We start from the raw sequence: 144,179 nt of genomic DNA, 5'->3' as shown, positions 1-144,179 counted from the left end.
ACCATACAAACACACAGACACACACACAAATAAAGATATGTATGTGGTGGCGAAAGCATGGTGAGCAGGTGAAAGGTAACCTCCAATGGTAAGAGGGAATCAATAAAGTAGAGTGTGAGTTACCTGTACCAGTCTGTAGAACCATTCTTCTGAAAGCAATATATGTCCTAGTAGAAATAATGGCTTGTTCTTGGGTGCATTGGAAATTTGAGGCATTAAATCTGTCTGAAAACATAGACACCTGGGTCTAAACACTAAATATTCCAAGTTGCATCTTGACCTTTTTTACACCTTTCACATGTACTTCTCTTCGGTTACAAAATGCTACAGTGAATGGAAATGTTGTCAATTAAGGAAAAAGGGTGCTTGTATCAACCTTTTCATTTGTGGAATTTAATGACATTTTAAGGTTAAAGTAAAAGTCAAACATTGATTTGTAGTGTTTGCGTTTAATGTGGCTAATGAACAGAGAATTCTACAAAAACCTTTTAATCCTTTTTAAACCTTTACCTATGAAAAGACTTCTTCATTACAAAACTTTTTTCGTTGACAAAGTATTTCAGGACAGAGGAAAAACTGAGTACAAATGTATTCCAATGGGAAACAATCCAGGAAAACCTAGTTTATTTCATTTTAAATTGTATTTATTTCATTTTAAATTCATTGTAAATCTCTTTCATAGGTTGCATGAATGAAAAAAAGGTGATACAAATTGGGATCTTGTTACGCATAACCCTAGATTTTTTTAAATGCTCAGTCTCACATAAATGCTATCAAGCCTTTCCTCATCTTGATAATGAGATTATAATATTTTTATTTGGTTTATTATTCTGCATTATCATAGAAAATGGTGAATACAGCCAAGAGTCAATCTAATGGAAGATAATGGAAGAACTGTATGCAGGAGTCTATACTTATTTATCAAGCATTGTGAGCTAGTATGGTCATATCAAAAGTAAATTAATAAAAGATGAGCCAATGAAATAGCACAGCTTAATATTTCACAATATGCCACATAGCAAGAAGGACCAGACTAACCCTCTGAACAAAAATTCATCTCACAGCAATTTTTTCTTGATATCACACCATTAGAAAAAGCATAAATCATCTATCATACAAAAGGTAAGGAACACTACTATTTACCTAGAGCCTGATCCTTCAAAAATTGATGCATCTGCTCAGTGTTATAGTGAGTAGTTCAATTGCCACTTGCAGTGCATAAACATGTCTTTGCAAAGTTGGGACCCCTGTGTGTAAAGTTTTCATGTATTTTCATCACTCTCCTTATAGTACATAAAGCTAAGCATTTGCATTAATCTTTGCAGGACCTGGGCCATAGGTTGTAAGATCTTTAGGGCAGGGGCAGTCTTTTTATTTATATGTGAGTGCAGCACATTGCACAAAGGGGCCTTATCTCTACATGCTACTTCAGCGCAAACAATAATGATTAATATTTCATGGCATTTCTACCAGATAAAAGCAAATGTAGACATTCTGCATGCCCCTTATAATATCACAAGACTTCAGATTCCCTCTTTTGTTCAATCTATTGTTAAACATACATATCCGGTATCCACTGATATCACACACTTATACTAGAAGAAGAGAAGATTAGTTGTACCTTTGGTAGCATTGCTCATTGCTTTGGTAGCATGTGGACCCTCTGAATATTTAGGGACAGATATCCTTGATTTCACTGGACTATTTGTGGAGCAAGGTACTACATATTGTGAGTAAGGGTATCAGGATCTGATTCTTAGGACCTCTTAGATGTGATTAAAATAATTGAATCTAATTCTAATCTCCAGAGTAACTCCACTGAAATAATTGTTACCCTTAATGACATTGGGTCATTATTTACTTTTTGAGACGTCTCAAATGGGGATTCCAGGGAATCAGACACCACACAATGTGAGTAGGGGGAGGCATTTTGCCACTCAAACAATTATGTTTCCTCTATACTAAGATCTACTATGTCATCAAGAATATTGTAGTAGAAAGAGAGAGCCTGAGACATAAGGCCTAGTGTAAGGCATAAGGCCTAAACTAAAGTCAGCCCCTGCTGATATAAAGCAAAGTTAGCAAAAGTCAAGCTATGAGCAAAGTCAGGCCCAGTTACTAAACATACCTACTTGCAAGTTCACAAAACCTGGCAAGAACAGGGCTAGTATTGCAAAAACGCAAACACTCCTAAGAAATGCTAGGCACAGGATACTCATGTAAATACATTCCAGAAGGGTAGTACCAGAACACCCCAATACCAAGCATGGCATAAACACACTCCCTGAAGATAACAGGGACATCTTGACCCCTCCTAAAGATTAGGTCAGGGTGACAGGGGGATGGATAGAGATGTTTTGATTAAACCAACATGTACCAGATAAAGGGTGGTAACTAACTATGTCAGTTGAGAGCCCCAGCACTAACACATGTATGCTCATTGCAATGAACTTGGCTCAGGGAATGGCGGGCCTTTCCATTCTCCAGTAAGCAGCACAAAGATACTCCTCTGGCCCTCCTCTTTATACACTGATACAACCAAGTTGTCCAGCCTACTGGAGAATGGAAAGGCCTGCCATTCATTGAGCCAAGTCCATTGCAACGAGCATACATGTGTTCGTGTTGCGGCTCTCAATCTTTCTGGACTACTATACCCCTTTCAGGAGTCTGATTTGTCTTGTATACCCCCAAGTTTCACCTCACTTAAAAACTACTTGCTTACAAAAATCATTCTTCTTACTTTCCCCCCTGCCTCCATACATGCCTCCCAAACCATCTTGGAGCTTTCTTCCCGAGAATGCAGTCATTTTTTTTCAAAGAACCGTATAACCTCTGTACTAAATTGAAACCAATTGTTAGATGTCAAAGGCATATTTATAAGACCAAGATATGACTAACGTTTTTCCAATGCCATCTTCTCAAAAATGGAAGGACAGAGACAGGTTGGTATTTGGTAAGACTGTTAATGTCAAACGATGGCTTCTTGTGCAAAAACTTCAATAACATATTATTAAAAGCCAGTGGTGTCCTGCCTTCTGAGTAGGAAATATTAAAAATTTTTCTCAATAATGAATCCATATCTTCTCTTACACTCTTTGCCAGCAATAGAGGGTTAAAGTCCTGTTCACAAGTAGTTGAAAACAAGTCCATGAACACATTCAAGACATCAAAGCTTGATGAACATCACCCCAAGAAGGTGATGCAGTTATAAACTCCTGTTCTGATACCATTACCTAGTATCTGCAATCTCAGCCTATACTTGAACAATGTTATCTATAACAAGAGAGAAAATGTCTGATGGTGAAAAATTCTACTTTGTTGTATCATTAAGGTAATTCAGATTCACTAGACTACCCTTGATTTTGAATAGTTCTTCTGTATGAGACTTTATTGATGTTATAGCAAGAGCAAAGCATTACTCCTTTGTCATAGCCACAGAACAGGAATATAAAACTTCTCTTTTGTGCTATTGATCTTGATAGGAGTAATATTTTTCTGCCACTTTCCTTTTCACTTTATCAGTTGTAGGTAATCGATAAATCACAATGGACTGTGAGAATGATACAAGATAGTGTCTATGTATAAGTCTCTCAACGTTTGTGTTTAAAAGTTCGCCATGGCACTATATTCCATAAAGCATGGGAAAAGTGGTTTATAGATAACTACACCATCCTTCCACCCCAAACATCTGCAACTAAGATGTGGCCATCAGCCTGCTTCAAAAGTCTCAAAAAGTTCTTCTCACCACAAGTGAGAATAAGACATGAACCTGGATAGCAGGAGTTAATGATCTAGCAAGGACAAAAATATTTTATTTCAATTCTAAAGATTATTTTCAAAGTTGTCACCAAACCAAGAGTTAAATCTGATTTAACTATTTGCAATAGCTCCACAGTTAACTTGGAAGCAATGAATTCCAAGCTGAACATGCAAAAGCAATCATTAAAATAGACATTGACTTCATCAGGAACAATGTCTTCATGATTCCATTCAGTACTGATTCTAATACCAACATAGAAAACACCTTCTAATCCTAAAGTAGTGACATGCAATTACAGCTGGTTGAATTATTTGTTGCAAATAATTTATCCAATGAATTTTGACATTTTGCATTTAATGAATTATTTGTTAGGCATTTTTTTCAATTTGCTTACAGAAAGTCAAATAATTTTCTATGAATAACTCACTTAACACACTTTTCTCATCAAATGTTGAATAAATTACTTGTTTCGACCAATTCATCATTAAATAGCTCCCATAATGCTGGGAAAATATTGCAAAATTACTATGCATGCAGAAGTTTTTTTCTACTGACCAGAATTCCTGTGTACTGCTCCAGTAGGATCGCAACAACATGTACTATATTGCTATGTTATAATATGGGACAGCATTTTGGGCCAAATCTAGTGCTCCTGGTAAATCAGTTTACTGACCTTTGGGCTTGATACTAATCCCATTGAAGTCAATATGAAGTATTATGCTTTAAGTATATAAATGATAACTTTTTTTCCTCTATAGTAAAAATATTTTCTGGATCCTAAAAAAAAAAGGCTCTTAACTGGGATGCACAATCTACTTATGGTTTTGCTTCATTCTGCTATTTACGAGAACTATAGAGTAATCTCTATCTCAAAAACATACATCTACATCTATATATCCATACATATAATGGCTCCCCTACATGTAATCTCTCTCCTTGGGGAATAGGACAGGTGTGTGGAAGGCGAGGTGGGAAATACATTCATTCCTTTGTGTTGGTAAAAAATTTTCCTTAGACAATTGTTACCGTGCCTTTGTGGGTCACAACTGAGAATACCAAATTCAGAACAAACTGCTGAGAAATAGGGCAGACACTGGTGGTTATTCTCTCATAAGATATACCAAACCAGCAACAAAAGTAAACCTCTGTTTCACCACACTGGCTGACAAGAAGTCAAAAGAGCAGTTTTCTTAAGTATTCCTGTTCTTGTATCACCACCAAACCCACTAGACTTAGAGATGAGTGGTTCTTTAAAACCAGTTTAATCAAATAAAAGCTTCTTCTGATCCCAAAGGACCAGCCATACACCCAGGTCAATATACAACTCAGATCTCACCCAATAATCACGCTGTTGCCAATCCTTTAGTATTTAAAATCTAAATGTTTATTTATAGAAGAAAGAAAGAAAGAAAGAAAGAAAGAAAGAAAGAAAGAAAGAAAGAAAGAAAGAAAGAAAGAAAGAAAGTTAAAATTGGTTAAAAGAATCAAATACATACAATAAATGCAAAGTTCTTGGATCAGGCTTATAGCCATGATGGAATAAACTTCTGGCTTGTTAAATCTCTGGTTGCTTCCAAATCATTGGAAGGTCCTCAGTCTTTTGGTTAGAATGGTCCCATTAGTACAAGTTCATCATAGTCCAGAGGTTTGAGCAGGAAAGAGGCAAAATTACCAGACTTCCTGTGGCTTCTGCCATATGGAGGAAAATCCATTGTTTCAGCACAGCTATTGGAAAATCACAGGTGACAAGATGGTGTTTGGAGTCACATGAGCAAGTCACATGTCCATGCATGATTTTGCTTAGTCACAGTAGAGGCCATAACCTATACTTCAGATGGAATGTTCACAGGAAAGTCCATTCAGTGTATATGGGCATCTTCCATTATGAGTTAAGTGTTCTTTTGATGGGCCATTTAATTTGAATAGTCTCTTCAAGATGTGCAGGCTAAATACCTTGTGGACGTTACCACAGGAGCAAATATATTTGAAATACAGGTATGAAGTCAATGCTCATAAACTTCAAATACAAAAATGATAAAAAGAAAAGGAGTACTTGTGGCACCTTAGAGACTAATAAATTTATTTGAGCATAAGCTTTTGTGAGCTACAGCTCACTTCATCAGATGCATTTGGTGGAAAATACAGAGGGGAGATTTATATACACACAAAGAGAACATGAAACAATGGGTTTTATCATACACACTATAAGGAGAGTGATCACTTAACATGAGCCACCACCAGCAGCAGGCGGGGGAGGGAGGAAAACCTTTCATGGTGACAAGCAAGGTAGGCTATTTCCAGCAGTTAACAAGAACATCCGAGGAACAGTGGGGGATGGGGTGGGGGGGAGAAATAACATGGGGAAATAGTTTTACTTTGTGTAATGACTCATCTATTCCCAGTCTCTATTCAAGCCTAAGTTAATTGTATCCAGTTTGCAAATAAATTCCAATTCAGCACTCTCTCGTTGGAGTCTGTTTTTGAAGTTTTTTTGTTGAAGGATAGTCACTCTCAGGTCTGTAATCAAGTGACCAGAGAGATTGAAGTGTTCTCCAACTGGTTTTTGAATGTTATAATTCTTGACGTCTGATTTGTGTCCATTTATTCTTTTACGTAGAGACTGTCCAGTTTGACCAATGTACATGGCAGAGGGGCATTGCTGGCACATGATGGCATATATATTAAATTGGTAGATGCGCAGGTGAACGAGCCTCTGATAGTGTGGCTGATGTGATTAGTCCCTATGATGTTGTCCCCTGAATAGATATGTGGACAGAGTTGGCAATGGGCTTTGTTGCAAGGATAGGTTCCTGGGTTAGTGGTTCTGTTGTGTGGTGTGTGGTTGCTGGTGAGTATTTGCTTCTGATTGGGGGGCTGTCTGTAAGCAAGAACTGGCCTGTCTCCCAAGATCTGTGAGAGTGATGGGTCGTCCTTCAGGATGGGTTGTAGATCCTTGATGATGTGTTGGAGAGGTTTTAGTTGGGGGCTGAAGGTGATGGCTAATGGCGTTCTGTTATTTTTTTTGATGCGCCTGTCCTGTAGTAGGTGACTTCTGGGTACTCTTCTGGCTCTGTCAGTCTGTCAATCTCTGTCAATGATAAAGACATATAAATAGCATTATAATATTCAGAAAATCATAGATTTCCATAGACACCCTACTTGACCTACTTTTGTACAGATTTGTTGCAATTATATAACAGTGGTAGCAACAATGATCTACATGGTCATATGTTAATCAGATAGCATTACAACAATTACAGAGCAAAATACAGCTAAATTATTAATTCAGATAGGACTATCCTAAAAATAAAGGTCCACATTTTTACAGAACATACAAACCACTTTTGAGCCACATCACTGATAATTAATATTAAAACCATATGATCCACAGGCATTTACCAAATGTCAGCCAATCAGTCTTCTATACCATAAATATATCTATGCCATATTCATCCTCAGCGAATGACAAAGAGACATCCACAGACTAACTTAGATTCATGCCTCTCATGAATCTTCTGACTGGAGTATATAGGTCGCATAAGTACTGAACCTGCAAGAGTAACAAAAGATCTCTACGATACAGTGGATATATGCATGTGGATCATCTTTGCAACTCTAAAAAAAAGCATCTGGAAAATTCTGGCAGGCAGGAAAAACATTGTCTAATTCTTATTGAAAGGAGCAGGGTAAATTAACAGTTTTCTTCTATTTCTGTATTGTCAATTCACAAGATAAAACATATGGGATACAGCAATTTCTAACATCCCAACAAAAGACACATCAGTATTTCTGCAAAAAGAAAAGGAAGACCTGTGGCACCTTAGAGACTAACACATTTATTTGAGCATAAGCTTTCGTGAGCTGCTCGCTTCATCGGATGTAGCTCATGAAAGCTTATGGTCAAATAAATGTGTTAGTCTCTAAGGTGCCACAAGTCCTCCTTTTCTTTTTGCAGATACAGACTAACACGGCTGGTACTCTGAAACCTATCAGTATTTCTATGCTATTGAGCACCCATATTTCCCACTAATTTCAATGGCAGCAGTGAGCCCTCAGAATGTCAAAAAATCTGGTTGATATATGTGCTGACAAATGACTAGTTATCACAGACAAGATGGGAGAGGTAATATGCTGTATTGGACCAGCTTCTTTTGGTGAAAGAGAGACAAGCTTTTCAGATTACACAGAGCTATTGTTCAGGGGAGATTTTCAAAGGCACAAAGGGGAGTTAGGTGCCTAACTTACTGTCTTTCAATAGAAATTGGGCACCTGACTGTCATCTTTGAAAATCTCCCCTACAGTCACTTAGATTTTGAAAATATAACCCCTGAAAATTCTAAATAAATGTAATAATATAAATATTTAAAAGGAATTTTGTCTATAGATATGTGCTGCTATACCTTGTTGGTCTGTAGATTATTCCCTTTTAAGGGAGAGATGGGGAGGCATAGCCTTACCATCTCATCCCCTTGGGAGTGTAGAGAGGAAGCAGACCTTGCACTCTCCTAAGCACTGCAACATATGATCCTCATTATATTACTAGGCAGCTCTCCAACACCACTTTCTACAAGCCATTACCCTCTGATCCCACTGAGAGTTACCAAAAGAAACTACAGCATTTGCTCAAGAAACTCCCTGAAAAAGCACAAGAACAAATCCGCACAGACACACCCCTGGAGCCCCGACCTGGGGTATTCTATCTGCTACCCAAGATCCATAAACCTGGAAATCCTGGACGCCCCATCATCTCAGGCATTGGCACCCTGACAGCAGGATTGTCTGGCTATGTAGACTCCCTCCTCAGGCCCTTCGTTACCAGCACTCCCAGCTATCTTCGAGACACCACCGATTTCCTGAGGAAACTACAGTCCATTGCTGATCTTCCTAAAAACACCATCCTAGCCACTATGGATGTAGAAGCCCTCTACACCAACATTCCACACAAAGATGGACTACAAGCCGTCAGGAACAGTATCCCCGATACTGTCACGGCTAACCTGGTGGCAGAACTTTGTGACTTTGTCCTGACCCATAACTATTTCACATTTGGTGACAATGTATACCTTCAAATCAGAGGCACTGCGATGGGTACCCGCATGGCCCCACAGTATGCCAACATTTTTATGGCTGACTTAGAACAACGCTTCCTCAGCTCTCGTCCCCTAATGCCCCTACTCTACTTGCGCTACATTGATGACATCTTCATCATCTGGACCCATGGAAAAGAAGCTCTTGAGGAATTCCACCATGATTTCAACAATTTCCATCCCACCATCAACCTCAGCCTGGACCAGTCCACACAAGAGATCCACTTCCTGGACACTACAGTGCTAATAAGCGATGGTCACATAAACACCACCCTATATCGGAAACCTACTGACCGCTATTCCTACCTACATGGCTCTAGCTTTCATCCAGATCATACCACTCGATCCATTGTCTACAGCCAAGCGCTACGATATAACCGCATTTGCTCCAACCCCTCAGACAGAGACAAACACCTACAAGATCTCTATCATGCATTCCTACAACTACAATACCCACCTGCTGAAGTGAAGAAACAGATTGACAGAGCCAGAAGAGTACCCAGAAGTCACCTACTACAGGACAGGCCCAACAAAGAAAACAACAGAACGCCACTAGCCATCACCTTCAGCCCCCAACTAAAACCTCTCCAACGCATCATCAAGGATCTACAACCTATCCTGAAGGACAAGCCATCGCTCTCTCAGATCTTGGGAGATAGACCAGTCCTTGCTTACAGACAGCCCCCCAATCTGAAGCAAATACTCACCAGCAACCACACACCACACAACAGAACCACTAACCCAGGAACCTGTCCTTGCAACAAAGCCCGTTGCCAACTCTGTCCACATATCTATTCAGGGGATACCATCATAGGGCCTAATCACATCAGCCACACTATCAGAGGCTCATTCACCTGCGCATCTACCAATGTGATATATGCCATCATGTGCCAGCAATGCCCCTCTGCCATGTACATTGGCCAAACTGGACAGTCTCTACGTAAAAGAATGAATGGACACAAATCAGACGTCAAGAATTATAACATTCAAAAACCAGTTGGAGAACACTTCAATCTCTCTGGTCACTCGATCACAGACCTAAGAGTGGCTATACTTCAACAAAAAAGCTTCAAAAACAGACTCCAACGAGAGACTGCTGAATTGGAATTAATTTGCAAACTGGATACAATTAACTTAGGCTTGAATAGAGACTGGGAATGGATGAGTCATTACACAAAGTAAAACTATTTCCCCATGGTATTTCTCCCCCCCACCCCACCCCCCACTGTTCCTCTGATATTCTTGTTAACTGCTGGAATTAGCCTACCTGCTTGTCACCATGGAAGGTTTTCCTCCTTTCCCCCCCTGCTGTGGGTGATGGCTTATCTTAAGTGATCACTCTCCTTACAGTGTGTATGATAAACCCATTGTTTCATGTTCTCTTTGTGTGTGTATATAAATCTCTCCTCTGTTTTTTCCACCAAATGCATCCGATGAAGTGAGCTGTAGCTCACGAAAGCTTATGCTCTAATAAATTTGTTAGTCTCTAAGGTGCCACAAGTACTCCTTTTCTTTTTGCGAATACAGACTAACACGGCTGCTACTCTGAAACCTGTCATTATATTACTGTTTCACAAGGGTACTTGACCTCATTTATTATTTGTGGAATTCTTTTGTAAGTTTCACTGTGTCTGTCAGAAACTGTGACGAGAATGATCACGCCTAATGTTCAGAGCCAGGGAGTCAGGGTCAGACTCAAAAGTCCAGAACAGGGTTGGAATAAGGCTGGAGTAAGGCTTGGAACAGGACTGGAGTGACAGCAATACTGGAGAAGACTAAGACTTATGGGGTCTGTTACCACTATCAGGCTGGGGAGAATTCTAGGTCATGAAATGACACCGAACAGACTGAGCTGCTGTTTTTTACCTGTGAGGCTTATTCGCCTTGAGTCACCAGACTAGGCCTTGTCTTGTGGAGTGGCTGGAGGTTAGCACAAGGATGACTCAATACATGTGGCTCAATCAGTCTCTAGTTCAGGGATCAGAGTAGCAGCCGTGTTAGTCTGTATTCGCAAAAAGAAAAGGAGTACTTGTGGCACCTTAGAGACTAACAAATTTATTAGAGCATAAGCTTTCGTGAGCTACAGCTCACTTCATCGGATGCATTTGGTGGAAAAAACAGAGGAGAGATTTATATACACATACACAGAGAACATGAAACAATGGGTTTATCATACACACTGTAAGGAGAGTGATCACTTAAGATAAGCCATCACCAGCAGCAGGGGGGGGAAAGGAGGAAAAACTTTCATGGTGACAAGCAAGGTAGGCTAATTCCAGCAGTTAACAAGAATATCAGAGGAACAGTGGGGGGTGGGGTGGGGGGGAGAAATACCATGGGGAAATAGTTTTACTTTGTGTAATGACTCATCCATTCCCAGTCTCTATTCAAGCCTAAGTTAATTGTATCCAGTTTGCAAATTAATTCCAATTCAGCAGTCTCTCGTTGGAGTCTGTTTTTGAAGCTTTTTTGTTGAAGTATAGCCACTCTTAGGTCTGTGATCGAGTGACCAGAGAGATTGAAGTGTTCTCCAACTGGTTTTTGAATGTTATAATTCTTGACGTCTGATTTGTGTGCATTCATTCTTTTACGTAGAGACTGTCCAGTTTGGCCAATGTACATGGCAGAGGGGCATTGCTGGCACATGATGGCATATATCACATTGGTAGATGCGCAGGTGAACGAGCCTCTGATAGTGTGGCTGATGTGATTAGGCCCTATGATGGTATCCCCTGAATAGATATGTGGACAGATTTGGCAACGGGCTTTGTTGCAAGGATAGGTTCCTGGGTTAGTGGTTCTGTTGTGTGGTGTGTGGTTGCTGGTGAGGATTTGCTTCAGATTGGGGGGCTGTCTGTAAGCAAGGACTGGTCTGTCTCCTAAGATCTGTGAGATGATGGCTCGTCCTTCAGGATAGGTTGTAGATCCTTGATGATGCGTTGGAGAGGTTTTAGTTGGGGGCTGAAGGTGATGGCTAGTGGCGTTCTGTTGTTTTCTTTGTTGGGCCTGTCCTGTAGTAGGTGACTTCTGGGTACTCTTCTGGCTCTGTCAATCTGTTTCTTCACTTCAGCAGGTGGGTATTGTAGTTGTAGGAATGCATGATAGAGATCTTGTAGGTGTTTGTCTCTGTCTGAGGGGTTGGAGCAAATGCGGTTATATCGTAGCGCTTGGCTGTAGACAATAGATCGAGTGGTATGATCTGGATGAAAGCTAGAGGCATGTAGGTAGGAATAGTGGTCAGTAGGTTTCCGATACAGGGTGGTGTTTATGTGACCATCGCTTATTAGCACCGTAGTGTCCAGGAAGTGGATCTCTTGTGTGGACTGGTCCAGGCTGAGGTTGATGGTGGGATGGAAATTGTTGAAATCATGGTGGAATTCCTCAAGAGCTTCTTTTCCATGGGTCCAGATGATGAAGATGTCATCAATGTAGCGCAAGTAGAGTAGGGGCATTAGGGGACGAGAGCTGAGGAAGCGTTGTTCTAAGTCAGCCATAAAAATGTTGGCATACTGTGGGGCCATGCGGGTACCCATCGCAGTGCCGCTGATTTGAAGGTATACATTGTCACCAAATGTGAAATAGTTATGGGTCAGGACAAAGTCACAAAGTTCAGCCACCAGGTTAGCCGTGACAGTATCGGGGATACTGTTCCTGATGGCTTGTAGTCCATCTTTGTGTGGAATGTTGGTGTAGAGGGCTTCTACATCCATAGTGGCTAGGATGGTGTTTTTAGGAAGATCACCAATGGACTGTAGTTTCCTCAGGAAATCGGTGGTGTCTCGAAGATAGCTGGGAGTGCTGGTAACGAAGGGCCTGAGGAGGGAGTCTACATAGCCAGACAATCCTGCTGTCAGGGTGCCAATGCCTGAGATGATGGGGCGTCCAGAATTTCCAGGTTTATGGATCTTGGGTAGCAGATAGAATACCCCAGGTCGGGGCTCCAGGGGTGTGTCTGTGCGGATTTGTTCTTGTGCTTTTTCAGGGAGTTTCTTGAGCAAATGCTGTATTTTCTTTTGGTAACTCTCAGTGGGATCAGAGGGTAATGGCTTGTAGAAAGTGGTGTTGGAGAGCTGCCTAGTAGCCTCTTGTTCATACTCCGACCTATTCATGATGACGACAGCACCTCCTTTGTCAGCCTTTTTGATTATGATGTCAGAGTTGTTTCTGAGGCTGTGGATGGCACTGTGTTCTGCATGGCTGAGGTTATGGGGTAAGCGATGCTGCTTTTCCACAATTTCAGCTCGTGCACGTCGGCGGAAGCAGTCTATGTAGAAATCCAGGCTGTGGTTTCGACCTTCAGGAGGAGTCCACCCAGTCTCTACGTAAAAGAATGAATGGACACAAATCAGACGTCAAGAATTATAACATTCAAAAACCAGTTGGAGAACACTTCAATCTCTCTGGTCACTCGATCACAGACCTAAGAGTGGCTATATTTCAACAAAAAAGCTTCAAAAACAGACTCCAACGAGAGACTGCTGAATTGGAATTAATTTGCAAACTGGATACAATTAACTTAGGCTTGAATAGAGACTGGGAATGGATGAGTCATTACACAAAGTAAAACTATTTCCCCATGGTATTTCTCCCTCCCACCCCACCCCACCCCCCACTGTTCCTCTGATATTCTTGTTAACTGCTGGAATTAGCCTACCTTGCTTGTCACCATGAAAGGTTTTCCTCCTTTCCCCCCCCCTGCTGCTGGTGATGGCTTATCTTAAGTGATCACTCTCCTTACAGTGTGTATGATAAACCCATTGTTTCATGTTCTCTGTGTGTGTATATATAAATCTCTCCTCTGTTTTTTCCACCAAATGCATCCGATGAAGTGAGCTGTAGCTCACGAAAGCTTATGCTCTAATAAATTTGTTAGTCTCTAAGGTGCCACAAGTACTTCTTTTCTTTTAGTTCAGGGATAACTCATCACCTTACAGCCTGTGATTAGGGAGATATGTAAGCACCATAAAGTGCAAACTTCTTCCTATATGACAGTGGGTGAGAGAATCCAGCCCAATGTGGATTAGTGTGCTAATCAAAACAAATTGGAATCTTGCTCTTCCATGGCTGAAATGGAGCCACTTCTGTGGTGAGATGTAACAGATCTCTACAGTAGTTTAGAGATTACCTTATCTAATTTAGGCAGGCAGAATATCATTGCTGACAAAGGAATCTGGCTAAGGCATTAGAGTTAATACCTATATTTTTCAGCTAGGGAAATGGAATCTTTAGTTTTGATTATTTGTGGTCACTTGTGGTGTATATATATATTTTTGCCAGAACAGGTTTCCACTGAAAAATGAAATCTTGTTAGCATTGACATGTTCCCATGGATTGTGTCAATTTCAATTAAAGTTTTTGATGGGGAAAATGTTGCAATATTTCCTTTTGACAATGTAATTTCAATTAATTTCATGTTGATGTTTACATTATACTTAGTATATTACTTACATACTATATTTAATAATTTACTATAACATATCTAAAGGAAATTAATCAAAATGATTCTATTGAAACGAAATGTTTCAGTGGTCTCAAATTATATTACCTACTTATTTACTGATTTTTTGTTTTGTGAGAAATTTGAAATTCTGGGTTTTTTTTTCCAGCTTGGAATGAAAAAATATTCAGAATGTCGGAATTCCCAATGGAATGGAAATTCTGGGTCCTGATCAGCTCTAGTCATGACTTTGTTTTCTCTCCCATCTGAAAGAGGTGTTTCCAACAATACAGCCCCTCCAATCAATCCTAAGAGGAAAGAGAGTCATATGCCTATTTAATCACCATTGCTTCCTGTCACACCTAGTGCTTTTAGAAGCATTTAAGCAGATAAGAATCTATATGTGCTGCAACTGCTTTATGCTCAATGCACCAGGTTTTCTGTGTGTTGTTGAGCAAACTGCACCTTCCCTGCTGTCTTGGAAACAGTTTCATATTTCACCTGCATGTTGGGATATAATTGAAAAGCAGTGATGCTACAACATACACTGGAATAAGCAGTGAAGTCATTAAAGTATGATGATTCAAATTCTAACATGACATACTTTGTGAAGCCCTTTTGATCTTCTTGGAGTATATAAGTCAGGTCTTAAGGTTAAAAAAGAGCTGTGAGTTGTGAGCTACTTACTAAAATGTAGGACTGAGAGAGCATGGAAAACCCGCTTGATATACAGACTCTTCTAGTTATCCAAGCTAATGATCCTTGTAGCTAAAGTCAATAGACAGTATGGGGGAAAAACAAAAAACAAACAAGCAAAAGAAAAACAATCCCTGCAAACGTGCTCTACTTGTTCTGTGCTCACAAAGTCTCTCTTTTCCTGACTGATACATCAGAACTTGCAAGCATAAATTCATGATAACTGGCAGCCTCTTTTTTTTTCAGATTAATTCCTACTGGACAAATGGCAGTGATATTGCAGTCACTTCCAAGTGAGTTCTAGAAAGAGGGTAGAGAGCAAATTCATCAACATTGGGATTCTGACAAAAATCTCACTGCAGATTTTCACTATCCACCATACTGCAGCTATTGTCTGAACTATGTAGACTATTGTTATAACAGGATTTAAGTAATTTGACCCAATTGTGAGATAAAACTCCCATTTGTCAGTTTCAATTGAAACAATAATTTTTGCTTAACATGAGATTATGCAAGCTCTCATGCAAGATTTCACAATGGCCTTCTAAATGCATTAGCTTGCCACTAGTTGCTACAACAGACCTTTAGGGTTTAAATAATTGCCTCATTTATAGACATCACAGAACACAGAATTGTATGACATTATGTGATACTTACATAAGAAATACTTTCCATTCTTCATATTTGGAATTTTTCATATTTGAAATGTGAAATTACAAACTTTTTAGACATGTAATCTATAAAAAAGCAACAACTGGGGACATAGACTTTTCTCAGAGATATACTCTCCTTTAGGGGCACTTTTGGTCACACTGTTGCTATGGTTATAACTGATTTGCTGGAGGTTTATTCCAATAAACCATAGTTCTGTGTCATATCTGTACAGCTGCAATAATAAACATCACGGCCCCTGATCAAAGTGCATTAGATAGCAATTACTTAATCAAATATTGATGTTATAGAAAAGAACACACATTCTGAAAACCTTTTTTATAACTTCTGGCCTTCAGTTTTTCATCTTCGTCCTGCAGCGAGTAAAAGATGTCAATTAAAAAAATATTGACTGAATATATCTGAATTTTAAAAGAGGGTTCATATAGGAAAAAATACTTGAAAGAACACTCTCAGAAGCACTGGAGGAAATGCAAGCTGTTGTATACATTGTTAATTTAATTAGTCTTTATCACATTTAATTTGCTATAACATAAGAAATATTCAAATGATCCTGAAGAGTCGTACATTGTTAATGTTAACATAATTATACTACATCATGTGTTGTGATTGTCAGAAATACTGCATAAATAACTAGTGCTTTACAGACTAACTGAATCAATATATTTAGATAGCAACTTACATGCTTCCTAGAATTTTTCTGATACAATGTTCAATAGACTGTTGGCTCAGTTTGTCCCACATTTAACTACAGATGTGAACAGAAAACATTCTTTATTCTTTCTTTCTTAAGTGATAGGCTTTCTGAAGAAAATGAAAGGCTAAGCATTTCTATAGTATATTTTCTGTTTGATTATTTTTTTAAACACCTATTTGTACAATATGCAACGTTCTTCATGCACCACCAATTTTATGATTACTATTTAAAATCCATGATTACCATAGTCACCATTTTGTTCCATTGTAACTTCTGGGCTAACACACTACAGCTTTGCATCCAACAAAAAAGCAATGAAAGTGTGAGCTAAGCATTAACTATCCTTAACTTACTCTTTTCTGTCTAGTTGTTCAGGATTATTTTAAAATAGTTACTATAATTGGCAGCTGTAACTGCCTGTAGGTATATCACAGTAAGTTAAAGCCAACCTTCACTCTTTACATCTGCCTAAAGTTAGATGCTTATGGTTCTTTAATGTTCTTTTCTATTGAACTTCTCTTTGGTGTCACTCTAATAGAGGTGTGTGCCATGCGTTTGGAATGTTGCTTTATTCCGGTCATCGATGCAGGTTGGAGGGATCCATCCACTAAATTTACCTCAAGTGAAAAGAGCACATTTAACAACTTTCAACAACATATAGAGCTAGACTGGTCCTTGGTTTGTGCACCCACACATGGAAGTAAAGGTGAGTAGAACCTCCATTATGCTGTGTCTGGGATACATGAACCTTGGGTGTAGGCAGCAGGAGTAAGTGGGCACCACTGGCACACTACTTCTTTTGGAGCCTAGGGTAGGAATTAGGTATAAAGGGGCAGAAAGAGGGTGTAACCCTGGCTTTGCCCACCCTCCTCCTCCTCCTCAAGTAGCTGGCCAACACAGATGAGTCAGTATGGTATATTTCATAATTTTCTGCTGTAATAGTTCAACAGCAATATTCCAGTTCAGTAAAGCAATTAAGTCATAAGTGCTTAAATATAATAATCTGTATTCAGGATAGCAAGCAAGCATATGCTTACTTTTAAGCATGTGCTTGAAGTCCGATTGGCAATTCCCTAAATAAGAATGCTTTCTAGAACTGGAAACCAAATAACTACTTGCCATGCCAAAGCAAGGAGGAAATGGAGGGAATTGGGCTGGACACAAGGCATGTAACAAGGGAAAGATTTAGCTTATAATATGGGGTGCTTTACCTCAAGTACATGCCTTTTTGAATACTGAAAGCACTATTTATATATGAAATATGACATGTACTGATATTATCATAGGCATTTTTCACGTTATTTTTATTGACCCAGATTAGATTTCTTTAAGGAAAATGTAGCTGGGAATACATACAAAGATAGTCAGGCGAAGCAGCAATATCTTGGATACAGCACACAATTCCAAACCTTAATGTACAAACTATGTATTTTAAATGCTTCATATAATTGATTTTTTACAAACAGCATCTGAAAGATAAGGCAGTAAAAGTTAGTTGATTAATTTATATGACCTTTTAAAGAGTTGATAATGAAGGGACTTAGGAAGTTTAATACCAATCATGTGAAAGTATAGTTACGTTCATTAACGAACCCAGAGGTGATAAATCACTATATTAAAGAACCTATAGCAGTGTTAACATTCTATCCTTCTTATGCAGCAGCTGCCATATTTGTGGAACAATTTATGTGTAATTCTGTGTGCACCTGGGGGTGGGGGTGGTCACCATAAATTGATATTGAGGTTTTCTGAAGATTGCTACTTTATTGTCATCATTTATGGTTTACAATCTGTTGTGAGTACAATGTTTGTCACAGACAAGAGGAGTGAATTGAGCAACCTATGGAAATCTTCATATGAAAATTGAGCAAAATCTGAAAGAAAGATATCAACAAATAAATATCCTATTCTATACATGCACACTAGTATATTTTCTGTTCATTTTCAAAAAAGTTACTATGTATGTGCAATGTGAACTGTTGTGTATTTGCAACATGTATAATGAGCTTTCCCATCTGTTTCAGAGTAGCAGACGTGTTACAAGTACTCCTTTCCTTTCCCATCTGTGTTTTTTTTCATGGGCAGAAAATCTTATTAACATTCTATGTTAAAATATATCCCCAATTTATGATGAAATGCACTGATAAAACATAAACTAGAAATATATATTACCATTGCTTAAGATATGAAAAAGAATGGAAGGGCATAGAATGACCATCAGATCTATTTTGTTTTTCAATACCCACAAAAGACACCAGTCATCTAGAGCAGTGGTTTTCAAACTGCGGGGCATGACCCAATACTGGGTCACAGAATGTAAGGCACTGGGTCACGGTTGCTCTGGTCCGGACTGCTGACTGGGCCATTAAAAGTCCCTTCAGCGGTGCTGCCTGGATAAGGCAGGCTAGTCCCTACCTGTTCTGACATTGCACTGCGCCCCGGAAGTGACCAGCAGCAGGTCCTGCTCCTAGGCCTGCAGGCTAGAACTGCATGGAGCCACTTGCGCACCTCCGCCTTGGAGCTGGAGCTGCTGCTGGCCGTGCAGTGTGGTCTGTGGTGCCAGGACAGGCAGGAAGCCTGCCTTAGCACCTCCGCTCTGCTGCTGTCTGGGAACCGCCTGACAGGGCTGTGGAGTACTCACAGGGAAAAATTGGTTGGTGCTCTGCACCCACTGGCAGCTCCCCGCCCCAGCTCACCTCCACCTCCACTCTGCCTCCGCCTCCACCTCTTCCCCTAAGCATGCCGCGTGGCCACTTTCCCCCCCTAGCTCCCAGTGCTTGTGCCGTGAAACAGCTGTTTCACATGGCAAGCACTGGGAGGGAGCGGTGAGGTGGGGGATGCAGCACGCTTGGGGAAGAGGCGGGTTTGGGGTGGGGATTTGAGGAAAGGGACCCATAGGAGCAGGGAGGGGGCGGAGTTGGGACGGGGACTTTGGGGAAGGGGTTGGAATGGGGGCAGGGCAGGGACGAGGAAATGGTGGAGTCGGGGAAGGTCCAGGTGTAGGAGGGGCACGAGCACCCACCGGCGCTGGGGAAAGTTGGTGTCTATGGCGTAAGGCACCAGAAAATTTGGGGCACCCCGAATCTTCATGTCTACCCTCCCGCCTCTTCCTATCCCTGTTCTAATCTGACCCTTCCTGCAGGCTCTCACTACAGCTGGCTGCTGCAGCCTGGTGAGTCTTGCTCTGGATGGGATCTAGTACTTAAAAGTGAAAAAGCCTTCTGGCCTGCCAGACATATTAGCACAACACTGAAACTGTTAAAGAGCCATTCAAGTGGTAATGACAGGTTTCAGAGTAGCAGCCTTGTTAGTCTGTATTCACAAAAAGAAAAGGAGTACTTGTGGCACCTTAGAGACTAACAAATTTATTTGAGCATAAGCTTTCGTGAGCTACAGCTGAAGTGAGCTGTAGCTTACGAAAGCTTATGCTCAAATAAATTTGTTAATCTCTAAGGTGCCACAAGTACTCCTTTTCTTCAAGTGGTAATGAAGCCATTTAACAGGCATTTGCCAACCCCCAGGTATATACTGTCAGTTTCTGAATTTACTGACAAAAACAGTTTGTATTACTGTAATATTTACTCAGAACATGCTAGTCTAGAGGACCTTAGTTTAAAATTTGCTTTAAAAATATGTCATGAGGGTGTTGCTGAAGATAATAAAATCACATCTCTAAAAAATCTTTGCATAGATTTTTAGATGCACAATTTGAGTATGCATCTTTAGCCTTAAATGCTGGGCATCTTCAGACATAGAGTTTTTAAAATAAATCCATAAAAGACCATCCTTATCTAAAATACACATGCGAGCCCAGGCTGCCATTGGGCACAGAGGCACCAGTTTAATAAAGCCTCATAAATCTTGAGCACAGCTCTGCCACCCAGAGTAAGGCCGTGTCCCAACCCCGCACCCCAATCCCCTGCCCCAGCACAGAACTCTCTCCAAACCCAGAGCCCCTTCCTGCACCCCAAACCCCTCATTCCTAGCCCCATGCCAGAGCCTGCACTCCCAGCCCAGAGCCCTGCCTCCCTCCTGCACTCCAACCCCCTGCCCCAGCCCTGAATTGCCCCCCAAAACTAGAGCCACCTCCTGCACCCCAAACCCCACTCTGCCCCAGATCTGAGCCCCTCCCACACCCCAAACCCCTCATCCCCAGATCCAATGGGTCATGGGCATCCATGTTTTCTTCAACTGGGTTGCCAGAAAAAAAGTTTGACAACCACTGATCTAGAGAGCCAATCCTTTCAAGACTTACAGCTTTTGGAGAACACTTCAATCTCTTTGGTCACTCGATTACAGACCTAAAAGTTGCAATTCTTCAACAAAAAAACTTCAAAAACAGACTCCAATGAGAGACTGCTGAATTGGAATTAATTTGCAAACGGGATACTATTAATTTAGGCTTGAATAAAGACTGGGAGTGGATGGGTCATTACACAAAGTAAAACTATTTCCCCATGTTTATTCCCCCCCCTACCTCCCACTGTTCCTCAGATGTTCTTGTCAACTGCTGGAAATGGCCCACCTTGATTATCGCTACAAAAGGTTCCTCTCCCCCCCCACGCGCTTTCCTACTGGTAATAGCTCATCTTAAGAGATCACTCTTGTTACAGTGTGTATGGAACACCCATTGTTTCATGTTCTCTATGTTTATAAATCTCCCCACTGTGTTTTCCACTGAAAGCATCCGATGAAGTGAGCTATAGCTCACGAAAGCTTATGCTCAAATAAATTTGTTAGTCTCTAAGGTGCCACACGAATACAGACTAACACGGCTGCTACTCTGAAACCAGCTTTTAGCTTGTGGACCTGTGAAGATACAGAGTATACCATTATGAAGTCTCTTCCTTTTCTGTTGTTTATGCAGGTGTTTCTGATGGCTCTCAGATTCTGTTGTCAATAGAAGTCTTTCATTAGTTATTATGTCATTCTCTTGCAAATGTTATTTTCCTGATGAAAGTCAACTCCCGTTCACCTGAAGAGTGGCAGTGCCCACAGTCTGTCTTGAAAAATGATAGTGTAAGGGCCAAAGCAGTTAAGTTACTGTGTGCCATGCTGCACCATTGCAAGTGACTATGAAGTCCAATTCTTGAGTGACAGTCCTTGCCACTGTAAAAAGCACATGGTCAGATGAAGTCAGCACACTGCTAGAGCTTGAGGCCTGCTGTACTTTCCTCTTCACCGTCTTCACTTTTCTTTCTCTCAACCACTTCTTTTCAGATTTGTTGACTCCCTTAGTGCAGCAGAGTCCTCCAATATAGCCTGTTGCTTGCCACATCTTCCCAGCTTGCAGTATCAATGCTGAAAGTTGTCAAGTCCCTCTTGAAAATGTCCCTGCAACCTGAGTCTAAGTCAGCTCAGTGGCCTTGGAACACATGCAAGTTCTCCATTCAGAAGAGCCTTTGGAATGCATTTATGCAATGCAAATTACCAAGCCAATGGATATGTCTGTGTTTGAGAATTTTGATTAAACTTGGTAATTTCACTTTCTCAAGTACTGCAATGTCAGGAATTTTGGTTTCCGACTTATTATTTATAGTATGATGAAGACATCATGTGTGGAAGATGTGTAGCCTTCTCTCATGCCAACTATATGTGGACCAGATCTTGCTACCATACAGCAGGGGGACAAAAAGCATGTCTGGCAGACCTGTATCTTCGTGTTCAATGTCTGTTTCCTGTTATCCCACATGCACTTACTCAGTTGGCAAGATGTGGTGACTGCCTTTCTCATGAAAGAATTAAGCTTATGATCTAGAGATAGGATATCCTATACATTTGATATTAGATAGAAGAACATATGCACAACTTCTAGCATGGTGCTAGATTCTAAAACTTTTGTTGTAGTCTACACACCTTATGCCATAATCATTGTCTTCATTACACTGATAGTTAGTCTAAATTCATCACAAGCTCGTACAAAACTATTACAAAGTTCTAAAACTCTTCTTAACTCAGTGTGATGTGCACTGCATCATTGGCAAAAATAAACTCTTATATCAGCAAGTGTTTAATTTGCTATTAAACATGAATTGTTGAAGAGTTTTCCTTCTACTTTTGTATAGAGATGTACACCCTCAGTGCTAGATGAGAAAGCATAATGAAGAAGCAGAGATAAGAAAAAGCCAAAGAGTGTTAGTGTCCAAAGCATATTCTTGTTTGACATCACAGTGTACTTCAAAGCTGTCAGACTGCTCACCATCATACTAGACTGTAGCCTTCATGCCATCGTGAAAGGATCGAATCAAACTGAGGAAGACTGGAAGGCAACCAATTCTCTCTAGCTGCTCCTTTTGCAGATCAGGTCAAAAGCCTTTGTAAAATCTATGATGGTCATGGAAAGAGCCTTTTGTTGCTCTTAAAGAAAAGGAGTACTTGTGGCACCTTAGAGACTAACAAATTTATTAGAGCATAAGCTTTCGTGAGCTACAGCTCACTTCATCGGATGCATTTGGTGGAAAAAACAGAGGAGAGATTTATATACACACACAGAGAACATGAAATTGTTTAAATTAAACATGAAATTGTTTCATGTTCTCTGTGTGTGTATATAAATCTCTCCTCTGTTTTTTTCCACCAAATGCATCTGATGAAGTGAGCTGTAGCTCACGAAAGCTTATGATCTAATAAATTTGTTAGTCTCTAAGGTGCCACAAGTACTCCTTTTCTTTTTGCGAATACAGACTAACACGGCTGCTACTTTGAAACCTTTTGTTGCTCTTGATACTTTTCTTGCCATTGCCTTAGTGCAAAGACCACATCAATAGTCGGTCTACTGGCAAGGAAGCTTCACTGACTCTCTGATTCTCTGGATATGCACATTCAGCAACAACTTAGCAGGTTTTTTTTCAGAGTGACCCTTGTCAGTAACACTTAGGAGAGAAATTCCTCTGTAGTTGTTGCAGTCACTCAGGTCTCCCTTGTTCTTATGATTTTGGCAACCTTCATGTCTTGTGTTACCCCTCTTTCCCTCCAGCAGGCAAACAGGACATTGTAGAGACTTTAAGTACAACCTATCTTCCTAGTTTCAATAATTCAGCTGTAATTCCATCTTTTTCTGTGACTTTCATGGTGTGAGGGCTCATTGTCTTTTCATGCTCAGTTATCAGTATCTCCAATAGTCTAGAGCTTGGGGATCACATTCAGTGCTGCTTCAGAAACAGTGGTTTCATGTGAATAGACTTGGTAATGTGGTAATGTTCCACCCAGCTTTGCACCTGTTTGTTTTTGTCAGTGATGATGTCTCTCTTTAGAGATCTGAATGAGGCAGTCTTCTTTGCTGAAGGACCAATTGCTTTCTTGACTCCATCATACATCTACATCATTAGATCTCCATTCTCAAAAGGCTTTTGTAGTTTGTCATGCAGATTGAGCCAGTATAATTGAGCACATTGCCTTGCTGTTCATTGCAATGTGCTCTTCGCCAACCTAAGGTTATAACATGTTTTAGGAAAGGGGTTCACATTGTGGGAAAGATATGTTGTGTGTTTTGCTTCAATAACTGGAAACATTTTTTCAGAATATGCGGAAGAACAGTCTTTATCTTGTATAACCTTTTTACCAAAAGCTGAGGTAAAAAATGGATATTCATTCTGAGTGTGTTCCATGCTGTTTCAGCATTCAAGAGAGATGGAATCAATAACATAGCTTCTGTGTAATTGATACTGAACTGAAGACATGTTCCTTGGTCTTTTATATTATCAATGTTAACACATGGGCAACAGCTGTTTGCTACAATGGAATTTCCATAGTGAAAGCCTTATTTTTGCAGCACATGTGCATGGTCTGTGTCAGTCCGCATTAGGAAAACCATTAGTATTGAGAACATCTTGTAGGTGTTCCTATGGGGGACAATTAAATGCAGTTGGTGCGAGTGTTCAGATCTGGGGGAGGGGTGTCCTTGAGACCATCTAGTGGTGACCACCTTAGAAGTAGGTGTTCGTAATACACAGTCACTGGAGGTGCAGAGCTCCAGTAGTCTTTGCCCACTGTCATTCATCTTTCATGCTCTATGGTGGCCAATGCATAGTAACCACATCTTATATTATGAGCCAGCTCCAGCATTGAAGACTCCCTGTAGACAGAGTCATTCACTTGATGGCAGCTTACTGATAATGGTTGCTGATAGAACAAGTCATTAGATGGAAGAAAGTGTTGGAGAGTAACACAATAATAAATTAAATCTATTTGAATTTATATGCTTGCGAACACTATGATTTAGCTTCAGTGTGTGTTGTCTAAGTCCCAGAACATCAATAATATATCCAGATCTTTGAGGATCTGGACCTAGGGATCCAGTTTTGTTCTTCTTAATTTATGAATATAGCTTACTTTTTCACATGGGTGTCACATGAGCTGATTGCCTTCTATGATGAGATAACTGGCTCTGTGGACATGGGAAAAGCAGTGGATGTGATATTTCTTGACTTTAGCAAAGCTTTTGATATGGTCTCCCACAGTATTCTTGCCAGCAAGTTAAAAAAGTATGGATTGGATGAATAGACTATAAAGTGGATAAAAAGCTGGCTAGATTGTCGGGCTCAATGTGTAATGATCAATGGCTCAATGTCTAGTTGGTAGCTGGTATCATGCGGAGTGCCCAAGGGGTCAATCCTGGGGGTTGGTTTTCTTCAACATCTTTATCAATGATCTGGATGATGGGATTAATTGTACCCTCAGCAAGTTCGCAGATGACATTAAGCTGGGGGGAGAGGTAGATATGCTGGAGGGTAGGGATAGGATCCAGAGTGACCTAAACAAATTGGAGGATTGGTCTAAAAGAAGTCTGATGAGGTTCAGCAAGGACAAGTGCAGAATCTTGCACTTAGGAACGAAGGATCCCATGCACCGCTACAGGCTGGGGACCGAATGGCTAAGCAGCAGTTCTGCAGAAAAGGATGTGGGGATTATGGTGGATGAGAACTTGGATATGAGTCAGCAGTGTGTCCTCGTTGCCAGGCAGGCTAATTGCATATTGGGCTGCATTCATAGGATTATTGCCAGCAGATTGAGGGAAGTGATTATTCCCCTCTATTTGGCACTGGTGAGGCCACATCTGGAGTATTGTGTCCAGTTTTGGTCCCCCCACTACAAAAGGGATGTCGAGAAATTGGAGAGAGTCCAGTGGAGGGCAAAAAAAATTATTAGGGGGCTGGAGCACATGATTTACCAGGAGAGGCTGAGGGAACTGGGCTTGTTTAGTCTGAAGAAGAGAAGAGTGAGGAGGGATTTGATAGCCGTCTTCAGCTACCTGAAAGGGGGGGGTTCCAAAGAGGATGGAGGTAGGCCAGAGATGGGCAAACTATGGCCTGAGGGCCACATCTGGCCCGTGGGACCCTCCTGCCCGGCCCCTGAGCTCTTGGCCTGGGAGGCTCGCCCCCGGACCCTCCACTGCTATTCCCCCTCCCCCGCAGCCTCAGCTCACTGCGCTGCCAGCGCAATGCTCTGGGCAGTGTTCCTGCGAGCTCCTGGGGCAGCGCAGCTGCAGAGCCCGTCCTGACCCAGTGCTCTGTGCTGCGTGGTGGCATGGCTGGCTCCAGCCCGGCAGTGCAGCTGTAGCACCGCCAGCCACTGGTGTTCCAGGCAGTGCAGTAAGAGGCCAGGAGGGTGGGGGTATGGATAGGGATCAGGGCAGTCAGAGGGCAGGGAACAGGCAGGTTGAATGGGGGCAGGGGTTCCAGTGGGGCAGTCAGGAAGGAGATAGGGGGTTGGATGGGGCGGCGGGGGGCAGTCAGGAGCAGTCAGGGGACAGCGAGAAGGGGTGGTTGGATGGGGCAGGGGTCCCAGAGGGACTGTCAGGATTGAGAGGAGGGGTTGGATGGGGTGGCGGGGAGGGAGAGTCAGGGGTGCGTGTTCCAGGGGCAGTCAGGGGAATGGGGGGGGATGGAGCAGGGGTCCCGGGGGGAGGCGTTGGGGGGAGAAGCAGGGGGAAGGGGAAGATAGGGGGCAAGGGCTGGGCCATGCCTGGCTGTTTGGGGAGGCATAGCCTCCCCTAACCGGCCATCCATCCAATTTCCAAAACCCAATGTGGCCCTCAGGCCAAAAAGTTTGCCTGCCCCTAAGATAGGCTGTTCTCAGTGGTGGCAGATGACAGAACAAGGAGCAATGGTCTCAAGTTGCAGTGGGGGAGATCTAGGTCTCAGTCTATTTCACTAGGAGGGTGGTGAAGCACTGGAATGGGTTACCTAGGGAGGTGGCGGAATCTCCATCCTTAGAGGTTTTTAAGGCCTGGCTTGACAAAACCTTGGCTGGAACAATTTAGCTGGTGTTGGTCCTGCTTTGAGCAGGGGATTGGACTAGATGACCTCCTCTGGTCTCTTCCAACCCTAATATTCTATGATTTCAAAGTTTGTCCAGGGTGAAAACTAAAGATTTACCAAGGATATGCTGAATTCAATTTTGGTATTGTAAAGCAGTGGTTTTCAACAAGGGGTACACATACCCCTGGGGGTATGCAGAAGTCTTCCAGGGGGGTACATCACTCATCTAGATATTTGGCTAGCTTTATAACAGGCTACATAAAAAACACTAGTGAAGTCAGTACAAACTAAAATTTCATACAGACAATGGCTTGTGTATACTGCTCTATACACTGAAATATAAATACAATATTTATATTCAAATCCATTTATTTAAGAATTATATGGTAAAAATGAGAAAGTAAGCAATTTTTCAGTAGTAGTATGCTGTGACTTTTTTATTTTTATGTCAGATTTTGTATGGAAATAGTTTTTTCAGTGAGGTGATATATGGGGTACGCAAGACAAATCAGACTTCTGAAAGGGATACAGTGGTCTGGAAAGGTTGAGAACCGCTGTCGTAAAGCTTGCTTATAATGCACTTTTACATGTACTTTTCCTTTGGGGAGGCAGGTATACAACATGTATTTACAGGTCTTTGTGCAATACTGAGGTTGGTTTACTGTGTGTCTTTGCATGTAGTTTTGTTATAGGGATCTATGGGTGCTTGTGTGTGCAGTTTGGTTGTGTTAATACTTTGGGGGGGGGTTATATATTTTAATTTTGTTTCCCAGTTAGTGTCTACAGGTCATAATCATTAGTAATGATGTCAGAACACTATGGGTTCATGGTGAGAAACAGGTTAAATTACCTGCTTCCCACAATCACTACAACATACAATAATCATTATATCTGCCACACCATTCTCACTTCTCTTGCTCCACCATGTTAGTCACACCACTCCTCAAATGGCTCCCTTCTAGGGAAATTGCCTTAATCTCCATGGACTGCAAATAGGGGAGGCAAAAGAAGAGCTAATTATTAGTGATTGCAGTTTGCTAGAAAACTGAGATTTTCTTGTGAAATCTTTGATAGGGAAAATCCCCTGTCAAAATTTCCTGTGGAAAATTCTTGTTTTCCAACAAGTAAATTCAATACTCTGTGAAAGTGTTTCCCTCTTCCCTATCCACTTTGCTACATTTTTAAACTGTTTCCCAACTTTTTTTCAAGTGTGAAACAGTAATAAACTGTGGGGAAATGCCATTTTTCACTTTTAAAAGCAACACTTCCACTTTTAAGTGTTAACTCTTAAAGTGAATGTGTTGCTTTCTGAGCAAAACTGTTAAGTGTTGAAAGTGTTACTTTTAAAAGTCAATGTGTTACTTTCCCAAGTTTCAGAGTGGTAGCCGTGTTAGTTTGTATCAGCAAAAAGAACAAGGAGTACTTGTGGCACTTTAGAGACTAACAAATTTATTTGAGCATAAGCTTTCGTGAGCTACATCCGATGAAGTGAGCTGTAGCTCATGAAAGCTTATGGTCAAATCAATTTGTTAGTCTCTAAGGTGCCACAAGTACTCCTTTTCTTTTTGCGATTACAGACTAACACAGCTGCTACTCTGAAACCAGCTTTTAGCTTCATCAGATGCATGCAGTGGAAAATACAGTAGGAATATATATACACAGTGTAGATCTCTTCATCATCTGGACCCATGGAAAAGAAGCCCTTGAGGAATTCTATCATGATTTCAACAATTTCTATCCCACTATCAACCTCAGCCTGGACCAGTCCTCACAAGAGATCCACTTCCTGGACACTACAGTGTTAATAAGCAGTGGTCACATAAACACTACCCTGTACCAGAAACCTACTGATTATTATACTTACCTACATGCCTCCAGCTTTCATCCAGAACACACTACGTGATCCATTGTCTACACCCAAGCTCTAAGATACAATCGCATTTGCTCCAACCCCTCAAACAGATACAAACACCTACACCTGTCTTCACGAACAAGGTCAGCTCCCAGACTACTGCACTGGGCAGCACATCCTGGGGAGGAGAAAAGGTGAGGAAATACAAAGAAAGTAACAGAACGCCAATAGCTGTCACCTTTAGTCCGCAGCTAAAACCTCTCCAGCTCATCATCAAGGATCTACAACCTATCCTGAAGGACGATCCCTCACTCTCACAGATCTTGGGAGACAGGTCAGTCCTTGCTTAAAGACAGCCTCCCAACCTGAAGCAAATACTCACCAGCAACCATACACCCGACAACAAAAACACTAATCCAGGAACCTAACCTTGCAACAAAGCCCATTACCAGCTCTGTCCACATATCTATTCAAGGGACACCATCATAGGACCTAATCACATCAGCCACACTATCAGAGGCTCGTTCACCTGCGCATCTACCAATGTGATATATGCCATCTTGTGCCAGCAATGTCCCTCTGCCATGTTCATTGGCCAAACCGGACAGTCTCTACACAATAGAATAAATAGACACAAATCAGACGTCAAGAATTATAACATTCAAAAACCATTCGGAGAACATGTCAAACTCCCTGGACACTCAATTACAGACCTAAAAGTCACGATTATTCAAGAAAAAAACTTCAAAAACAGACTCCAATGAGAAACTGCAGAACTGGAATTAATTTGCAAACTAGACACCATTAAATTAGGCTTGAATAAAGACTGGGAGTGGATGAGTCATTACGCAAACTAAAACCTATTTTCCCATGCTAATTTTCACCACACAACAGAACCACTAACCCAGGAACCTATCCTTGCAACAAAGCCCGTTGCCAACTCTGTCCACATATCTATTCAGGGGATACCATCATAGGGCCTAATCACATCAGCCACACTATCAGAGGCTCGTTCACCTGCGCATCTACCAATGTGATATATGCCATCATGTGCCAGCAATGCCCCTCTGCCATGTACATTGGCCAAACTGGACAGTCTCTACGTAAAAGAATGAATGGACACAAATCAGACGTCAAGAATTATAACATTCAAAAACCAGTTGGAGAACACTTCAATCTCTCTGGTCACTCGATCACAGACCTAAGAGTGGCTATCCTTCAACAAAAAAGCTTCAAAAACAGACTCCAACGAGAGACTGCTGAATTGGAATTAATTTGCAAACTGGATACAATTAACTTAGGCTTGAATAGAGACTGGGAATGGATGAGTCATTACACAAAGTAAAACTATTTCCCCATGGTATTTCTCCCTCCCACCCCACCCCCCACTGTTCCTCTGATATTCTTGTTAACTGCTGGAATTAGCCTACCTGCTTGTCACCATGAAAGGTTTTCCTCCTTCCCCCCCCTGCTGTTGGTGATGGCTTATCTTAAGTGATCACTCTCCTTACAGTGTGTATGATAAACCCATTGTTTCATGTTCTCTGTGTGTGTGTATATAAATCTCTCCTCTGTTTTTTCCACCAAATGCATCCGATGAAGTGAGCTGTAGCTCACGAAAGCTTATGCTCAAATAAATTTGTTAGTCTCTAAGGTGCCACAAGTACTCCTTTTCTTTTTCCCCCTACTGTTACTCACACCTTCTTGTCAACTGTTTGAAATGGGCCATTGTGATGATCACTACAAAAGTTTTTTTTTCTCTTGCTGTTAATAGCACACCTTAATTGATTACTCTCATTAGAGTTGGTATGGCAAGCCGCATTTTTTCATGTTCTCTGTATATATCTTCCTATTGTATTTTCCACTGCATGCATCTGATAGAAAAAATTAATAGAATATAATATATTTAAATATTTTGGCATGTTTTCTATCTTTTCAAATATATTGATTTCAATTACAACACAGAATGCAAAGTGTACAGCACTCAGCTTATATTTATTTTTTATTACAAATATTTGCACTGTAAAAACAAAAGGAAGAGATTATTTCAATTCACCTACTATAAGGACTGTAGTGCAATCTCTTTATCATGAAAATTGAATTTACAAATGTAGAATTATGTACAAAAAATAACTGCATTCAAAAATAAAACTATATAAAACTTTAGAGCCTACAAGTTCACTCTGGCCTACTTCAGCCAATCACTCAGACAAACAAATTTGGTTACATTTGCAGGAGATAATGTTGCCTACTTCTTTACCTGAAAGTGAGAACAGATGTTCACATGGCACTGTTGTAACCGGTGTCGCAAGATAATTACATGTCAGATGTGATAAAGATTCATATGTCCCTTCATGCTTCAAACACCATTCCAGAGGGCATGCATCCATGCTGATGATGGGATCTGCTCAATAATAATCCAAAGCAGAGTGGACTGATGCATGTGCATTTTCTTCATCTGAGTCAGATGCCACCAGCAGAAGATTGATTTTCTTTTTGGTGGTTCGGGTTCCGTAATTTCTGCATCAAAATATTGCTCTTTTAAGACTTCTGAAAGCATGATCCACACCTCGTCCCTCTCAGATTTTGGAAGGCACTTCAGATTCTTGAATCTTGGGTAGAATCCTGGAGCTATCTTAAGAAATCTCACATTGGTACCTTCTTTGCATTTTGTCAGATCTGCAGTGACAGTGTTTGTAAATCAAACAACATGTGCTGGGTCATCATCCGAGATGGCTATAATATGAAATATATGGCAGAATGCGGGTAAAACAGAACAGGAGACATACAGTTCTTCCCCAAGAAGTTCAGACAAAAATTTAATTAATACACTTTTTTTTTAACTAACATCATCAGCAAGGAAGCATGTCCTCTAAAATGGTGGCTGAAGCATGAAGGGGCATATGAATGCTTAGCATATCTGGCACATAAATACCTTGCAATGCCAGCTACAAAAGTGCCATGTGAATGCCTGTTCTTGCTTTCAGTTGACATTGTAAATAAGCAGGCAGCAGTATCTCCTGTAAATATAAACAAACTTGTTTGTCTCACTGATTGGCTGAACAAGAAATAGGACTGAGTGGACTTGTAGACTCTAAAGATTTACATTGTTTTGTTTTTGAGTGCAGTTATGTAACAAAAAAAAATCTACATTTGTAAGTTACACTTTCACAGTACTTGTGTGAGGTGAATTGAAAAATAGTATTTCTTTTATCATTTTTACAGTGCAAATATTTGTAATGTAAATGTAATGTAATAAAGAACTAATATAAAGTGAGTACTGTACACTTTGTATTCTGTGTTGTAATAGGAATCAATATATTTAAAAATGTAGAAAAAACATCCAAAATATTTAATAAATTTAAATTGGTATTCTACTGTTTAATTTTTTTAATCACAGTTCATTTTTTTTTGAGTTAATCACGTGAGTTAACTGAGATTAATGGACAGCCCTAGAAATAACACTAGGTTTTTCTAGAAATGGTTCTACTGTAAATGTTTAATTACCAAATTCTTAGTCCACTAAGCAGCCAACTTCTATTAATTTGCAGGTGGATAGCTGATGGAAACTAGTGTTAAAAGAGGGACACATCTCACATTCAATTGCTGGTACCTCACATTCATACTATTTTCTCTTTACTCTTAACCTTATAAAACTACACAAAACACAATCACATAACTTTTTAATCATTTCAACCCACTGATGGTCTATGCCAGATATATGCATTTAATGAAATAACACAGCCTGCAGTTCTTAATGCAAAAAATTCCTCAGTCTATTTAGGGCCAGATTGTGGAACCCTTGCTCACTTTGTTGAGCTTTCCCACTGATGTCAACTTGACATTTCTTTTTAATCTCCTTCAGTTGGTGATTGGCTTATATCTTGTACCAAGAGGATTTAAATCCTGTATATATCTTATTTATTCTATGTAATGTAATTGTGGATGTTCTTTATTATCAAGGATGCTGGACTTTCCATACAACTCTGCTTGCATTGCCAGGTCATCCACACATGCAAATTTGCACAACTTCATTGGCATCAATGTCGCTTGTGTAGACATTGAAGAGCATCAGTAGTGAGTCTTGTGACAGTCCATTGTTGAGAAACCAGGGTGAACTGACTTCATTGCCTAAGTGGGCAGGTAGCTGCCTATTGCTCAGCATCATCCATAGAAGGAGTAGTGTTTTGAGGCAGGGAATCATCCTTGTGAGCTTCAGCATCAGGCCTTTAATCCAGACCATATTGTAGGCCAATGACAGATTTACAAAGTCTGCACTGGTCTTAGATTTCCTCTGGAATTGGGCCTTGGTGTGCATAACAAAGGCCAAAATTTGTTTGCAGCAGCTGTGTTTAGGCTGGAATCCCATTTGTTCTTTGGGCATCACTGACTCAAAAAGAGACTGATTCTCCAGAGGATGATACATTCCAGGAGTTGTAGGTTGTGCACAGGAGCAATATGGTGTTGCCCAGTTTGAGTATGGTAATGACTATCATCTCCATATATCTAACCATCCTCATGCATCCCTTTTCATAAGGCAGCAAGTGTGTTACCTCTGATTTTATTACTCATTTTCCATTACCTCACAGTCTGGAATATTCTTATCTGATATTAACATGCTAGCTTCTATGTTTCATCTGTGTTTATGAGACTTAAGCAGATTTGTCCTTTCAAAATATAATTTAACTGCATTTAATTTTTTTTTTAATTTCTGTGAAGGCAGCTGATATAAACTATGCCCTATAGGAATGAGTAGCAAATTATTTTATAAAGTATGGTTATAAGACAATGCGTTTCAATTTAAAGGACTGATATTTCCCATGCTAAACTTATTCACATTGTCTGGAGAGGCTGATAGTGAAAATTTAAATTCTGATCAGCTGCTTGAGGCAAAGAGAGGCAGTAGATTTTGTTTGTTTAGGGAAACCCTGGGAAACAAAAGTCTAATTACAGCTCCAGTGGTTGATGAGTGCATATACTGGGTTCACTGAAAATGTTATTTGTTTCTATATTCTGGTTTAGATAAAGTTACAGTTTAGGAATAATTTTCAGGTTTTGTACCTGGTTAGGGTACAGATAGTTTTCTTCTGCACCACCATAAAAAAGGAAGGGAGAGACTTATAATAAATATAATTCAAACAAAAACAGCAGGGAATCAAAACAGGGATTTTGTAGTGTGCCAGCAAAAATAAGTGGAGAAGTGGATGAGGCAGGGGAAGAAGGGAATGTACTTCTTGAGCAACAGTGTGAATTTCAAGTGTGGAAATTAAAGAAAGCGTTTGCAGGAAATTCTTGAAGGATGCTTGGGAATTAGTATGTGTGCTACAATTATTCACTGTCCTATGACTCAAGTGCACTACTGTTGGTTATTTTTTAGGCTGCATCTAAAGGTAGGCCAATGCTGTTTGTAAACATTGAGCATACAGACATAAGGATGTGTGTTCTTTGTTCTAATTATAGGCCCAAATTCTGTCATCACCTACATTTGTGTAATCCCATTGGATCCCCACAGGCTATACATGTGTAACTCAGAGCAGAATTTGAAGACAGTTGTACAGGTGTGCCAGAAGGCTGAATTTGGTCTATAGGATATTTATTATTGGTGATAATGTGTAAACAGGAATGACTGTAGTTAGACTTTCTGCTCTAGTGCTGGGCTGGTCATTAGAAAATCTACCTTTCTACTTGTAAACTGAGCAAATTTCATGTGGAAACCACTGAGATATAATAAACAAGGAGCTCCACTATGCCATTTTCATAGTTCATTTTAAGGGCATTACTACCCCTTAAAGATAACTAGATGTGGATATGCTAAGTTTTTAAAGAAAGCTCTTTATAGCAGAATTCTAAGCAATCTAGGAATTGGAACCATCCTTGAACCCAAGCAGCACTTATGGATGCAAATCAGGGATATATGTACATTACTCCAGAAGATAAGAATACTGTTATCTGTTTTTCCACTTCTTAGCGTTCCTCTCTTAAAAGTTTAAAATGTGAATGCACTAGCATGGCTATGAGCTGCTGAACTTAAATGGGGTTGTTTATCTGAGTTTTAATAGCTGGCTCCCTACTTTGTTTTGTAGAATTCCAAGATTTCCAATGGGAGTTCAGGACATTTTTTATTATTTCTTTCCAGATTGCTTATTACTCACTGACATTTTACTCATTCTACAGCAAGACATTTCAGAAGGAGACATAGCTCAGTGATCAAAGAGCTTAAAAAGTAGAGTAGTGAGCTAAACAAGACTCATGAGCCTTGTTCAAATTTAAATGCATTTCTACAATTCTCCTGTGCTCTGAAAAATAACTACTGTATGTAAAAGATGTCACTAATGTATAAAAAGATGACACCCTCTGTAGTTAAGAGAAATAGTACCTATGTGTTCAGAGTACTTTCTCTTTACTTCAGTGAAAAATAAACCTCTTTTCTTCTTTTTATTCCTGTTAGTTCTGCAAATCCAACAATTTAATGGGAGGGCAAGTTTGACTGCACAACATCAACAGAATTGTTAACTTGGGCTGATTCTTCACCCCATTTACACCAGTTTTCTGCCGGTGCATCATTGCTGAAGTCAATGGAGTCACACTGGTGCAACAATGATATAATAGAGGTGAGAACCAATTACAGAGCAAAATTCTGCTTTCACTTTTCCCACTGAAGACTATTGTTGACCATTCACCCCGACCTGATCTTAAGGCCTAAAGAGAGAACCCTAGGTCATAAATTCTGCAGTCTCCCTCTGAGAAGACAAACAAGTGACCATAAGTGTACAGTACACTGTAGACATCTTTAAGAAGGTGATTTGTTGGGTCCCAGAGATGATGTAAACTGAATCAGGATCTCCCTTCTGATGGGCTCCACTTACTTTTCCTTCTATCTTTATTTCTAATGGTCTCCATAAGTTGTAAGTATACACAATATAAGACTGCAAGTATGAACAATGCAGGAAACCACTTTATTGTGCTTATCTTAGTCTTAAACTTATTCATATTGATTTCCTATTATTTCACTTATAGTTGTCTGTATCAAATAAGATTTCGGTGTGTTTCACCAAATTTTATCTTCTCAGATAACTCTAAGTAGCTTCCTAGAAAAATAAACTGTCATCTGTGACAAGTACGTGTTGCATCCCCAATAAATAATCTTACAAGTGTAGTAATTGATCACGCTACACTGTTCATTTGCACAGGTGTGAGTAAAGGAAGGGTGAATGAATTGCTTTGTTTATCCTTACAGATGTAATGTACAGAAAGAAAAAAAATAAGAAGGTCCTATGCATCCTGCAGCTTGAGTTCTCTCCAAATGCTTAAGCAAAGAGAGATGTTGCAGCATGTCCGGAAGGTTAATAACTTATTCAGGTTCTGAGCAGCCTTGAGGAGATGGGCAGAGTGAATTCCAGGGTCACAAACCATCACTGTGAAATAGCTATTTCCTCGTGATTAAATCTACCTAAAGCACTTCTACTGAGGGTCATAAACAATTCAGGGTTTCACAAATAACTTGCATTCTACCTTGAAACTTTCGCCCAGCCACTGAAGTTACTGTTGTAATGGGCTCCTAGCATAGCTGCCACACTGTATGTTAGCTTCCTCTTTCCCTTCATACTGCTCCACAGTAATTCAATTAGTAAGAAAGGAGTTTTGGGGGCAGGGCTGTTGTGTCTTTGTTGCCTGGTCTTTAGATTATGTATTAATTATATTGATTACTTAAGAATCCCTAGTTATCACTCTGTGGGTTGACAGGTTCTTGTCCCAAGATCAGGCCCAGTATTATTCAAATTATTATATAGTTGGAAACCCTGATGTGCACAGCTGCAACACTCACACTATATGGACTCTTTTATATTTACGAGATATTTACAAATATAGTTTATTAATACATTCAGAACAGACACAAACACCCCAACTTAGTAAGATAGATAGAAATACTACAGAATGTACATCTGCACATATGTATACTCACACCATCTCCTGTAGAACAAGCGCCATCATCTTCCTCATCACCTTCCCCATCATCACCAGTGGCCATTATTCTGGCATCTCCCAAGAACTACATCTCTCTCTCCTACAGCCCCTAGACTGGGATGCCACTTTTATCATACATTACGCGGATGCTGCTATGTTTGATATATATTCAGAAGGTGATTTCCCTCTTTTCCTTATTTGTATTTCCTCACCTTACTAATGTTGGAGTGTCTTTTTCCTATAGGTTAGTATATCAGTGATCTCAACTTATTATCATATACGTCCATTCATTACCATGCCCCTTTTGTGGTTAAGCATCACATTTGTTATTTTTGTCCTCACTGGTTATTTCAGTTCTATCCAAGTTCCAAATTGTGATGTACCTGTTAAGTTTAAAAGGGTATGAACTTCTGAAAGCCTCTATGCCAACCTTCTTTCACACATCCTCTATGTTAAATATCACAGTCATATATGGATCTTATGCTTTAGCTCATCATTATCTCTATCGGTGAAAGGTCCCAAACATGTATACTAACTTTGCCTTAGCTCACCGTACAGGATGTGGCCTGTAGGTCCCTTGTGTTGTAGCCAAAATATACTCTAATATAGACCTACAAACCTATTATAATAAAACAAATAATCAAACCCATCAGAAAAAAGAAACTTATAAGAAAAGATATATAGGCAAGCAAGCAGGCTAGCCTTAAACGTATCTCATGTATCTGTTATGTACATCAGTTTGTTGCCAGGACATTTCTGTGGCTGAATTATTTACCTATGGTCAGAACTTCCCCTCAAACTCTATTTTCAGTTCCACAAATATTTGGGGTTTTCCGTTGGGTCATTTATCTGTGCAAAGTTTATCTGTTCAAAGTTCCTCAAGCCTTATGCTAACTTGCTGAAGCTAATGTCTTACAGGATACAGGCCTGTAGGTTTCTTGCATTACTGCTGAATATAATGCAAAGCAGAATATAATGAAAAGCAGTAAATATAATAAAGGCAAGCTAGCCCACTGGGCTACAGCTTTGAACTAAATGGGACACTGTCAAAGAGCCCATGTGGACAGCATGCAGTGGCTGTATTTTTTACCATCCTTTGCCACTGGGTTGAGGGTGAAAAGAAGGATTTTGTTTGTCCCTTTAATAGGTCTCTGTGCTTAGCCCCTTTCTCTGGGTGTCCACAGAGAACCAGCATTTGTGAACTTCCTTCAAGAGGGCAAAAGGAATTGGTATACCTGGCAAATAGCTCAGAGCAGCTCTCATTTGGAAAGATGCAGTACATTTGGGTGGTGGATATGTAGGGGGAGAGGAAGAGAACATGCCTTCCTATGAGGAGTCTGGTGGCATCTTAAAGACTAACAAATTTATTTGGGAATAAGCTTTCGTGGGTAAAAAACCCACTTCTTCAGATTCATGGAGTGAAAATTACAGATTCAGGTATTATTATGCTGACACATGAAGAGAAGGGAGTTACCGTACAAGTGGAGAACCAGTGTTGACAGAGCCAATTCAATCAGGTTGGATGTGGTCCACTCCCAATAATTGATGAGGAAGTGTGAATACCAAGAGGGAAAGTTGCTTTTGTAGTGAGCCAGCCACTCCCAGTCCCTCTTCAAGTCCAGATTACTGCCCCTCCATCCCCATGAACATGATACAGTTCTGTGGTGAGCTGGAAGCCTACTTTCACCGTCTCTGACTCAAGGAATATTTTCTACATACCACTGACCCACAGGAAGCCTCCTACCAACACTACAAGAAGAAGAATTCTGTGTGGACTCCTCCTGATGGTCAAAATGACAGACTGAATTGCTACATAGAGTGCTTCCGCAGATGTGCACAGGCTGAAATTGTGAATAAAAAGCATCACTTACCCCATAACCTCAGCCGTACAGAACACAATGCCTCAGAAACATATCTCCACAGCCTCAGAAACATATCTGATATTATAATCAAAGGGGCTGACAAAGGAGGTGCTGTGGTCATAACGAACAGGTCAGATTATGAACAGAAGGCTGCCAGGCAACTCTCCAACACCACATTCTACAGACCACTGTCCTCCAATCCCTTTGAGGAGTACCAAAATAAATTACACCATCTGCTCAAGAAACTTCCTGCTATAGCACAGGAACAAATCTACATGGACACACCGCTAAAGCCCCGACCAGGGGTATTCTATCTGTTACCCAAGATCCATAAACCTGGAAACCCTTGAGGCCCCATCATCTCAGGCATTGGCACTCTTACAGCAGGATTATCTGGCTATTTGGATTCTCTCCTCAGACCCTATGCTACCAGCACTCTTAGATATCTTCAAGACACCACCGACTTCCTGAGGAAACTACAATGCATTGGTGATCTTCCTAAAAACACCATCCTGGCCATCATGGATGTAGAAGCGTTTTACACCAATATTCCACACAAGTATGGAATAGTATCTGTCAGGAATGGTATCCCTGATGAGGCCATGGCACACCTGGTGGCTGAGCTTTGTGATTTTGTCCTCACCCACAACCATTTCAGATTTGGGGACAACTTATACCCTCAAGTCAGAGGCGCTGCTGTGGGTACCCGCATGGCCCCGCAGTATGCCAACATTTTTATGGCTGACTTAGAACAGTGCTTCCTCAGCTCTCATCCTCTTCTGCCCCTACTCTACTTGTGCTACATTGATGATATCTTCATCCTCTTGACCCCTGGGAAGGAGGCCCTTGATGAATTCCACCAGGATTTCAACAATTTCCACCCCACCATCAAACTCAGCCTGGACCAGTACACACAAGAGGTCCAATTCCTAGACACTACAGTGCAAATAAGCAATGGTCACATAAACACCACCCTATACCAGAAACCTACTGACTGCTATACTTACCTACATGCCTCCAGCTTTCATCCAGGACACATCACACAATCCACTGTCTACAGCCAAGCCCTTAGATACAATCAAATTTGCTCTAATCCCTCAGAGAGAGACAAACACCTACAAGATCTTTATCAAGCATTCTTAAAACTACAATACCCACCTGGGGAATTGAGGAAACAGATTGACAGAGCGAGACAGGTACCTTGAAGTCACCTACTACAGGACAGGCCCAACGAGGAAAATAAGAGGACACCACTGGCCATCACGTACAGCCCCCAGCTAAAGCCTCTCCAGCACACGATCAGTGATCTACAACCTGTCCTGGAAAATGATCCCGCACTCTCACAGACCTTGGGATTCAGGCCAGTCCTTGCTTACAGACATCCCCCCAACCTGAAGCAAATACTCACCAGCAGCTAAACACCACGCCACAGAAACATTAACCGAGGAACCAAACCCTGTAGCAAGCCCCATTGCCTACTCTGTCCCCATATCTACTCTAGCGACACTATCAGAGGATCCAACCCCATGAGCCATACCATCAGGGACTCATTCACCTGCACATCTACTAATGTGATATATGCCATCATGTGCCAGCAATTCCCCTCTGCCATGTACATTGGCCAAACCAGACAGTCTCCTCATAAAAGAATAAATGGACACAAATGAGACATCAGGAATGGTAACATATAAAAGCCAGCAAGAGAACACTTCAGTCTCCCTGGACATTCTATAACAGATTTAAAAGTATCCATACTTCAACAAAAAAACGTCAAAGACACACTTCAAAGAGAAACCTTATACAAGTACTGTGTTCCGATCTTTATCATGAAAGTTGACCTTACAAAATGTATAATTATGTACAAAAAATAACTGCATTAAAAAAGCAATGTAAAACTTTAGAGCCTACAAGTCCACTCAGTCCTACTTCTTGTTTAGCCAGTCACTCAGACAAACAAGTTTGTTTAATTTTGCAGGAGATAATGCTGCCTGCTTCTTGTTTGCAATGTCACCTGAAAGTGAGAATAGATTTTTGCATGGCACTTTTGTAGCTGGCATTACAAGATATTTACATGCCAGATTCATATGTCCCTTAATACTCCCACCACCATTCCAAAGAACATGTGTCCATGCTAATAAGGGGTTCTGCTTGATAACGATATAAAGCAGTGCAAACCGGCACATATTCACTTTCATCATCTGAGTAAGATGCCACCAACAGAATGTTGATTTCTTTTTTGGTGGTTCAGGTTCTGTAGTTTCCACATTGGAGTGTTGCTATTTTAGGACTTCTGAAAGCATGCTCCACACCTCATCTCTCTCAGATTTGGGAAGGCACTTTAGGTTTTTAAACTTTGGGTCAAGTGCTATACCTATCTTTAGAAATCTCACATTGCTACCTTCTTTGCGTTTGGTCAAATCTGCAGTGAAAGTGTTCTTAAAATGAACACTATGTGCTGGTTCATCATCCGAGACACTATAACATGAAATATACGGCAGAATGTGGGTAAAAAAGAGCAGGAGACATATTATTCTTGCCCAAGGAGTTCAGTCACAAATTTAATTAACACATTATTTTTTAACAGTGTCATCAGCATGGAAACGTCCTCTGGAATGGTGGCCGAAGCATAGAGGGGCATACGTATGTTTAGCATATCTGGAACATAAATACCTTGTGTCATAAATATAAAGGGAAGGGTAAACACCTTTAAAATCCTCTGGTCACCTCCTGACCAGAGGAAAAACCCTTTCACCTGTAAAGGGTTAAGAAGCTAGGATAACCTTGCTGGCACCTGACCACAATGACCAATGAGGAGACAAGATACTTTCAAAGCTGGAGGGGGGAGAAACAAAGGGTCTGGGTCTGTCTGTGTGATGCTTTTGCTGGGTACAGAACAGGAATGGAGTCTTAGAACTTAGTAAGTAATCTAGCTAGATATGCGTTAGATTCTGTTTTTTTAAATGGCTGAGAAAATAAACTGTGCTGAATGGAATGGATATTCCTGTCTTTGTGTCTTTTTGTAACTTAAGGTTTTGCCTAGAGGGATTCTCTATGTTTTGAATCTAATTACCCTGTAAGGTATTTACCATCCTGATTTTACAGAGGTGATTCTTTTTACTTTTTCTTCTATTAAAATTCTTCTTTTAAGAAACTGAATGCTTTTTCATTGTTCTTAAGATCCAAGGATTTGGGTCTGTGGTCACCTATGCAAATTGGTGAGGATTTTTATCAAACCTTCCCCTGGAATGGGGGTGCAAGGTTTTGGTGAGGATTTTGGGGGGAAAGATGTTTCCAAATGTACTCTTTCCTAATAAAATAAAACCAGTTAGACATTTGGTAGTGGCAGCGAAAGTCCAAGGGCAAAAGGTAAAATAGTTCATACCTTGGGGAAGTTTTAACCTAAGCTGGTAAACGTAAGCTTAGGAGGTTTTCATGCAGGTCCCCACATCTGTACCCTAGAGTTCAGAGTGGGGAGGGAACCTTGACACCTTGCAATGCCAGCTACAAAAGTGCCATGCAAATGCCTGTTCTCACTTTCAGGTGACATTGTAAATAAGAAGCCAGCAGCATTATCTCCCATAAATGTAAAGAAATTTGTTTGTTTTAGTGATTGGCAGAACAAGAAGAAGGACTTAGTGGACATGTAGGCTCTAAAGCTGAATATTGTTTTGTTTTCGAGTGCAGTTACATAACAGAAAAAAATCACCATTTGTATGTTGCACTTTCTCAATAATGGGATTACATTATGGTATTGTATGAGGTGAATGGAAAAATAATATGTATATTGTTTATCATTTTTATAGTGCAAATATTTGTAATAAAATATTAATATAAAGGGAGAACTGGACACTTCGTATTCTGTGTTGTAGTTGAAATCAACGTGTTTGAAAATGTAGAAAATCATCCAAAATATTTAATAAACATTAATTGGTATTCTATTGTTTAACAGTGCGATTACAACTGAGATTAATTGCAATTAATTTTTTAAATAGCGATTCATTTTTTTTAAAGTTAATCACGTGAGTTAACTGTGATTAATTGACAGCCCTATTACCATGTAAGGGCTGCAGCAAATGCTTATTACTTCTACACCTTTCCCTGTAGCTAGGTCAAGTACTTGAATCCTTGTACTCCAGTATCTTTTAAATTTGTTACTTATGCATTACAAAGTAGTCACAACATTCTTCCTTCTGGTTTATTATTTTGTTATGTTGGCAGTATAATTTCTTGTTTAGTGTTCCTAGCGAATCCTGGACTAGATTATGATTAGGGCCCTACTAATTCATGGCCATGAATAATGCGTCATGGACCGTGAAATCTAGTCTTTTGTGTGCTTTTACCCATACAATACAGATTAAACAGGGGAGACCAGTGTTTCTCAAATTGGAGGTCTTGACCAAAAGGGAGATGCGGGGGGGTCACAAGGTTATTTTAGGAGGAGTCACAGTATTACGATCCTTAATTTTGTACTGCCTTCAGATCTGGGTAGCTGGAGAGCAGCAGCTGTTGGTCGGGCACCCAGTTCCGAAGGCAGGGCCCCGCCAGCAGCAGCACAGAAGTAAGGGTGGCAATATCATACCATGCTATGCCACCCTTACTTCTGCGCTGCTGCCTTCAGAGCTGGGATCCTGACCAGCAGCCGTAACTCTCCAGCTGCCTAGCTCTGAAGGCAGCCCAGCTCTGAAGGCAGCGCTACTGCCAGCAGTCGCACAGAAGTAAGGGTAGCAGTACTGCAATCCCCCCTAAAATAACCTTGTGACCCCCCGCACAACTCCTTTATGGATTAGGACCCTTACAAGTACAACACCATGACATTTCAGAATTAAATAGCTGAAATCATGACATTTACGATTTTTAAAATCTTATGACAGTGAAATTGATCAAAATGGACCGTGAATTTGGTAGGGCCCTAATTATGATTTAACAATCTAATCCAGGGGTTCTCAAACTTCATTGCACTGCAATCCCCTTCTGACAACAAAAATTACTTTATGACCCCAGGAGGGGGGGACCAAAGCCTGAGCCCACCCAAGCCCCACTGCCGGAGGGGTAGAAGGGGGGGAGGAGACCAAAACCTGAGCCCCACTCTTCCAGGCCAGGGGGGCAAAGCTGAAGGGCTTCAGCCCCATAACCTGAGCCCTGCTCCCCAGTGCTGAAGCCTTTGGGCTTTGGCTTCAGCCCTGGGCAGTGGGGCTCGGGCTTTAGCCCAGGCCCTCAGCAAGTCTAAGCCAGCCCTGGCAACCCCATTCAAAGGAGTTGTGACTCTCTTTGGGGTCCCAACCCAAAGTTTGAGAACTGCTGAATCCGAGCAAGAAGCACATTGCTGTGTTTCCTCCATAGCAAACCAGAGAGTAAACTGTGATTCTCACTGATTTCTCCTCCAGAGGTTTATATCAGTAACAAATTACCTTTCGTTCTTTAGCAGCTCAGCTCAACTGGCTGGCATGCTTGGGGGTAGAATTAAGGTTCTGTCCTCTGTCCTACCACTTTCTTCCATCTCATGGAAGGTGCAGTAGCAGCCCTTCAGAATCTGCTCTCCCTTCATACTGTGACCTGGAATATGGTTAGCCCAAACAGGGGTTCTTTATGCTTATTTACTTCCATGTGCAGTTGTATAGAGCATCTCAGGATATTGCAAATAAGGCTAATTTGATACTGTGAAGGAATGACATTCTTCCTCTGGGTCTTAATGCTGATCACAATACCAAAAAAATCAGTACTTTATCTCTGGCGCCTTGTGGTTGAGCAGATGTGTGTTTTAATTCTTAAAAATATACAAGATGGTTCTTATTTATCTAGCAAGACTCCATGCAGCTGTCTTGGGATAACACCACATCTGAGATCTGTTATGCAGCATGAGAGAAAGTCGGGGAGAAGTGGACTTAATGTGGCTGTAGAATTAATAAACTAGAGGGATAATGTCATAACTGTGTGGCAGTTGCTGGTAAATATTGACTCTAATTGCAGCCACAGTTGTGTGACTAATAAAGTAAAATAAAAGGAAAAGATTCTTGTTTGGAAAAATTAAAGTCAAAATTTCCACTTGTTTTGTATTAGTTGTATACCAATAAAGCCCAGTGAGCACCCTTCTGTCTAGAAGTCACTTTTCTATTACAACATCCACATTGCCATGAGTTTAAAACAAGCATGACAAACAGTATTATTGAGGCATTATTCTTGGAGTGGAGGCAAGTTTTTTTTTCACAATTTACTAAATTGGCACTATTATTAACTTCCTGCTTAGAATCTCTGGTTTCAGAGTAGCAGCCGTGTTAGTCTGTATTCGCAAAAAGAAAAGGAGTACTTGTGGCACCTTAAGACTAACAAATTTATTAGAGCATAAGCTTTCGTGAGCTACAGCTCACTTCATCGGATGCATTTGGTGGAAAAAACAGAGGAGAGATTTATATACACACACACAGAGAACATGAAACAATGGGTTTATCATACACACTGTAAGGAGAGTGATCACTTAAGATAAGCCATCACCAACAGCGGGGGGGGGGGGAAAGGAGGAAAACCTTCCATGGTGACAAGCAGGTAGGCTAATTCCAGCAGTTAACAAGAATATCAGAGGAACAGTGGGGGGTGGGGTGGGGGGGGAGAAATACCATGGGGAAATAGTTTTACTTTGTGTAATGACTCATCCATTCCCAGTCTCTATTCAAGCCTAAGTTAATTGTATCCAGTTTGCAAATTAATTCCAATTCAGCAGTCTCTCGTTGGAGTCTGTTTTTGAATTTTTTTGTTGAAGTATAGCCACTCTTAGGTCTGTGATCGAGTGACCAGAGAGATTGAAGTGTTCTCCAACTGGTTTTTGAATGTTATAATTCTTGACGTCTGATTTGTGTCCATTCATTCTTTTACGTAGAGACTGTCCAGTTTGGCCAATGTACATGGCAGAGGGGCATTGCTGGCACATGATGGCATATATCACATTGGTAGATGCGCAGGTGAACGAGCCTCTGATAGTGTGGCTGATGTGATTAGGCCCTATGATGGTATCCCCTGAATAGATATGTGGACAGAGTTGGCAACGGGCTTTGTTGCAAGGATAGGTTCCTGGGTTAGTGGTTCTGTTGTGTGGTGTGTGGTTGCTGGTGAGGATTTGCTTCAGATTGTGGGGCTGTCTGTAAGCAAGGACTGGTCTATCTCCCAAGATCTGAGAGAGCGATGGCTCGTCCTTCAGGATAGGTTGTAGATCCTTGATGATGCGTTGGAGAGGTTTTAGTTGGGGGCTGAAGGTGATGGCTAGTGGCGTTCTGTTGTTTTCTTTGTTGGGCCTGTCCTGTAGTAGGTGACTTCTGGGTACTCTTCTGGCTGTGTCAATCTGTTTCTTCACTTCAGCAGGTGGGTATTGTAGTTGTATGAATGCATGATAGAGATCTTGTAGGTGTTTGTCTCTGTCTGAGGGGTTGGAGCAAATGCGGTTATATCGTAGCGCTTGGCTGTAGACAATGGATCGAGTGGTATGATCTGGATGAAAGCTAGAGGCATGTAGGTAGGAATAGTGATCAGTAGGTTTCCGATATAGGGTGGTGTTTATGTGACCATCGCTTATTAGCACCCTAGTGTCCAGGAAGTGGATCTCTTGCGCTACATTGATGACATCTTCATCATCTGGACCCATGGAAAAGAAGCTCTTGAGGAATTCCACCATGATTTCAACAATTTCCATCCCACCATCAACCTCAGCCTGGACCAGTCCACACAAGAGATCCACTTCCTGGACACCAGTCCTTGCTTACAGACAGCCCCCCAATCTGAAGCAAATACTCACCAGCAACCACACACCACACAACAGAACCACTAACCCAGGAACCTATCCTTGCAACAAAGCCCGTTGCCAACTCTGTCCACATATCTAGTCAGGGGATACCATCATAGGGCCTAATCACATCAGCCACACTATCAGAGGCTCGTTCACCTGCGCATCTACCAATGTGATATATGCCATCATGTGCCAGCAATGCCCCTCTGCCATGTACATTGGCCAAACTGGACAGTCTCTACGTAAAAGAATGAATGCACACAAATCAGACGTCAAGAATTATAACATTCAAAAACCAGTTGGAGAACACTTCAATCTCTCTGGTCACTCGATCACAGACCTAAGAGTGGCTATACTTCAACAAAAAAGCTTCAAAAACAGACTCCAACGAGAGACTGCTGAATTGGAATTAATTTGCAAACTGGATACAATTAACTTAGGCTTGAATAGAGACTGGGAATGGATGAGTCATTACACAAAGTAAAACTATTTCCCCATGGTATTTCTCCCCCCCACCCCACCCCCCACTGTTCCTCTGATATTCTTGTTAACTGCTGGAATTAGCCTACCTGCTTGTCACCATGGAAGGTTTTCCTCCTTTTCCCCCCCCTGCTGTTGGTGATGGCTTATCTTAAGTGATCACTCTCCTTACAGTGTGTATGATAAACCCATTGTTTCATGTTCTCTGTGTGTGTGTATATAAATCTCTCCTCTGTTTTTTCCACCAAATGCATCCGATGAAGTGAGCTGTAGCTCATGAAAGCTTATGCTCTAATAAATTTGTTAGTCTCTAAGGTGCCACAAGTACTCCTTTTCTTTTTTCTTAGAATCTCTGTTCATCAGAAAGGCTCCTAGAGCCTTTCTCTTGTAAACCACAGAATATTGGAGGCTTGGCTTCAAAGCTTGGCAGAGAAATTTATCAGGAAATTTAGCCAGGGCATGCAAAGCACTGAGGATGTGTTTCTGGGATTCTTCCCACAGAAAGTAAGAAAGGGTCATGAGACTAACTATTGTCACACTTCCCTTCATGTGGATTTGGGATGTGCAAAATGCAGGATCATTTTTGTTTGTTTTTGTTTAGGGGGCTCAAGTTAAGTCAGATAGAACCTCTCAATATTCAGGCAAAACCAAAAACAAGGGTATTCATCCTCACAGACTTTTGCACCAGTATAATTAAATTGGTTGGTATAGGGAATGCATTAAATTATCCTTAGAAAATATATTATCTTTTACTGCAAAAGAGGGTAAAATATCATTTAGATATACTTCAATTTATCAAAGGCAAAGTTTTGTAACAAATGTAGTTCAATTAACTTAAAATCTGAATGCACTAGAAAATCTCAGGTCCATAAGGCAATCTATATTTGACATATTATCTTGTTTCTTATTTTCTTTTGGATGTTGCCATAGCTGTTTGTTCAGTGTTTCTTCTGTTTTCCATACTCTTTCCGTGATGGTAGTTTGGGTTTAATTCTCCAGTATTTTCTGAAGGCAACATTATCACTTGCCCTGTGAGGCTGCTAAGGGAAGTAAAGGGGCATAAGGCATATCTGTACTGCCCTGTGTGGACTCTCCACTTGGCCAGTGCATGTGGAAAACACCTTCTGTGCAGGCTCTACTTTGCCTCACATATGGCAGCGAATGGGTGAAATGGGGTGGAGAATGGGTGAAGAGTTGACCCCAAACCACAATGTACTGACTGGCACATCTGAGTTTGTGTGGAGGGATAAGTAATCTTTTCATGATATGAACCAGTATCAGATTACTTTTACACTACAGCGAGAGGTGAAGCAGGGAAGATGTCGATTCTCAGAGTTGTCTTTTTGTTTTGTGGCTATTCATGAGGTGGTACAGCTATCCACTGCACCTCAGTGGTATAGTGGTAAAAACAGAAGTGGGTCATCTAACCTAAACTCCATGTCCCCAAAATGAAAAGTTACTCAAGTTTACCCTTGCCTGCCCTACTGGTGCCCCTTATTAAGGGATAGAAGAGGAGTGACACACTAGCCCAGAATGAGTAAGCAAATTTCTGATTGCACCATGTGAAGGAAGTGAGTGAAGCTGCAAGAAATCTATGTGACATTACTTTTATTAAAAGATATAAACACAGCTAGAAGGCTTATTACTTCCATATTTTTGGCAGACATTAATATTTTATGAAGTATAAAGTTCACTAACATAAGATTTAGAATAAAATTTGCAAAATCACATAAGTGACTGAGACTCTTAAGTGTCATTTTTGAAAGTTACTAGGCACTTAGGAGCCTAAATTCTACTTTCTTTCAATTGGATTTAGGGTTTGAAATGACAAAAATTATTTTGAAAAAAATTACCCGCAAATTTTCATGTTTAAGTGGACTTTCTGTGAGTGACATTTAATATTTAAATATGGTACGATATTTAATATGGCATTGCTATGTTCACAGATTTGATTTTTTTGTCTTTTTGAATACCATTACTACCATTAGAAAGCATATAATTCATTGACAGAAATGAGTCTTTTTTTAGATTATCCTCTGATACTAAAATATTTCAGTATATCTTTTTAAAGAAATCCAATACAATATTGCATAGAGTCCCTAGAACTGAATCTTGCTTAGTATTTTCAGCTACGGCTCAGTCAGATATCTTTTTGCGCTCACTGCATGTTTTGAAGGGAAAGTTCCTCACAGCATCATTTTTCATCCTCCATTTGCATATTGAAGGTCACTGTTGGAGCAAATTTCAGAGTAACAGCCGTGTTAGCCGTGTAGCTCACGAAAGCTTATGCTCAAATAAATGTGTTAGTCTCTAAGGTGCCACAAGTACTCCTTTTCTTGTTGGAACAAGACATATCTAGTAAGGAATTGTTTTGTTGGCAACAACAGTAGCTGAAATTGTTGGTAGAATACAAAAAGCAATATATAAGTTGGAGTAGAACAGTATTTTAAATAAATCAACTGTTTTAAACTGCATAGTCATTATTCTTAAAAGCAAAGTAAATCAATGAATAAGTACTAATGAAGCATTTCTAACAGGTGGACTTTTGGGGGGTTGTTTCTAAGATTCTGGTGTACTTAACAGGATACTCCCCTGAGTGGCTCATCTGACCCTAAGGACAAGAACAATAACAAGAAAAATCATTAACTGAAATATTACCATAATAGCTGAGCACAAAAAGCTTGCTGTTTTTATAAACTTCATTCATGGTCCATAACATTGATAAATAGATTAATAATTGTCACTGGAAAAGGCTTTTTTTACTTTCTGCCACCACAAGTAGCATCAGTGTAGTCAGTGCAGGGAATATGAAGATAAAAGAAAGAAGAAATAGAGAGAAGAACAGTAACAGAACATATGCACAGATAGAGCAGCTTGCATATGAAGTCACTGCACAAAAGAGGGAAGAATGATTTATAGTTAGTGAATTCTGCTGTAAGGAAGCCTGTACTGGTATACAGAGGGGATGCAGAGCTTAGGAAAGGAAACTGGGGAATTTAAAAAATAGTGTAATACAGTAAAATATGAACTGCAACATAATGTTACTCCAGAGGGGGAAAAAACCCTGATATTTGACTGTAGGTTTAGGGAAATGTTGTTTCACATATAGGCTATAATTTCAAAGGCCAGCTAGCACATGCACAGACACAGCATGATAGATTAATCATGTGTATGTGCTCAGGACAAGTTGATAATTTTCAGAGGATAAAACACATATAACGCTTATGAAAAATAGTAAGCACACACTGTATTGGGGGTGTAATACTAAACTGCAAAACCTAGTTATATGATAAACAACTTGGGCATGGCATTATCCAGAAGTCTGCCTACCTCAGATTCAGAGGAAGTCTGGAAATGATGCATATACTAAATGTGGGAGAGAGCACTTGCAGATATGGGTGGGAGGAGAGGGATGCCAGGCTTTAGCTAAAGAGATCAAACATTTTGGCTATATTGATCCTACCACAACTCCTGTATGTTTGAACCAATGATGAATTTATCAAGCTTCAGAGGGATCTGCGATAAGATAAAGGAGAAACATAAAAACAAAACAGTGGTTCCTCACACATAAATACAACTTTTAAAAAGTAGGACTTGAGTTGTTGAACCTTATTAATGCTTTAGTGATGCAGGGTACAGCTAATGAAGAATGATATTTATAAGTGATCTACATATTCCATGCTAGCACTAGTATCAATAACTAATGCAATGTGATGATCAGTGTGGGGATAGGTGCACATGTACAGATTCTTATGTTTGTGAGGTTTCACATGAGTCCAGCAAATTAAATGCTTATAACAAAGAACAATGAAGTGGATGGGCATTGGGTGAAAAATGGTTTCTGCAGAAGAGATGAAATAGTGGTTGTATAACAGTAAAATTTATGATCCCTCATCAACAAACAATCCGGCTACTTGAAAGGTATCAATTGTTGAGTCATCTCTGAATCTCCTCTCTACTTAGAATCATATAATCATAGAAGATTAGGGTTGGAAGAGACCTCAGGATGTCATCTAGTCCATTGAGTGTTTCCTTCATTCTTCAGGGAGGCTTCTTTTTTGATGGCAATGAGATCTGATTCCTTATTGCTAAAGTCATCCTGTAAGCTATTGTCTGGGGAAACCATTATATGAACAATCAGAGTGACACACATGCAGTAAGGTGGTGAAGAGTTAAGAATACCAAACACAACAAATAATGTTCTGTACCTCAGATCTTCAATACAGATATATGCATTATTGTAGGAATGGAGAAATAGGTGGAGTTAGATTATATTGACCTGGAGAATCATTGTCTATTGACCAGCACTGAATAGATCCAAGAAGGGCTAAACATAGACAGCTAGGGTGGGAGTGAGGCAACTGTGTTTCTAATGGCTGCCATCCTGGTTGATACCAGGGATTTCCAAAGCTAAAAGCATGAGTATCTAAGCTAAGAGTCAGCCTCTCTAGCTGACAGCTATAGCAGACTCTCATACTTTGTGAAGTGGGCACCAAATGGAGGACACGTAACATACATTGATCAGTGGGTTACATGCTTAAGGAGAACCAAATACGGAGAAGGTGCAAAGATGGTTACTATCTGGCAGTATTGGATAAGGTTGCTATTGAGTGATAAGAAACTCAAGTCAGAGGTGAAGGAAAGATCCAGATGACTGATCCTATAACTTGCCACTTATGCTCTGTTGCAGACAATGTGGGGAAGAGATATACTGTGTGTGCACAGAGATATCTGGGAAATATAAATCCTGATTAATTTAGTATTTTTATCTCCATTTGTTTGGCACAATAGCCTTAGGCAAATGTGGGAAATAAGGAAGGAAAACAATGAAAAAAGGAAGACTGAATGCAGGCTATAAATAGGCTTTCTTGTAAGAACCAATAAATAATGTAATGTAGTATTTCCTGCTTCTAGTCAGGCCAGAGACACTCTGACTGGTACAGGTGGTGAGAAAATGCAGTATCTGATTTGTGTCCATTTATCCTTTTACGTGGGGACTATCCAGTTTGGCCGATGTAAATAGCAGAGGGGCATTGTTGGCACACGATGGCATATATCACGTTGGTGGACGTGCAGGTGAATGAACCGGTGATGGTGTGGCTGATCTAGTTAGGTCCCGTGATGGTGTTGCTTGTGTAGATATGTGGGCAGAGTTGGCATCGAGATTTCTTGCACGGATTGGTTTCTGAGTTAGAGTTACTATGGTGCGGTGTGTTGTTGCTGGTGAGAATATGCTTCAGGTTGGTGGGTTGTCTGTGGGTGAGGACTGGACTGCCTCCCAAGGCCTGTGAAAGTGAGAGATGGTTGTCCAGGATAGGTTGTAGATCACTGATGATGAATTGGAGAGGTTTTAGCTGAGGATTGTATGTGATGGCCTGTGGAGTTCTCTTGGTTTCTTTCTTGGGCTTCTCTCACAGCAGGAGGTTTCTGGGTACATGTCTGGCTCTGTTGATCTGTTTTCTTATTTCCTTGTGCAGGTATCATAGTTTTGAGAATGCTTGGTGAAGATCTTGTAGGTGTTGGTCTCTGTCTGAGGGGTTGGAACAAATGTGGTTGTATCTCAGTGCTTGGCTGTACACCGGCCAAACTGGACAGTCCCTATGTAAAAGGATAAATGGACACAAATCAGATATTAGGAATGGCAATATACAAAAACCTGTAGGAGAACACTTCAATCTCCCTGGACACACAATAGCAAATTTAAAGGTAGCCATCTTGCAGTATAAAAATTCAGGACCAGACTTCAAAGAGAAACTACTGAGCTTCAGTTCATTTGCAAATTGGACACCATCAGCTCAGGATTAAACACAGACTGTGAATGGCTAGCCAACTAAAGTAGTTTCTCCTCGCTTGGTGTTCATACATCAACTGCTAGAAAAAGGCCTCATCCTCCCTGATTGAACTAACCTCGTTATCCCTAGCCTGATTCTTGATTGCATATTTATACCTACCTCTGGAAATTTCTACTACATGCATCTGAAGAAGTGGATATTCACCCACAAAAGCTTATGCTCCAATACATCTGTTAATCTATAAGGTGCCACAGGACTCTTTGCCGCTTTTGGAGAAGATAGGCCATCGGAGTAACCTAATACAATACTGCTCTCTGGCTATATTCTAAACTGCCAAGAGTAGTAGCAGTAGCATACGCTGTTTCCAAAATGGAGAGTAATTAGGTTGCAGTAGATATTGCATCAACAGGGATTTAAATAAAAAGAAACCTGAGGTGTGAGGCTGACAACTATGTAATTTCTTATAATGCTGATGTACATTTAGTGATTTGGAAAGGGATTTTATTACTATCTGAAAGCAACTCCCTATTAAACCCACAAATTAGCTTCTGTTCTGTTGGAATCTAATTATCTTCTATATAGGGCAAGAGTAAAGGAAAATGGGGAAAAACATGGATTTTAAAATTAAACTTTAAATTAAAAGTTGTGATGGACATCTCAAAATTATACAGTATATTTGCTGGCTAGCATTCATTTGGGGTGATTTATGCAGAGTTGATGAAGAGCCCTGATGCAAAATTCTGATTAGCTGAAAACACAGTTCATCTCCCCCAGCCCCTATGTTTTGTGCAGCTTTATTTCTCATTTAATTTGTTGCAGTTTCTTATTTCCTGGGTACCTTCATTAATTTACTTCTGGGCTTGAAAGCACCAGAAACGTTCAAGTTTTTATGTTCAGCATAACCTGCTTCTGTCCATGGGGAACAGAATATGCCACTTTATGCCATTTTAATGCTCATCTGGAAATCTTTCAAAGTTATATATCAGCATGCATTACTTGTGAAATTACATGCGACTTATCTGGCCAGAGCTTCTTGGGTGTTCATTCTGAAAAGAGAGAGAGAGAGGTTGCACTTGCTGGGTGGGAGGGCGGGATAAAAACAGAAAGGGCAGATAGGGATAGGAAAAAGGCTTTTCTGAACAAAAGGATCCCAGGATAGAGTTTCCATGTTTCAGGGCTGGGGGAGTGTTGTCTCCCAATTCATCACTCACTTTTTGGTCCCCTCAAAAATTTGCATGCTTATTCTGGTGTTCCACAATAGCAGTACACCACTTCTTTTCTTAGATCAAGAGTTGAATGGTTAGTACCATGTGATGGCAGTTGGCTCTTCTGCTCCTCCCCTACATATCACTCAAATAGAGCTAGTCAGTAAATGGATTTTTTTCTGTGGAATAATTTAACCTTTCCATGAAATCAAAATATTTCTATTTGGAAATGCTGTGATAGTAACTTATTCTCTCATTCTCCTCTGTGAGCTATGGGAGCTGCGGCCAATGGGAGCTGTGGGGGCAATGCTTTCAGTCAGGAGCAGTGCGTGGAGCCACATGCTGCCCCTTCCCCCAGGGGCTGCAAGGGCATGTTGGCTGCTTCTGGGAGCGGCATGGGGCCAGGCAGGGAGCCTGCCTTAGCCTACTGCGCCACCGCATGGGAGCCACCCAAGGTAAGTGCCGCCCGGCGGGAGCCTCCACCCCAACCCCCAGCCCTGAGCCCCCTCCCGGAGCCAGCATCCTATACCTCCTCCTGTACCCTGAACCTCCTCATACACCCCAAGCCCCTGCCCCAGACCTGAGCCCCTTCCCAGAGCCAGCATCTCATACCCACTCCTGAACCCCAACACTCTGCTCCAACCCTGAGCCCCCTCCTGCACCCAAACTCCCTCCCAGAGCCTGCACTCCCTCCTGCACCCCAACCCCCTGCCCTAGCTGGTGAAAGTGAGTGAGACTGGGGGAGAGCAAGCGATGGAGAGATGGGGGAAACAGTGAACAGGGCCAGGCTTTGGGGAAGGGGCAGGGTAGATCCTGGGTTTCACTTAAAGTCAAAAAGTGATCTTGTGCATAAAAGGGTTGGAGACCATGCTCATAAAAGTTCGTGACTGTGGTGCATCATGAGAGATGTAGTCTGATTGGGGAGGCCAGCTCATAGAGGAGAATGGAGATATGAGGAAACTGAACTATAACTCCCATGAGGTAGCACAGCAGTATATCTGAATCAAGATATTTTTGATTCTTGAGCATTTGGTTTGTTGACTGAAAAAATCAAAAAAGGAAGCACTAGTTTTGAAAAAAAAATGTTTAGTTGAAAACTTAATTTTCTCTTGAGAAACAATTTTGACAATGTTTGAACAGCCCTGCCCTGGACTGGACCTCATTTTCAAGGATGTCACTCATGTGAGCCCCCAGATTACCTACATGCCATATGTATTTGGTTCCCCCTGACTTTCGGCTGCTGAAAATTATTTACAACAGAAACAAAGAATAATGAAGCTGAGGGTATAGGAAGAGTCACTCACACCAAAGGGAGGAATCCCACAGCACTGTGTGTTTTCTCTGTTAATATTTTTGTTTCCCTCTTTGTGGGTGTCTGTCACACACTGCATCCTACATTTGGGCCGTTGGCAGATTGAGACATATGATTCCCTGGCTACCACTTGGTTTCCCTCTCCCACACTTCTACTCAGTGCTGCTTCCTCCTTGTTTTGATTATGCTGGAGAGAGATGTGGAGGGAGGGAGGCAAGCAATGAAAGAAAGGCAAGGCCAAAGGAAGATCAGAGAAATAAGGTAACGAAGAAGCAAAGATGTAGCAATGACTGGGAATAATGGGAGGGACTCACAGGTTATAGAAGGGAGGCAGAGGTGGAGCATGTTTTCCAAAAAATTACCTTAATTGCACTGTGGACCTCCCCTCTACTCCTGACCAGGTCTTTGAAAAAACACAAGGATGGACAAACTCCTAGAGACCTATGCCAGGTTTTACATTTGGGCCCAGTACAAGTTGAGATAGAATTTTGGGAAGTGTGTGTATGTGTGTTTGATCAATAAAAGCTACCTCACTGTCATGTCTGAGTGCCTCAAAGTAAGGAGCTCCCAGGAATCCTGGGACATAAAGTTAACCACTACAAGAATGCATTGAAAAAAGAGTTCTGACTAGATACAAGGATGACTTATGTCAAGCCAAATGCTTTTTACCCTACTCTACTCTGAGCAGCAGCCTCTCTGCTGCTGCTAGCTTATAAGAGCAGGTGGGACCTCAGCCTGTCTTCTGTGGTGGAGGAGGTGGCATTTAGGCCTCAGGATTAGAGTAACAATACAAATCCCCCTTAAGTGCTGTTTCAGAGAAGTAAGACAGCCAGGATGTGTGGAATTCCCCTGGATAACTTTTCCCCACACCTGAAACACAGCAGTTTTGCATTTAGGATTTACCAAGCTGCAGGGCCCCAAGGAAAATGGCAGTTAGCTATTTATGTGAAGAAGAAGATATACATGAAGATGTGTATATTTAAAAGTAGTCACAGCAAAAGGTAACACTACCACACAGCTGCTGTTGTGTTCATTGACTGAAGAACTAGAAAGAATTAGGTACCCAGGGGAGTGAATCCAAAACTTGTGCAATGATCTTGATGATGGTCACTCAATCCTTGCTATATGATATGGAGGGAGAAGTAATCTTAATTAAGGAAAAAATAAGGAATAATATGGTTAAGCAATATTATAAACATTAACAGCTGTAAATTGTAGGTGTGTGCCTGAATCTTCTGTTCAGAATGTTTGGATACAGTACCTGTTTTACACCAGCTTTCTGTGCTGGACCAATCCTGAACTCGGTGCACAGCAAAATCCCTGGGGGCTTGTGCAGGTGAACGGAGGGTAGGACTGAGCTCTAATCAGGATTCGGAACTTAAAGTGGGAAATCTTTAACTAGTTGATGGTTGCCACACGTGAAGAATACATCTGCTGTGCTATTTTAAATCAACTGCACTTTGGGGTCAGATCATATATTTCTGAGATAGAAGATAATGACACAATCCGTTGTGTGTGTAAGGAATAGTGCCTTGGCATGCTGCCCCCGGATAAGACTAAGAGAACTGAGACTCAGTCACAATTCTGGAGCTTGCTCCCTCACTTGAGTGGAAATAGATGCATTTGGTGATCTGTGCATGCTGCACAAGACAGTTGTTAAGGTTTTTTGGAGAATGCTGAGGGTGTGCTTCCCACAATGATGAAGAGGTGGGAAAGAGAAGTTGAATGTGGTTGACTGGCCGAGCTCCTGTTGAACTGAATATTTTAATGCTGCTTGAGATGTCATTATATTGTGAATTGTATGTTAGGGGTCCTAGAGCTTAGGGGAGGCATCTTTTTTAGTTATTATTTAACCTGAGATAACAAAATTAATTCAGTCCTTGGTTCACCCTAATAACTTTGGGGAAGAAATCTTCCCCCGTCCTTACGAGGCATGTATGTGGCTTCCTCCTCCAAGCCAGTTCATCTATACAAGCTGGCACATTGGAATAGGAAGCATTACTCCCCAGCTGCAATGAGCTGTGCAAAGGAAGCTCTTTTCAGTGCATAAGAGGTTTTAGGGATCCTATAAAACCCCAGAACAATGCTACATACTATTAAGGGTCATCTACTGAGTCTTGGTCTAGGAACACACATACAGACACAGCACTTTTGTAACACTGCCCCCCCACCCCCCCGCAGGGAAGAGGCACAGACATTCCACGAAGGCTGATCTCTCTCCATCCAATGACTTGCAACTTTACTCCCTAGTCTGAATGTATTGGGCAAGTAACAATCTTGCCCTTAATGAACAGCCGGCCAAAGGTGGAAGGAGGACATTGCATTCATTTCAGTAGAACACTGGTGGGTAATGTTAGCATAGCTGGTATGGTGAAGAGGACTATCGATGAAAGGGTTAAAAGCCAGTTCTTCAATAAAGGCTATCATTTCTCTATACAGATGTGTCACCCTGTCTTAGACCCTCTTGGATAAAAGCCTAAGGGTTTCACAAAGGATATTTTGTTGGGATTCGATAATGACCTTAACTTTAAAAAGGCTTAAGGCTTTAGCATTAAAGTGTATAGAGAGACCCTAAATAAAGGTTTTTATTTTAGAGCATTACAATAGAATGGAGATATGTTACAAAATTAAACCAAAGAACCAAAAAAAATGATACCAAAAACTATGAACCGGAAAATGTCTTAAACTTCCTATTAGAGAGACAAGATGGGTGAGGTAATATCTTTTATTTCTGTTGGTGAGAGAGACAAGCTATGATCTTAGACAGAGCTCTTCTTCAGGTCTGGCAAACTTACTCAGATAGCTCTCCTGCCCGCAAAATAAAACCAAACCCAATGAAGGGTGGTAGCTTTGTCCGTCTGAGACACTCTCCTGCTGACGAAATGCTGTCCACACCGGCGCTTTTTGTTAAAACCTTTGTGAGTCAGGGGTGTGTTTATCCTTCTGTGGAGAGCCAAGAATCCTTCAAATAATAAATTGGAGTTTTAACTTATTTCCAGGGCTAATTTGTAGAGCCGACACTGAGTAGCATTTGCAGTGCAGATACAATAATAGTAAAGTGAAATTTTAATTTAATACTCTATATATGCATAAATACACTGTATGCACCCTTATATCCATGTCAGAGATAAGATGTAAAGCAAATGTTAAGAGCAAACAGGAATATAAATGAACAAAATAACAGCAAACGCTGGTGTGGTGTTTCAGCAGTCTAGATGGTAATTTATTGATCTTTCTGTACATCTGAGACCATGGTTTGATTTCCCACATCACCAATTAAGTTGTGAATTGAAACACATAGTAATTAGCAGCCAGTTTTCAGATCTCTGTGTACCAAGCAAGCAAGACAGAATAGTTGTTTTCTGGGAAAATGGAAAAACTAGGAGAAGGAAATTATGGAGACACTCTTGAATTATATCTCTGGGAAGATTGGAAAGGCTCTTATTTACAGTTCTCAGGACTGAGTTACTATAATCATTGTACTAAAGCATTTCTGTGGTTACCAAACCTTAAACAACCAACACCCTGACACTTAATGCTTGCATACTACTGCAAGTCTCCTCCGTTTTAGGCCAGTTTACAGAATGGACACTGCTCTAAACTGTTTTTATGAGCTTGTTGAGAGCAACTGTAGGCGGAGTCCTTACCACCAAATACTCATACAGCGTGAAATCCACCCTTATGCTAATAACCAGCACAAGCCCAATGTACCAGTTAAGTCCTACTTTTGCCCTACTTTTGAGAGTTTGACCTCGGCTTCAGTAAAGTCTAAGCGTTGTGCTAGTTCTCTGCACAACGATGAATTTCACCTACAGGGCAGACTTGAAGATATTCTATGGAATCCTGTCCCCACTGAAGTCAATGGGAGCATTGCCATTGACTTCAATGGGGCCAGAATTTCACCCACTTTTTATAGAAACATATTGGAAAAGACTTTTGTCCCCTAAAACTGGTTCATGATGGGTGAATTTTAATCATAATGATCATTGGAGCTGGGGTGAATTTCACTGTCTGTACATTAAATAAGCCTTATGAAAGAATACCTGCAAAACAGAAAATTCATTAAGAGAATAAACTTCTATGAATCAAAAATGAATATTATATCAGTGTCTGTGTTACGTATTATTTATAAGCTATTAGAAAGGAAGATTAACTCTAGGACTATGTTTGTTTGTTTTAAATTATATAGCCTGATTTTCAGAGCATCCACAGCTCTGACTGACATCAATACGAACTCTAGTGCTCAATATCTCTGAAAATCTGGCCACTTATATTTGGATACATAATGATTGCTTGATTGTTTTACATCCTTGTTTTCCTGCATGATGGATTAAATGTACGGCAGCTGTCCCCAGAGGCTATCCAAAAATAAGATGTTGCAGTTTGTGACCAAAGGTGCAAATGTCTAATAAATTCATGGAAAGAGGTACAGCTCTGGTTGTATATAGCGATTATGATGCAATAATGTCAATTATATATTGAGAACATTTTTGACTACTGGAGCTTATTATAAAAATGAGGAAGTTGAGGTATATATTGGGTACTGATAAAAGGAAATCACCATGGACACCAATGCAGAGAAGTCAAATATGATGAAGAAAAGAAAATAGAAAGATGACAAGACATAGTCTCCATGGCAACAAGTGGAAAAGAAATAACTTCAAAAAATTGAAACCCTTATGCTTGTCAGTGTTATTAAAATGAAATTTGAAAAGTTATATACACATACAAAATTATTCCTGAGCAGTTGGATTTTGGTCAGCTGTTAGTGTCACATAGGTACAAAAGGATCAAATGACTTATAGATCATTTGTGTTATAGTATTTTACCCTTACTGATGTGCTTGTGAACAATATAACATCTGGATTTGGAATGAACACTGGAGATCTGATCCAGTCATCTCTCTGTGTGTATGTATATAAAGCTCTGTACAGTCTACACTTCTGCATCTACTAATGAGATGACACAGCATACTGCAACTGTGTATGACAGTGTGTAATTTGATGAAGCACAAAATATTCTGAAGTAAAACAATGTGATATGGGGGAAAAGAATAAGAAATACAAGTTCCTTCTGATCTGACACTAGCTCTCATTTTGAATATTGAACATATGGTTTGAAGCTAATGTAATGGACAAAGGAAGAGTGACAGGATAAGTGCTTGTGCTAGCTGACACTCAGAGGATACAATAATGTTTTGTTTGCCTGAAATATTTTGGGATAGTTTGGCATACATCTAAATAAAATAGCCTTGCATTTGCTATATCAGATTTGATTTTCTTTTGTTGAAGCGCTAATGTTTACCCTGTGATATTACAGTACCTGCTTTTAAAGGAACATGGTTTAGGATTTGAACAGATGTTGCTGTCAATATACTGTATCATGGTAGATTTTTTTTTGAAGTGTAACCATATTTTAAGCAGAAAAGATCCATGTGTAAACAAGGGCAGAATTTTCATTTTTTGGTTCTACTGAACCTTAATGTGGAAATAATTTATAAATATTATCAATAGAGAAAGAAAGGTGAAGTAAATGAAGTTCTCTATAAAAATATTTTCATGCCTGGGTGTCTAAAATGAAACTCCTATCTCCATATTAAGGCAGCCATAAAAAGTGACCTGATGGTTCAAAGGTTTTGAGCAACTGCAGCTCCCATTGGTTTCAAAGGGAGTTGGCGTTGTAAGGCACTTCTGAAATTCAGGCCATGTTTATTTAAGTATTTAAGTGTAGTTCCACCAGGGCCAAATACAAAGCTCCCTGAAGTCAGTAGGAATATTTCCAGTGACTTTTACTTGGCTTTGGTTCAGGCCTTAAGCTGCACAGTAAATTTATGTGTGTCTGAAAGAAAGAGTTTTTATCATAGCTCAAAAGGTGAGGGGATCTAAATACAGTGATTGGACAAAATATGGCTTCAGAGGCAGATTTATGCACTGATTTCATGTTTTATTGTTTATCTGATTAGTGAATAACCTTTCTCCCTTTTGTTTTAAAATATTTCAAACTAAAAAATTATTACAGAAATTAAGTCAGCTGTGAGCCATAACTAGGAGATGTAGAGGGACTACTTAAATATATACAGATACTGTAAGGATACACTATAAATGCAGACAGGCATATTTACTAAAATAATCCATTATAGCAAAAAGAATATAAAACCAAATTTAATCCTGGAGTCCTTTAATTTACAGATACAGCCTGGATAAAGTTCTCATTATGTGTATTGTTAACATGTCTAATTATATATCTTCAGGAATGCCACTTGTGCTACACAAGCTAAGCAGGCTAAGATCACGTGAGTTCTTTAATAGGAGACCTTAAAGGAAACCCAGGAAGTAGTGCCGATAATTCAGGGGTCGACATTCTCTCTGAATCAATATGTTATGAATGTATGATACAGCCTCATCCAATTCCTCCTAAAAGGAGATTGCCATATAACCAATTTATAAAGGTCATGGAAAATGTTGAAATGAAATTTAAATGTAGAAAATTTAATTAAATGGAAAGCAGATTTGAGGAAGACAGGAATGGGAAGCAGGAATCCCAATTCCGTTAAATAGCAAGCAATAACAAGAGCAACAAAAAAGAGAGAAACTTTTCAAAATTTGAGCAGTGAAGTGGTGCCTCCTACACAAGAAGATTAGAAAGTTCGTAATGAAATCGTGGAAATGAGAATCTAGGAGACCTTTCTAATTATCACTATGATTCAAAGGTAAGAGGAGAATGAATCCAGGAGATTTATTAGTCATTCTAATTTTTTAGACCCATATGGAAAAGAAAACCTTACTCTTAGGCAGAAATACCACAAGGGAATTTCCTATGATTGACTTATCTTTCAGAGTAGCAGGCGTGTTAATCTGTATTAGCAAAAAGAAAAGGAGTACGTGTGGCACCTGAGAGACTAACAAATTTATTTGAGCATAAGCTTTCGTGAGCAACAGCTCACTTCATCGGATGCATTTGGTGGAAAATACAGTGGGGAGATTTATATACACACACAGAGAACATGAAACAATGGGTTTTATCATACACACTGTAAGGAGAGTGATCACTTAAGATGAGCCATCACCAGCAGGAGGGGAGGGGGGGGAAGGAGGAAAACCTTTCAAGGTGACAAGCAAGGTGGGCCATTTCCAGCAGTTAACAAGAACATCTGAGGAACAGTGGGGGGGGGGGGTGCGGTGGGGGGGAGATCACTCTCCTTACAGTGTGTATGATAAAACCCATTGTTTCATGTTCTCTGTGTGTGTGTATATAAATCTCCCCACTGTATTTTCCACCAAATGCATCCGATGAAGTGAGCTGTAGCTCACAAAAGCTTATGCTCAAATAAATTTGTTAGTCTCTAAGGTATCACACGTACTCCTTTTCTTTTTGACTTATCTTTGTTACACTGAGATGAAGGAAGAGACACATTTTATCATCCACACTATGAAGAAGGATAACATAGAAAGTTATGGGTCATGTGCGGAGCTGTTGTATTTTAAAAGATATGAGTGCTCATTTTGTTCTGTGTATTTGCCTGAAAACCTGAAAGCTAATGAACAGTTTTCCCCAGGAATAAGCTCAAAAGCAAAATATAAAACCGTGTTTTAGAGTTGACGTTGATAAGATTATTATAGTAACAGAAGTGGCTGTTTTCTAACAGAGGAATGTTTGTCATAGAGTTGGGAACCTATCCTTGCAACAAAGCCCAATGCCAACTCTACCCACATAATTATTCAAGTGACACCATCATAGGACCTAATCACATTAGCCACACCATCAGGGGCTCATTCACCTGCACATCTACCAATGTGGTATATGCCATCATGTGCCAGCAATGCCCCTCTGCCATGTACATTGGCCAAATCGGACAGTCTCTATGCAAAAGAATAAATGGACACAAATCTGACATCAGGAATCATAACATTCAGAACCCGGTAGGACAACACTTCAACCTCTCTGGCCACTCAGTAAAAGACTTAAGGATGGCAATTTTACAAGAGAAAAGCTTCAGAAACATACTCCAATGAGAAACTGCTGAGCTTGAATTAATATGCAAACTAGATACCATTAACTTGGGTTTGAATAGAGACTGGGAATGGTTGGGTCCTTACACATATTGAATCTATTTCCCCATATTAAGTATCCTCACACCTTCTTGTCAACTGTCTAAATGAGCCATCTTGATTATCACTACAAAAGTTTTTTTCTCCTGCTGATAATAGCTCATCTTAATTAATTAACCTATTACAGTTTGTATGGCTACTCCCATCTTCTCTCTATGTATGTATATATATTCTTATTATATGTTCCATTCTATGCATCCGGTGAAGTGGGCTGTAGTCCACAAAAGCTTATGCTCTAATAAATTTGTTCATCTCTAAGGTGCCACAAGTACTCCTGTTCTTTTTTTAGGTATATAATTCTGAATTACACTCTAATGAGAGTGAAATCAAATATGGATAGTTGAGGATCCACCAAGGTTGGAATCAAGGCAATCAGCAAATGAGATGTAACATAGCAGCTAACATAGTAGAAAAATATGGTAAGGGTTATCTGTTACAGTAAAAGGAAATATATTAAGAAAGGGGGAGTCTGCATCCCGTATACGGGATCACTTCACCCATCTCTGAAATGCAGCCACCTCTGTGTAGTGTTAAGGAATAGGATAGTATATCTTTAAATAGTTTGTGAGCCCCCTAGTGGTGCTCTTTATGTTCTCCATTTAGACACTGCCAAAAATTGGTATCGAACAGCAGTTTGTATGTAGTTAGGCCTTTCATGCTTATGCGTAGATAGTAAACACAATTATATTGTTTGGGACGCAACTGTATCTGTCTGATTTCTTCGTATTGTTCATTTTTGTTGGTGTTGCTTTGCAATTATACATCTACTTCATTTTCTTCCTTGTCTTTTTTTTCTTGATATGACAGCATGAGCTGGAAAGATAAGAATTTAGTATTTAATTGAAAATGAAATGGTAACTTCTTAGTAGAACTGTATGAATTTCAGCGGTTTCACTTTACAGGTGCTCTGGAAGACATCTTTGATTTACTTTGGCTTCTACATTTTGAGATTTGCTATGAGATTCAATTTGATTGTGTCCAAAATCTTGAAGTGAAATTGAGATGAATACTAAGTCTTACTTGGTTTTGCTATAAAACCATGAACTATGGGAAATTTCACTCAAAAGGTTCATGATCTTTGGAGAATTTTATAGTATGTAGTCTTAATTTTGACTTTGTAATGAAACCCCAGACCAGTTCAGTTTCTCATGTGTTCAGTTTTTTTGTGAACATTTTGCATAGCACCAGAATGTTTATGTAGGAAAGTAGAATACAATTGAATGAGTTAGAGTAGAGACAAGATACCAGGGTTGACCTCTCTACACTTACATGGAATACCAAACAACCAAAAGACCGTAAGTGGTCAAAACCTTAGTATTACATCTTATCCGAAAGGAGGAATCTCCATAGATTCCTCCAAAGGAGGAAAATGATGCCGAACCGTGTGCTGAATATTAACCCTATACTGATTTCGAGGGAAAAGTGCAACTTTCTGAATTGCCAGCACTACTTCAAAAGGCAGTGAGATATGTAAACTCCAATCTTAGTGTCTGAAATGTAAAACGTAGTAAAAGTATTACACACACACACACACAATATTAGAGGATACATATTAGATGTTACAATAAGATTTAAGTGATGCACATGCTTTGTGATAGTTTTCTGCACAAAGCTAAATTTCACCAATTGTGATGACTGGGTCTTATTAAAGTGATAGTAGATGGTTATATTTTTGAAAATCAATAGGTTAAAATGCTACTGTTAAGGCTTTCCAGAGTTTTAATTCTTTTTTACCATCTTCTTGAAATATATTCTCTATAAGCTTGTAAAATACTTAAGAACACTTTCCTTTTTAGTTCTTGTCTTTATTACTATTTACTCAGTGCCAACACTGCATATGAGGCATTGCAAACAAATAAGAAGACATCCCCGCCCGAAGCAGATTACAATGTACAGTATCTTAGACCCAGACAAAACAGATCAGGAACAAAACTTAAGGAGAACAGTGTTAGCATCTAGCAGTGGTCATTTTTTGAAAGACTATTGAAGCAGAATATTTGTGAAGGAATTTTTGATGGACGTAGTTTGGTACAAGAAAACAAACATGGGAAAGGAGAGGTTAAGCAGAGCAGGGATGGAAGAATTGTGGAGGGGCAGTCAATGGATGGAAGGTTTCGTTCCAATAACTGACATTTTTTTCTTGTGTTTTGAATATGGATGAAATTAACATGGCTGTATTTGTGGTCATGCTCCAGCATTGCTGATTACACCAGGACAGTTTCCAGAGAATAGTGATCATTGTTTAACTGCTTAAGCAGACACTGTAAATACAGCACAAAACCTTTGTTTTGGAAGGCTCCCCAAAAGCTCGCTTTGGGGATTTGGGTTTGGGCATTTGTTTTTGTTTTGTTTCAGTTGCATTTTAGACCCTAAATTCTGTAACCTAAAATACATGGCAATGTCTCCTTGAATGCAGGAGGCATAATTCAGCTTGATAAAACAAACAATAAAATTCCATCCTTCAAAATAGCATATCACACATCATATTTTAATTAGTAATTTAAAAGCAGACTGGTACCGGATAAGCATGGAAGAATAATTAATACACAAGGGAAGTATACATGGAACATGGCAAATAATGTTAATCGTTGTTTCAATTCAGAAGCCTTATCTGGGCTCTAGAAAAATAGATCAGCCTTGTTCCTCCTTTGGTTCCATAAATGAAACTTTGATCTTATTTTCTGTTTCATGAACTATGCTATATTTTATTAACCATGGGTTGCTATGTACTAAAAATTAAGGTTCAGATTCTGCTGCCCTTACATGTGTTGGGGCCAATCCTCAGCTGGTGTAAGCTGTTAGCTTCATTCACTACAATGCTGCAGTGGCAGTCTGCCCCACTGATTTATTATCTTACTCCACAAATAGTCCCATCATATTTAAAGAAACTACTCACAATCATGGTGTAAACACACTATTGTACCAATTTAATTGTTTTGGTTAAGGAGGTGATTTCTTTTTAATTGATATGTTTAAACTAGTTCAGACTCTAGTGTGAGTCTATCTATACTGATATAAAGATGCCTAATACCAGTATAGCTTAGTCTTCTTCCTGCATGGGACTAAAGTTTACTGGAATAAGCACATGTATACTGGTATAACTCTGTGTGTGTATGTGTGCGTGTGTATGTTTGCGTGTGCAACTTTCATGTGTAGACAAGGCCTAAGATATTACACAGCATAAGGACATGAGAATCTGACCCTAAACCAGTAACTTAGTGGAGTCATATTAACTCCTAACCTATGCCAGCAAAAACCAGATATATCACAAGGCCCAAGCAGCAGAAAGACTATCAAGTAGGAGGCTGCCCAGACAAAAAATAGCTGCAGTGTTTCATCTATTGTGGCAGGAGGGGGATTCATGCAGCTCAGCAAGTGAGACGTGAGCAGAAAGCAAATGTGGGCATGGAGGCTGGGATATGCACTGTCTGAGTGTGCCCCTCCTCCTCCTGGTGGAGTCCCTGGTGGGAACTAAAGCTGCTATAGCTCATTGTAATAACTGACTTTTTTGAAGCTTAAGGTGCCTTCCAAGATGGAAAATGAAATTACTTCTTCGGGAAGTCATCAGACCTGTCTGGAGTAGGGAGGTCCCCCTCTATCCAGTCTTTGATGGTTCCAGCTGAGCACTGTCCTACCTTTCAGTTCTGGAATCTGCACTGTTTCTACCTGCCTTATTTGAAACTGCTGATAATAATAATTACATTTAGAGATGGCCAGCAAACTTTTTGTCTTGTTTAGAACAAAAACAAGTCAGACATTTTGAAATTCCCCATGAAACACATTCTGAGGTTTGACCTAATTGCCTTTTTTCTTATTATTGTAAAGAATAGCAGCCTGTAGAAAGGCTACTGCTTGCTTGTGCAAGCTTACATAAAAGTGTTCCATTTCTTTGTTAACGCTTCTGTTTTTTTATTATTCTGATATGAGCCCTTAGTTCTCATCATTTCCAACAGAGCAGAACATTTTGTACAAATGTTCCAATACTGGAAAAATAGGGCCTGATCCAAAACCTACTGAAGCCAATGGAAAGTTTCCTGCCATAATCTGGGAGTTACCTTGTAAATTTTGGCATGACTGTTTCAAAACTTAGATGTTGTCTGTTCATGTAGATCACTTATGCCAGATGCAGACAGTTTAGTGATATAGGTGGAAGCAGTGTGGCCTATTAACTAGAGCACTGAATGTGATTCAAGATCTGCATTCTATTCCCAGATCCTCAAGTACACTGCTGGGGACTTTGGGCATGTTCTTCCTATGTGCCTCAGTTTTCCCATCTGTAAAATGGGATAATGGTACAGCTCTCCTTTGTAAAGGGCTTTGAGATCAACTGATGAAAGGTACTATACAAGAGTTAGGTATTATTATTAATAAACTCTTACTGATTGGAAGATGCCTGGAAAATAAAACTAGTGTGTGCTCTCAAAGAGCTAAAGTGGTTCATTGGCCTTGTGCACAGTGGTGAATTTCACCCAAAGTTTTAACGATGATGCTCTTCCTCACCAACTAATTATTTGTTATTGCCAATGGAACTATTTGTCACCAGACAAGCTGGGAGATAACACCATTTACATATTTGTTTGTAAATTAAATGATACAACTGTACTTTTAATGAATAGCATAGCAACTAATTAAATATCTGAAATATGTCTTTAAAATATGATTGGATTTGCAACAGACTACAAGCAGGATTTTGTATTTTATTACCACCAAACCATTAGTTTCTCTACCATTTCTTTTTCTAATCAGAACACATAATGATTCCTATAGAAAAAAAACTTATTTTTGAGCAAGTTTTTTAAAGACAACACACAGAAATACAATGATTTCTAGACAGAATAGAATAACATTTTTTTCTGGGAACAGTTATACAGAGCATCATTTTGTGTCACAGAGAGACAGGAATATGATGCAGGTAAATGATGCCATGTATTTGAAAGTCACTCTTTTTACCAACAGATTTTACAAATGAATCTCCTACACAGACAATTCTCGATGGAAAAAAAAATATCCCAGGCATTGGCACTTCTTTAAGAATAATAGATGAATGCTGCTAAAATAAATGAATTAACTGAAAACCTGTGCTCTTCATATTGTAAACAAAGACTAGCCCAGTCTAGTGTATCAGATTTCATAAAACTCTGGGATTTTCTTTTTCTTCTAATGAAGAACGACTGTAAAATCAATATGTGTTCTGTCTCAGAACAAACAGGACTATTCATCACTCTAACTCCAGCACCTGACACAGGTTATTTTATCTATCTTTATGTGGGAGATCTTGTATTATATTATTTAATTAGCTCTACTGAAGAATAAAATAAAATATCCTAATAGTTGTTTATAAAATTATAAAACCAATAGTGGATAACCATGCTGAGTACAATGGGATTACTGCGTAGAGTATAAAATGGAGGCTGGATTAGAAACCCTTAGGGTCCACACATGTCAGCTGTTGAGCGCAATTGTTCATCCCCCAAGACTGAGTACTTTATAGGACTTTCCTTTTGTGCTTGATGCAGCTCAGACCGTACAGAAAAAGAGATTACTCTTGAGATTCATGTAACAGTATTAATTAATCCCAACATGCTTGAGTAGACAATTTATAAAATGGTAATATAGGTAGCAATGTCAGTTTTGTAAGAGAAAAAACAGAATTTCCGTTTCTATTCCATGTTCCTCAAAGGTGAACTTAACAAAAGTTAGCAATAAATACGTCCATGCTAAACAAATTGTTTAAGATCCCAGATCATTAACACAACATGGGCCTGATCCTGATTTCTTGTCCATCCAAAACTCCCATTGACTTCAATATTTGACACACAATTAGCCACATGAATTAGATGAAACAAGGTGCATATTATGCCATTGGTGTATTTGAGTCATTACCCATCATAAGAAGACAAAAGCTTCTGGCCTAAGAACCTTGGCAAAGCGAAAATGGAGCATGGTTGCTCAGGAGAGCAGGCTGGATGTCTCAGAGTGCATATTTCAGTCTCGGGGTGAAATCCTGATCCAATTAAAATTAAAAATATAATGTCTATTGACTTCAGCGGGGCCAGGATTTCACGCCACTTTGCAGTGAAAATGCTCACATTTACGAAGATAAAAATAATTTTCCACAAATATTCTTTAAGACTCATTGTATACAGGGAAAAGGGGCACAAACTCAACTGAGACAAAATAGGATTTTTATTAGGGCTGTTGATTAATAGCAGTTAACTCAAATGATTAACTCAAAAAATAAATTGTGGCTAAAAAATTAATTGGGATAAATCACAGTTTTAATAGCACTTTTAAACAATAGAATACCAATTGAAATTTATTGAAAAATTTGGATGCTTTTCTACATTTTCAGATACATTGATTTCAATTACAACACAGAACACAAAGTGTACGGAACTCACTTTATATTATTTTATCACAAATATTTGCACTGTAAAAATGATAAACAAAATAAATAGTATTTTTCATTTCATCTCATACAAGTACCACAGTGCAATCTCTTTGTTGTGAAAGTGCAATTTACAAATGTAGATTTTTTTTGTTACATACTACACTCAAAATCAAAATTTAAAACTTTAGAGCCTACAAGTCCACTCAGTCTTTCTTACATAGTTCAGCCAATCGCTAAGAGAAACAAAGTTTGTTTACATTTATGGGAGATAATGCTGCCCACTTCTTATTTACAATGTCACCAGAAAGTGAGAACAGACATTTGCATGGCACTTTTGTAACCAGCATTGCAATGTATTTATATGCTAGATCTGCTAAACATTTGTATGCCCCTTAATGCTTTAGCCACCATTCCAGAGGATTACACTCGTTAAAAAATTATGCATTAATTAAATTTACAAAAAGAAAAGGAGTACTTGTGGCACCTTAGAGACTAACAAATTTATTTGAGCATAAGCTTTTGTGAGCTACAGCTCACTTCATCGGATGCATTCAGTGGAAAATACAGTGGGGAGATTTATATACACAGAGAACATGAAACAATGGATGTTACCATACACACTGTAAGGAGAGTGATCACTTAAGGTGAGCTATTACTAGCTGCAGGGGGGGGACCTTTTGTAGTGATAATCAAGATGGGCCATTTCCAACAGTTGACAAGAATATCTGAGGAACAGTGGGGGGGGAGGTGGGGAATAAACATAGGGAAATAGTTTTACTTTGTGTAATGACCCATCCACTCCCAGTCTCTATTCTAACCTAAGTTAATTGTATCCAGTTTGCAAATTAATTCCAATTCAGCAGTCTCTCATTGGAGGCTGTTTTTGAAGTTTTTTTGTTGAAAAATAGCCACTCCCAGCTATCTTCAAGACACCACTGACTTCCTGAGGAAACTATAATCCATCAGTGATCTTCCTGAAAACACCATCCTGGCCACTATGGATGTAGAAGCCCTCTACACCAACATTCCACACAAACATGGACTACAAGCCATCAGGAACAGTATCCCCGATAATGTCACGGCTAACCTGCTGGCTGAACTTTGTGATTTTCTCCTCACCCATAATTATTTCACATTTGGGGACAATGTATACCTTCAAATCAGCGGCACTGCGATGGGTACCCGCATGGCCCCACAGTATGCCAACATTTTTATGGCTGACTTAGAACAACGCTTCCTCAGCTCTCGTCCCCTAATGCCCCTACTCTACTTGTGCTACATTGATGACATCTTCGTCATCTGGACCCATGGAAAAGAAGTCCTTGAGGAATTCCACCATGATTTCAACAATTTCCATCCCACCATCAACCTCAGCCTGGACCAGTCCACGTGAGAGATCCACTTCCTGGACACTACGGTGCTAATAAGCGATGGTCACATAAACACTACCCTATACCGTAAACCTACTGACCACTATTCCTACCTACCATGCCTCCAGCTTTCTCACAGATCACACCACACGATCCTTTGTCTACAGCCAAGCTCTACGATACAACCGCATTTTCTCCAATCCCTCAGACAGAGACAAACACCTACAAGATCTCTATCAAGCATTCTTACAACTTCAATACACATCTGCTGAACTGAAGGAACAGATTGACAGAGCCAGAAGAGTACCCAGAAGTCACCTACTACAGGACAGGCCCAACAAAGAAAATAACAGAACGCCACTAGCCATCACCTTCAGCCCCTAACTAAAACCTCTCCAATGCATCATCAAGGATCTACTGAAGGACGACCTATCACTCTCACAGATCTTGGGAGACAGGCCAGTCCTTGCTTACAGACAGCCCCCCAACCTGAAGCAAATACTCACCAGCAACCACACACCACACAACAGAACCACTATACCAGGAACCTATCCTTGCAACAAAGCCCGTTGCCAACTCTGTCCACATATCTATTCAGGGGATACCATCATAGGGCCTAATCACATCAGCCACACTATCAGAGGCTCGTGCACCTGTGCATCTACCAATGTGATATATGCCATCATGTGCCAGCAATGCCCCTCTGCCATGTACATTGGTCAAACTGGACAGTCTCTATGTAAAAGAATAAATGGACGCAAATCAGATGTCAAGAATTATAACATTCAAAAACCAGTCGGAGAACACTTCAATCTCTCTGGTCACTCAATTATAGAGCTAAGAGTGGCTATTCTTCAACAAAAATACTTCAAAAACAGACTCCAATGAGAGACTGCTGAATTGGAATTAATTTGCAAACTGGATACAATTAACTTAGGCTTGAATAGAGACTGGGAGTGGATGGGTCATTACACAAAGTAAAACTATTTCCCCATGTTATACCCCCCACACTGTTCCTTAGACATTCTTGTCAACTGCTGAAAATGGCTCATCTTGATTATCACTACTAAAGGTTTTCTTCCTCCCCCCCCTCCTTCTGGTAATAGCTCATCTTAAGTGATCCCTTTCCTTTCAGTGTGTATGGTAACACCCATTGTTTCATGTTCTCTGTGCATATAAATCTCCCCACTGTATTTTCCACTGAATGCATCCGATGAAGTGAGCTGTAGCTCACAAAAGCTTATGCTCAAATAAATGTATTAGTCTCTAAGGTGCCACAAGTATTCCTTTTCTTTTTGCGAATACAGACTAACCCGGCTGCTACTCTGAAACCTTAATTAAATTTGTAACTGAACCCCTTGGGGGAGAATTCTATGTCTTCTCCTCAGTGTTTTCCTAGCATTGTGCCATATATTTCCAGTTATGGCAGTCTCAGACGATGACCCAGCACATGTTCATTTTAAGAAAACTTTCATAGTAGATTTGACAAAACGCAAAGAAGGTAACAATGTGAGACTTCTAAAGATAGCTACAGCACTCTACCCAAGATTCAAGAATCTGAAGTGTCTTCCAAAATCTGATCAGGATGGAGTGTGGAGCATGCTTTCAGAAGTCTTAAAAGAGCAACGCTCCAGTGTGGAAACTACAGAACCCGAACCACCAAAAAAGAAAATCAATCTTCTGCTGGTGGCATCTGACTCAGATGATGAAAATGAACATGCATCGGTCTGCTCTGCTTTGGATCATTATAGAACAGAACCTCTCATCAGCATGGACACATGTCCTCTGGAATGGTGGTTGAAGCATGAAGGGACATATGAATATTTAATGCATCTGCCATGTAAATATCTTACAGCACGGAATACAACAGTACCATGCAAATGCCTGGTCTCACTTTCAAGTGACACTGTAAAAAAGACATGTATAACATTATCCTCTGCAAATGTAAACAAACATTGTTTGTCTGATTAATTGGCCGAACAAGAAGTAGGACTGAATGGAATTGTAGACTCTGAAGTTTTACATTGTTTTATTTTTGAATGCAGTTATTTTTTGTACATAATTCTACATTTGTAAATTCAATGTTCAAATAAAGAGATTATACTACAGTACTTTTATTAAGTGAATTGAAAAATACTATTTCTTTTATGTTTACAGTGAAAATATTTATAATAAAAATATAAAGTGAGCACTGTACACTTTGTACTCTGTGTTGTAATTGAAATCAATATATTTGAAAATGTGGAAAGCATCCAAAAATATTTATACAAATAGTATTCTATTGTTGTTTAACAGCACAATTAATCACACGATTAATTGTAATAAATTTTTTATCTGCTTGACAGCCCACATTTTTGTTGAAAGGGGATTTTTCAGTTTTTGCTAAATTCTAGGGGAACATTTTCCTTGGTTCCTAAGTGAATAAGTGCCTAAGTAGAGCTGGGTAAAATTTTTCATGTAAGAACTTTTTTCACCCAAAAATGCAGATTTGGGTTGACAGCAACAATCCACAAATTTGTGTTAGTTTTGCCAAATTGTTTCAGTTGAACAAAAGAATTAGAAATGCTGAAACTATTTGTTTTGGCACTTCTCAAATTAATTGTTTTTACTTTTTGTTTGGGAAACATGTTTCATTTTGGAATTTTCCTCAATTTTATTTAAACAATTTAAAAGCACTTTAAAACTGCTCAAAATTAAAACAATTTTTGACATATTGTTTTACTGAAAAATTTGAAACATTTTCACTTTGGGTTGACACAAAACAATTACTTTTTGACTTTTCAGACCTGCATCCAAACCGAATAGTCAGTTATTCAAATAGTCATACTCCAAAGTCCCATTTTCCAAAAATGACTTGGGCATTTAAGTGACTAATTATCATTTGAAAATAAATGGAATTTAGGCTCTGTTAGAACCTAAGTCATCTTTAAACATTGGACATGGAAGCCTAAGTTACTTAGATGCTTTTGAAAATTGCATTCCTTGTCTTCAAATGCTGCTGTAGATTTATGGAGCCAGAGAGTTGATTATGGGTTAATCAAGTTAACCAACCCCACTTCTGTCAACTCAGAACTTCCATGAAACTTTATTTGCACTGAATTTTGTAGTTCCCAAGTGAGACAGTTTGAGAAATGAAGAACATTCCAAATTGTATTGGAGATCTCCTCACCAACCATGTTCCACTTTAGTTTTCCCAAGGTTCTTGGGCCAGAAGCTTTTGTAGATGGCAAGGCATTTAATGTAAACTATATGTAACCAGTTTTGACGGTGTGCATTAGGCCCAGAAACCCCTTGCTAGAAGGATCAGGGTCCTGCCATATCAGCCCAGGGAAAGGAGCAGTAAAGGAGTCTTCCAAGCAGCCGAGAGTGATTTCAGGTGAAGCAACCAGTCAGGACACAGGAGGGACCCATATAAAAGAAGCTGCAGAGCCACAACCAGTAAGTTCTTTTCTGAGCCAGAGGAGCACAATTGGTGCTTCTGGCTTGCCAAAGGGAGCTATAGCACCATGGGCAGCTCAGGGCTTGCAGGGAGTGGGGCAGCGAATAAGAGCTCCTGGCTGGCTGCTGGGCATGAACTTAGATGAGTCCTGAGGTAAGGGTGAAGCTTTGGTGAAGGCTTGGTCTGAGGAAAAGTGGCTCAGGTAATTGAAAGGGAGAATTGCTAATATAGTTCCTATTTTTAAGAAAGGAAAAAAAAAGTGATCCAGGTAACTACAGGCCAGTTAGTTTGACATCTGTAGTATGCAAGGTCCTGGAAAAAAATTTGAAGGAGAAATTAGTTAAGGACATTGAAGTCAATGGTAAATGGGACAAAATACAACATGGTTTTACAAAAGGTAGATCATGCCAAACCAACCTAATCTCCTTTTTTGAAAAAGTAACAGATTTTTTAGATAAAGGAAATGCGGTGGATCTAATTTACCTAGATTTCAGTAAGGCATTTGATACCGTGCCACCTGGGGAATTATTAGTTAAATTGGAGAAGATGGGGATCAATATGAACATCAAAAGGTGGATAAGGAATTGGTTAAAGGGGAGACTGCAACGGGTCCTACTGAAAGGCGAACTGTCAGGTTGGAGGGAGGTTACCAGTGGAGTTCCTCAGGGATCGGTTTTGGGACCAATCTTGTTTAATCTTTTTATTACTGACCTTGGCACAAAAAGTGGGAGTGTGCTAATAAAGTTTGCAGATGATACAAAGCTGGGAAGTATTGCCAATTCAGAGAAGGATCGGGATATTATACAGGAGGATCTGATGACCTTGTAAACTGGAGTAATAGTAATAGGATGAAATTTAATAGTGAGAAGTGTAAGGTTATGCATTTAGGGATTAATAACAAGAATTTTAGTTATAAGTTGGGGACGCATCAATTAGAAGTAACGGAAGAGGAGAAGGACCTTGGAGTATTGGTTGATCATAGGATGACTATGAGCTGCCAATGTGATATGGCTGTGAAAAAAGCTAATGCAGTTTTGGGATGCATCAGGAGAGGCATTTCCGGTAGGGATAAGGAGGTTTTAGTACCATTATACAAGGCACTGGTGAGACCTCACCTAGAATACTGTGTGCAGTTCTGGTCTCCCATGTTTAAAAAGGATGAATTCAAACTGGAGCAGGTACAGAGAAGGGCTACTAGGATGATCCGAGGAATGGAAAACTTGTCTTATGAAAGGAGACTCAAGGAGCTTGGCTTGTTTAGCCTAACTAAAAGAAGGTTGAGGGGAGATATGATTGCTCTCTATAAATATATCAGAGGGATAAATACAGGAGAGGGAGAGGAATTATTTAAGCTCAGCACCAATGTGGACACAAGAACAAATGGGTATAAACTGGCCACCAGGAAGTTTAGACTTGAAATCAGATGAAGGTTTTTAACCATCAGAGGAGTGAAGTTTTGGAATAGCCTTCCAAGAGAAGCAGTGGGGGCAAAAGATTTATCTGGTTTTAAGATTCTACTTGATAAGTTTATGGAGGAGATGGTATGATGGGATAATGGGATTTTGGTAAGTAATTGATCTTTAAATATTCAGGGTAAATAGGCCAAATCCCCTGAGATGGGATATTAGATGAATGGGATCTGAGTTACCCAGGAAAGAATTTTCTGTAGTATCTGGCTGGTGAATCTTGCCCATATGCTCAGGGTTTAGCTGATTGCCATATTTGGGGTCGGAAAGGAATTTTCCCCCAGGGCAGATTGGAGAGGCCCTGGAGGTTTTTTGCCTTCCTCTGTAGCATGGGGCATGGTTGACTTGAGGGAGGCTTCTCTGCTCCTTGAAGTCTTTAAACCATGATTTAAGGACTTCAATAGCTCAGACATGGGTGAGGTTTTTCATAGGAGTGAGTGGGTGAGATTCTGTGGCCTGCGCTGTGCAGGAGGTCGGACTAGATGATCAGAATGGTCCCTTCTGGCCTTAGTATCTATGAATCTATGAATCTGTGAAAGCTGTGTAGTTAAAGGGACATGGTGGCATGTGGCTGCTATTCTTAGGGTCCCTGGGCTTGGATCTGGAGTAGTGGGTGGGCCCAGTCTCCCTACCCCATAGGCCACTGGGGAACTGGCCTACAATTGAACAGCAATAAACCCCCAGAAAGGCATCCATTTAGTGGTTCCACTGAAATCAGTGGAGCAAAGTCAATTTACAACCGTCCATAAACATTTTTTCAGCTATTGTTTTGCACAAACATAAGCATGTGAATTTAATTTTGGTTTAAGGCTTCACCCTGCACTGGTTACTCTGGCAAAACTCTCATTGACTTCAGGATAAGACATAAAAAGGGTTAAAGTTACACATTAAAAAAGAAAAAGCAGAGAACCAGAATGACTCGTTAAGCAAAACACCGAGGCCTGAACTAACATGCCCTGCTTCCTAATCCTAAAAGCAAGTCAAGGACAACAATAATAGCAAGTTAATTGAACTTAGTCATTATTCATCAAGCTGAAAGCAGCTGGGTTGATTTTCTTTTCTTCTTTTTTCCCAAACAACAGAAATGATTTAAAATGTTCATGTTAGGAATGCTGTTTGATAGAGATTTAAAGTCTGGCAAGCAGGAGAAAATAGCCTTAAACATAAAAATTGGTTTAGTTTTCTGTTTACTGGACTCATGGTCTCAATGTATATGACATTTGCTTTAAATTGCCCTCAGTCCTGCTATGATATAGTCCATCTCAGACTGCCAGTATAGACGAGGAGTAAATTATATTCACTGGGAATAGAAGAGAGATTTTCACAGATATGATAAATCACACACACACACAAAAGTTAAAGTCTGGAAAGTAACTAAAATGGTGTCAATTTTTAAAATGGAGCTTAAGGAGACCTCAGGAATTACATACTTAACACACAGAAGGAGAGTTTCATTAAGGGTAAAATAGTACAGTGCAACATTGGGATGTAAATAGACAATAGTATCAAACTTGCACTGTTCTTTAAAGAGAAATTGTGGCCTATTTAACCTCCTAAGATTCCCAGAAGATGTTAATAAAATAGTAATGAAAGATGATCCAGTGAGGATAAATTACTTGGATTTTCATAAACCTTTTGTGATGGTCCTAGAAGACTTCAACTGCAGCCTCAGTTGACGTAAATCTTAGTTCCAATGAAGTCAATAGAGCTATGCCATTTTACACATGCTCAGAATATGGGCCAACAGACCTTTAAGGGAAATTAATAGAGTAAGGAGCAACTTCTTGCCGTAGACCACAAACTGACAGAGCAATAGGAAACAAAGGGTTGAAGTGATCAGGTTTCATTCTTGGAGAGAAGAGATTCTATTCGTGTCACTGGTATTTAGTTTAAGCCAAATTGTTCTGTCCTACATTTAAAAATGTATTCCTGCACTTTGGCTCTCTATATGCTGCAGATCCTGGTGGATTATCTAGCAGAATATTAGTGGCTTAAATCAAAATTGTAGCAAAAAAAAAATTGTAGATGACCTCTCAAGGTCCCTTCCAGTCCTGAAAATCTATGAAAAATATATAGAAAGGGCTAAAAATTTCCAGATGTTAATATAAGTCTGAGCTGTTAAAGTAAATATTTTGCATGAGAAGTGGAAGCTTTGCAGTGGTCACAGTTTAGAACATCTATTGAGGGCTGTGACTACTATGTTGGGACTGCACCACTATACATATAGCAGAATCCATATTAAGGAGCAATGGCCTATGGACTGTGCAACAAATTTTTGTAAGCCACTGGCAGCTGGAGATGTAAGCTCTTTGGAGCAGGCACTGTGTTTATTTTATTATGCTCTTTGCAGCATAATAATACCCTGACTCTTAATAATGCCTGCAGGTGTTATCAGACTATTAATAATTAAGAAAGAAAGCACTCCTATGCAATCCTGCCATCATTTATAGTGACCTAATATGTTTAGACATCAACCTAAAACCTTTGTTTTACCATTCTGAGATGGAACTCAGGGCATCCAGGGCATAAAGTCTTGGAGTCACTCATAGTGGTTCTAGTGAGTGACCATGAGGGGGTACTTGCTAGGATGTGTGACCTTGTAAAATAGGGGTTGCAATAATTAATTTTGTGAAGTTGAAGTAACTGGGTGAAATTTAGAAAGGGAAAATTTGAGAAGAATCCCAGGATAACCTTCTGGAGAATAAAATGTTTTAGGATGTGAAATCTGTAAAAGACTTGATGTTCAAAAGATGTTTAAAACTACACTAGACAGAGCACTAGAAAATGACAACCAGTTGGGATGTAGGAGGGAACATAGACTATTGGAACCCTTCCCCTCCCCTCCAAGTTTGCTGGCAGTCATTCCACATATCCTACACTTTGATACTCCCTATCTTGGTGTGAGGCTTATGCCTCAAGTAATAATATCATTGGCATATTTAGAAGCTTTAGATAATCACCTAACAATCTGTCAACCTCAGATTGGCATCAGAGCAGAATCCTGTTGCAATGTTAGTGATTAGTGTTGTCCATATTTTAAATGACAATCTAATTTTTAAAATATTGTATGAGAGCCAGATTCTAATTTGTTTACATTACTCTAAATTGATTGGGCGGGAGTGGAACCATTCCCTCTAGGGTGGAACTCCTCCTACTATTCCGGAGGAAGGTTGGGGACTGCCCCCTTTGTAGCACACTTCTTTTGCACCCTACATAAAAGCCTTCTGCTTGAGCATCACACGGAAAGGGCTCTATCCCTGCTCAGCCAGTGCATGAATTTAACTTGGAGTTAATAGAGCTCAAAGATGGTATATGACCTCCCTCTAGTCTCCTCCATGGCTACTGCTGATCAGATGCCAGAATGACCCAGCCTCACTGAAGACATGCTTCCTTGGGTGGAGCGAATAGTGAAACAACACAGAGGAGTAAAGACCCCTGTGGATGGCTTCAGTCTCTGTGGAATGAAATATTATTAAATAAAATTATTATTAAATAATCACTTGTATTTACAATAATGGGACTCACATTGTGCTATGCCCTATACCATCCCCAAAACCTTACCATTGTGACAGACTGATAATATTCTGAACAAACATTGTGGAATTAAGATAAACTGTATTGAATTAAATTAAATCTTATTGAATTAGGGTTTAATACAATGCATCCCAAAGATATTAAAATACAGTTCTCTATGTTTCAGAGTAGCAGCCGTGTTAGTCTGTATTCGCAAAAAGAAAAGGAGTACTTGTGGCACCTTAGAGACTAACAAATTTATTAGAGCATAAGCTTTCGTGAGCTACAGCTCACTTCATCGGATGCCGATGAAGTGAGCTGTAGCTCACGAAAGCTTATGCTCTAATAAATTTGTTAGTCTCTAAGGTGCCACAAGTTCTGTATGTGTTAGTGTGGCATTGTATCCTTCTTCTCTAGGAGAAGAGGAGATGCTAATATATTTCTTCTGTTATCAGCCCTTTGAAGCTATCCCCATGGAAAGGTATGCATATACTAGTTCAAACTGGATTCTCCAGGGACCAACAAACAAAGAAAAGCAGCCTGTCTCTGCTTGGTATAACACAGTGAAGGCAGGGAAATGCACAGTCTAGAAGTATCCCTGACAGAAGGGAGAGTGATGCAGGTCTCCATCCAAGGAAGGCAATGGCTGAGATGCTGGAAGCTTGAGAGTTGATGCCATTGAGGGGAAATATGGGTGCAGTTGTCCTGAACTGTGACGGCCATCTAGGTAAACAAGGCAGACAATGGTTGGGAGATGAGAAGTGTTGTTATCCCTATTAAACAAATGGAGAGCTGAGGCCCAGGAAAATATGGGGCCAGATTATCAAAGTTGTTCAGGGCCAGATTGTCAGGTGTTCAGGACCCACAACTGGGGCTAGTTTTTTAGACGATTTCAGCACTTCTATTGTGACACTTATGATCAGACCTCTAGAAGAGCTCAGTTGCCAATGAAAAGGTGAAAACCTGGCTTTAAATAACTTTCCCAATATCACACAAGAAGTCTCGGGCAGAGCCAGGAATTGAACCCAGTTTTCCTGTTTCTAAGTCCAGTTACTTAATCAAAAGCCAACATTTTTCTGTTCCCCCAAGCCTCTGTATTGGAAGATCTTTAAACTCTGAAGAGCCCCACCCTTTAAGGGGATGATTTAAATGAAAATACCACTGCATCACAGGCCCAACCGTTATGTCTACAGAAGGGGTAAATCTAGCCTATTGTCTTCAATAGCATCACACTGACTTACGTGAGATCAATATTTAGCCTTACTGTTCTTAACAACATCCTCACTATGTGGAGAGACCCTAACATGTGAGTGTGCAAATACACTTCTAAAATAATAATTAAAAAAATCTGAAATCCCCAAATCTGCTTAAATCAACATCAGAGAGTCTAGGGTATATTTTAAATTAACAGCAATCACTTTAATTAAGATCTCAAAAACTCACGAGCTTTGAAAGCTCATTTTTTAAGTTAGTTTGCTCATTAGGCAGGGCCCTCTAAGCTGTCACAGCTCTATTACTTATTGAGTCTGAACTATATTTAACCCCAAATAGATTGAACAACTTAATTAGTCATAAAGAAGTTTAAAACAACCGCTGCCCTATCATTAATATAAGTGGGCAGGTTTTACAGAAGGGAACATAGTCCACTTTGGTACTTAGCAGGAGAGTGGGATTTTGTTAAGTTAGAAAAAATTTATACAATTATTTTGGCATGGAATTGTCTGAAGATGAAAATGAGTAAAATAGGAAGGAGTGCATTTAATCAGTGTATCTAAAGGCATTTAATCATAAATGGTCTGAAATAGCTTAAACCTGATGACCTTTCAGGCAGGCTGCAGAAACCATTTATTAGACAAGGAGTTTGAGTTCAAGGTGAGGGTATGTAGCTGGTGGTGGATTGGGAGGAAAGGAGCTGTTCTGTTGTCTTGATGTAATGTCTGGCTGAGTTAATTAGTTGCATTTTATGATAGATCAGTGCTGATGGTGGGCTGAGTTTATAGGTTATCCATATATGATTTTTAATGCTGCTGGGTGGTCATTATTATGGTGTAAGACAAATTAATTGTCATGGTGCCTAGAGCTTTTGTATTACATGTTTTTACTATAGTTTAAATCTAAATGAATAAGTAATATTCCAAAAGCATATGCACTACAATGCATCACACTGTAATTCCAATTTGAAATGTTCATATATGCAGTAAGTTGGACTCATTGAATTCTCTCTGAATTTCCTAAGGGATGTTCTCTATATTTAACATACAGCTAGTGGGCTATTTTTGTCTTTGTGCTACATGTGGAATGAGGGAAAACTATAATCTCAATTCTCTGGTTCTAGGTTCCTGCACTTGGGACAGATATGGCCAAGAATGGCTTTAAGCTTCCTTTCCACCTACTGAAGTCTGGGGCTGTCCAGTACCCTGCCGAGCTCCAGAACTTTAGAGCCTAAGAACTAATTACCCAAGAATCTCTAAGGCCATAAGTAGCCAAGAATAGCCAAACTATAGTGCACTTTGACTATATCTCTTTCTGTCCTGGGCATGTGCCAAATGGGATTAGTTCTGCCTGATATATAGCCCTTTTGCACTGCTGGTGGAGAATCAGGCCTTATGTATCCCTCAGAATACGGCACCAATGCCCACAAGTCCTACTTACACAAATACATGTGTACACAACGCAGAAATAATTTAAAATAAAATTAAATCCCCTTTAATACAAGTTCTGAATATTTGTACAACTACCAGCTATTATTAAAATGTATTGAAACAAAAGATTCCCCCCCCGGTCAATCTTATTCTTTCCTCTCATTCTGAAATGTCATTCAATTAAGTCCTAATTCCTCATTGTTATCTGTTATGAAAATGACTGTCACATGCACAGAATTGGCAATGTACTTCATGGAAAATTATCCATATGCTGAGGGATGGGGAGAGCATATGCTTTCCTACTTCTAACTGTCTCCCTTCCAGTCTGCCCCAATATCCATCTTTCCCTGGAGACCTACTAACATTCTAGACATTCAAACATCTGCCATTAAAAAATATATGGTCAGAGAAATGTTTTCTTCTCTCCTCCTAAATGGAGAATTTCCTGCTAACAGTTACACTGACCTGAGGCTCTGGATGGGCAGTATTCAATCTGGACTAGTGTTGCGTTTAAGGTCCAACACCTCATAGCTCATCAGTGCTAGACTGAGGGACCTGTGAGCATAGTTGTCACAGACCTCAGCACCAACCCTACTGGCTGTATGAGTGATAGTGATTAACCTGTGATATTTAAGAAAGATCAGTGACAAACTTTCAGCCCTAGAAAGCAGTTTTTATTTGTTTGGCTCAGAAGACTGTTCTCAGAAGGAAGAGGGGAATAAAACGCACTTGCCTTTTAATGAAAGCTGAGATTCTTTTTTAAATTTCTATATCTGTTTACCCAAGGGAGGGATCTGGGGTATAGCTGTGGCTATATAAATCTCAAAAACTAGCTCTGACCACTTTTAATTAAAAGGAAAATGAAAAGTCTTAAGAAAAAGTAGTAGACTTTTCAGTTGTGCTCTTTTTGGACAGTGTGCCTCTTTGGTGAGATATTTAGAGGGCAAGAAAGAGTGGTTGGCTCATATAGTAAGTTACAGAGACAGATGTATAAATGATAAAAATGTGATGAGTGATATCTCTGCTGATACATAGAAGCAAGTTTGAACTATAGTATTCATGCTGAAATGCCTTTCAAAGGAACTGGAAAAATACAAAAAGACACAGCTGATACTTTATACATTAATAAAATCCACATGGTCCCCTCACCACAACTTGAAACCTCCAGCCATATTTTAACAGTATAGTGTGAAAGGTAGCAAATATGTAAAAGAGTCTGCTTATCCTACACCATTTGCTCCATTGGCCTCAGTGAATATGGCAAATAGAAATGTCAGGGTCCTGATCTTGCTCCCTTTTAAGTGAATCACACAACTCCAACAGAAGTGAGATCTGGGCACTTCATGAGTGACTAAATGGATATGCTAACATGTCCTGAGGACTTCTTTTCTCAGCATAATAGGGAAAAAAATTCTTTCCTGTCCTCTGACATCACAGCCAGCCAAAATCTTATCCTTACAAAACAGCTCATTCTTATTGATCTTATTTACAATTTACTATTTAGAATTTCAGTGGGTATTATTAATACTCTACTTTATGACTCACTGAATCTGGAATGTACTGTTTCTTCTTGTTGTTTTAGAGGCAGGTAGTTCTTGCTTCATTGAAAATGCTTTGGCATCCTTAATCCCCTGCAGGAGCTGCAGCAACCTTAGCCTCCCAGACACTCTTTTTCTTATGGGATTCAGCATGGCTGCAGAGCTGCCTGTGAGATGGCTCCTTAGGCAATGTGGGAAACATGGAGCTGGCATACTGATCTACATGCTAGGTCTCTTTTTCCCAGATTGCAATTGAGAGAGAAGGAAAAGACCCACAAATGACACCCAACAGCCCTTTCCCAGAGATAACAGGCTTAGAATGTGTTTATTTGCCTGTAAATCAACAATCAGTTCATAGTGATCACACTACATGGTCTATAATGACAGATCTACTTTGTAATATATTGTGGGACTGTGAAATGAGGCAACAGATGAATTTGTATATATGTAAAAAATTCAAATTGCTAGCTATGCCAAAGTGAGAAATCCCTTAGGAGAGCCTGTTCTTTTAGTTTACTAGCTATACATCAAAATTTAATGCAATTTAGGGAATGTCTTGCTTTTCTAGAGAAAACAATTGAATTAAAGGTACATTTTAAGTAAATGATACAGGGAGGTGAGGAGTTCAGCCTCTTATTCTTTTATGTTATCATTCTTTATTCTTGTAATTGCACCTTTTTATAGTGCTGATCTTTGATTTCCACTGAAGTTTAAGTAGATACAATGATACTTGTTGATACATTATACTCAGCTGGAGAATTTATTAAATTAATAATTAATGGATTCATATAACTCTTTGAATATTCACTAGTGGATTGTACTTTCCCAATCACCTTGCATTTCTGGTTTTATCACTTGATATATTTGTTTGTGTGATGTGGTGTCTACACCACACTTCCCCTGGAGGGATTATTGGAGGCCAGCTGAGCCAATTAACCTATTAAGCTGCAGGCTGGGAGAATGAAGGCTGAGAGGAAAGTCCTAATTAGGAGAAGCTCACCTGTGCAGGAACAGATGGGGCTTCTATAAAGCCAGGGAGCTGATAGGTGAGAGGGGCTTTAGGAAAGTAGACTGCCTGCAGGATAATAGGTGTGTTAGGAGAGGTAAGTGGCCTACAGTTATTCCTTGGGAGGAGGGAGTTTCTTGGCTGGCAAACCCAGAGAAAGAGGGGAGAGCCAGGAGGTTAGGACAGGGCTCAGGGAAATGCAGCAAGATCCAGGATGGAACAGACCTTGATTCCTGACTAGGGGACCCCTAAGCTGGAACCCAAAAGAGATGGAGGCCTGGGTTTCTTAACCAACCACTGGGGAAGTGGCACTGGCAAGACATTGAATAGGAAGACTGCCTGAGTGCGTTTGTGGGCAGAGATGTTCTAATCTTGGAAGGGGAAACCACCCACTTATTGACCTGGCCAGAAAGAGCTCTTCTGGAAAGAGCTCTTGACCTCTTGCAAAGAGGATGCTGTGGTTCCTGGAGCAAGAGAGGGACTGTAGGCTGAAAGAGTGATGGAGTGTCCCCTCTGGAAGGGGCATTGACCTGGCAGAGCTAATCCCCAGAAAGGCCAGGAAGAGGTCTCATACTACAGTGAGTAGAGACACCATCACAGTATGTTTGCATTAATGGGAAAATAAAACCATGTATTTTGAAAGAGGAGATAAAATGACTTTTTCCTGCTATATTCCCATCCAGGTCTGAAGGGTAAGGGGATCTCTTGGTCACCCTACACATGCTATTGCTCCACTGAGGTTAATCCATAGTCCCCTGAAGCCAGTAGGAGTCTTACCATTGACTTCTTGTTGCAGGTAGGGTTTTGGACCAGACCCTAATTGTGGGCTAATCCATAGGTGCTGACTTCTACTGGTGCCAGTGGGTGCTCTACCTGCCCCCCATCCTTAGCCCTGCCCTGACTCCACTCCTGCCTCCATTCCACCCCCTTCCCCAAAGTCCCCACCCCAACTCTGCCCCTTTTCTGACTCCTTTCCCAAATCCCTGTTCTGGCCCCGCCTCCTCCCCTGAGCATGCCACATTTTCCCCTCTTCCCCCCTCCCTCCCAGAGATTGCCTCAGCTGTTTAACAGCAGCAAGTGCTGGGAGGTAGGCAGAGGACTGGGGATGCAGTGTGTGCAGGGAAGGAGGATATTGGCTGCTGGTGGGTGCAGAGCACCCACTAATGTTTTCCCCCTGGGTTCTCCAGCCCTGGAGCACCCCTGGATTTGGTGCCTATGGGCTAATCATGGTTGTGCCACAAGCCCTGAGCAATGGGCATTGTGCTGTCTGAGTCCCAATTTTCTTCCCAATTTCCCCCTTGCTGCAGGTGGGGAGTACCCTGCCACACTATTGCCTGTCCATGTCCTACCTATGTGTGCGTGAAGGGACATAGCAGCTCTCTCCTATTCCCCAGCACAGCTGCACAAGCCAGCCCATTATTTGGCACTAGGTGAGTGAGATCAGTGGAATTTGACCCTAAAGAGGTTTAGATACATTTGTCCAAATTTGGGATGCTGATCAACACTTTAAGTATGGGACACTTAACTAAACTGAATTTTTGTTATTCATCCATTTTAAAATTTGAACTTGTCATAATAATTTGATATAAATATCCTGGTTGCTTTCCAAATTTTCTAAATAAAGTAAACATATAAAAGTTCATAGCAAAAGTTCAATAAGATGAACAGTAAGAGCAGGACATTCTTTGTAGCCTGCTTCTCATATCAGTGTATGATGCCACATATATATTGTAAATGGGGCTGCTGTCAAACTTGTGTAATCCAAATCTTAAGCACAGCCTTAACTCTTTATCCACATGTTGAAAGACAAATGGTATATACTGTGCTAGATACCTAAATGATTAGTTAGCCTTTTATTTTGTCACATGCTTAATTTTTTCAGTGTAACTTTTGTTGTTTCCTTCACAAATCTATTTTCACACTACGTGAAAGAGCAAACATATAGCGGGTTCAAGTCTATTCTTGTCTAAACATTGTTTAAAGTCTAGTTTTCTAGATACAGTGTTGTATTCTGCTCTCAGATACACCGTATAAATCAGTGGAGTAGTTCTAGATTTACACTGGTATAACTGAGAGGAGAACTTGGCCCATGATTTTACATTACTTCACAGGTGTGTTTTATAAATGTTGTATACTGTGTACACTTTCAATATTATATATACATATACATTAGACTTCTTGCTAAAGCTAAAATTGAGAAAAACAATCAAGTCTATGAAACACAGACTTGTCCTCATTGTGTATTATTTATAATAAACCAGATAGTGTTGAATTACATATTATGCAATCCCAAAGAAATCAGTGCTGCATTTCTCTCTAAAATCAGTTGTTAGTGAAATCACGTACCTAGAAGTGTTCATTATGTAGAAGTTTCATTTAGTATGGATTATTGTAATTTATAGGCTCTGCATCTGAAAATTGAAACAAATTCAATGGCTTCAATTTGTACAGAATGCTACAGCCTGCCTCATCCATGGGTTACATCATGAGAGAACATTGCTCCTGTGCTCTAGTCTCTCCACTGACTCCCATGCTGCTAATGACGATCAGGTCCAAACTACATTCAAATCTATGGGTGGAATGCTGGTCCCCTTGAAGTCAATAATAAAGCTTTGAAATCAGTGAAGTCTGGGTATCCCTCCACATTATCATCTATGAACCACCAAAACAATTGTGCTTCTTTGAAACAAGGAAATAAAAAAATGTAGGATAAAGTGTGAGGGCTAGAAAATAAGGAATTTTCATTTGAAGTAATGGGTCTGTGGACTGTTCTTCACTATGCCACTGTACTAACCTGGGAAATGCTCAGATACTATGGTGATTGGTGCCAATAAAAAATACCCCTCAGATAGACACATACAGCATTTGGAGAGAGAATGAGCGGAAATTTTCTGTCAATGTTTTTGATGGAAAATGCTGTTTCTGCAAACTAAAATGTTCTGAAGGAAAATTGGTTTTGCTGAAACACTAATTTTTCATTGGGTAAAATCAAAATGATAACTTCTTTTGAGCCAGGTCGACCTGAATGGAAACATTTTAGTTTGTTGAACAGAATCAAAACATTTTGTTTCATTAAGTTGTGTCTGCCTGATTTGCTAGGAGGGTGGTAATGCAAAACTATTGCGTAACATGGATATGCCTCAGCCAGTTGGACTATTTGTTGTATCATTTAAGCAAAGGGTTTTATGCTTTCTATCTATAATTTAGTATTACAGCATTATAGTTGCCTTGAATGTAATATATATTGTGTTTACAAATGATTCTTAAATGAAATAACATTGTACCAAAAATAATGACCCTATGACCTGAGTTTTCCAGATAAAATATTTTATTTATATATATATATATATATATATACACACACACACGTACATATTTTTAAAACACATTTTATCTCTGAAATGTGCTGGATTGGCCACTCTGAAGATTGCAAGTCCTTAATTGACAGAACAAGCAATGGCACTGCAAGCTTCTTCAATCCAATGGACATAACTCTATTGTGGCCAAACAACCTCTAAGAGTAAGATTAATAAAAATGTCTGCCAATTCAAATTCCAGAATAATGCTTGAGATAATGAACAGGTTTACCATTGTTATAAGCTCACTATCTGGAAACTTGTGAGGTTTGAATGATCACTTCCCCAAGAAAACTACCTTCCCTAACCTCACTTTTTTTTATTCTGAGTTTTGCTGATTTATTCCCTTTTAGCTTTTAAAATGATTTAATAAAGGATGCTCAAATTAAATTCTGAGGCCCTATTTGCTTAGGGAGACCCAAGCTTTTTTTCTTTTAGCAAATATATGCCATTTACAATATACTCTCATAACCAGGTCTTCAATGTTAACATAGTTCAATGTTCAATTATTAAAATAAAATAGGCAATAATTAACAAAGCAAACAATGGTAAATACCTTTACTCCAGTAAATGAAGTATTTACTACTGGTTGCTTTGTTAATTATTGCATGTTTTTTCCATTACTTTCCTTTATTTAGTTGCCCCCTTCTGTTTTTCTACCTTTTGTTATACAAAGGTATCTTTCTGTAGTCTCAGGATTTTAGCAATTTACAATCAGAAAATTCTTTTGTCACTGGAGTATCTTTAATTTGCTCATATTCCAGGGTGCAATTTTAAATTAACACTCATTACTTTATTGTAGGGAGTTGACCTTAAAGGTAGCCATAGGCCAATCATAGCTTTTATTCCCATTCAGAAGAAAAGGTGATCTGGGAGATGTAGTCTGGAGAGGTAGGTTGGAGGGATAGTCCAGGAACCATGAGAGTTCCCAGACTTGGTCTCCTAGAGAACGTGGGGGAGGGGGAAGTTCCACTTTGCTCTCCTGCATCAACAGAGGGAAGACCAGACTGGATGCTGGGAAACAATCATTGAACTGTCTGGCCAAGGGAAGGTAAAGGTCTGTCTGTAATACGCTATTGTCAACTGGAGTGAAAGCTGTGGGCTGGAGGGTGGGGCATGGAGTCTACTAAAGAACAAATTCGTGGGGAGTGTTGAAAGGTTATTTGTTTTGCTTTATACTCTTATCCTTCTGAAGAGGGAGTAGTTTTGCTTTTGCTGGAGGTACAAAGCATACCCTATTATAAGAGAATTCTCTCCCTTCCTCCCTCCATGGGGAAATTGAGGTACAACACAGAAACTGAAGCATGGATGTGCAGATGCCACCAGAAAGATAGTAACCTGCTATATCCTTGTTCTCCACAAATATCCCCTCAGTGTCATTCCTGAATCGGGTGCACTGACTCCAACAGCATTTTCTTTTGGTCTTATGATTGCATATGAGGCAAGATTCTCTTTGAAATTCAAAACTGTTGGAAGCTGATCGAGCTCCAATGACTTAGAAGGGGAGTTGGACTGGCTAACCAGAGGGCAGAATTTGGCATCATATACCTCCAGGGAGCATATTGCAACTTGCCTGCCCTGTCAGTTTCAATGTAATAAAACTATTAGTTCTCATAATCTCTTTATTATTGATGTGTTAATTGAATGCTTTGTTTTAATAAATGATGGATCAAGTTGAAGTAGTAATATTTGTAGTAGGGTTTTTTGTAATGTTTACTTGTTCCAGAAGTTTTGAACCAGTTCAAATAAACTAGAACGTCTGATTTTAACCTGTTCCTCCACTGTTTAAAGATAGAGCTAAATAGGCTCTATTAGGAGCCTGTTATTTTAAGTGCTTAAATGAGAGCTGAAATCACTTGTCCTGTTGAGATGGCATTTCTGCCCAGCCTACTAAAAGCTGAAAATCACTAAGAGCTGACAATCACGAAGAGACCAACCTCCAGAGGTCACAGCAGAGAGGCAGGTGACAGCAGAAGATAACTGATAGTCGGCCAGCGGGCATGATGAACAAGCGGCCAATGGGCCCTGCAAGCAGTCGGCTGGCAGGAGCAGACTGAGGAACCACAGCTGGCAGCGTGGCCAGTGGTCAACCAGAGCAAGTGCTCAGATGGCAGAACAAGTAAGGTGCCTTCTTCCTGGGTGGGGGGTGAAATCTCACAGATGCACCGCTGAACCCTGGGTCCTCACTGACTAAGGATGGCCACTGTGAGTGGGGTATGGTGAGGGAACAGTGACACAGAAAAGGAATTTTGGTTGTAGAACTGAAGAACGTGAGTCAGGAGGCACTCCCACACACACTCATGAGTGGGTCTCTTGCTCGCAGTTTTAGGCTTATGAATCTTGCTTGTGGCATTTTCCCTAATATCAGATGACTTCCCTCCTTTCATTAAAAGTTTCTTTTCTACAGTCAGACTCTGTGCTTGCACGGGGGGAAGTATTTCCTCTGAGGCACCCAGGGGTGGTGTGTAATTTCCCCAACTTACTGAGTGGAGGGTCAAGTCAGTTCTGTGTTGTATTGTTGAAAAGAAACCCCTGTCCCTGGTTGCCACCAGCTCCACCTAGCAGAAGGATTACATTTTGGGGGGCTTATCTGGGATCCTGGGTCAGTATCCCTCACAAGCACATCTTGAGTGATCTGCTAAATTGGGGAAAAAACTATATTTTGGGGAAATCACAGTTTGTATAACTGCTAATATGTTAGGTTTGTTGGGCTTTGACACAGCAGTCCCAAGCTCGGGGACTGGTGCTGCAACTGCCGAGGGGACAAAAGCACCGGGGCAAGTTTTGGAAAAGTTTGTGTTGCCCCATGCTATGTCAAGCTCCTATCCTAAGTTAAGGTTATTTGCTGGGGGTCCTATACCAATACCTGGGGAAGAGGAGTTTGAATCCTGGCTGGAACACACCACTGAAATGCTGCAGAAGTGGGCTATACCACATGCAGAAAAGCGAAGATGTCTAGTAGAGAGCCCTGAGGGTCACTAACCCTGGGGTCAGTGTGAAGGACTGCCTAGAGGCTCTCGATCACTCCCTTGGGAGCATAGAGGGCTCTGAGGTCATTTATTGTTAGAAAGGCTGAAACCTTCTCACCCCTTTGCTTGAGAGGCTGGAGAAATTGCTTTAGAGAGCTGTCAAGTGGAGAACAGTGACTGCTGAACAGCTGGATCAGACCGGACTGGCCCAAATTGTAAGAGGAACTCAATATCAGAACTCAATTCTACTTCATCTCCTGTTAAGAGAATGGCAGGAAAGTCCCCCGAGTTACTCCCAGCAGTCTACAAATCACACCACCTTAGTCCAGATTGCCATTACACTGTGGCAATCTAGTGGGGGTGGGGGGTAGATTCATTCTGCAGCTTGCCACAGACTAAGTGTTCATGTAGAAAAGTCCTGGGATTCTTCACCTGCCCAAGGGAATAATGCAGCCTTTGTAGGGATGCCTGCCTATATACTCCCGTTCTGAAGTAGGTGAATGGAGAGGAGTGGGGAAATGGGTAGAGTTTTGTCTCCATCTCACCCACACACTGACTAATGAAGTCACCTCAGCTTGGGAATTTGCTAATGGTAGAGGTCAGAAGAAAAGTAGTATCTTTTTTCCCTTTTCCCCTCCTCCTGAAGCCAGGAAGAAGCAGGAAGGGACTGAGACTCAAGGCATGTCTACACCCAAACTTTTGCCAGTTCCAGTTACATCAGCATAAAACCACCGCAGTTAGTTTATTGCTTGTGTACATGCATACTTGGCTCCTTGCGTCAGTGCTGCATGTACTTACCAGGTGTGCCCATGTCAATGGACAGTGTGGTGCAAAATGAGTAGGTATCCCAGTGTGCAACCTGTCACCATCCAGCGCTCTGTCTTTTGGAAAGTTTTGGCAGTGCATGATGGGGGAGAAATGAATTGCAAGGGGTCAACTTCCCAGTGTGCAACTTTTTCCATGCCATAATGCCATCTATATCCCATAATTTTTGCACCTTTTACAAAAATTCCATGAACCCTTGTGGCTCTCCTCACTGTCTGCCATCTCTGACAGAAAGATGGAGCCTACACTGTTGTCATAAGCATTCCAAGCACAAGATGCACTATCCTCCAGTATTTGCAGAGCCATAAGAAGAACCAAATCATCATAGAACATAAGTTCTTGAAGGACTGATTGCTATGGACATAGCAAGAACCAATTCAAGGTTGTTGGTGGTATTTATGAATCAGCTGTGTATGGTGGAGCACTGGTTCTGGCCCTGAGCAATAAACAGTGACTGGTGAGATCACATCATAATGCAGGCTTGGGGTGACAAGCAGTGGGTGCAGAACCTTTGGATGCCCAAGCCCTCCTGAGCTCACCCTGGCTCTCCAGAGCAGGGAAATCAAAATAAGAACTGCAGTGGCAGTGAAGAAGCAAGTGGTGATTGCACTGTGGAAACTTGCAATTTTGGATTGCTATCGCTCAGTGGGAAATCATTCTGGAATTGGGAAATACACTGTGGGGGCTGCTGTCATGCGCGTGTGCAGGGCCATTAAACATCTCCTGCTATTCAGGACTGTGACTCTCGGCAATGTGTAGGACATAGTGGATGGATTTGTAGCAATGGGATTCCTAAACTGTGGTGGAGCAATAAATGGCACACACAGTCCTATTATGGCTCCAGACTGCCTTGCCATCAACAGAAAGGGCTACTTATGGTTGGTGGATTACCAACAGCTTCACCAACAGCAATGTTACCTGGTCAGGGAAGGTGCGTGATGCTCGCATTTTCAAGAACACAGGACTGTTCAGAAAGCTATAAGCAGGGACTTTCTTCTCCACCTGGCCAATTACCATTGATGATGGTGAAATGTCAATAGTGATCCTGGGTGACCCTGCCTTGCTCCTCTGGCTCATGAAGCAGTACACTGACTACCTTGACAGCACCAAGGAAAGAGTCTACTACTGGCTCAGCAGGTGCAGACTGACAGTTGAATGTGCTGTTGGCAGATTGAAGGGATGCTGGCATTTTTATTCACAAGATTGTATCTCAGTGAAAAAGAATCCCAACCACTGTAGCTGACTACTGTGTCTTGAATGATATCTGTGGGGGAAGAAAATGGAGGAAGTTGCTTCCAGGGTGGAGGTGGAGTGGGTGTCTGCTGAGTTTGAACAGCCAGACATAAAGGCTATGCGATGGGGTGGAAGTCCCCATCCAGTGTAGATGAGTTCACCCCATCCCTCAAGCAGTCCTTTGCCTTGAGGAGGTGAAACCTAAGTACTAAAATCGATAGTTTTTAACCTAAGCTGGTAGAATATATGGTTTATATAAGTTTATATAAATATAAGGTTTATATAAGGTAGAATGTATAGGCTTTTAACCTAAGCTGGTAGAATATAAGCATAGGGGGTCTTTCATGTGGGTCCCCACATCTATACACCAGAGTTCAGTGTGTGTGTGTGGGGGGGGGAACCCTGTCAGGCCTATTGGTGAAAGTTGATGGGCCACTGTGCTCTCTTCACCCTGCTGTTTTGGGATCTGTTAGGAATTGTGTGGTGCTTGCTGTACATTTATGATTATTACATTGTATTTGTCAGTGATCCTATGAGTTGTCACACTGTACAGCAGCAAGTAAGTAGGTGCTTTCTGGACTGGTATAGATGCTATAGCATATGTTGTGAACTAATAAAGGAGAATTATTTTCCAAGTAATAGAATTTTATTCAGTAACAAAACCAGTGCAATCCCAGTCTACAATTTAAAATTGAGTACATTAATATGTTAATGGAACAGAACTTAACAAGGGGAAAGAACATTCCTGTCCATTTTACCTACACATATAGCAACTGTGGCTTTCACAGGTCAATATATGTGAAGTTGTGATTGTCCTTAATGTCTCCTAGGGTGGAGTGGTAGGGATGGGGGTGCAGCCCCCGGAATATGAAGTGGGGGAGTATAGAGACATGCTATAATAAAGTTCTCCAAGGACTGCAAAGAAAGGTTATCCCAGCTTATTGAACCCAGAGGACCACTAGAGTCTGAAGCATCTGTGTTTGCTGCTGGAAAAGCCCCATTATGTCCTGGTGCATCCCCCTCTCCTTTTTCTGCTTGAACTCCTGTGCCTTTCTCCTGTCCACTTTTCCCTTCTCCAGACTGTCTGCAGTGTTCATCCACCAGCCCCTTTGCTCACAGTCTGCTGCAGCACTGGCTTGTAGCCATTTCATTAAACATATCATATCCAGTCCTCTCCTTTTTCCTCCTTATCTGGCTCAGGTGTTCTGCAGGTGTGGCGTGGAACCCCTCAGGGCTTCAGCAGCAGCAGCAGCTGCTGATAAATCACACACAGGTACCACTGTCAGTATAATCATAATGGAAAGCAATAGTCAAGATGCAGAACTCGCTTCCCTAGCTCCCCTAAATTATTTTAAGAAGACATGATTGTTGACACTTCTGTTTTGGAGTACTTATGCCTGGTTCCACTCACAGCACTAGCCATGTTGAGTATAACCCACCAGAGGTGAGGGAAAGGAGGAGATAATTGCTTGATTACATGAAACTATGAATATAGGGCAATGGCACCAATTACTGGCACCATTTTTCACAGCCAGTGGTGATTTCAGCTAATATCTCACTCCTGAGGGTAATAAAGGCAGAGAGAGCACAGCTGCTACTGGCATTCCAAAGCTGTCTGGGCCCAGATGCTGCTAACCTATGCACTGCAATGGTGCCTGCTGAAGTTATCAGTTACTGGTATGAGAAAGTGTCCTACCGCAGAGGAAGAAATAAGGCTGCCAACTGCCATCCCTAGGAACTTTCATTGTGATCTCTCAGGAGGATTCAAGGGACATAAAGTGTACATAACAAACTGCTCCACATGGTCCCCCTTGCCTAACTTTATATGGGAATGAAAAGCAGACAATAACACTATCCCTCTTTATTATACTGCACTTTCTTCTAATATGAGTAAATTGATGAAAAGGTGATAGCTGTGTCCTGTTAAGTTGGGGTTGCCATTGGTACATCATTGTGATGGGAAATACAATTACATACTTACCTGAAAGAAAAGGAGTACTTGTGGCACCTTAGAGACTAACAAATTTATTAGAGCATAAGCTTTCGTGAGCTACAGCTCACTTCATCGGATGCATTTGGTGGAAAAAACAGAGGAGAGATTTATATACACACACACAGAGAACATGAAACAATGGGTTTATCATACACACTGTAAGGAGAGTGATCACTTAAGATAAGCCATCACTAGCAGCAGGGGGGGGGAAAGGAGGAAAACCTTTCATGGTGACAAGCAAGGTAGGCTAATTCCAGCCATTACCTTCTGATCCCACTGAGAGTTACCAAACGAAACTACAGCATTTGCTCAAGAAACTCCCTGAAAAAGCGCAAGAACAAATCCGCACAGACACACCCCTAGAACCCCTACCTGGGGTATTCTATCTGCTACCCAAGATCCATAAACCTGGAAATCCTGGACGCCCCATCATCTCAGGCATTGGCACCCTGACAGCAGGATTGTCTGGCTATGTAGACTCCCTCCTCAGGCCCTTCGTTACCAGCACTCCCAGCTATCTTCGAGACACCACTGACCTCCTGAGGAAACTACAGTACATTGGTGATCTTCCTAAAAACACCATCCTAGCCCCTATGGATGTAGAAGCCCTCTACACCAACATTCCACAGAAAGATGGACTACAAGCCGTCAGGAACAGTATCCCCGATACTGTCACGGCTAACCTGGTGGCTGAACTTTGTGACTTTGTCCTCACCCATAACTATTTCACATTTGGGGACAATGTATACCTTCAAATCAGCGGCACTGCGATGGGTACCCGCATGGCCCCACAGTATGCCAACATTTTTATGGCTGACTTAGAACAACGCTTCCTCAGCTCTCGTCCCCTAATGCCCCTACTCTACTTGCACTACATTGATGGTATCTTCATCATCTGGACCCATGGAAAAGAAGTTCTTGAGGAATTCCACCATGATTTCAACAATTTCCATCCCACCATCAACCTCAGCCTGGACCAGTCACCCCAAGAGATCCACTTCCTGGACACTATGGTGCTAATAAGCGATGGTCACATAAACACCACCCTATATCGGAAACCTACTGACTGCTATTCCTACCTACATGCCTCTAGCTTTCATCCAGATCATACCACTCGATCCATTGTCTACAGCCAAGCGCTACGATATAACCGCATTTGCTCCAACCCCTCAGACAAACACCTACAAGATCTCTATCATGCATTCCTACAACTACAATACCCACCTGCTGAAGTGAAGAAACAGATTGACAGAGCCAGAAGAGTACCCTGAAGTCACCTACTACAGGACAGGCCCAACAAAGAAAACAACAGAACGCCACTAGCCATCACCTCAGCCCCCAACTAAAACCTCTCCAACACATCATCAAGGATCTACAACCTATCCTGAAGGACGACCCATCACTCTCACACATCTTGGGAGACAGGCCAGTCCTTGCTTACAAACAGCCCCCCAATCTGAAGCAAATCCTCACCAGCAACCACACACCACACAACAGAACCACTAACCCAGGAACCTATCCTTGCAACAAAGCCCGTTGCCAACTCTGTCCACATATCTATTCAGGGGATACCATCATAGGGCCTAATCACATCAGCCACACTATCAGAGGCTCGTTCACCTGCGCATCTACCAATGTGATATATGCCATCATGTGCCAGCAATGCCCCTCTGCCATGTACATTGGCCAAACTGGACAGTCTCTACGTAAAAGAATGAATGGACACAAATCAGACGTCAAGAATTATAACATTCAAAAACCAGTTGGAGAACACTTCAATCTCTCTGGTCACTCGATCACAGAACTAAGAGTGGCAATACTTCAACAAAAAAGCTTCAAAAACAGACTCCAACGAGAGACTGCTGAATTGGAATTAATTTGCAAACTGGATACAATTAACTTAGGCTTGAATAGAGACTGGGAATGGATGAGTCATTACACAAAGTAAAAGTATTTTCCCATGGTATTTCTCCCTCCCATCCCACCCCCCACTGTTCCTCTGATATTCTTGTTAACTGCTGGAATTAGCCTATCTTGCTTGTCACCATGAAAGGTTTTCCTCCTTTCCCCCCCTGCTGCTGGTGATGGCTTATCTTAAGTGATCACTCTCCTTACAGTGTGTATGATAAACCCATTGTTTCATGTTCTCTGTGTGTGTGTATATAAATCTCTCCTCTGTTTTTTCCACCAAATGCATCCGATGAAGTGAGCTGTAGCTCACGAAAGCTTATGCTCTAATAAATTTGTTAGTCTCTAAGGTGCCACAAGTACTCCTTTTCTTTTTGCGAATACAGACTAACATGGCTGCTACTCTGAAACCTATACTTACCTGAGGTTCCTTCCCCTGCCTCTGGTTTGCTTGCTGGGACTGACTGGACTGCAATGGAGTCTCAAATGGGTTATGGCTTGTGTATAGGTTGCCTGCCAGGTACATGTCCTCCACCCTCCTCCTCTCCACACTGTTCACACCAGCGGCCCAGGGCTCAGGCTCCTCAGAGGTATCCAGGGTGGTCTGAGGGGTGGGGGTGGGTCCCCACCAGGTCTGGCATGCAGCTCTTTGTAAAAGCAGCAGGTCTGTGGCTTTGCACCAGTTTGACTGTTGGCCTCCTTGAACTTCTGGTATTCCTGCTGCAGTTCCTTCAGTTTCAAGTGACACTGCTGCTGGTCCCTGTCATATCCCTTCCCCTGCACCCTGTGCAACCTGCTTTTATATGTCCATTTTTCTATGGCTGGTCCATAGCTGTGCTTGCACAGCCTCTTCCCCCCACACTATCTCCTATCTACTTCAAGTCAGAGCCCATCTAGAGCGGGTTGCTGGCATGGTCAGCTGGGCAAATTTCACACAACTGTGGAGAGCTGCTAGGTTGGCTCACAAAGCTGGACAATCAGGAAAACACATTTCAAAAATCTGTAGGACTTTAAAGGGGAGAGGGGTCTTCCGGTCTCTGTGAACCTTGGGCAGTGAAGTTCACAGTTGTGATCAGAGCAGTCAGTGTCAGGCATTGTGGGATAGCTGCTGAAGGACTGTTCGGGGTTGACATAAGTAACACAGTGTCTATGCTCATGCTGGGTCAACCTCAATACATCAACCAGGCTCAGTGCCATTTGGGGAGGCCTGGTCTGCTCCACAAGGTTAGATCAACATAAGCTGCCTTGCATCAGCCTAGTTGTGCATGTGTCTTTCTGTTTCTTACATTGGTATGTAAACACCTGTCCAAGACCAAGTATTGAATTTGCACAAAAGGCTACAATAGTAAGTTTTATTTTATTATGTGAATGTTTAAAGTGGCACAGACAGTAATGAATGTCATCACATGCCCGTTCTCAGTAAATTTCGTAATAAAATTTTTAAAAATGCTCATCATAGTATTCCATAAACTGTGAGTTGCACTATATTGCCATATTGATAAAATGCAACGCACATCTCCATACATTTTATAAAAGTGTTCATGGAATTCAAATTATTTAATACCAATACATTTTAAGCTATCCCCCAGCTCCTCATACTCATACACAACCTCAAATACCATTTTATTTCCCCTCCGTTCATGGGACTGTGCAAATCCATTATGTGTATGCACAAAGCATCCCTGATATCCATTGCTGGCTTCAGCTCTAGTCATGACAGGGGCCCTGTCTGGGTGTAGGTATTGGTTCAGGAATCTAGCAGTCTCTTGAGTCCACTCCTGGCAGATATTGAATAGAACACAGCAGGCTACAGTAAAGCAGACAGCATTGACAACACTGCCGTTTTAATGGTTTTGAAGGCAGTACCAATGAGATTTCAGTCTGCCAAAGGCACACCATCTTACCGATACTGCGTATGTAGTTGAACCTTCTTTTGTCGGGTCCTCTCAAATTAGGACATGGTTTCAGAAGCCAATGTCCCAGCTTGTCCAAGAAGATAAAGTTCTGATCCCTGAAACACCCTGGCATCATGCACCTTGCAAGGGTATTTCACTTGGGTTTCCATGGACCTGTCCCTGTGGTTAATCTGGGCCTGTATAACAATGGAGTAGTACCCTTTTGTGGTTTATGTAGACATGTGCTCCTTGCAAAGGGAAAGCGATAGGTATGTGATTACCATTAATGGTCCCAGCATAGTTTGGAATATCCATTCTCACAAAGCCAAATTATTTCAGGAACATTTGTAATGCCCATTACCTTTGGATACATCACAGTCCCAATCACCTCACAAATCTCTGCCACAACAACCCACATAGTTGATTTGCCAACTCCAAACTGGTTACTCAAAGACCTGTAGCTGTCTGGGGTAGCCAGCTTCCAGATGGCTGTAGCAACCAGCTTCTGGACTGGCATGGTTTCCATTATATGATTGTTCTGGTGCTGGAGTGTTGGGGCAAGCTGATCACAAACTTCCAGGAATGTCTGCTGCAGCATGAGAAATTTCTGGCCCCACCATGTTCATCCCAGGTCTACTTGACATTGTAATCCCATCAGTCTGTGCTTGTAGCCCCACTCCAGAAGTGCTGGTCTCTATATGGGGAGTGTGTAGCTGAGGCAATAGGGATGAGTAGCATCAGCTTGGTTGTAGCTGGCATGTTAGTATTTTCCTCCCAGAGGTGCCTTCAGCAGGTAAAAAACTGCTTCTGAAATGTCCAACAGAGTCTCGTAGATATTCTTCCTGATTCCTGAAGTAGGACTGACAGCATGAGGTGGAGAAGTTCTTCCACCAGGTCAAGATCCATGTTGGTCTGCTGGGAGAGTGTGGACATGAAATGATGCTGTCATGGGGGCCTGGAAGTCAAATGAGGACACCCCCATTCACCCAGTGTGGGGTTAGTACACCCCATCACACAGTCATTGGGACTCCCTGTGGGAACAGGTAATTACAACAAGGAGAACTCGGGACCCCTGGCGGGGTCAAGCAAACAAACAATCTGTGGCCCCTGAGCCTCCTGGCCAGGGTAGGCAATAGCAGTTGGGGGTTCTGACCTTCTAGGTGGGACAGAACAAATAGTCAGTCTGTAGCCTCCGGGATCCCATTGGCCGGGAATGGCAAACCGCAGCCACTGGGAGCTGCAGGGGGTCATGCCTGTGGATGATCAATTCAGCAAAATGTCTTGTGGCCCGAAATCAGATTACCCTGATGGGCTGCATGTGGCCCACGGGCTGCAGGTTGCCCATTACTGATCTGGAGTATGTGCAGCAGGGGCAAGGGGGTCGTGACCTCCTGGACCCACAGTGATTGGTCCACCCCATTGGCCCAGTGTGGGGTTGGTATACCCTGTCACAGGCACAGCTGGAAGTGTTGGCAAGCTAAAACCACCCAAAATACTTCTGTCCGGAAGGAGTTTATCAGACAGGAAAGTTCTTCCATAACTCACTATGACCCAAGAATGACTGTAGCTGGCAAGGGAAACAAGAACCCTGGGATACAATCATCTATATCCACAGAAACTGAAGCTCTGACTCAGGTCTGTACAGTGAAATATGAACGTGACAGCACAGTTGTATAGCCCAGATCTTCAATTCAGTGTGGATGCTCAAGTGTGATCTTCAAAATACTGAATTTGTAGTCGTGGGTTACACAGATCCAAGCTTATTTTGCTCTCCTATTGTGTGGAGGCCATCCAACGCACCTCTAGGCACTGGCTAAGTAGCTGACTGATTTCACAAAAACAGTAAACTGATTCCAGGAATCAGCCAATCTAACAGGACCTTTACTACTGTTTATAGCAAACTGTATAATTATCTATGATGCTCTGCTCTGATGTAAGAACAGTCCATTTGCCTAATGAGGCTGGCCCATGCAATGTGCTCCAGGTCCATGCAACCTACTCCTGTCCCATTTGTCTTACATACCAGAGGAGATCTTGATTGCAAGAAAACAGCAGCTTTTCAGCATATATGAGTGGGGGGAGGAGGAGGAGGAGATGCTGAGCCTTGTCTGAAAGATCCTGCACACCTGGGTGCTTCATGTGCATCAGATATTGATTGGTCAGGGAGAGATGCTATTCTTCAGCTCTGGGATGGAAGTTCCTGTGCTTGTGAATGCTGTGAGGCATGTGTCAATGTTGCTTTCACTTCCCTGCCCATGGCTAGGTCCCCGGCAGCTCAAAATTGTAGTTCCTGCCAGAGGCCGTTGAAGTAGTGTGAGGATTCAGATGTTCCATTCATTACCTCAATAGCATATTGCTTCTCTTGCTCTCCAGGGTTAGATGGAAGCCAGGACTGAGAATGTCTGAATCTTAGTTTTTTATTTACTGTACAAAACAAACAAATATCTGTGGACATTCTTACTTTTGTAGCCAACCATGTACAATGCAATGGAAGGCACTGTGAACTCGGCAATTTAACTACAAAACAAAATTCTGAAACAGCACCTCATCAGGCACACAGTTGTGGGACCTGCTACTGACCACACAACTCTGTGTGAGTAAACATAATTGGGATCAGGACCTTTTGAAAATTCCTAATCAAAACTACACACAGAACTTATGCACCTATACACTTATTTACTGAGCATATAAGGATTTAGAAATATCTCCTCAATTTTTTATGCCTAATTTGGTGACATAAACGTTACTTCAAATTATATATTTCAAATGTTGTTTAGTAGCACTTTTCATGTCATGCAGATGCTACTGAGAACTCTTGTCATGTAGCTTAAAAAATAAGCATCTCATAGTAACATTTTTATATCAGGTATCTAGGAGCTTCAAAAATATCTTTTTGAAAGAAACATTATCAAATCAATGAGAATTTTTTATGATGAGCAAAGTAAATGTACTTTTCCCCAGAAAGCATACAATAACTCATCAAAATATTAAGAATGGGAATAAATGAGAGCTTGATGTGAAGGGCAATGCATATCTAGGGGAAGGATAATGCTTATTCTTATAGGACAATAAAAATCAATGGATCTGCTGTAGTTAAAATTATAGCATGTCTTCTCCTTGCAAAAGCTATAATAACCTTCTTACAAATTACACGTTTTTCACTGCTTAAAAGGATTTCATCAATGCCCTGCCCCCTTAGGTTTTGTAAAGTGCCATATAATTTCCAAAACCAACTAAAAGAAATCTATAGTTTTCAATTGAACTCTGTTTTTCTCTCTGGATAAAGCGGCTAGTCCTGCATTCATTACTCAAGCAAATCTCCCATTGTAGTCAAGTCTTGAGCCTTCTATTCAATGAGAGTTCTGCCTGTGAAAAATGATGATCCTCTATTACTGAAAATATGACTTGACTGTTTATTGTTAAAACAGACTACTTAGATGGTTAACATTATTTCAGCTACAGCTTTGATAGCACCTTTGTCACTGCTTAGGGAGAAACGTTGTGAATACTGAATGTATTAGGAAAGAGACAAAACATGAAAATCAGTTTAGGGCTGAGATTTTCCTCAATAGTAGTGAATAAATTGAGTAAGTGATGGAAGTTCACTCCTGTGTCTAAAGTGGTGGAATCTAACATCCGTAATCTGATCTCAGAATTGACTTTTCTCATCCCAGCAATGAAAAAAACAGATACATACATGTGGCATTTGTGGATTATAGTATGATCCAAATTTGTATGTCAATGTTTATAGAGATGACTAAGATTAAACTAAACCATAATGGGCCTACTATTGTTTTCAGCATTGCACAGCATTTCAAACATTGAAACTAACTTCAAAATAGAGAAAATTTCTCTGGAATTTAGCAGCTTTTAGCAACAGGTGCTGTTATAGAAACAGAAACTTGACTTTGATGTCTTTAATTTGGAATGGTGAGAGTGAGGGAAGAGAAATAATAGTCATCTGATATTTTGAAAGTCCATGGTGGCATACAGTCTTAAGAACTTTTAAGTTCCTGCTGAGCTTTGCTGTGCTTCCAGTCCTGTGTGGATGAATGAAATACTTCCTGTTGTATTCTGTTCGTGCTACAAATCCCAAATCACCTACTTTATAACACCTTCAACCAATATCAATCACCCACCGCCTTCTCATTATAATCTTGGGTCCACTGGAGTTTCATAACCATTTAGCCAGAACATATAACTTTTATTTAAGTTTGTGATTGATCAGGGCTTGGTTCAGCAAAAGCTTCCTTGTGACTTTTTTGTGTGGGTGTGTGTGTGAGAGAGAGTTCTGCTAAATCTTCCTAGCTTTTCATTATTTTAATAAAAACTTTATTCTTTCACATAATTTTATCAAATATGATATAAAGCAAATACACTAGGAAACTCAATGTACCATATGAAAAAAAATGAAACAGGATAAGGTTCACTATTAATCTAGCTCCTTCAGAATGTTCCGTTTGATAACAGAACATAATAGGGAAAGTTGAAATTATCAGACAATGTCTGATGTAGCCATGAAGTTTTTTTTCAATTTTCCATGACAGGTTATAATTTTTGTCTAATTAAATATTTACCTGAGATATTCCCCAGTGTTCTTCAGGCCACATATTGAAGATGCTTTTTAAACAATATTTTACTAGTGGTTTGAGGGCTCTTTTCTGCTTTATTTCTCATCTTCTATGCCTGCTTTTCCATATGAACTGTTACAGAATAGCAGAGAATACATATGTGGGCACAAAATATTGCAGTCTATTCAATAACTGTTAGATAGCTAGATTGCCTTTAGGCACAGCCCTAAGCCTGGGGTGATACTTAAACTGCACCATTCCATGAGCTGAGTAACCCCAGGAGGCATTGTATCTCAGACGCACACTTCTGAGTCATAAGCCCCGCTGTATTTCCTCTTCACTCTAGGAGGAGAGAATAAATTACTTCAGCCTTTTAAAAGTGCTTTACTTCCTTCCCCACTCCCCAGGCCCATGCATCAAGCCAATTACTCAGGCTGGTGAGTGGAGGGACAGAGCCAAAACTCCTCTCATATCTCACCCTTATCACAGTGGGATGAATTTAATAAATTGTGACCTCCCTAACATGGCCAGCCAAAATTTTAATAGGGCCAAGCAGGAGAATAAGATGGATCTTATTTCCCTGTATGGCCAAACCAATATCATGACAATCTAGTAACATAAGTAAGGGCAACAGAATCAGGCACAAAAGGGAACCAGCCATTCAGCTAAACTGAAATGTTGTGGTTCTATTCTAGACTCATGGTAGAACATGGTTATCAATCCCCTAAAACTGTCTTAACTTGACAACACCAATCTAATCAGTTCACAAATTCTATTCAGTAGTGGCAACGCTGAAACTGAAAAGAATCATGTCAATTTCAATCAGAACCTTATAGGGCTTTCAGGGTCCCCAACTCTAAGTAGCCTGCCAGGTGAGTAGCCAAGATCCTGGGGACCATATTTCAGTTAGGAAATGAAATTTTTTGATGTTTCTGAAATGAAATATTTCAGGATTTCATATCTTTGAAAATTCTTAGATTTTTTTGTCTTTGTCCCATTTCAGGATGAAAAACAATTTCAAAATCTCAATTTTTATGAACCTAAATTTTGGTGTCTGACCAGCTCTTAAATGAAATTTAATTTATATTTAACTGTGTGATGTAGACAAGATGGAATAAGCATACAGGTTAGTCACATCTGCCTCCCTGAAGTATTCTGTCAAATATTAATATTTGAATTACACGAATAATTCTACTCTCAAAGGGATTGTTAATCCAATCTGCATGCTTGATTTTTGTCAAGGCCTGTCTGTGAATGGATTTTTTTCCCTCCTGGTTCCAAATGCTTGCCATTCCCATTTGTAATGGTTTGATGTTCAGCACTTCTGGTATCAGGGTTCAAATTTTCAAAGGGCCATGCACAAAAGTGGGTGAACCTGCAAAATGTCCAAGATGCAAGTTGGAGATTTATTTGCCCAAGTGCAATTTATGCACGTGTGAGGTTGTGCAGAAAATAGGAGCCTGTATGATTATCAGTTGTGATGAGTAATAGCTGTTATATTGAAACATCAGTGATGCAGGATCAAGCCCTTGATACTCACATTAAGGTTAAAATAAGTTTGTTTAACTTTTTTTGTTTTCTTGCACTTTTCTACTTGCACCATCTCAGGCTACAAGCCAAAATGATGAGAAATTGAGTTTTTTCCTGGGAGTACTCAGCTTTGAAGTAGGAAGTGTGATATTGGGCCTACAAATTTATCCTAATTGTAAGCTCAACTGGTGAAAAGAGGGTGAAGATTCATGAATTATCACAAAGATCTGTTATATAAAAATCTTTATAAAATGTGATAAGGAGAGAGACTGAATTAATTTAAACAGAAAGGGTCTACTGACACAACTTAAGGACTGTGTTAAGATGATGACTAGTAAACAAGAGGAGCAGGGAAGCAAAAATCAAAGAACCAAAATTGGTGTGTCAGTAATTACACTTAATTGATGGACAAAAGAATGAGACTGGATTATTCCACCCATCTCTTGTGTGGGCCCCTTATCAAGAGATTTTGGGGAAGGACACAACATGGGGGAAAATACAATGAGAACTTTTACAATCACGGACAGGTTTCAGAGTAACAGCCGTGTTAGTCTGTATTCGCAAAAAGAAAAGGAGTACTTGTGGCACCTTAGAGACTAACAAATTTATTTGAGCATAAGCTTTTGTGAGCTACAGCTCACTTCATCGGATGCATTCAGTGGAAAATACAGTGGGGAGATTTATATACATGGAGAACATGAAACAATGGGTGTTACCATACACACTGTAACGAGAGTGATCACTTAAGATGAGCTATTACCAGCAGGAGAGCGCGGGCTGGGGGGGAGACACACCTTTTGTAGTGATAATCAATAAACAATCATTCTCCAACTGGTTTTTGAATGTTATAATTCTTGACGTCTGATTTGTGTCCATTTATTCTTTTACATAGAGACTGTCCAGTTTGACCAATGTACATGGTAGAGGGGCAATGCTGGCACATGATGGCATATATCACATTGGTAGATGTGCAGGTGAATGAGCCTCTGATAGTGTGGCTGATGTGATTAGGCCCTAATTGAATTATAACATTCAAAAACCAGTTGGAGAACACTTCAATCTCTCTGGTCACTCGATTACAGACCTAAGAGTTGCAATTCTTCAACAAAAAAAACTTCAAAAACAGACTCCAATGAGAGACGGCTGAATTGGAATTAATTTGCAAACTGGATACAATTAATTTAGGTTTGAATAGAGACTGGGAGTGGATGGGCCATTACACAAATTAAAACTATTTCCCCATGTTTATTTCTCCCCTCATCCCCCACTGTTCCTCAGATGTTCTTGTCAACTCCTGGAAATGGCCCACCTTGGCCTACAAAAGGTGTGACACCCCTCCCCCCCTGCCCACGCTCTCCTACTGGTAATAGCTCATCTTAAGTGATCACTCTTGTTACAGTGTGTATGGTAACACCCATTGTTTCATGTTCTCTATGTATATAAATCTCCCCACTGTATTTTCCATTGAATGCATCCAATGAAGTGAGCTGTAGCTCACGAAAGCATATGCTCAAATACATTTCTTAGTCTCTAAGGTGCCACAAGTACTCCTTTTCTTTTTACCATCACTGCAGCAGCAGAAGGATTTTGGCGTTACAACAGATCTTGGGGGCAAGGAGGGGAAGTCCGACAGGACATTCAAAAAAGAAATAAAAGAATGCATGAGTAACAATGTGTGCATGTGTAGGCATACAGTATGCCACTTTTCTACTGAAGATCATCACCTAATAATTGCTCTATAAGTGTAAATCATGATTAAATATTATAAACTGCACATGTTACCATCCTGGCTCTTAGTACAATCCACAGAGATCACCATTAAAAATTAATCATTTAGCACTGTACTTGCTGAGATCTCAGAAGTTTCCCCTCCCCCCCTCCCCCCCCGATGTAGCGTGAAAAATAAAATCCCCTCACATCCTGCCAGGCATCTCTCTGGTATTGTGGACTCTTAAATGCCGAGCTGAGAGGGATGGGGACACAATGTGAATATTAATGATCTGGCTGAGCTGGCAAACTCCTGTGTTTGGGCCACTGCCAGATAAGAACATTCAAAAGATGGAGCTGGTCCAGGAGAGAGAGATTTTCAGAGAATCTGGACGAAAGCTGGAAAAGAACACTTAGCTGCTACTTTATAAAGAGATTTCTGTAGTAACCTAGAGACCCTGTAGAACTGAATGAGCTGTGACAGGGCTAGAAGGAAATTTTGAGCTGCTCGGATGTTATGGTGAAGGACAAGTTTCTGGTGCTTAGATATATGAAAGTGAGTGAAAATGACAGGAAAATTAGAGCCAAAGCTTTTCTACAATCACTTAGGAGATGATAAATTGAGCTGTGCTGCAGTTTGCCTGATACTGATTTGTCCAGCGTTTTTTCTAACCACAAACTTTATCAAGAGCAGTTTATTTAATTACTTTAGTACTTGTATTATTGAGCTTTAAAGTTAGGCCCTGCTCCCATGAATATAAAATTCCCATTGACTTTAGTGATGCAGCAGCAGGCCCTAAGTGTATTTGGTAACAATGACAGGGTATGGATGGCTACTGCAACTGCCAATTGGTTGCCACTATTGGCCACCACATCACAAGGATGCCACACAACAGGAGACCTAAGTACCTTTGAATTGTAAAGGAAAGAATTGTAAGCCACTTGGGAGTCCTTATGGTTTTTCCATGCTGTGCTGTGGAAGAGGGCAGGGCAGCAGGTGGTGGAAGTCTGTCGGGCTCTCTAACCAAACTAGACAGCTTTAGACCAGTTTGTCATCTAGCTCTGGGCTGATGCTCTCAAGTTCGCTTTTGGGAATACTGGAAGAGGGGAACATATGTGGTTGCAGGGCTTTGGCAGCCATCCAGATGGCCAGCATGGCCTATGTACAGGCACTAATGGAGCTGTTATCCAGGAATAATGGCAGCAGGGGCTCAGCAGTCACAAAGGTGGCACTGCATTGACTGTCCATGTCAACAATGGAACTGATGTGCATTAAGAATGGTAGGGGCTCTGTGGTGAATGAGTTGGATGCTGTTTCTGGACATTAAAAAAGCTGATATCCTTGGAGAGAAACGTTAAAGTAGACGGTATCTGTGTCCTGATTCACTTGCCCCTCTTCCAGTGTAGAAGTCAAGGCTATCTCCAGAGGATGATAGATGAGATCAATAGGAAGCCCAGAAGCAATTTATTGAATACAAATTTTGGTGTCTGCTGTTCCAGCTTTGAGGCCATATCACTTCATGCCAACAACTCCTAAGCACAATTTAAATTCCTGTGTTGCAGGTTTGGTGTTAAGGGTTCAGCTAGCCCTCCACATAAGCAGGTAAAACCTTACTTTCTCTGGTCATTCTCCACACCTTGAAGATCAGCATATGAAACTGAGTGCATGTGCAATTGGTAGACAGTGTTTGGGTAACCACAGTCATTGGGGAATCCAACAGTAGTGTAAGAATCTTTAGAGCTTGAGCCTGAGACCATGGGCTGCTGACCCCTCCACACTGCCACTAGACACTTAGGCTGGTTGCATATGGGAGGACCCTTTGAAGCAAGGCTTGGCAGGAAGTACTGCTCCACAGGGCCTGATTGGCAGCCCCTCACAGCCCACTGATTGGCCAGTATCAGTATATTAACTAGAAACCCATGATGGGGAGCTGTCTGAGAAACAACACTCCCTCCCTGCTCCAGACCTTGCTTGTGATAGACCGTGTAGTCTGGCTTCTGACCCTGGTTTGCCCTGAACTTCACTACTCAATTACTAGAGAACAGGAGTGGCTAACAGGGGATTTTTGCAAGGGAGTACTCCAGGTGAAGGAGGAATGATTATGTGACCCTTGGGGTAAGTCTGTTGTCTGGAGTAAGTCTGTTGTCTGGGGTGTGTGTGTGTGTGTGTGTGTGTGCGCGCACGGTGTGCTTGCTGCTTGACTGAAATATACTGTGTGGTCAGTTTGTTTGGAGGACCATGTGCTGAGCCTACCAGCCTTCTAGGCAAGGCTAAGAGCCTCTTAATGAGGCTTTGATCCCTAAGCCCTTTAGCACCCATCAACCCTTAACCAGGGGCAGGGCTACTCAGGAAGACCAGGGCTTTAAAAAGCTGGCTCCTACATGACCAGAGGAGCTAGTGAACAGGACCGGCTAACATGGGAGTTTTGTGAGGGAGTTTAGTGAGGGACTGTCGAGTGTGAGGGCTAGACTAGACTAGTGAATGCTACACTTAGCATTCTTTAAACTTAAAGCCCCAAAACACCCCCTGTTAAAAACAAAAATATCAAAAAGGGATGAGCTGCAGGAGTAAAAAGAGAGTGCAGGCAGAAGTCAAGCAACAGAGTGGGGGCTATCCAGTTTATTTCACTTAAAATTAAAAAGGCTATAGAGCAGTTTTAAAACTAATGGCTGGGGGATAGCTGACAAGTGTGGAGGAGCACGTGGCTTGGACAGAGGCATCCCTTAGAGGAGGATCAATTAATGGAGATTCTCTATGTCCTCATAAGGAGGAGAGGATGGAAGATGATAAAATATGGGTAGGATCTGATGAGAAATAGTCAAATGAAAAAGAGGCCCATTCAATTACATCATGTAATGACAGACAGCTAAAAGTTACAAATTTTAAAGTGCTTATATACAAATGCAAGAAGTCTAAATAATAAGATGGGTGAACTAGAGTGCCGTGTATAAAATGAGGATATTGATATAATAGGCATCACATGAAATTGGTGTAATGCAGATAATCAATGGGACACAGTAATACCACGTACAAAATATATCAGAAGGACAGAATAGGTCATGCTGGTTGGGGAGTGGCACTATATGTGAAAGAAAGAGTAGAATCAAATGAAGTAAAAATCTTAAATGAACCAAATCTACCATAAAATCTCTATGGATAGAAATTCCATGCACTAATAATAAGAATATAGCGGTAGAGATATATTACCAACCACCTGACCAGGATGGTGATAGTGAAATGCGTAGGGAGATTAGAGAGGATATAAAAATAAAAACCTCAATAATAATGGAGGATTTCAACTATTCCCATATTGACTGGGTACATGTCACCCAGGACAGGATGCAGAGATAAAGTTTCTTGACACCTTAAATGACTGTTTCTCGGAGCATCTAGTCCCGGAACCAACAAGAGAAAAGGAAATTCTTCATTTAGTCCTAAATACAGCACAGGATCTGGTCTAAGAGATTAATATAGCTGGACCGCTTGGAAATAGTGACCATAACATAATTTAACATCCCTGTGGCGGGGAAGACACCACAGCAGACCAACACTGTAGCATTTACTTTCAGAAAGGGAGACTACACAAAAATGAGGAAGTTAGTTAAACAGAAATTAAAAGGTACTGTGCCAACAGTGAAATCCCGGCAAGCTGCATGGAAGCTTTTTAAAGACACCATAATAGAGGCTCAACTTAAATGTATACCCCACATTAAAAAAACATAGTAAGAGGACCAAAAAAAGTGCTACCGTGGCTAAGCAACAAAGTAAAAGAAGCAGTGAGAGGCAAAAAGGCATCCTTTAAAAAGTGTAAGTTAAATCCTATTGAGGAAAGCAGAAAGGAGCATAAATCCTGGCAAATTAAGTTTAAAAATATAATTAGGAAGGCCAAAAAAGAATTTGAAGAATAGTTAGCCAAAGACTCAAAATGTTATAGCAAAAATTTTTAAGTACATGAGAAGCAGGAAGGCTGCTAAACAATCAGTGGGGCCACTGGATGATCAAGATGCTAAAGGAGCACTCAAGGACAATAAGGCCATTGTGGAGAAACTGTTAATTCTTTGCATTGGTCTTCATGGGTGAGGATGTGAGGGAGATTCCCAAACCTGAGCCATTCTTTTTAGGTGACATAACTGTCCCATATTGAGGTGTCATTAGAGGAGGTTAAACTAAACAGTAATAAGTATCAGGACCAGATGGTATTCACCCAAGAGTTCTGAAGGAACTCACAGGTGAAATTGCAGAACTACTAAGTGTAGTTTGTAAACTATCATTCAAATCAGCTTCTATACCAAATGACTGGAAGATAATGTGACACCAATTTTTATAAAGGACTCCAGAGGTGATCCCGACAATTACAGGCTGGTAAGCCTGACTTCAGTACCAGGCAAACTGGTTGAAACTATAATAAAGAACAAAATTGTCAGACACATAGATGAACATAATTTGTTGGGGAAGAGTCAATGTGGTTTTTGTAAATGGAAACCATACCTCACCAATTTATGAGAATTCTTTGAGGGGGTCAACAAGCATGTGGACAAGGGTGACCCAGTGGATATATTGTACTTAGATTTTCAGAAAGCCTTTGACAAGATCCTTCACCCAAGGCTCTTAAGCAAAGTAAGCTGTCATGGGAGAAGAGGGAAGCTCCTCTCATGGGTTGATAACTGGTTAAAAGGTAGGAAACAAAGGGTAGGAATAAATGGTCAGTTTTCCAAAATGGAGAGAGCTAAATAGTGGTGTCCCCCAGGAGTCTGTACTGGGACCAGTCCTATTCAACATATTCATAAATGATCTGGAAAAAGGGATAAACAGTGAGGTGGCAAAATTTGCAGATGATACAAAACTACTCAAGATAGTTAAGTCCTAAGCAGACTGTGAAGAGCTACAAAAGGATCTCAAAAAATTGGGTGACTGGGCAACAAAATGGCAGATGAAATTCAGTGTTGACAAATGCAAAGTAATGTACATTGGAAAACACAATCCCACCTATACACATAAAATGATAAAATTATCTGTTACCACTCAAGAAAGAGCTCTTGGAGTCATTGTGGCTAGTTCTCTGAAAACATCAACTCAATGTGCAGCGGCAGTCAAAAAAGCAAATAGAACATTGGGAATTATTAAGAAAGGGATAGATAATAAGACAGAAAATATCATATTGCCTCTAGATAAATGCACGTTATGCCCACATCTTGAATACTGCATGCAGATATGGTTGTCCCATCTCAAAAAAGATATATTGGAATTGGAAAAGATACAGAAAAGGGCAACAAAAATTATTAAGGGTATGGAACAGCTTCCATATGAGGAGTGATTAATAAGACTGGGACTTCTCAGCTTGGAAAAGAGATGACTAAGGAGGGATATGATAGAGGTCTATAAAATCATGACTGATGTGAAGAAAGTAAATAAGGAAGTGCTATTTACTCCTTTTCATAACCCAAGAACTAGGGGTCACCAAATGAAATTAATAGGCAGGAAGTTTAAAACAAACAAATTTCACACAATGTACAGTCAACCTGTGGAATGCCTTGCCAGAGGATGTTCTGGAGGCTAAAACTATAACAGGATTAAAAACAATAGATAAATTAGATAAATTCATGGAGGATAGGTCCATCAGTGGCTATTGATGGTTTCCCAAGCCTGTGTTTCCCAGAAGCTGGGAATGGGCAACAGGGGATGGATCACTTCATGATTACCTGTTCTGTTCATTCTCCTTGGGGTACCTGGCATTGGCCACTGCTGGAAAACAGGATACTGGGCTAAATGGACCTTTGGTCTGACCCAGTGTGGCTGTTCTTATGTTCTGTCTATAACCTGGTGCCTGACTCTGACTTCCTGATATCCTGAACTGGCTCACTTCTGACCCTGCTATCTGCCTGCCAAATGCAACTTGGTGCAAGACCAATACTCCCTGGCATTTTGATCCATCTCTGTCCTGACCCCACTACTTATCTCCTGATTGCAATTTAGCAGCTGCCCAGGGCACACTGACCATCCATGACCTGGCTCTGACACTTGGCAGGTTGACACAGGCTACATAAAGGAGTGGAGAAATGAGAATAAGGACTAATAAGAAAGCATAGCAACAAATAGCTAACTAGGGTGAAAGAGGGATGGGGATTCAGGAAGGATGAGTCTGCCCCACATACATTTACTTCAAAGTGTTGCTGGTGGGTGAACCCAGATCTGTCAGAACAGGCTGGTAGTTGTGATGGAAAGATGTTCTCTTCCTTACCCCCTTTAGAAGCTGTATTTCATCCTCCCTCATAGCTTGACACATGTTCTTTTTTAAAGCAGCTCCCAAATGAACCTTATATAATGGATTATGATAATGAATGAAACTAGGTGAAGTCTTGGAAGGAGAGGGGTAGTGAGGTCTCATCTCTCCCAAATTAACCTTCGGTGTGCCCATTCTCTCATTTATTTTGAATCTTCTAATATTTGGTTTTCTTCTTAAAGATCCATCTTTGGGAGTCAAGTGATTACATAAGAAATTTCAGCTTTCATTTTAAAAAAGAATACAAGTTTTTAGCCCTTAATCATGTGATTTTTAAGTTATACTTATGACTTTTTGGAGCCTGATTCATAACTTTTGAACTCTTGCAGTTGCCAATGCTAATCCTGCATCACACACCTAACTAAAAAAGCAAGCAAAAGTAGGATAGTCTTTGTGCAGCTGAATGCACACCTGGTACACCGATGAATGATAATCATCTTCCATTCTTTTCAAATTGCGCTTTGCATCTAGCAAGGCTTCACAATGCCAGTTGATCAGCCATAGTTCATCATGAACATGAGACACTTCCCAGCAGAGCAGAAGTGGTTTAATTTTCTACTCTTTGAACCCCCAAGGATATACCACACTAAGTCGTCATATGCTTTGAGACATCTGGATTGGGACTTTATGGTGAGTGACTGAGTCTAATGTAACTTTTTGTCTGTTACCTCATGCGTCTATAGTTAGAGAAGCACACAGATGCCCATAAATTCCTTCTTTAAGACATACCATTAGCTTTGTCGTTCTTCAGGATGGAAGTTTAGTAAAGTAGCCTATTCTACAGTTCTTTCTTAATACAAGAGAGGGAAAGAGAGATTGGAACTTACGTAATGTCACAGACATTTTGCCAGAGAAATCCTTGAGGGCTTTGTACAGCTCTGCTTTGAAATCACCACTCTCAGAGGAAATAATATGGTATTTTTTTAACAAGGTCACTGGGACTATATAAAAAATTACCATTCTGACTCAATATGTCTCCATTAGCCTGCATTTTTTATGAAAAGGATAGCAGATGCTTTATCAGGTTATTGGGTGAGCAATAACATTCTTCACACAGTTCTGAGCTTCGGTGCTGAGACTGACAGACATTATAGCATGTGTAACTGTCTCTTCTGATACATAATGAAAATCAGTAGTAAGTTTGCAGATTGTAAAGGCAAGGGGTGAAAAGATGGATGACTACTAGGTAGTCTGGCTACTAGTAAAAATAACTAACCAACTAGAAATGATATATTTGTATGGGTCAAAAAGATAGTTATCAAAATATATTTACATTTGGAATGAAATACCCATACAATCTTTACTGCAATAGTTGGCTGTAAAATAGCTTTTGTAGCCTATTGTGGGTAGTTCCCATATTCTAGCTCATGGAATTTTAATTGATATAAATTGTAATGATGTAAAATATGTTGCAGTAATGAGTGATTTCCACAGCAATACTACATATCCTTTAATAGGACATTTTGGCAATATATGACTTCTGCTCTCTGAGATCAGTTCCAATGTAGCATTAAAGTTAAACATTTCCTCATAGCACCTAAAGATAATGATTTGATGATACAGGTACTAACTAAGGTTTGAGAATGTTAAGTGGAGATCATCCTTACATGTAAAGTACCTGTCCCAGGAATAAGGCTAGTGGGGAACTTAATTTTAAGTTTGCAACTTAAGTGTGTTCTCTCATTTGTTTGAGAATCTGTCTGCTGTAGATTAGCAACATGCTTTTATGTAACGTTTTTCTAGAGATACAGGCTTAAAATGCACTTCCATTTAATATATTTTTAGGTGTGCTTCTAATGTGTACTGCTAATACAAACAGACATGCCAAATATCAATGCATGAAACAAGTATAAAAGTAATTTATCTACACAGGCAAAAAAAGTTCAAAAAAGAACTAGGTAAGTTCAAGGAGGATAGGTCCATCAATGGCTATTAGCCAGGATGGGCAGGGATCAATGTTCCCTCTAATTTTTTCCATCCTTGTTCAGAATAAATTTTGTTATGTGCACTGTGGTGTGTGCAGATGTGTGCTACAAGTAGAAAGAAAAATCTAGATATAATATATATTTTTAAAAAGTTACCATAGGAATAATTACTCCAGCCAGGACAGGTTAGGCATTTTAGAACTCACTACTCAAAGAACACTAAAATATCAACTCTGAAAGAATAAAAATACAGAGAATATATGTGCATTTAGGAAGTACCAAAAAGTAACAACAATAATACAAGTATGGGTTGGGAGGAGTGTGAGTGTGTGTGTGTGACACACAGGCACAGTGTGTGTGTTGGATGCTGGGGAATTTTCTGAGAGACACCGAGTGCTGTCTCTTTAAGGCACTCACTGAAAGCCCTCCTGCTCTGTGCTGACTCTGAGCCCTGTCTCCCGTACCCTCACTCTGCAGAGATGGGGTACATGGGCAGGGGGAGGGGAAGAGACAGAGAGATAGAGCCTGTGTGACCTGACTGCTGGGGAAGTCTCAGAGACAGTGTGCTGTCTCTTTAAGAAAGGCACTCACTCACCACCCAGAGGCTGAAGTCTTCTGACCTCAGACCACAGCAGCCCCAAAACCTGAGCCAGACTGTCCCCTCTGTCCTGCTCTGTGGAGATGGGGTACAGGGGTGGGAGAAGGGGGACACCCTGACATCAGCACCTCCCTCCCTGCCCCCACTCTGCACAGCCAGCAGGAGGGTCCCTGGAGCAGCTGCAGGAGCAACATGGCTGCAAAGCAGTGGGGGGAGGGGCACCTGAACACATGCTGCTGGATCTGCAAGGCTCTGCTAATCAGCTGCGCAGCGCTTGAATCTCTCCTGGGCAGTCACCCCACCATGCAATTTACAGGAACACAGCAGGGATGGTGTTTCTTAGCCTCTGTTTGCCAGAAGCTGGGAATGGGCGACAGGATACTGGGCTAAATGGACCTTTGGTCTGTCCCAGTATGGCTGTTTGTATGTAAAAATAGAGCAACCTGGGGCCTGTTTACATGGCAACTTAGTGCATGGCCAGCCGGGGTGTGAATTTGTAACTCTCTAGGTTGCCATGCAGTAACTTGCCATGTAGATACTGCTATAGTGTAGTGACAATCCTGAGCATGGCTCACAGTGTAGACAAGCCCTTAATGCTGTACATAAAATTAGTTTATAAACTATAAACTGATCTTAATAGTGTACTTACAGAAAACCTCCCAATGCTTATGTGGTATTAGTAAAATGGTCATGTTAGAAATGACCAAAAAAGGATTTGTGAGTTCTGTCTGGCAGTCTCAGATAAGGCCATGCTCACAGCCCAATCCAGACTGAACATTTGGTTGCTTCAAGTACATAGGCAGGGGGTAGGGCAAGAGACCATATTCCTAGATTGCTAAGGGCCTAATATCAGTTTGTAAGATCATAAGCCTAAACATCAGTTTACTAGCAGCCAGTGCAGTCCAGGGAAGTAGGCATTGCTAATTCCCAGGCATCTTCAAATGTATCTGCGTGCATGGCTGTTGATAACAGTCTTCTGGGTGTGTTTGGGGTGGTTATTGGATCTATGAAGGGAGCTGTGGTGGTCCATGGGTTTCATGTATATGGCTGTCTGTAGGGTTCCATTGCTGAAGCTGATTGTGGTTTACAGGAAGTAGATGCTAGAGTGGGAGTGTTCCATAGAGAGTTTAATGGATGGATAGGTGGTGGCTGTTGAAGTTGTCATGGAAATCTATGAGAGAGTTTACGCCATCTATCCAACTCCTCCCAACTACTAAATTAGATTTCCTTCTCTTAAAAACACATGACCAAACTTCACTCTTCTGAATAGCAAACACTTCATTATAAAACCTGCTCCCAGATGCCTAAATTCTCCCAAATGCCCTCCTACATGCAAAAAACATGTGCCTAGGCTCGCTACAGCACTTTAAGTTTACAAAATGCTTCATAAACATGAGTTAAGCCTCACAACATTCCTTAAAGATAGGCAATTGTAAGTATTATATCCCCACTTTGTAGATGGGGGACTGAAGATGAAGTAATTTACCCAAAGCTACACACCAAAGTTAGGATTAAAATTCAGGCCTAGCGCTGAGTGATTTTTTTTCACCAAATTGTTTTTTTTTGCTAAAAAATGCAGTTCCAGGTAAAAACCTATCAATTGAAATTGGTCCCCCTCATTCACTCAGCTCTATCAGGGCAGAGCACCTGACTTGTAGTCCAGTGCTGAAGCCCCTGGGCCACGCTGTCTCTCACATCTTGTCCCAGCTACCAAACCCTCCAACATTTTCCCATGACAAACATGCAAATCCAACCCCAAGCTGCAGAAATCCTCATTCTTAAATGGAACCAAATGACCTCCTGTATGCAAATCTGAAGGAGATTTCAATGTGTGAACAATAACAATGGGTTTCATTTAAATTTTTGAATATTGCAAAAGCATAAATGTGAATGTGCGAGCCATTGACAATATACAGTCCATTTTAATCTGAGGCACATAAAGATCAAGATGAGTGCTCTGACTCCAATCTAAAATATGTGCATATATTTGGGCCTATGGGCAGGGTGGAGATCATGAAGGTCTGAGAAATGAGAATGTGTATTAGACTTTCAGGATTATTTGGAACAGTTGGGAGTGACTGCCACATATGGAGAAGCTTGTCATATGCATGCCATCCAGTAGCATTTGGAAGCCAGATGCCTGTGTTAGGATTGCAGGCATGGGCAAGCTTAGCCAAAATAAGGGGGAAGGTACAAATGTTTAGCAGCTGACAGACTAGCACAGGGAACTCTTTCTTTTTTTCTTTTTTCTTTTTGTATGTGTGTGTGTGTGTGTGTGTGTGTGTGTGTGAATTCCTGAGTAATTTAGCAAGAAAATCACACCATAATCATACTCATGTTGAGAATTAAAACACACTCGGGAGATTATGATAGCACTGTTATTTTGGCCTAACTGTATAGTCCATAACGGAAAACAATTAAGACTTGGCTGAATTGAAAAGGAATCTGACATATCCTATATATGCAATGTGGTCAAACTAATTTTTCTATGGGAAGTTCCCTGCTTTGGAATATCCTTTGTTACCTTTAAATTCACAGCCTTAATGTTGTATGGACAGAAGTATTTGCATTTAATTAATCTTGTGAACAAATGTTATATTGCACAATCCATTTACCCAGTGCCACAGTTTCTTAAGAGAATATATTTCATATTCCGTAACATGCAGTTCATGAAAGGAAAGACAGCATCTTCAAAAATGTGTGGCTCAAGAAAATGGCAATTAAATATACTATTTAATACAGTTAATAGTAAATGGAAAAACATGAAGAAATCAATGTGATTTAATTTTAAATTGTGAAGTGAAAAGAAAAATGTTACTAAGTTACTCAAACAAATGTTAATCAGTCAAAAATAGGAGCATTTGATGGAATATTCTACCATTTTTCAGAAAGCATTTAAAATAGCTGACCTTCATCACCTGAGTGCTGCTGCTTCTAAACTGTTTAAAGAATCTGTTAGATATTAATTCATAAAAGCAAACCACATTGCTGTTCATTTCAAACAGGGCCCAATCCAACTCCAATTAAAGGCAAAGGAAAGACCAGCATCAATGGGAATGGAGTAGGATCTGTCCTGTAACTCTCTGGGGTGACTGTAGGATCTAAAAGAAGGTATCATTAGTAGTAGATACTATGGCATATGCTTTTTGTGGGCCTGATCCAGAGGTCAAAATCCAATTTGGAGATTACTTCAGTGGGTATATGCCCAGCTGGAATCCAGGCTATGGTATTTCTAAAAAGAGGCTCCTTAAACTCATGCAGAACTCATAAACCTAGCATGTCACTCAGTTATTTTTAACCTTAATTCCAAATTAGACCAAGTCCCTGGCATAGTTGAGAAAGCCTAAACTCTGTTTAGGTGCAGCTGCTCAGGCAGAACTTGTAAGCTCTGTTGACCATTTGCTCCTGGCAGAAGATGACAAGCTCCACTGATATCATTTCAAACCCAATGCTATCTTGTATTTCATTGCATGGCATGCATTGTTTATATATTGGATCAGTACCCATTGCAAAATGTAGTCTCTCAGACCCAAGGCAAAGTTGGTTTTCTGCTAAACAGTAAAGAATGGCATGTTGGTCATTAATGCTAAAAATGTATTTTTTCTGAATTGATTAACTTTTAAAACATTGAAAATTCCAGTGATGCATTTTGTCAACCCACCCACACTCTTCAGATGTAGTAGAAAGAGACATGAGGCATTGTGTAAGTCCTAAGGCCTGAACTAAAGTCAGGCCCTGCTGAGATAAAGCAAACTTAGCAAGAGTCACACTATGATCAAAAGTCAGGCCCTGTTATAAAGCAGATGCCTGCTTGCAGGATCACTGTCTGATACATAAACTTGGCAAGAACAAGGCTGTCATTGCAAAAACACAAGCACTCATAAGCACTAAGTAGTCATGTACCACAACATCCCGATACAAGATTATGGTGTAAACACACTCCCCAAAGATGTTACAAGGACATATTGACCACTCCTAAAGATAAGGTCAGGATTATAGGATAGAGATGTTTTGATCAAACCAACACGTACAAGGTGAAGGGTGGTAACTAACCATGTCAGAGGGGCAATACATAACTTGTTTGTATCAGTATATAAAAGAGGGGTCTTAAAGGGCATGTCTTTGTCTGGCCGACGGTGGGAATGGAAAGTCCTGCCATTCACTGAGCTGAGTCCTTTGTCACGGGCATACATGTGCTAGTATAGACATTGATCTGGGGAGCTAGAACAATGTTTGTTGACAATAAACCTGGCTGAGTGCGTTTGCTACTGAATGGAGTCTGTGGTCTTCTTGAACAGTTCAATCACAGCCTGCTGTACAGGCTATCTGGCCAGAGCCAGTGCAGCATGCAGAGAAAACACACACATGCAGCCAACAGCTGACAACACTGCTTTGCTGGAATTGCAATCACTGTCTAGAGCAGCAGTGGGCAAACTGTGGCCTGTGGGCCGCACGTGGCCTGTCAGGGTAATCTGTTGGCGGGTCGCCAGACTGTTTGTTTATATCTGCGCAGCTGCCCGCAACTCCCAGTGGCTGCGATCTGCCATTCCCGGCCAATGGGAGCTGTGGGAAACGGCGCAGGCTGCAGGGATGTGCTCGTCGCTGCTTCCCGCAGCTCCCATTGACCAGGAACGGCGAACCGTGGCCACTGGGAGATGTGGCAGCAGATTACTTTGACAGCGGCCCACCAGCAGATTACCTTGGCGGGCCATGTGTGGCCCATGGGCCACAGATTGCCCACCATTGATCTAGAGTGTTACAGCCTTGAAAAATTGTGCATATTTTATTAACCATATTTTTAATCTTATTATATGAAATATCTGTATCAGCTATCCATTTTATTTAATATAACAATAAGGCTGTATTTTGGCATCGGGAGACAGGTGCAGCTTGGAATATGAACCCTTTAGAGAATAAGAACACCACAGGATGTTCTTAGTCATTTAAGATGTGGTATAGACTAGTTATTACAGCCTAGAACTAGGAGTCAGGAGATATGACTTCTGTTCTTGACTCTGCCACTAAGTGACCTTGTGCAAGTCACTTAATCCTCTCTTCTTCAATTGTAAAATAAAGAGATTGGGTTGGATTTTCCAGAGTTCTCAGTGTTGGTCTAACTCTGCTCCTAGTGAAGCCGGTGTTAGGTTTTATGAAAATCCGACCTATAAATACCCAATTTTTGCATAGTGCTGTGAAATCCCTCGTGAAAAATATGTGCAAAATATGTATCTTGCAATCTGAAAAATGCTGCTGTTCTAAAGGTTGTCAGAATATCCTATGTTTCTTTTCCATCAATGTGAAGGGTTGTTTTTAATTTCACTGTTCAAAATGTATGTCTTTGTTCATGCGGTAGAAGTAGATTATGAAAAACATCTTGAACGTGCTTATTCTGGAAAGATGGGTTGCCTCCTTATATAACTTCAGCCCCAATCCTGCAAGTTACAACATCCATACAGGACAGTGGGCACGACAGAGCTCCTTTGATTTCATTAAAACTCTTTGCAGGTGCAAGGGCCACCTACACATTGCAACTCACAGTGCTGGGCCTATGGTTGTAAAATGCTTACCTTTATGTGCTTTTTTTAAACCACAAACCCCATATTTCTCCCAAAACAAAACCTTTACATGTGAATTTCTTATCTGTGATTCTCTGCCAGAGGATAACTCTCTTAGAAAGTTTGGGCAAAGTATTTTACACACAAAAGTTTGAAAACGTAAGAGGCTTTTCATTTTTTTAAGAAAACTCTTCTGATGTGTTTTCAGACTAGCATAATGGAACAAAGGTTTGGCCTGGAAACTCCTTGTTTGTTTTGTTCATTTTTAGTAGATGAGAACTACTGCCTGTGAGGATTTTGGGGAGCTTCAAAGCTAGTATTGGAATTATTTACTATATACTTCTGAGCCTTTTAGTAGTCCATGATTGTGATTTTCTTAATATTCTGGACTGTCAAAATAGCAGCTGTATTAACCAGTTTAAGATGGGTAATGAGGCCTTAGAACAGGCTGAGTAGAAGGTCTCTGAGTCTGCAGGCTTTGTTCCATATGAAGTCCTTAAATTTCATGGCCTACTTAAAGGACTTTAAGAAGGTTTATGGAGAATTTCTGGAGTATATAGTATACAATTTGAAGATTATTAAGGACCTAGGGATTACAGTGGACGACACGCTGGATATGAGTCAACAGTGTGCCCTTGTTGCCAAGAAGGCTAATGGCATTTTGGGCTGTATAAGTAGTGGCATTGCCAGCAGATCAAGGAGAGTGATCGTTCCCCTCTATTCAACACTGGTGAGGCCTCATCTGGAGTACAGTGTCCAGTTCTGGGCCCCACACTACAAGAAGGATGTGGAAAAATTGGAAAGCATCCAGCGGAGGGCAACAAAAATGATTAGGGGACTGGAACACATGACTTATGAGGAGAGACTGAAGGAACTGGGATTGTTTAGTCTGCAGCAGAGAAGAATGAGGAGGGATTTGATAGCTGCTTTCTACTACCTGAAAGGGGGTTCCAAAGAGGATAGATCTAGAGTGTTCTCAGTGGTAGCAGATGACAGAACGAGGAGTAATGGTCTCAAGTTGCAGTGGGGGAGGTTTAGGCTGGATATTAGGAAAAACATTTTCACTAGGAGGGTGGTGAAGCACTGGAATGCGTTACCTAGGGAGGTAGTGGAATCTCCTTCCTTTGAGGTTTTTAAGGCCCGGCTTGACAAAGCCTTGACTGGGATGATTTAATTGGTGCTGGTCCTGCTTTGAGCAGGGGGTTGGACTAAATGACCTCCTGAGGTCCCTTCCAACCATGATATTCTATGATTCTATGATTGTGACTGGGGTCCCAGTGCAAGTCAGCTGTGGTCACTCAGGTAGGATGGACTGCAAAGAATGGGGCAGACAATCCCCATAAAGCTGTTGGATATTCCAATACTTAGATTTACCAAGCCAGCATAAACCAGCTTCTTTTATACCTTACAAGTTACTCAGAAGTTCAAACAACACAGTTTCCTTAAAGTGATCCAGACCCAGACCTCCATCCATGTACCCACGTCAAATATGATGAAGATTTCTGAAAATCTTATTTCATCATATAAAAGAAAAGGTTCTACCAATCTCAAAGGATCAGACACATTACCTTCCAGGTTATTGAATATTCCAGATCGAATCCAATATACGCATACAGACAATTCTTATTAACGAAACTAAAATTTATTAAAAAGCAAATGAGAGAGTATGGTTAAAAGATCAATATACATACAGACATGAGTTCAGTTCTTAAGATTCAGATTCTTAGCAGAGATGGTGAGGTTTGTAGTTGCAAAGAGTTCTTGCAGAAATAGTCCATAGGTTATAGTCCAATGTTTATATTTCAGGGCGATCCAGTTAGAACTGAGATCTCAGTCCTTATGGCTCAAGCTTCCCCTGTTTGAAACCTCAAAGCAGATGTGAGATGAGAGAGTCAGGACCTAAGGATCTTTTATACAATTTTGTGTCCTTTTTGACAAGTTGGAGTTCCTCTGGGAGCAAAAGGTGATTAGCATGACTTTGCAGGAGGTCCATCACCTGTACTTATCAATACGAATTAACATAAGGCAATTTGCTTGTTCCTCCAACATTCACAGATGACTTGCTATGCATTTAAAAGAGAGATGAATACAGCAATATCCTGTGTTTACCATTCATTTAAATGTGTGGATGTTCTTTTGATCTCTGAATTATCAGAATACAGCATAGACAGGGACTGTTGATTAGATTGTGGACTCCTTATCCATATATATATAAATACACAAAAACACAAACGTTATCTCCCCACATGTTTTTAAGGGTTGTTTTAATTTGCAGGGTGTTTAACCCTTTCTGGCCATGCGTCACAATTATATTAAATGCTCCTGCAGAGTTTGATTCTGATTCAACAAATCACTTAAGCGTAGTCCTAACTCTAAGCATGTGCCTAAATCCCATTGAATTTAACTGGACTTCACTAGGTATTCTTTAAAAAATGGATGCCTGCAGCTTTGAAAGTGTTCTTATAAACAGATATTCTGTTTTCTGAAGGGGGAAAATAACCATGGGAAAATATAGTGAGTGCCCTTGAAAAAGCAACTTTTGCCACATCGTGTCATTTGATGAATTCTCTATACTTCAAATAGTGCAAATACTGTCGTAAAATCAAATTCTGCAGCACAGGAACTTTTTAAACTGGCAAACGAGCATGTATTTTAGAAGCCAAAGTTAGCTCCCTGGAGAAGTGACATTATAACCAGAGTGAGCATCGTGCACTTATAAATAGGACTAACAATGATTACTTGGTTGAATTACGTTAGCACCAAACCTTTATCTTTTGCTTGCTTGTAATGATACAGAAACTTGCTACATCTGGCCAAGGGCTTCACCATTTCCCCTCCAGTTGTCTCCACACTCCTGCTTGTACATGTGATAACACAGCCTCCCTATGTCACAGGTTGTCTAGCTGCACTCTGGCTCTGATATATGTACCGTGTAGGAGCTGAACCATTCCATTTCTGTACTGCATACACGATGCAATAGACAAACTGAATAGGTTCCTGCATGCTCACCACTCTTCCTAGGGCTCCTTTCTATGCCTAAAATTGATACAGCATCCATACTTGAGGGAAGGGGTGGATAACTCTGATTCTGCAAATTGAATTCACAATACTGGAGTTCAGCTTGCTTGCTAAGTGTGGTGGTGACCTAAGATTTTTGTTCAAACAATGCTTCCAGCCTACTTGCAATTTTTTTCTTTTTTTGCTCTGACGTTACGTGCATGTGGCTGAGCTGAAGGGGAAGCTAAAATGGAGAATGTCTGTTAGAATGCACAGCTAGAAACTGTGTAATGGCCATCTTGCAATGTAAAGTGTGAGTTAATCCATAGCCATCTGTCTTTATTTAAATTGCTCACCAATTGAGCACCACAGAAATGGTGATGAATATATTAGTTGTGTGTTTTCCACTGTTCACAGATTTTCCTCCTTACCCTGGAGATCAAGTTATTTCTTTAAAACATGGATATAGATATTAGATAAAGGACATTGTGATTGATTCTGCAGAGTAATTACATTCATATATTCCAAGTTGTCTTAATTACAATTACATTCTTGAACACAGAAGAATATTTTTGAATATACCTCTCTATAAACAGGTAAAATATGCTTCCGCTCTTATTATATTAGACACCTGCATTAATTTACTTAAAGGTTAATGTTAGTTGCTGAGCTCTACAGAGGCTGAGAGCCTGCCTCCTCACAGGCTGGATGATAGTACAGACTTACATGTGATGGTTTTTAAATATGTGTCATGGTGAATAACTGAGAGGAGCACACATGGGAATTAGCTGTCAGAGAAGAGGTGCCAAGGAAATCTCAGTTGGCTGTGTGGCTTTGCCATAACATTATGTTTGTATTTTTGCTCAAGCCATTTTAATCAAATGCAGTTCCAGGAGCCAACTCTTTATTCATAAAACATTCTCATTTTTTAAAGGAACGCACAAGTGCCTAAGTTATGGATGGGAAGTTTGACTTAACCTTATAGATTCCGAATTTGTCTTAATGTGGTCCAAGGATTGTGGTGGATCTCCACCAATGGAAACTTTTAAAATCAGCACTGGCTGGAAATATCTGATAGTGGTAAATAATACTGATCATGGCTAGAGCCTTCCAAAGTACTTGAAAAAAAATGCTTGAGCCTATGCTAAAGCCAATTTAAATTCAATGGAAAGATTTCCATTGATTTCAAAGGGCTTTGTATCAAGCCCTTAGTGAATACGTTTTCACAACTTTCTTTTGAAGAAGGTGCTGGGCCCACCTTAGATGGGAAACTGAAGTACAGACAGGATAAATAACTTTCCAAGGTCACAAAGTAAGTCTACAGCAGAGTTAGAACCTTTTCTGGACTCATTCCTGTGCTTTAACCACTAGTCAAAATATCTTTTCATAAACAACCTTTTCTGTGGCACTTTAGCTTTTCCTCGCTTGGTCCTCCTTAGAAGTGAAGAGGCAAACAAATGAGAGGGGAAAAAACAACCAACCAACAACAACAACAACAAGAAACCAACAACAAATAAGCAAGTTTCTTCAATCCTTATGAACAAGTCTGGTTGGATTCAGAAAAGTTTGGTCACAATTTAGTGCGTATGGATTCCTATTTTATTAAAATCTGCTTGCCCATTGCATACTTCTGTCATGATATTTTTAAATACCTTACAAAGAGTTAAACTAGGGAGAAAGGAATATTCCCAAAGTGAAGTTTACAAAAGAAATCACTCAGTGGCCGAGAGGGAGGAAGAATCATGGAGAACAGCATAAGTGAACAACATCATGAAGTATGGATGATCAGTGGGAGGAAACAGAAAAGGCCAAAATTGTGAATGGATTTGATGTCAGAGGAATGTAGAGATGTTAGAGACCCAGAGCGGGGTCACCTTCCTCTGCAGCATGGGGCATGGGTCACTTGCAGGTTTAAACTAGTGTAAATGGTGGATTCTCTGTAACTTGAAATCTTTAAATAGGGATTTGAGGACTTCAGTAACTCAGTCAGAGGTTATGGGTCTATTCCAGGAGTGGCTGAGTGAAGTTCTGTGGCTTGCAATGTACAGATTAGATAATCTTGTTCATGTCCTTCTGTCCTTAAAGTGTATGAATGACATAAGTCAGGAGGACAATTTTGAGTTGGATTTGGAGATAAAAAGGAAGGCTCTGAAGTTGATGGATGGAAATGATAGGTGCCTGCTTCTCAGGAAAAAAAAGGGGGGGGGCGGAGAATTCTGGGATCCCTTAAACTTGCAGAGTGAAGATTTAACAAGATCATAGAAGTGATCATGTCAGGAATTAAACAGAGGAAATAATCAAATGAAAAGAAATATACTGAAAATGTTTGAGATGGTGACAAATGAACTTGCATATAAAGGAGACATAAGAGAAAAGCAGTTCAAAGCCTAGGGATAACTCCAAGATTACTGAGGAAAATAAGTCTGAGTGAGTGGGATGTAGGAAAAAGAACTTTTAAATCCAAAGATACTTCAGGATAAGATCTTCAACTGGTGTAAATTGGAATAACTCCAGTGATTTCAGTGTCAATAACAATGACCCCATCTGCTCAAGCCTACATCAAAGTGGAACAAAACAAAGAATCTGGGAATCATGAGAAGGCTCCATGCTCTGTCTCTTCCCCCCCCCCCCACCACACACACACTTATTCACTGTGCTGAGTCAGCACTGGCCACAGTAGAGAATCTGTTTTCAATCTTAATTATATCTTTACAAAAATTACTAGACCAAAACCATGGCTAAACAAACTATTTCTCAGATCTCATTCTTTAGTAATAAATATGATTTCATTATGATAATGCAGGGGTTCATTATCAGGCAGTCCCTTGCCCAGCCATTCATTCTAGCCTGCCAAACTGTTTCTAGCCCTGGTAGGTCATGCACTATTCTCTCAAAATCTGATTTCCATCTCTATCTTCCCCTCTCTCAAACACTTTGACTCTGACATGATTTTAGTTGTCACAGTTTCAAGAGCCAACAGAGTTAGAAAACAATGCTTGCAGCATATGAAACATCTTGTAAACCTGGCTTTCAAACAGGTAAAAGTATTCACCTCCTGCTCTGGCAGCCCATGAAATATTAGCTGCTAATGTCATGTCAGAATTGAAATAGAGACACATTGTTCTGATTGCAATTGTAATGTTCAGAATTTCACAGGCCACCAGAGCTAAAAATGAATTATTGGCAAGCTAAGAATCCTAGCTACTTCTCAGTGGCACATTGCTCTTCAAGCTTCAGGTCCTCATATTCAAGGGTCTACATAACTCTGTCTCTCTGTTTTTGAGCCTTTGTTATAATCGGCATCACACTTCACCCTCTATGATTCTAGCAATCATAGAATCATAGGACAGGAGAGGACCTTGAAAGGTCATCTAGTCCAATCCCCTGCACTCATGACAGGACTAAGTATTATCTTGACTATTCATGACAGGTGTTTGTCTAACCTGCTCTTAAAAATCTCCAGTGATGGAGAATCCACAACTTCCCTATGCAATATATTCCAGTGCTTAACCACCCTGACAGTTAACAAGTTTTCCTAATGTTCAACCTAAACCTCCCTTGTGGAAATTTAAGCCATGCCTTCTCGCATATGTTATTTAGTGATATAGAAACAGACAACTGGATGGGACCTCCTGGGTCATTTAATCCACTCCCCTGCTGTTAAAGGCAGCCCTGTCATACATTCCCATTCATAAATTTATCATGTTTCATCTTAAAATTAGCCACCTCTCATATTGGTTTGCTTCTTCTGCAGCCACCTCTGTGCCCCTTTACAATGGAGGATAGAAAGATGGTTAGATTGTCAGGCTCAATGGGTAGTGATCAACAGCTCAATGTCTAGTTGGCAACCGGTATCAAGCAGAGTGCCCCAGGGGTCAGTCCTGGGGCCGGTTTTGTTCAACATCTTTATTAATTATCTGGATAATGGGATGAATTGCACCCTCAGCAAGTTTTCAGATGACACTAAGTTGGGTGGACAGGTTGGGATAGGGTCCAGAGTGACCTAGACAAATTGGAGGATTGGGCCAAAAGAAATCTGATGAGGTTCAATGAGGACAAGTGCAGAGTCCTGCACTTAGAAAGGAAGAATCCCATGCACCTCTACAGGCTGGGGACCAACTGGCTAAGCAGCAGTTCTGCAGAAAAGGACCTAGGGATTACAGTGGACAAGAAGCTGGATATGAGTCAACAGTGTGCCCTTGTTGCCAAGAAGGCTAATTGGCTGCATTAGTAGGAGTATTGCTAGCAGATTGAGGGAAGTGATTATTCCCCTCTATTCAGCACTGGTGAGGCCACACCTGGAGTATTGTATCCAATTTTAGTCCCCTCACTACAGAAGGGATGTTGACAAATTGGAGAGAGTCCAGCGGAGGGCAATAAAAATTATTAGGGGGCTGGTGCAAATGACTTACGAGGAGAGGCTGAGGGAACTGGGGTTATTTAATCTTCAGAAGAGAAGAACGAGGGGGGATCTGATAGCAGCCTTCAACTACGTGACGGAAGGTTCCAAAGAGGATGGAGCTAAACTGTTCTCAGTGGTGACAGATGACAGAAAAAGAAGCGATAGTCTCAAGTTGCAGTGGGGGAGGTCTAGGTTGGGTATTAGGAAACACTATTTCACTAGGAGGGTGGTGAAGCACTGGAATGGGTTACCTAGGGAGGTGGTAGACTCTCCATTCTTAGAGGTTTTTAAGGCCTGGCTTAACAAAGCCTTGCCTGGAATGATTCTGTTGGTGTTGGTCCTGGTTTGAGAAGAGGATTAGACTATATGACCTCCTGAGGTCTCTTCCAACCCTAATATTCTATGATTCTATGAATAAGAGACAGAACAAAGTTACCAAGCAAAATAAAGCAAAACATGCAAGTCTAAGCCTAATACATTAAGAAACTGATTACAGGTAATATCTCACCCTCAGAGATGTCCCAATAAGTTTCTTTCACAGACAAGACTCCTTCCTAGTGTGGGCCCATAAGGCAGGAATCTTTTGTCTGTACTTGTCCACAGCCCCGCCTCATCAATGGAGAAGTACAAGGATTAAGATGGATTCCAGTATCATGTGCCTCCATTCTTCCTGAGCTGGCCCACATGTATAGAGGAAGGTTTTCAAGTAAACAGAGCCATTTACAGTTCATTGATTCTGAAGCACCCTTAATGGCTTCCACTTAATACATTTACATCAGTAATACAAGTTTATATCTTAATCTTCTAACTCCAGACATAGAAATAATACATGCAAAGAAATAGGATAAACATGCTCAGTAGATTATAAGCTTTTTAATGATATCTTACAAGAGACTTTTTGCATAAAGCAAATTCCAGTTACATCATATTTACCTTCATAAGCATATTTTCATAAAGCATATGTAGTGCAATGCCACAGTTCCTTCCTCTACAATTTGTCTGTGTGCTTGTTTCAATTTTGAGCTCCTGTGGCCAGAGATTATGATTTCTACAACACCTCGTGTATTGTGGGTACTTCTGGAAACAAATACAATTATATACTTCTAGAACTGAAACAAGGTGGATGAGGTAGTATCCTTTATTGGACCCACTTCTGTAGAGAGAGAGAGAGATAAACATTTGAGCTACACAGAGTTCTTCTTCAGGTCTGGGAAAAGCTGATCTGACCTGAAGAAGCACTCTGTGTAGCTTGAAAAGGTGTCTTTCTCACCTACAGAACTTGTCCCAATAAACAATATTACCTCACCCACCTTGTCTCTCAAATATCCTGGGACCAACACAGCTGTAACAACACTGCATACTTCCAGCACTGACAGTGAGCTGTGTGATCTTCTTGACTGGTGTGAACCACATATTGCGGAATTGAGTATATCCAGTTCTAGATCTTAAACTAGATCACTCTTAAATAACCAGAATAATGACCTTTTTATAGCAATTTTCATCCATAAAGATCTCTGAACTGCTTTGCAAAACTACCTGTAAAAACATTTTGACATGTAGCCACTTCTAAGGTGAAATATATATACCCTTACAATTCTCTTCAACACCCCACCTCAGTGTGGGATGGGAAATGACAAATGTCTTATTTAGATAAAACCATGTGAGAAATTTTAAATAGGTGGACTGTAACCTGTAATCTGGAATTGGTTTAATCAAAAAGATTATATTTTAAGCAATATCTTGCCCCTTAACATCATGCTAGTTGTAGGTTTATTACCATCTCAAAAGGAAGAGTACCCACTGAATTGCCAGCAGTACTTTCTGCAGCCACCTACATTTCCCCTGGAAGTCTTCCATCCAACAGCTGACCTTGTCTGACCATTTTTTAGTTTTGAGAAAAGACAAGATCACAGCTTGAGGTGACAAAAAGTTTCTGGAAATGGGAAACCTTGTTTTATTTATTTGAAAATTGGTACTAAAATTGATTCTAGAATGCATATATTGTTTGCCAAGTTTCAGCCCAGAACAAGATTTTAGAGCTAAGTTATAAATGACACAAGTGCTGACACAAGTCTTAAGCATACTAAGGTGAACACACATTCTAATATATGAATGAGTTTGTCTCCTTCATACCATTGCGAATATGTCACACTATGCAGGTGACTTGGCTTAATGAACAACCTCATTAAAATGAGTTTATGTGGTTAAACAATCAGAAACAATTATTAATATTTTAATTTATTTTTTGTGGATGGAAATAGTATGCATAAAATTAAATCCAGAAAAAAGTCAAGAGATTTATTTTTATAGTGAAAATTGTGAATGAAAATTTTCATTGGGTAGAGTACAGCTGCTGGGTCAGGGTTTCAAATTGGAAGGAACACATTAACACTTTTTGGCACAGTTTAATGAAAATAAATGCTCATGTAAAATATGTCTGGATACTCAGGTAGTATGTTAGAACATTTTTTAGTTAGACTAAATTAAGTGATGTTAAACTGCATGGAAGAGGACTTAGTGGCAGCTCACTGACTGTACAAAATATGTACACTACCACTTTAGAGAAATGAAAATACCGGGAGGGGGGGAGTTTGAAACCAAAAATCTAAAATGTATCAGATAATTTAAAAGGAAGACTTAAATCTCAGCTGAAAAGCTTGTTATAGAAATACATACAAAATATTGCTGAAGATTCTAGCTAACAGTTAAATTTGAAATTGACCATTGTTGTTTGCAACATTGTTGTAGCTGTCTCTTTCACCAACTGAAGTTGGTCCAATAAAAGATACTACTTCGCCACTTTGTCTCTCACATTTGAAATTTAGTGTTTCAAAACTTGAGTTAAAACTAGTTCTTAGGCTCCTGAATCCTCCTGCCACTTCTTGTAGTTGTAGGCTATTTTACTATCTCTAAAATATTTTTCTTCCCTACTGCATGGAAAGATCCTCCAGAACACGGGGGAGGAGGGAACTGTCAACAGTGAAGTATTCTTGACATATTTGTGGGCTGGACCCTAGCAGGGACTGATGGGGTTTCTGCTGTATTCCCCCATTGTTCTTGGAAGGGCTAGTAGCAAATGAAGTCAATAGTGCTGTTTGTCATCTGTTGTTTTTGGTTTTGTTTTTTGTTTTGGCCAGAAGGTTGTGACCTTTTCATATTGGTACAGATTTGAACATGTTTATCGATGCCTCTGTCACTTTGAGACCGGATTACTGTGATGTGCTTTAGGGAGCTTCATAGAAAGAATTTGGAATGTTGCACTGGCTCACACTGCACCTCTGCTCTATGCCAGGTGCAATGCAAGTTGTTATTCTTGACCTACAATATAAAGCTCTGTAAACTAATGACCTGAGATAATCTTTCTTTCTGTGATACTCTGGGATTTGAAATAATGGAGGCTCTCAAACTGGTTTAAGTAAATTGGGGGGGTTCTCTGTCTTTCTCTGCATTTACTTTTCTTCCTGATAGTATTTTGTTCTCCTATCTTTTCCCTGATTTGTGTTCATTTTTAATGTGTTCTTTGACTTTTTATTTCTTAAATAGTCCTTTCCTTGGCAATATTAACTGTATTTAAAACATGCTAAAAATGTTAGACACTGTATATTAAATGGAGTGCTTGTGGCACCTTAGAGACTTACAAATTTATTTGAGCATAAGCTTTTGTGAGCTACAGCTCACTTCATCGGATTTTCCCAGCTCTCGTCCCCTAATGCCCCTACTCTACTTGCACTACATTGATTACATCTTCATCATCTGGACCCATGGAAAAGAAGCCCTTGAGGAATTTAACATGATTTCAACAATTTCCATCCCACCATCAACCTCAACCTGGACCAGTCCACAAAAAGAGATCCACTTCCTGGACGCTACGGTGCTAATAAGCACATAAACACCACCCTATACCAGAAACCTACTGACCACTATTCCTACCTACATGCCTCTAGCTTTCATCCAGATCACACCACAGATCCATTGTGTACAGCCAATCTCTATGATATAACCGCATTTGCTCCAACCCCTCAGACAGAGACAAACACCTACAAGATCTCTATCATGCATTCTTACAACTACAATACCCACCTGCCGAAGTGAAGAAACAGATTGACAGAGCCAGAAGAGTACCCAGAAGTCACCTACTACAGGACAGGCCCAACAAAGAAAATAACAGAATGCCACTAGCCATCACCTTCAGCCCCCAACTAAAACCTCTCCAACGCATCATCAAGGATCTACAACCTATGCTGAAGGACGACTCATCACTCTCACAGATCTTGGGAGACAGGCCAGTCCTTGCTTACAGACAGCCCCCCAACCTGAAGCAAATACTCACCAGCAACCACACACCACACAACAAAACCACTAACCCAGGAACCTATCCTTGCAACAAAGCCTGTTGCCAACTATGTCCACATATCTATTCAGGGGATACCATCATAGGGCCTAATCACATCAGCCACACTATCAGAGGCTCGTTCACCTGCGCATCTACCAATGTGATATATGCCATCATGTGCCAGCAGTGCCCCTCTGCCATGTACATTGGTCAAATTGGACAGTCTCTATGTAAAAGAATAAATGGACACAAATCAGACGTCAAGAATTATAACATTCAAAAACCAGTCGGAGAACACTTCAATCTCTCTGGTCACTCGATTACAGAGCTAAGAGTGGCTATTCTTCAACAAAAAAAAACTTCAAAACCAGACTCCAACGAGAGACTGCTGAATTGGAATTCATTTGCAAACTGGATACAATTAACTTAGGCTTGAATAGAGACTGGGAGTGGATGGGTCATTACACAAAGTAAAACTATTTCCCCATGTTATTTCTCCCCTCCCCACCCCACCTCCCACTCTGCCTCAGACGTTCTTGACAACTGCTGGAAATGGTCCACCTTGATTATCACCACAAAAGGTTTTCCTCCACCCCCCCGCTCCTGCTGGTAATAGCTCATCTTAAGTGATCACTCTCCTTACAGTGTGTATGATAAAACCCATTGTTTCATGTTCTCTCTGTGTGTATATAAATCTCCCCACTGTATTTTCCACTGAATGCATCCGATGAAGTGAGCTGTAGCTCACGAAAGCTTATGCTCAAATAAATTTGTTAGTCTCTATGGTGCCACAAGTACTCCTTTTCTTTTTGCGAATACAGACTAACATGGCTGCTACTCTGAAACCTGTGTATTAAAGGAAATGATTCCAAATCTCAGTTAATTTTCTTGATGTTTCAAACAAGTAACAATGTGCTATAAAGATGTTTTATATACCAGCACTTAAATATAAACTTTTTAAAAAATATTTTTCATTGTTTACATTTTTACTTTTAATCTTTCTTTGCTTTTAAAGCAGCCAGCAGGGAACAATCTGAAGCTTGGAAGAGATCCTCAATAGAGACCTGTGCTACCTGAATTTAAAGAAATAGTAAACATTTACTCTTTGAAAATGGATGAAACCAGAGACAAAAATGAAGCTGTAACAAGCTCTAGTTGGCAAGACAACCAGCAATTAATTAATTAATTGATTGATTGATTGATTGATTGATGTATTATTAATAATAATTAATATGTCTTGGTGAAATGAAATGGGGAACTAGTAAGTTATGAACTGAAAATAGTTGGGGTGAAGAGTCTGTTTATACCACATTGACAAGATCAGAAGTTCTATGTCTGTCACCTTTCTCATATAAGGTGGAAAGGTCATGTGAGAAAGTGACACATAGCATGTAGCTGTCTGCTGTTTGTGATCTTGCTTTTCTCTCATAATTGAGAACTAAGGTGCTTGCAGTGTAAGACCCCTGTCATAATGAAACACTGAGGTAGATTTCACTGCAGAACTGGGCTTTTTTTGTGGGGGAAGAACTTTGACTTCCACAGCAGGATATATAATGCCACCAAAGTTCATAATCTGAATCCTTTCTTCTTCATTTATGTCTACAGCATAGTTGTGCATAGTTAGGCTTGGCAGAATTTGTTTTATTTATTTTTTAACATTTGGATGGATAACATTGGCCTTTATTTTTAAGCATTAAAAAAAATGTTTACCTAAATTTTCACAGTTGCAGAAAATTATGGAGGGGGTCAGACTAATTATTTAACGACAGTAAACACTGAAAGTCAAAAGATTAAAGCTTTATAATTGCCAATATTACATATCAAATATATAACGTTAATATCATAAAATCAAAGTCTAATAAGTTCTCAAGCAGCATTTTTCTTACTTTGCCTATCTATAAATTCTGATTATTATCAATGGAAATATTTTTTCCATCTGTGTGTGTGCATTCAATGAAATTGATGTTTTCTGACATTTGCAGATAAAAATCCAATCCTTCCAAGCTTATGCATAGTGCTCCACAGCTACATGAGAAAAGTCAATACCCATGCAAAGAACAGAAGAAATACCACACAAGATGTATGTATCCCTTCCTTTTACGTACGTACGTACGTGTGTGTGTGTGTGTGTGTGTGTGTGTGTGTGTGTGTGTGACCCCATAGTTACTGGCTTTCTTGGGTGTTTTTTCTAGCTCCTGCCAATTTGCCTTAGTTTTTCTTTGACCCTTTTCAGTCAGGGATGTGAGTCAAGGAAAATAGTATATACAGTCTGTATGGTTTTTTTTTTTATTGTTGTTCTTTACCTTATCGAGATCCTAAAGAGGTGTAGTAGTCAAGGTGAGACATGACCAGACCATGGAACAACACTTTGGTAGTAGGGATGGAAAGGAGAATATACTTAGAGATATTAGAAAGGAAAACTCAGCATGATTTCATAACAGCCTGGGTGTGAGGTGAAGGGTGGGGGAAAGAGCACAGGCATAGTTTGACTGCTATATTGGGGGGTAGGGGCAAAACACATGCACACACACATAAGTGAAGCCAGTTCCCGTGGCTCACTGGCTCTCTCTCTCCCTGACCCCCTCTGCCTGGAGTAGTACCTGTGGTGCCAGTTCTGGTGGTGGGGGGGAGGGGAGAGGATGGGCCAGTAGGAAGAGAGCCTGAGAAATAAGCCCTTGTATTAGAGGCCTGATATGAGACAGGACCTGCTTACAGAATATGTCAAGAACAGGGTTGATATTGCAGAAATACATATTCCTAAGAAGTGCTAGTTACAGAGTACTTATGTGAAGACATTCTGATATCAAGTGGTACCAGAACATCCTGATATCAAGGATGGTACAAAAACTTATCTTTTAGGATGGGTCAGTGTGTTCCTGTTATCCTTGGAGACACAGGAACACACTGAGACCTCCTAAAAGATGCAGTCAGGATGACAGTACATAATAGAGATGTTTTGATTGAAACAACATGTACAAGGTGATGGGTGATAACTAGCCACATCAGCAGGCAGTAACTAACTGTTTCAAACTAACTTATTTGTATCAGGGTATAAAGATGTATTTTAGAGGGAGTATTTTTGTCTGACTTAGGGAGGAATAGAAAGTCCCACCATTTACTGAGCTGGTTCATTGTTATGGGCACACATGTATTAGTGGTCTGATAGAGTCTGCAAGATACTAATATCATGTTTCATTGAAAATAAACACGGCTGGGTGCCTTCATCCCTTAACGGATCTTGTGGTCATTGGGCGGTTTACATGAAGTCTGCTGTGTCGGCTGTCAGTGCAGAACTGGGGCAGCACACAGATGGAACATGTAGAATCATATAATTTCTTCTCAATTCCATACCAAAGACTGCATGCAAACTGATGCAATAATTCTTTGCCTGTTCATGTAGAATAAAAATGTAATAAACTGGCATATAATGCTATCAATATTTTTTCTAGGGCTGCCAAGTTTTAAAAATATTTTAAAAATTAAATATTAAAATATTAAAAAATATATCATGGTTAAAAAATTAATTGTAATTAATCACGTTGTTAAACGATAACAGAATACCATTTATTTAAATTTTTGGATGTTTTCTACATTTTCAAATATATTGATTTCAATTACAACACAGAATACAAAGTGTACAATGCTTACTTTATTTTTGATAGCAAACATTTACACTGTAATAAACAAAATAAATAGTATTTTTCAATTCACTTAATAAAAGTACTATAGTATAATCTCTTTATCATTAAAGTTGAACTTACAAATGTATAATTATGTACAAAACATAATTGCATTCTAAAATAATACAATGTAAAACTTTATAGCCTATAAGTCCACTCAGTCCTACTTCAGCCAATCGCTCAGAAAAACAAGTTTGGTTAAAATTTGCAGGAGATAATGCTTTCTGCTTCTTATTTACGTCACCTGAAAGTGAGAACAGGTGTTTGCATAGCACTGTTGCAGCCAGTATCGAAAGATATTTACCTGCCAGATGCACTAAAGAATCATATGTCCCTTCGTGCTCCAACCACCATTCCAGTAGACATGCATCCATGCTGATGACGGGGTCTGCTTGATAACAATCCAAAGCAGAGCAGACTGATGCATGTTCATTTTCATCATCTGAGTCAGATGCCACCAGCAGAAGGGTGATTTTCTTTTTTGGTGGTTTGGGTTCTGTACTTTCTGCATCAGAGTGTTGTTCTTTTAAGCATTCTGAAAGTATGCTCCACATCTCATCCCTCTCAGATTTTGGAAGGTACTTCAGATTCTTAAATCTTGGGTTGAGTATTGTAGCTATTTTTAGAAATCTCACATTTCTACCTTCTTTGCGTTTTGTCATATCTGCTGTGAAAGTGTTCTTAAAATGAACACATGCTAGATCATCATCCAAGACTGCTATAACATGAAATATATGGCAGAATGAGTGTAAAACAGAACAAGAAACATACAATTCTCCTCCAAGGAGTTCAGTCACAAATTTAATTAATGCATTATTTTTAATGAGCATCATTAGCATGGAACCATGTCCTCTGGAATGTTGGCCGAAGCATGAAGGGACATATGAATGTTTATCATATCTGGCATGTAAATACCTTGCAATGCCAGCTACAAAAGTGCCATGTGAACACTTGTTCTTGCTTTCAGTTGACATTGTAAATAAGAAGCTTGCAGCAATATCTCCCGTAAACATAAACAAGCTTGTTTGTCTTAGCAATTGCCTGAACAAGAAGTAGGACTGAGTGGACTTGTAGGCTTGAAAGTTTTACATTGTTTGATTTTTGAGTGTAGTTATGTAACAAAAAAAATTACATTTGTAAATTACACTTTCAAGACAAAGAGATTTCATTACAGTACTTGTATGAGGTGAATTGAAAAATACTATTTCTTTTTTACAATGCAAATATTTGTAATAAAAATAAATATAAAAAGCACTGTACACTTCATATTCTGTGTTGTAATTGAAATCAATATGCTTGAAAATGTAGAAAACATCCAAAATATTTAATAAATTTCAGTTGATATTCTATTGTTTAACAGTGTGATTAATTGTGATTAATTTTTTAATCACAATTAATTTTTTGAGTTATTCACTTAAGTTAACTGTGATTAATCGACAGCCCTACTTTTTTAATTTCCTTTATTTCAAAAATCTTTCTCTGAATTTACAATTAAGTTCCCTTGACTGGCTAATGATCACTGTAATATAATTTACACTGCATGTAGAGCTGACTGATTTATTTTTAACTGTAACATTTTTCCATCAAATAATGTGACTTTATCAAAATCAAAATTTTTCACAAGAAAATTTTTCAATTTTTCAGTCATGTGAATTGAAATAAAAGCGTTGACTCTCTGATGGTTTCAGTCACAAAGACCCCCTTGGGACTGTCACCTGGTATGCTAAGACTACCTCTGAGCCGGTTTTCTTTGCCAGTTTGGGCCTCCAGAACCCTGCCGTGTTGAGCCAGACATGCCAGTCTGCTCCAACACAGACCTAGGGTCTGAACCATGCACCCCAAATCTGCAGAGTTAACTGAAAACAGCTTAGCAAGTGCTCCTGTCTCTAGCACCCAAACACCCAACTCCCAATGGGATCCAAACCCCAAATAAATCAATTTTACTCGGTATAAAGCTTATACAGGGTAAACTCATACATTGTCCGCCCTCCATAACACTGATAGAGATATGCACAGCTGTTTGCTCCCACAGGTATTAATTGCTTACTCTGGGTTAATTAATAAGCAAAAGTGATTTTATTAAATATAAAAAGTAGGAGTTAAGTGGTTCCAAGTAATAACAGACAGAACAAAGTAAGTTACCAAGCCAAATAAAACAAAACACGCAAGTCTAAGCCTAATACAGTAGGAAACTGATTACAGATGAAATATCACCACCAGAGATGTTCCAATAAGCTTCTTTCATAGACTGGACTCCTTCCAGCAATCACTCACACCCCTGCAGTTTCTGTCCTTTGTTACAGTTTCTTTTAGGAATCTCTTGGGGGTGGAGAGTCCATCTCTTGAGCCAGCTGAAGATTGCGGATGGAAACCCCTTTGTTCTTCTGTGCAAAGTCACAGCAACAAGATGACATTTGTAGCCACCTGGGCAAGTCACATGTCCATGAATGATTCAGCTTTTTGCAGGCCAACACCATTGTTTACATGTTAGTTTGAACGCTCCCAGGAAAGCTCAGATGTGGATTGGCATTTCCCAGAGTCCATTGTCAGTTAAGTATTTCTTGATTGGGCACTTACTTAGAATAGTCCTTTCTCAAGAAGCTGATCAAATGCTTCACTGAGGCTCCTTAGAATCAAACACATTGAGATATAAGTACATAGCCAATATTCATAACTTCAAATACAAAATGATACACACATACAGACAGCATAATCATAACCAGCAAACTACAACCTTTCCATAGACACCCCACTTGACCTCCTCTGTACAAGACCTGGTGCAACTATAGGACCCTGGTTTCAACAATGATCTATATAGTCACAGTTCACGTCAATAATGTCATAGACTCATTTCAATCAAAAACACTAACACGTTTTGTTTCAACATTTCTGATAATGTTTATTTGTTTATATATGCTATAATCGCTAGTCAGCATTGATATGTAACAAAATCTTCTCTGAATACCCATAACTCTGCAAGGTGTGGATCCAGATGATTAAATAAAATGTATCTTCCTTGCCTTTATGTTAGAAGTGGTGTGATGCATAGCTGAAGAGTCCCTTGAGTGCACTTTCTATATTCCAGGTTTCCCAATATCCTTCTAATGGTGCCTTGATGCATCTGCACTCTCCAGTTACCATACAAGAGAATGTCAAAAATCTATTTGTTCCCAAATACTTTTATCTTTGCTGCTCTTCTATGTGATGGATTACTGGAGCAATATTCCTCTAACCATCATGGCTGCTAATTCATACCTTATTATTAACTGAAAACCAGCTTGGTCAAAACTGGTTTACCAGTTGAGGGCTATAGCGTCTCTGTGAACTTAGCACATATTGCAAAGTAGAGCCCACTAGAGTAATGCAACCTGGATGTCTGAGCTTTGCATTACCAATGAAAGACTGCAATGTCTTACACAAAATATTTTCCACTGTATGCATCTGATGAAGTGAGCAGTAGCTCACAAAAGCTTATGCTCTAATAAATGTGTTAGTCTCTTAAGGTGCCACAAGTACTCCTGTTCTTTTTACAGATACAGACTAACATAGCTGCTACTCTGAATCTTAAACAAAATAGAATGACTTGGAAAAAACTAATTGAAAATGAAGTATGAAATGGCACCAGAAGACACTAGCTCAGAATGTTTGTGTGTCTGAATCTGTCCAATCACAATGATGCTAACCTCAGACTTGGAAAACTTCAAAATAAACTGGGCATTAATGAGCTACTAAGACTAGAAGTTATTTGAAATTTAATTTCTGCAAATAACAAAACTGAGAACTCATGACTTGCACAATTTCTTACTAGAAACAGACAAAATCCATCATAAATTATTTATTATAAATTACTAGTTCGACTACCAGGGATGTAGTCATTAGTTTGTACAGAAAACTGGATTGGCTTAATCCAACTACAAATGAAATACAACTTGAACTTACCAAGCTGTCAGTCAAAAATGCTCTTTCACCTGTACAAATATGGCTAATTTCAGTGTTCTCTATTAAAAATAAATTTTTAGCACCTGTCATAAATATAAAGGGAAGGGTAAACACCTTTAAATCCCTCCTGGCCAGAGGAAAAACCCTTTCACCTGTAAAGGGTTAAGAAGCTAGGATAACCTCACTGGCACCTGACCAAAATGACCAATGAGGAGACAAGATAGTTTCAAAGCTGGGGGGGGGAGAAACAAAGGCTCTCTCTGTCTGTGTGATGCTTTTGCCGGGAACAGAAAAGGAATGGAGTCTTAGAACTTAGTAAGTAATCTAGCTAGGTATGCGTTAGATTCTGTTTTGTTTAAATGGCTGATAAAATAAGCGGTGTTGGAATGTATATTCCTGTTTTTGTGTCTTTTTGTAACTTAAGGTTTTGCCTAGAGGGATTCTCTATGTTTTGAATCTAATTACCCTGTATTCAGGTTTTTACCATCCTGATTTTACAGAGGTGATTCTTTTACTTTTTTTTCTATTAAAATTCTTCTTTTAAGAACCTGATTGCTTTTTTCATTGTTCTTAAGATCCAAGGGTTTGGGTCTGTGTTCACCTATGCAAATGGGTGAGGATTTTTATCAAGCCTTCCCCAGGAAAGGGGGTATAGGGCTTGAGGAGGATTTTGGGGGGAAAGACGTTTGCAAGAGGGCTCTTTCCCGGTTATATATCTGTTAGATGCTTGGTGGTGGCAGCAATAAAGTCCAAGGGCAAAAGGTAAAATAGTTTGTATCTTGGGGAAGTTTTAACCTAAGCTGGTAAAAATAAGCTTAGGGGGTTTTCATGCAGGTCCCCATATCAGTACCCTAGAGTTCAGAGTAGGGAAGGAACCTTGACAGCACCTCTCCTGTTTAAAAACATAAACTCTTTTCATAGTGAAAGACTTAACCTAATGCATTTTGTTGCTCCCTAGCTCCCAGTAATTTGACTGTAAATTTAGAAAATTGTTTTTGAGAGATATGGAGTGCAGGATAAACTTACCAGTCTCCACACATTTTCTGGCTATACTGATAGAGGGACAGAAGACATTAGACATGAGTTTAATAAGGCCACAACTTTATTCTTAGATGTCTGGGACTACCCAGCAGTGTACAGTGCAGGTAGCCCCATGTTTATTTCATAATTCCCCGGGGGGCTTCCACCAACTCCCCCTCTTTTTCTATTCAGGTCCCTCCAGCAAATTCATTCCCAGGACCTTACCATCCAGCACCTTCCCCTTGTAGGAGGGTTAAGGTGGGCTATAGTAATGGAGGTTGGTTCCCTGCTGTACCAATCTTAGGAGTCCCCAACAGCACCCACCCCCCAGTCGCTCCTTTACCGAACACCTCTTTTTAAGTCTTTTTCAAAGCTATTTATCTGGTCACTGGATGCCTTTCCTATGGAGTACCTGATCTGGACATCCACCACAAGAAAGTGCCAGCAATTAGGTTGGCTACCTCCTCCCCAAACCCAATCAGATTCCCAGACATCTCCTAATGCCGTCTTTTATATCAGTCAAAAACATGACAGTACCTAAGTCTGATAGGTGAACCCCACCCTCCCGAAACAATTCTGGTGCCCCATATACTATGTCAGAATGTGAAATTACTGCCCCTCCTAAGGTCCCAAGGAATTTGGGTATCTCCCAGTTCACATACTTCCTTGCCTTGTCCACCCTGGGGGCCACGGGAGGGGGGACTCATCGTTTCCCGCCAAACCCCGCGCTGAAGCATGTCTGACATAATAATGTTAACCCCTGGAAAAATTTCAAGGACCAGCCTCAAGTCCCTCCTTGCTCTGAGCATTAGTTCTACCCTTTTGAGAGGGTTAAGACACAGGGCTGCTCCTTTTAAACCCCTCATTCCCAGGGGATGAGTCAGCAACCAAGCTGACCCTTTTGCAGCTGTTTTCATCTCTCTCTCCCTCCCTTCCCCGTGAGCCATAAAGCATAGTTCCCTTCATTCAAGCAGCCAGCCAAATATCCTTCCCACCCCACCCCACCCCGCTTAAAGGTGCAGGATGATCATTAGTAGTACTACTTTCCATCTCTGTTAAAAACAGACACAGACAGACAGACACACACACACACAATGAAAACAACAAAAAACAACCTTACCAAATCCTGGAAGTTTATAGCCCATTTACTGGCAGCTGGACAAATTCAATAAGTAAAGTATTTTTCTATAAATAAAGTTGATGTGGTACACTGAAAGGTAAAAGTTAGTCTTAAAATTATTCATTTTAAGGTAACTACAGTGAAATGACTCAGTCTAGCAATGTCTCAGTTTAGCAGTGACAAAGCTTTTGACTAAAAAAAAGTCTAACTTATGCAAGTCAATAAAACTGTATTATGCTACAGCTGTTGGAACAAGGCTTTATATTGCTAAATTTTGTGGTGAAAATTAGGTATACTGTTTTTGATAAACAGGGTTATAAATATCAAATTGTATAATTTAAAAGAATGCAAATATGTGGCCTGAGGTAAAGGGCTGAGTTAAGACAGGTATGGTTCACTGTGGGTTATAATTATAACATGCAGCATTATAAGGCATGAACCTGAAGACTATATGCCTTCGACTGCCCAAGGTGAGACTAAAATAATACATGCCCCGAATTCCTTTTGAAGTAACAAAAGATATTTGTTTGTTTGTCTGCATTTTATTTAATATATTCTAGGAAGAACAGCTTTCAAAGGAGAAGGAAAAATAAGAGGAAAGGACTATTGTTGTATGTTTTTTATATTTTTTGGAGGGCTTGATAACATTTCCAACTATTGAATTCCAGAAAAGAGAAGCCTACACTTGTTTTCTTTCTTGGGAAACTTTAGGCCCTGTTCCTAGAAACACATAAGCATACGCTTCACTTCATGTGCATGAGTAGTTTCATGAGCTACTCAACTAGGAGTGGCAAACATGATTGTTCTGGCAAACATAGCTGTGGATTCTGTGGTTGGAAGTAAAGGGACTTAGTGAGTGGAGTGTTTGGTTTCTTTGTCTCTTTGAGAGCTATGTGACTGGGGCTTGGGCCGCTGAACAGGCCTGATGACAGTGGTCTGTTTATTTGTGTCTCAGTGATGAGTATGCAGCTTGAACCCTTGCATCTTTGATCAGACCCAGTGTTTAAAGTCTTTGAGTGATTAATCCCTCCTGGTCATTGACAGGTGGTACGCAATGAGATTTAGGACTTGTCTACATGAACATTTAGTTCATGTTAAATTTGTGTATAAATCTACCCTATGCACCAAGAGTCCATGTGGATCCTGCTGCTGCAAACTAAAAACTCTGTAGAGTGATTTAATCCACTTCTCTTTCAAAGTTGGGGTAGAAGTATCAAATCATAATTGACTCAGTGGATCTACTATTAAGGAAACTGTCTCTGGAAGAATGGAATGGACTGGTGGGCATTCTTGCAGTATGAAGCAGTATGAAGCAAACAGCAAGAGACGTTCTTCAACTATCCTAAGAGTGAAACAATTATCATCAGTGATTTCATATTAAGAGGAGTGAACAGAGAATTCTGCAAAGTATACAGGGACAGCAGGATGGTGCTCTGTCTCACTGGAACAAATATATGCAATGTAACTGCAAGATTTGGCAGGATTATATGGTCTTTTGGCAAGTCTCAACTGGTAATGATACGCATAGGAACCAATTACATAGCATTATGTAGAACTACAGAGATAAGAACATAAGAATAGCCATACTGGGTCAAACAAATGGTCCATCCACCCCAATATATTGTCTTCTAACAGTGGCCTGTGCCAGGAGCATCAGAGCAGATGAACAGAACAGTGCAATTATTATGTGACCCATCCCCTCTCATCCAGGCCCAGCTTCTGGCAGTCAGAGATTTAGTGATACCCAGAGCATGGGGTTGCATTTCTGATCATTTTGGTTAATAGCCATTGATGGACCTATCTTCTGAGAACTTATCTAATTCTTTTTTAAATGCACTTATACTTTTGGCCTTCACAACATCCCCCGGTAACAAAATCCACAGGTTAACTGTGCATTTTGTGAAGAAGTATACATAAGAACAAGGAATGTGGCCAGGCCTATAGAATGGTGAACTGTATCCTGGAAAGCAGTGACTCTCATAAGTATTTAGGGGTCAGAGTGGATAAGTAGTTCCACATGCT

The 144,179-nt window shown here is 40.3% G+C and overlaps 1 long non-coding RNA gene across 1 annotated transcript; it reads left to right on the top strand.

Annotated features, from left to right (window-relative positions):
- The first annotated feature begins 84,375 nt into the window (after positions 1–84,375).
- Positions 84,376–87,588, top strand: LOC119853803. Its single transcript, XR_005292220.1, has 4 exons — positions 84,376–84,417; positions 85,004–85,116; positions 85,628–85,750; positions 86,772–87,588. It is a non-coding gene; the product is annotated as an uncharacterized LOC119853803 (long non-coding RNA).
- Positions 87,589–144,179: the final 56,591 nt, after the last annotated feature.

The sequence above is a fragment of the Dermochelys coriacea genome, chromosome 3, assembly GCF_009764565.3.
Source record: "Dermochelys coriacea isolate rDerCor1 chromosome 3, rDerCor1.pri.v4, whole genome shotgun sequence".
NCBI lineage: Eukaryota > Metazoa > Chordata > Testudines > Dermochelyidae > Dermochelys > Dermochelys coriacea.
Note: the sequence above shows the minus strand (reverse complement) of the source record. Positions and strands in the feature narration are given on the sequence as shown.